General features: G+C 40.4%; 7 protein-coding genes and 4 pseudogenes across 7 annotated transcripts in view; 5 read left to right on the forward strand and 6 right to left on the reverse strand.

Annotated features, from left to right (window-relative positions):
• Positions 1 to 32,546: 32,546 nt before the first annotated feature.
• On the reverse strand, positions 32,547 to 40,012 carry LOC131554202 (putative olfactory receptor 13C6; annotated as a pseudogene).
• A 1,189-nt stretch (positions 40,013 to 41,201) lies between these two features.
• LOC131520882 (olfactory receptor 52B2-like) lies at positions 41,202 to 42,169 on the reverse strand. The gene has a single exon (XM_058745402.1). The coding sequence runs from the start codon at positions 42,138 to 42,140 to the stop codon at positions 41,202 to 41,204; it is 939 nt and encodes a 312-aa protein (XP_058601385.1). The 5' UTR covers positions 42,141 to 42,169.
• Positions 42,170 to 48,578: 6,409 nt separating this feature from the next.
• LOC131520884 (olfactory receptor 52J3-like) lies at positions 48,579 to 49,517 on the reverse strand. Its single transcript, XM_058745403.1, has one exon. It carries the CDS (start codon positions 49,515 to 49,517, stop codon positions 48,579 to 48,581), a length of 939 nt encoding a protein of 312 aa, XP_058601386.1.
• Positions 49,518 to 67,026: 17,509 nt separating this feature from the next.
• On the forward strand, positions 67,027 to 67,971 carry LOC131520676 (olfactory receptor 52B4-like). The gene has a single exon (XM_058745094.1). The coding sequence runs from the start codon at positions 67,027 to 67,029 to the stop codon at positions 67,969 to 67,971; it is 945 nt and encodes a 314-aa protein (XP_058601077.1).
• A 6,226-nt stretch (positions 67,972 to 74,197) lies between these two features.
• LOC131554203 (uncharacterized) lies at positions 74,198 to 74,928 on the reverse strand (annotated as a pseudogene).
• Positions 74,929 to 74,937: 9 nt separating this feature from the next.
• Positions 74,938 to 76,181, reverse strand: LOC131554204 (uncharacterized; annotated as a pseudogene).
• Positions 76,182 to 89,215: 13,034 nt separating this feature from the next.
• LOC131554205 (olfactory receptor 1L4-like) lies at positions 89,216 to 89,860 on the forward strand (annotated as a pseudogene).
• A 3,740-nt stretch (positions 89,861 to 93,600) lies between these two features.
• or40a1 (odorant receptor, family 40, subfamily A, member 1) lies at positions 93,601 to 94,590 on the forward strand. Its single transcript, XM_058744824.1, has one exon. The coding sequence runs from the start codon at positions 93,604 to 93,606 to the stop codon at positions 94,588 to 94,590; it is 987 nt and encodes a 328-aa protein (XP_058600807.1). The 5' UTR covers positions 93,601 to 93,603.
• Positions 94,591 to 101,857: 7,267 nt separating this feature from the next.
• On the forward strand, positions 101,858 to 102,817 carry LOC131554206 (olfactory receptor 6N1-like). Its single transcript, XM_058799407.1, has one exon. It carries the CDS (start codon positions 101,858 to 101,860, stop codon positions 102,815 to 102,817), a length of 960 nt encoding a protein of 319 aa, XP_058655390.1.
• Positions 102,818 to 104,301: 1,484 nt separating this feature from the next.
• On the reverse strand, positions 104,302 to 105,420 carry LOC131520586 (olfactory receptor 1M1-like). The gene is made up of 2 exons (XM_058744938.1): positions 105,403 to 105,420; positions 104,302 to 105,306 (listed from the first exon to the last, which is right to left on the reverse strand). The coding sequence occupies exons 1-2, from the start codon at positions 105,418 to 105,420 to the stop codon at positions 104,302 to 104,304; spliced, it is 1,023 nt and encodes a 340-aa protein (XP_058600921.1).
• Positions 105,421 to 143,391: 37,971 nt separating this feature from the next.
• Positions 143,392 to 144,179, forward strand: part of LOC131520953 (olfactory receptor 1M1-like) — a 999-nt gene continuing 211 nt past the window's right edge. Inside the window, exon 1 of the mRNA XM_058745531.1 lies at positions 143,392 to 144,179. This exon is cut by the window's right edge and continues 211 nt beyond it. Coding sequence (XP_058601514.1) covers positions 143,410 to 144,179 — 770 coding nt within the window. The 5' untranslated portion in view covers positions 143,392 to 143,409.

Below are 144,179 nucleotides of genomic sequence, written 5' to 3' on the forward strand. Positions count from 1 at the left end.
AATCTGTGGGGGGAAAAAAGCATGAAGCTGAAGGGTGAAGAGTGTTTCCATAGCAGGAGACTTGGGACTACATCAGTACCATAACAATACTGACTAATTGTAAAAGTTAGGAGATATGCATGTTTGTACATGTTTTCTGAAATTTATAGTTTTTTCCAAAAAGAATCGCAGGCATGTAAGTAGATCATAGAAATCATTGCCACCAATGGTCTCTATCAACTGGGAAATGCAGCCCAGATTGGATCAGTTGTTAATTCTCACTTTCAAAGAATCTCAAACATGGTTTGATGTCCTGTTTTCGGTAGGGTAGTGTAACGGGGCGAAGGAGACGTGAGACATGCGGATCCAAGTGCAAGCTTTTATTATGAAACATGGTCAAAATACAGGCAGGGTCGAACAACAGCAAACAGGTATGGCACAGACAAGACAGAGGAGTAATCCTAGGGCAAACGTGGGTCTTTGATCGGCAGACAATATCCAGAGATCTTGACAAGAGGATCAAACGCAGTCCGAAACAGCAAGCAAAAGGTTAATCCAAAATACATGGACAAGAATCAGGAACTTGAAAATCAGGAAACACAACGAGACTATACTAAGACAGGAAAAGGCTCCGTAAAGCAGCTATCACTTGGAGAGATGATAAACGCAGAACAGTACAGGAGACAAGACAAAAAACAAACACGGAAAGAGTTGGTACAGAAGCTAACACTAGGAGAGGGCTAAACGCTAGACAATACTCGGCGATCTGACTGAGGAAGTCAGGTGGTTCAACATTAGACTCATTGATGGAAACTGGATAGACAGACTGTTCACTAGAGGTATCTTTGGCAATGACAGAGTTAATATGGCATACAGAAAGTTAATTTAAAGTTTCCATGGTAATGATAGGCAAGATAGACAGTTCGAACTCAGACACATTAGTAGAGACGAGATGGACAGGCAATTCACAATCAGTTACCTTGGCTAGTTCAGAACAGGGCGATAGTTCAGAGATAACCTCCTCGGCCGGTTCGGAGCAGGGCAAAAGTTCAAGAGCGGCCTCTGTGGCCGTGACAGAACAGGACGAGCATTCAGGGACAGCCCTTCTGGCTGCGACAGGACAGGACGAGGATTCATAGACGGCTTCCATAGCCGTGATAGGACAGGACGAGAGTTCACAGACAGCCTCCTTAGCCATGACAGGACAGGGCGAGAGTTCAGTTGAGTACCACTGACACCTCTGAAGGTTCTGCAGCAGATGCCGCCACCTTAGGAGGTTCTACAGAAACACCATCAGGATACAGGGAAAGTTCAGCAACGGTTCCTTCGACCATGACATGACAGGCTGAAAGTGCGTTGATGGGCGCCACCACCACGCAAGGAGCTGAAGTGAGCACTGCCGCTTCGGGAGGTTCAGCAGCATTCGCCGCCACATCTGGAGAAACTGCAGCGGGCACCATCGCTTCGGCGAACACAGCAGCAAGCGCCACTACCTCAGGAGGCTCTGCAGCGTCAGCCGCCACCTCTGGAGACCTCATAGTGGACGCAGCCACCTCTGGGAGTTCTGTGGTGGTGTATTCAGCCCAAACACACCTGTAGCAAATTTGCTCAAAGTGAGATTAACATAATTGATAACAACCCGTTATGATTAATTATATATCCATCTTCAGGAATTAACTGTAGCATTAATAGTACAATAAAATTATTAGTTCGTCAGCAGTATGGACCGTCTGTTGACTCTAAGGAAAATTATTTCTCTGGCCACGACAAATAATTTCCTCACTGAAACATTGCTCCCCGAGCATGTAACAAGACGACGTTAAAGTGACCTCGTTCTGAGAGCAGCAGACACAGACAACCAAGTGTGAATACTTATGGATGTTTATTAAACTACACTACAGGGGAACATGCAACATCGAACTAGACACAGACATACACACATTAAACATAGATGCCAACGTAAGGAAGGCATGGAGAGCGAGAGAGAGAGAGAGGTAGGGAGGTAGGGAGGTAGGTAGGGAGGTAGGGAGCACTCGCGCGCAAGAGAGAGTGTAATGGCAAGATTTACACATCAGCTAACTACAACCTGTTAGAACCATCAGAGAATCACATCACCTTAATTAAAAGGGGTCGAAGCCTAGAAGCGCATCTAAATAGTTAACAAGCGGTTACTTGCATGGGTTTTGTGGGTGCTGCGTAAAGCATCCTGGTGCATGTATAATGCGTAGATTCCTGATGAATTCCTTTAGGAGTGAAAGCTTCGCCATTCCAGCCATGGGTTGATTAGTCCGAAGTGAATTGACAAAGTTACTGAACTTTAAACTGCCAGAAGCTCGGACTCCCCCCTGAAGGGGAGTCGTGAGATTTCCAAGGTGATATGTGTATCTCCAGGCCACCGAAAGTAAAGAGAAGACCTGCCTTTTGGGTGTGGGAGAAGTTTTATCTGGTTTCCCTGTAACACCCATTTTGGTTAGTTTGACCAATAACAAGGCACATAGTTTCAGCGGGAAAGTGTTTCTTTGTCCCACTTGACACCTCATTTGCATGTTTTGCGACTGATCTGGAGACTGGTGTAATTTTCCCCACAGTACAGTAAAAATAGTATGATGCATTTCACGATCGCATAGTGTACATCATTGTGTGAGGAATAAAGAGCAGACCATTTTGATATCAAGAAAGATACCTCTAAAAGGTATTAAACCAGAGATGCATTCATACACCTGAATATGAGCGTTTAGAGCTTACTAATATGAATAACGAGTGGTAACTAGGCTCTGGACGATCAGGTGTGACGTGATGTGACTCTGGACGATCAGGTGTGACGTGACGTGCCTGGACGATCAGTTGTGACGTGGCGTGACTCTGGACGATCAGGCGTGATGTGACTCTGGACGATCAGGTGTGACGTGACTCTGGACGATCAGGTGTGACGTGACTCTGGACGATCAGGTGTGACGTGACTCTTGTGACGTGACTCTGGACGATCAGGTGTGACGTGACTCTGGACGATCAGGTGTGACGTGATGTGACTCTGGACGATCAGCTGAGACGTGACATGATTCGTAACGATCATCTGAGACTTGACTGGACTAACGGAGATCAACTGTGAGTCTGTGACTTGACTCACGGAGATCAACTGTGAATCTGTGACTTGACTCACGGAGATCAACTGTGACTTGACTCGCCACCATTTCAATCATAGATGCGGTGTCACGATCCTCATCTGCTACACCCACAGTGAACAAAGGGCCAGCACACAGCAAAGCATAGTCCATAAAATCCTTTAAACTACAATTAAACTTCCCCTCAGGTAACCATGACTTAATGGGCTCACTTAATACGAAAACGAAAAATGTCTTTTAATATGACCTCATCAAAAGGTATCTTATAAGATAACTCAAAGAACTGAGTGACGTACACCTCAATAGATGAACTCCCTTGTCGCAGATCGAGCAGCTGGTTGAATGGGTCCATACCTGGCCAGGGTTCTTTAGAAAAGCCGCTGGATCCTCGTTTGAACGAGTATTCTGTAACGGGGCAAACGAGACGTGAGATGTGCGGATCCAAGTGCAAGCTTTTATTATGAAACATGGTCAAAATACAGGCAGGGTCGAACAACAGCAAACAGGTATGGCACAGGCAAGACAGAGGAGTAATCCTAGGGCAGACGTGGGTCTTTGATCGGCGGACAATATCCAGAGCGCTTGACAAGAGGAGCAAACACAGTCCGAAACAGCAAGCAAAGGGTTAATCCAAAATACATGGACAAGCATCAGGAACTAGGAAATCAGGAAACACAACTAGACTAGACTAAGATTAGAACTAGGAACTAGAAACTAAGACAGAAAAAGGCTCCGTAAAACAGCTATCACTTGGAGAGATGATAAACGCAGAACAGTACAGGAGACAAGACAGAAAACAAACACGGAGAGTGCTAAACGCTAGACAATACTCGGCGATCTGACTGAGGAAGTCCATGGCTTAAGTAAGGCTTGTGATGGGAATCAGCTGTGTGATGTGCAATCAGCTGTGTGTGTCATCAGTGCAATGGATGATGGGAATTGTAGTCTGAGGTGAAGTGCAACAGTTAGTGTGGTGCAAGAGTCCATGTGGTGAGTGAGTGACCTCTGGTGGTGAGTGAACGGAAGTTCATAGACCGGATTCATGACAGGTAGCCTGAGTACATTTGAGACATGTGTACAGTTGAAACATCTTAAATAACTTGCGTACACAAGAAACCCGAGCCATGATTTTGCTCCACATATGTGTAATAGTGTTCTCTTTGATCGTGGGAAATTTGAAATGTGTGCGTCTTTCCACTCTGAAGATATCGGCAAAAGTTTTTTTTCCAAGATGTCCCTTCCACAATGAATAGCTTATTATTCTTATATGATTGTTAAAACTTAACATATATCATTGCAAACATTACTCTGTGTTCTAAAAATAGACATTTTATGACATTGTGCCATGCAAGGTCTTTTCATAATCTAGAGAAACATGCAAGCATGTCAGTGGGGTACGGTTGAGACACAGTGTATCAACTGTACCTGGATTGGTCTCCTATTGCTTCACATGCTGTTTAGTTGTACAGTACTATGATAATAGGATAAAAGTCACATTTACACACATGCTACGCAAATTCTGTTAAAAAATTATAATTGTGATATTTCAACTGTCTATTATTAATGGACATATTTTCTAACATGAATGTTAAAAGGATTACATGGCATTTTAAGAAATATACAAGGTGGTAAAGTGGGTACAGTTGAGACACCCTTTATAGGTTGCTATGTGCTGTATACAGTAACAGTTCAATGACAGAAAACAAAATACATACAGAGGCTGCTGTGTGTTTGAACTTAATTGCATGGTTTTTTTGTCTTTTTATCCTCATTTCAAATGATCAGAAAAGAGGAAACCAACAATAAAACAGGAGAAAGTACTAAATTATTACTATATTACTATACTATATACTATAAAACGCATGTGAAGAGTAGCATACTTTTTGATCAGTTCATCAGTAATATACCTCTAGAAACAGCTCTGCTATGGACACTACCACATTCTCCCCTGCCACCCCCATCCCCGTTGGGCAAAAGGTCGAAATGATCACTTGTTTGTGCTTCGTGAACACTCTCGCCTTTTACGGCGGCACCATGCGCTGCAAAGATGTACTTGGAGAAGCGCGATTACTAGACGACTGATCTCATTTCCAAAAGGCAAATATTCCCCTTCATAGTCAGAATCGGCGAATGATATTTGCAACACATCCTCACGGTACAAAGCCCTTTAAAGCCCAATTTATACTTCTGCGTCGAACCTACACCGTAGCCGTTACCTGCGCCGTACCTGTTACCTGCGCCGTACCTGGTGCACCTCTCCAAAAACCTATCAGCACGTCAATTCTACGCGGACCGCAACCGCTGTGATTGGTCTGCTAGAACCCCTCCCTCCGTATACACTTGAGTTTTATGTGCGTTTATGAGCACTGTAATATAGTTTAATGTTACACCTTCTTATTTAAAATAAAACAAAGCAGAGAATAAATGTCTTAGCATTTATTATACTACAAAGCATTATACAGATGTTACTCATCCAGAATAATACTTCTACCGCCGCCGTTCCCGCGGCGGTAACATTTAAAAAGTGTATTTGCTGCCTTTTACCGCTAAGTGGCGCTTTAACCACAGACTTTGAAAAGTAAGAATTTGAACGCGTTGGAGCACATTCCCTCACGTTTTGCATAGCACTCTGCCGAGATTGGTTGCAGTTGGTCTATAATCTAAGATAAACTATTAAAATAATTCATATTCACAGAAGGAAATTTAATACTTTAGTGCGTTTGTTATTCAGAACGAACTCAAGCAGCATAGTAAATGTCAGTGTCACATTACTTCTCACAAATACAAATGTTTAAAATCTACATTTAATTCGTACAATAAACGTTACAGTTTCTACATGTCACGGACCTACTTTGTTATCTATCCTTATTTAACAGGAGCTACATTAGACAACTCCTGCACATGACATGCCCGAATTAGAAAATCGTAGAATTTTTTTATTTTTATTAATTCCTTCCTTAATTTTAGTGAAAATGTGAGCACATTGTATTATTTAATTCCCATTATTAAACAAGAAACGAATAAATAAAACCTGGCCAGGATTTAGCCAAAACAATTAAACAAAATAGCCTATACCGGACAAACTAATAAAACGTCTGTAATTTTAAACTCACAAGTTCTTTCATTATTCAACAAATACATTATATAACGAAATAGTATTTGTAATATAAAAACTAATAAAGGGTACCAAATTGTATTTATTTTTATTCGTCAGGATACAATTCGTTTTTAACAACGAATTTTCGTTTTTAACAAAACATTTACAACACAATAGGAAAAAGTGTCGCAGAGAGAGAGAGAAAAAAAGTAAGTTGTACAAAAAAGCCTGTTAGCTATTTTTATTCGTCTTGTCAAAATACTATAAATTCGTTTGACATTTTTCTGTTAATACAGTAGGAAAAGCGTCGCAGAGAAAAATAAATATTTGCTCCATCCTTATTCTGCTGTCACTGATCGACAACCTCCCTGTTCTGTCTGAGGGCCGTACATCACCATCGGTAGCCTGCTCTGAGCATCACTGCGCACAGACCCCGCAAACAAAATACATGTTACCGACCGCTACCGCGTTATTCCCGCGGCGCAAGAAATCTGGTCGGTCCCGCAGTTACTGCGTTAATGCAGATCTACTTTGCAGCCCCTACTTCGGAGCCCAACTCTCCCAAACCCCAACCTTCAACTGGAATTACACAAATGAAAATTCAGTCACACTGCTGGAGGCTATTTTTTATTTTTATTTTTTGCTTAACATAATATAGACATGTTTTATCGAAAACAAAAATAATTATAATGTGTAACATTTAAGCAGTGTGTTTTCAGCTGCAGAATACACACACGTCTGATAAAGATCTTATTTCAAGTTTTTCCGTGCCAGTGATCCTGCTGACCACAACTGGACGAATTAACTTTGGTTTTGTGTCCGCAAAGCAAGAGAATGGTTAGTCATTAAATTCACTTCATAATAATAAAGGCGTAATGCACCTCAAAAAATTACGTTTATGTATATGTAACCATAACAATTACTGTGTATAACATTAAATCAATGTTTAATTTGTTAACCCGCACCTGGACGCCAGCGCACTGAACTCTCTCTGTTTGCACACGTCATTGTTTACGAACAGATTAAATGAAACGTGACAAGTCAGTGAGCAGTAATGGCGCCCTTGTCAAAAAATCCTATTGGAATTTCAGTTTATCCTTTAGGATCTTATTGGATTCTTAGAATCCTATTGGACATTCCTATTGATTTTAATGGAATTTCACTTTGTCCTATAGGATCTTATTGGATTCTTAGAATCCTATTGGACATTCCTATTGATTTTAATGGAATTTCACTTTGTCCTATAGGATTTTATTTGATCCTTATCCTATTGGACATTCTGATTTATTTTAATGGCATTTTAATTTTTCCTGTAGGATCTTTTATTGATTTGTATCATATTGGACATTGTGATTTTTAAATGGAAATTCACTTTGTCCTGTAAGATCTTACAGTGCCTTGCGAAAGTATTCATACCCTTTAATTTTTTTCACGTTTTATGTTGCTGCCTTATGTTAAACTGCTTTAAATTACTTTTTTCCACATCAATCTACACTCCATACACTATAATGGTAAAGCAAAAAAAAAGAGAAAAAAAAAGGGTTTTAACATCTTTGCAAATTTATTAAAAATAAAAAACTTAAATGATTCCATTGCATAATTACTCATACCCTTATCTGGGACAGTTGAAATATAGCTCAGGAGCATTCATATTGCTTGTAGGTGTTACTAGACTTTGAGTGAAGGTAACCTGTGTCAAATTCAATTGAATGGGTATGATTTGGAAAGGCACACACGTATTAATAGAAGGTCCAACAGCTGATAATGCATATTAGAGCAAAAACCAAGCCCTGGGGTTAAAAGAGCAGTCTGTAGAGCTCAGAAACAGGTTTGTGCCAAGCCACACATCTGGGGAAGAGTTCAGAAAAAAAATTCTGCTTCATTGAAGGTTCACAAAAGCATGTAGTCTCTGTTACCCTTAATGGAATAAGTTTGAAACAACCAGGACTCTTCCTAGAGCTGGCCTCCTGGCCAAACTGAGCAACTGATGGAGAAGGGCTTTGGTTAGAGTGGTGACGAAAACCTGATGGTCACTCTATTTGAGCTCCATGATCATATGTGGAGACAGGAGAAATCTACAGAGGGACAAACATCACTGCAACACTCCACCGATCTGGGCTTTATGGCGGTGTGGCCAAACTCAGTCCTCTCCTCAGTGAAGACAAAAGAAAAAAAGCACCTAAAGGACCCTCAGACTGTGAAAAATAATATTATCTGGTCTGATGAACCTCAATTCTAAGCATCATGTTTGAAGGAAACCATGCTCTGTTCATCACCTGCAGAGTACCGTCCCAAAAGTAAAGTGTGGTGGTAGCAGTCTCATGCTGTGGGTCTGTTTTTCAGCAGCAGGGACTGAGGGACTCGTCAGAATAGAAGAAAAGCTCAATGCACCAAAATATAGAGAAAACCCAGTCCAGAGCATTCAGAACCTCAGACGGGCAGAAGGTTCACCTTCCAACAGGACAGTGACCCTAAGCACACAGCAAGAGTCGCTTATAGACAGCTCTGTGAATGTCCTTGAGTGGCCCAACCACAGCCTGGGATTGAACCCAGTCAAATATTTCTGGAGAAACCTGAAAATGTGCGTCTGCTCCCATCCAACCTGACAGAGCTTGAGACATGAAGAGGTGAGGAGACAAATGGCAGATCATTTCCAAATGTTGATGAGCAAAGCTTGTCGCATCAAACAAAAAAGACTTGAGGCTGTAAAGGTACTTCAGTAATTTAAAGCAGTTTAGCACAAGGCAGCAACATAAAAAAGGGGTATTAATACATTCTCAAGGCACTGTATTTGATTCTGTTAATTAATTACTTTTTAAAAGTAACACTGCATGTGTGTACTTGTAACCCTCAATAAAAATGCAGCCTATCTGAATACACACAAATATAACTGAAATTCATAATATTACAGTAAGGCAAAGATAATAAGTATGACATTTCATAATGTCTGAATAAGATAAAATGCATTACATGTTAGTAGGAATTCATAGAAACACAAACATCTATATATGGTATTGTCCTGACGCTTCCCATTTAAGAAATCTGAGTGTAGTGCGCGTGCAACTGTAGCGCATACTTTGAACAGTAACGGTCAAAGAGGAGAAGAAGCTGAGAAATCGAGTGATTAACGTTGTTTAACTTGTTAAAATGTATTTAAAGATGCTAAAAAGGAAGAAATAGTAATAATTATCTGATCTGCATCCTAAACGAACAGTTTTGGGTTAACAATATCTGTTGGTGAGTTGTTGAGCTGGTTTTATTGAATGTGATTAGCAAGGAGTCCGCCCTTACATAGCAAAAGATATTGTTAAACAACTGATATTAATTAAATATTAATGTATGCTGTTTATAATAAAATGTCATTATATAAAACACTGGAGTAGTGAGTACAAAATGTATGTTCAGCCACCATTTTGAGCTGTTTTGAATAACGTTGTGCTTTACGGTTTTGTATAGCGCTATTTTAATTATTTGCATTGATGGATTAATAAGATGTTCTTATGGCCTGTTGTCCGGGTCAGGTTTTATATTCCAGTTAAAAAGTTTGACATTGGACAACGATTCTCCCGTGATATGTGTGCGTACATGGGGAAGAGGTGCATGACAAGCCGGTGTCAGCTAGAGGACCTGCTGCGTTGCCTGGTAACCAATTGACCATATGCACAGAGCGCTCTTTTGAACTTCCGCATAGTTTTAGTTTATTTTATTCTTGCACAAGAGTAAAATAGATACATTATATATATATATATATGTATATGTATGTGTGTATATGTATATATATATATATATATATATATATATATATATATATACATACACACACACACACACACACACACACACACACATATATATATATATATATATATATATATATATATATATATATATATATATATATACACAGTCCATATACTGTGCAGGAGAGGCAGAAAACCCAAAGGGCTTATTTAGAGCCTCCACCTAAACAATGAAGAAACGAAACAAAAACAGACTTATAAAACTAAAAGAAAAACTTTGATTACAGTAATTAATTTATGTTGTAATTAATTACAACATATGTCGAAAAATAAATAATAAAACCCATCAATAATATACTCAAAAAACAACCCATATGGTACATAAAATAAATTAAAAAGACAAGATAGATTATTGCATTTAAAATGATTCTTTATACATCTTTTATAACAAGCCAGCTCGTAAACTTCCGGTAAAGCGGATTTAATGTTGTGGTTTATATAGGTAGAGACTCTTGAGACCCTTATAAACCTCTCCTGTCTCGTGCTTGTCAGAAATCGAGAAAAAATTATAATAATTGCAACATGGTAAATAATGATAGCATAACAACAATGATAGATGATGCCTTTAACTTTAGGTAGCCAGAGATGCTATCTCCCAAATGACATCATAATGGTATTATTGATAATCAATAACTTACCTTCATAGTCATGCACTCATTTTAAAAACTTATAATATTTGCCTTCTCAACTCTGGCTGTGAAGTAAAATTCACTTTATAGATATACTTTTCATTCATGAAGATGACATGAAAGAAACGTGTCTCCTAGCGAAAAACAAACACTTTTAAGATGAAAATGTTATTAAATTATCATTATAACTAGTAGATGGCAGCAGAGGATCACTCATTAGCTCAGCTGCCATTTCAACTCCAAATCTGTGTGCTTTTATTGTACTGAAGTATAAAGTATAGCAAGTGCAGGAATCACAAAGTCTCATGTCATTTTATAAATAAATAAATATGCCCCGACACCAACAGCGTATAAGGGATAATTATTTAAACTAGTTAACTACAAATGAAATAAGTTCATTATTAATGGTATAACAATTAAATAATGCATTAAATATTTTGAAATATTTTTAGATTTAATTTAGTAACTACATTTATTAAGTTTTATCTTTAACTGTAAAAGCTGCTAAATATATTCAGTCAGCACAGACTTGCTACTGTTGTGGTTTTGCTACTCTAAATTTAGTCTGAATCACTTAATGCACAGCGATATTTTGACATTGGCTTGTCTTCCATTATCAATATCAATCATAGCAATGAGTCCCTGAACAATTTAGCAGATTTACCCGTGTAATATTTAACACCCGCGTTTGTCATTCCTGAAATGGTATACGTGGACGTTTGGTCCTCTTGGATAAACAAAATTTTCTTCAAATTGTGAATGGATTTTGTACAGAAACTAAGCAAAGGGTGCGCCTCTTAAAGCACAGTACAATTGACTGGAAATGACTGAGCTCGCTTATCTAAAACCAGGAAGTAATTGTGCATATGGTCAATTGACAGAGCATTAGTGATTGCTTTGAAATATATTGGATACAGTATTTTCATACTTTCCCGGTTTTCCTTAACTGAATTGGTGTTTTTCTCTCTCTCTCTTTACATTAAACACAAACTGAACTTTATTACATTTATTGCATGAAATGAACAGTATTATACACCTCAAAGGGAAATTAAACTGATTTACGATATCAAATTCTACTTACTGTTTGATGTTTTATTGCTCTGTGTTGTGATGTGATTGTATTTGCTATTATTATTGTTATTGTTGTTGTTGTTACAGTAAAGTGTTATTTTTTTATATTCAACTTCTGGTCTCCTGGTATAAGCTTCATATCTTCCTCCCCAATTCTTTTAGAGTCTAGAACTGGTCTAGTGGCAATACTGTATGTGTATGTATGTGTGTGTGTGTGTGTCATCAATCAATTATCAGTGCCTTAGAATTTTTACATTACATTCTACATCAGGGTGAATTTAAGCAAACTGCAAGTACAGTGTAAGTACTACAAATACAGTGGAAAAGTGCACCTTTAGAATATTAAAAAAAAAAATCCTATAGGATTAAAATCCCATTAAAATCCTATAGGAACGGTTCCTACAGGATATTTATGTCTTGTCCTATAGGACTATTCCTATCGGAATCCTATAGGAATGGTTCCAAAATACGATAGAAATTCCTATTGGAATCCTATACAATTGTCCTATTGGAATCCTATAGGATTTTTTGACAAGGGGCGTCAGCGCGATGCAGTGCGTGCCGCGTGGGGGATGGGAAATGCTGAATGAATTCTCGCGGGATCCACCCTGCTTGCAGCTCGAGGCAGGGCTGCATCTCGCGGTAGTTTGATGTCGCGGGGGATGGGATCTCGTGAGAAAGTTGTTCATGGGTTCACCCATGTGGGCCCCAGATAAAATGCCTATTTTGAGCCCATGCCCACTCTGTAGCCCATGTGAAACCAAGGTGAATCCAAGGTGTTCGGTGCTTGATAATTACAGACCGGTGTGTTGGAGCAGGTCTATAAAATGCCGCTTGCTACCCGACTCCCGAGACAAACTTTCTCTCTCTCTTCTCCTTTACACAGCTGCTGTTGCAGCCATTAAAAAAAGTTCAGTTTTGGTTTTTAATGGCAAAGTGATTATATTTCGTTTCGTTTCTTTATTAAGTTAATTTAGAAACATGATTGGAACATTTTATGTTTGTTAATTTCAAGTTGTATTTATTATCTTTTTAAATACCATGCGGCCAGCGCCAGACAGTGAGTTGAGCATATGTTTGATCAGTTTAGCCTTCTCAAATAAACAAGATATGGGACATAAAAAACGTCATGCATTTCACAATATACATTTAAAAATGTCAGATAAATGTGTGATAAATATAAAATCGTTTGTGCTAAAGGTGGAAGCTGAAGTGCGCTTTGAAAGACATGAAGGCGCTAGCGAGATCACTTGCGTTTTGTTTTTCTTAAGAATGGAAAATTAAAATGCGCTGTAATTTTTCCTCATAAAGGTAAGAGTATACATCATTAAAAGCCGCAAATAGTTTTATTTGTGTGCACTCACAATATTAAAAAAATGTGTTGCTTTTTAAAATAAAGAAAACAAACAAGCTCTTGATCTTGAGCAGGAACACTTCACAAAAATTGAACCGAAACTCAGCAAATACTTGCCTCACTGACATAATAAATATATTTATAGAATGCTATAAAATACTACTTTACAACGAAATAATTCAAATCGAAAATTAAAAAGTCTTTCATTAGCCTATGTAATCCATGAAGATGCATTTCTCTCTAAAGGCGCGTCCAGTGAGGAGATATGGGGAGTAAGTGTGGAGCAAAGTGTGGATGATGCGCTGTCCTTGAAGGACAATCAACTCGGTTTTGTTTATATTTTGCTTAACCTATCATTTTAAATGACAGATGTCCTATTTATTTATTTTTATCTGCGACACTTTTCCTACCGTGTTAATGGAAAAATGTCAAACGAATTTAGTATTTTGACAAGATTAATAAAAGGCTATTTTGTTCAACTTACTACAAAAAGTAAGTTGTACAACTTTTAATACAAACTTTTTCTCTCTCTGCGACACTTTTTCCTATTGTGTTGTAAATATTAAACGAATGACAAGACGAATAAAATAACAAATACAATTTTGTGCAGGCTACACTTTTATTCGTTAGCCTATATCTCTCTTTCAGTAGCGGAAATTTAAATGTGAGATTCTGTAAACGAGATCTAAATTTAGTGAGAACGGTCGGGTCAGGAAGAAATTATTCTAATTAAGTGGACAGCCAGTGAATAGCGGGAGTGGGTGGGTGAAGGACAAAAAAACCCCAGCGTGTCAACCGTCCCTTTGCGCCACCTGGTGGTGATTCCGCGAACGACTTTCACGTCTGAGTGATTTGTATTTGCCGCTGCGGCATTACCGCGGCGGTAATAGGCATTCTGGTTGACTACCTACTGTACATCCCCCGCTAGAAATTTTAAGTTCCCAGAACGTCCTCAGAACGTCCCCGCTGGTGTCAAGGACGTCATCTAGTAACGTCCCCAGAACGTTCTAAGACGGTCACGATGTCATTCTTTAAAGGGTTGGGGTACGTTATTTGGAGGACCTTCATAGAACATTCAGGACGTTCTCGGGACGTTTAGGGCACCATATTTCATTTGAAAATTTGACGTTCCCAGAACGTCCCTGCTGGTGTCAAGGACGTCATCTAGTAACGTTCCCAGGACGTTTCAAGACTGTCACGATGTCGAGTTCTTTAAAGGGTTGGGGGACGTTATTTGGAGGACCTTCACAGAACATTCAGGACGTTCTCGGGACGTTTAGGGCACCATATTTTATTTGAAAATTTGACATTCCCAAAACGTTTTCAGAACGTCCCCGCTGCTGTCAAGGACGTCGTCAAGTAACGTTCCCAGAACGTGGATGTGGAGTAAAGGTTTGGGGGACATTATTTAGAGGACCTTCACAGAACATTCAGGACGTTTTGGGAACGTTAAGTGGACCATTACTATAGGACATTCATTATTGGTCTCTATACTACATTCAACCTTTGCAGGACAAACCTACAATGTGTTTTTTTTTTGTTGTTGTTTTGGTCCTATTTAGGTACTTCCATCACATGAATGTTTTCAGAAGATTTAGTAACATTACAGAAAACTATAGGGGATCAGACAAAACTATCTTGGTCTACAGAACCTTAATAAGGCACTGTGTTCACGCTTAACACATTCAAACATAAAATACAAAGCAGGAAAGCATCATTCATTTATTTTGTGAACAAAAACAGATTATAAATGAATATTAAATATGGTCATGCATAGGAAGGGTGGTGGAGATAGAGAGGGGGGAACTCGGACAATTCGATTCAGTTCAAATTGGCTTTATTGCCAATTTTAGTTAATGAACTGGATGACCACAAGAATTATAAGGACATTCATTGGAGCATTTAGTCATTATCAGTCTCTGGCTGAATGTACTCCTCTAGCTAGCCAAAACAGGTAATGAACACATTAATTACTAATGTAAAAACATTACTACTACTGCTGCTAATAATAATAATAATATCCAGCTGGTTTATCTGAGTTCTATCTAATGCTCACAGTTCTTTGTTAATCCGCAGACAGTTTTATTTATTTCACGAGTTCACACTTACATATAATAAACTGGGTAAAGGTTTATGCGTATTTGGCGTGCTGTCCAGGGAGAGGTCTCCGAGCTCGGTACTTACCCCCGAGCCCAGGGTACTCCCCCTGTACGGAGAGAGGGGTCCGAGCTCTGCATTTAGCCCGGACCCAGAGAGTTCCCCCCAAAGATGCAATAAGCACGGGACAGCAGCCAAAGAGGTGTGTTGATACCCCCCAAAATCGGCAGAGCTTAATGTTGGTGGGGTGCTGGACGTCGCTTGGAGTAACGGCACTGCTGTGGCCTTTAGAGAAGAGAGTTTAGCTACTGCGGGAGCGGACACTGCTGCAACATCTGAAAAGAGAATGTGGCTTCTATTGAGACGGGCACTGCTACGGCGTCTGAAAGAGAATGTGGCTTCTGCGGAAGCAGGCATTGCTGCAACATCTGAAAAGAGAATGAGGCTTCTGCGGAAGCGGGCACTGCTGCAACATCTGAAAAGAGAATGTGGCTTCTGCGGAAGCGGGCACTGCTGCGGCAGTAGGGATACAGGCTCCTGCGGGAGCAGGCACTGCTGCGGCAGTGGGAAAATAGAGATGAGTGGGCGGTAGAGATACAGGCTCCTGCGGGAGTGAGAACTTCTGTGGAATCTGAAAAGAGAATGTGGCTTCTATTGAGACGGCACTGCTACGGCATCTGAAAGAGAATGTAGCTTCTGTGGAAGCGGGCACTTCAGCGGCAGTATGAAATGAGCAGGGCACTGTTACGGCCTCTGGAAAGAGAAGGAGGCTTCTGAGGGAGCAGTCACTGCTGCGGCAGCGGAGGAATATAGAAAAGGCTCCTGCGGGAGCAATCACTGCTATGGCATCTGAAAAGAGAAGGAGGCTTCTGAGGAAGTGGTCACTGCTACGGCATCTGAAAAGAGAAGGCTTCTGTGGAAGTGGTCATGGCTACAGTATCTGAAAAGAGGAGGCTTCTGTGGGAGCGGTCACTGCTACAGCAGTAGGGAAATACAGATGCAAGCTCCTGCGGGAGCAGTTACCGCTACGGTACCTGAAAAGAGGAGGAGGCTTCTGTGGAAATGGTCACGGCTACGGTATCTGAAAAGAGAAGGCTTCTGTGGGAGCAGACACTGCTGCGGCAGTGGAGGAATATAGAAAAGGCTCCTGCGGGAGCGATCACTGCTACGGCATCTGAGAAGAGAAGGAGGCTTCTGAGGAAGCGGTCACTGCTATGGCATCTGGAAAGAGAAGGAGGCTTCTGAGGAAGCGGTCGCTGCTACGGCATCTGAAAAGAGAAGGCTTCTGTGGGTGCAGTCACTGCTGTGGCAGTGGGTAAAAACAGATAGGGCTCCAGCGGGAGCAGACACTGCTGAGGCATCTGAAAAGAGAAGGAGGCTACTGAGGAAGCGTGCTCTGCTACGGCAGTAGGGAAATGCAGATGCAAGCTCCTGCGGGAGCAGTTACTGCTACGGTTCCTGAAAAGAGGAGGCGGCTTCTGTGGAAATGGTCACTACTGCGGGAGCCGTCACTGCTGAGGCAGTGGGTAAACACAGATAGGGCTCCAGTAAGAGCAGACACTGCTGCGGCAGTGGAGAAATAGCCGAAAGGCTCCTGCGGGAGCAATCACTGCTGAGGCATCTGAAAAGAGGAGGCTTCTGTGGAAGTGGTCACGGCTACAGTATCTGAAAAGAGGAGGCTTCTGTGGGAGCGGTCACTGCTACAGCAGTAGGGAAATACAGATGCAAGCTCCTGCGGGAGCAATTACTGCTACGGCATCTGAAAAGAGAAGGAGGCTTCTGAGGAAGCTGTCGCTGCTACGGCATCTGAAAAGAGAAGGCTTCTGCGGAAGCAGGAAATACGGATGCAAGCTCCTGCGGGAGCAGTTACTGCTACGGTACCTGAAAAGAGGAGGAGGCTTCTGTGGGAGCGGTCACTGCTACGGCATCTGAAGAGAGAAGGCCTCTGCAGAATCGAGTACTGCTGCGGCAGTGGAGAAAAATCAGATAAGTCTCTTGCGGGAGCGGGGTGTTGCTGGGATGGTTGAAGTGGAGATGAGCCGCTATGAGTGGATTTGGTGGTGTTAGAGAGGATGGCTATGGCGGGTCCGAGGGTCGAGTGAACAGGGATGGACTGGCGTTGAAGGGGTCTGCTGATGAGGGTTCGGTGAGCTTCTTTGATATGGATGGGTCTTCACCGCTAGCGGAGACAGCCTCACTCTAGCGTCTGCTATGGAAGCTGGAGGTCATTGCTTCGGCTGCTGTGGCTCATTCATGGGAAGGGAGTGGAGTTTGTTACATCCTGAAGAGCCTGTGGTCTGTACCACTAGCGGAGGCAGCCTTCATGTTGTTTCTGAATTAAAAGGAGATCATGCTGTTATGTATCAATCTGCTGTCTCACGGTGTCACGTGATGCGAATTCGCAGGGCAGAGTGCACCAAGCTTGAACTTTGGAACGCAGCGAAATGCGAAAACTTTTCGCACGGGCTTGCGTTCCGGTCTGACGCATTCGTGTGGATGGAAGTCAATGGAGCGAAAAGAGCAGTGTGACCGCCCCTTAACAGGAGGAAGAGACAAAAAGACATGTGAGGGCCTGTGTTACAAGCGGAGACATCTTTGCGCTTGCTTCAGCTGCGTGACACAGGGGTTTGTGGCATTCGGAGAGAAAAGCTGTAAAGCCTGTGCAGCCTGCACTGCTAGCAGAGGCGGCCTCGCGTTAGTACCTGCTACAGGATCTGGAGGCTGCTGAAAAGGAAAGGGTTAGGGGAAGTAGAAGGAATGTTTGAGATGGGTCTGCAAGCGAAGGCAGCCACATGCTTGCTTCTGCAGCTGTCAGCTACGGAAAAAGGGGGAGTGGTTTGTAACTTTGGCGGGACATGCTGAAATGTCCGGGTAGTCTGCAGCATTGCCAACTTAGCAATTGTGTTGCTGGATTTAGCAATTTCTCAGACTACCCTAGCAACTTGTTTTCAAAGCAACTAGCAACAAATGTAGCCATTTTAAGAATTATTTGGAACCCTTAAAAGTGATAAAAATGGTAAAAGGCATGCGTTTTCCTCTTAACCCCACAAAAGGAAAACATTGAAACAGCTAGCCAGCTAAGCGGCACATCAGCTGGTAATGTTAGACACTGAGGGAGGTGCCTAGCATATGCACTTCATATGAATTAAGTTGCAGGTTGCACTTGTTCAATGATTGTTTATTTATGGTACGCCTTAATTAATCTCAGTGGACCAACAGTAATGAACAATCATAAGTACAAATGAAAAAATTTTGTTTTCTGGTTAAGATCAACAGTGGAAGAGAAGTTTCACTGTTGATTATCTGACTTATCCATTTATCAAAATGGAATGAGTGAATTAAGTACGGGTAAAATGTTGGTGAAAATAAGAGCTAATTCAGTGTGTATTCTAAGCACTTCCGTCATGATTACGTAATGACATTAACATCCGATGATGTCGCGACGTCATTTAACAACGAAACAACAAATGACATATCCTTTAGCGATTTTTACCTTGAACATTGTTTGGCAAGACTGGTGGCCTGTGCCGCTAGCGGAGGCAGCCTCGCGCTTGCGTCTAGAAACAGAAGTTAGGGGCCCAGCTGCATGCGGCGCTGCGGCTGGAAGAGCATGATGAAGGCTGAGCGGCGGGAAGCAAGTGAGGCTTTGCTGCGGTAAGAAGTGGGTGCGGCCCAGGCTCGTTGAAGGCCTGTTTCTGCGACCCGACGCTCGCGGAGAGCCGGGTTTTGTGCGGTACAATGATGGTGTCAAGCGAGACGAGTTCGGGGCTTGCTCAATCTATTGGTCGCCTTGGCGGCTGGAGTGGATTTAGGAGTGAGGTTGGCTGATTTGCGGGGTGACGAATAGATCGTACAAACCCGTTTGTTTGTTCTCTGCGAGAACGGAGCGTCGGAATTCATCAGCGTTTGCCTCTGGATTAAATACTCACCACTTCCGATCGGAGGAATTTATTGGCGCAGCCGAATGATACGAGGATGCTGGGGAAGATGGAAGTTAGGCAGTGGAGGCGAGGTTAAACCTCGGTGTCGGGGGATTCTTGTGGCTGGTCGAGCAGAGCAGCGGCCGCGATGGAGCCTGGTGCTCGGCGGCGATGACTGGCGGAGGAGGAGTGATCCTGGGGCCGGCAGATTTGCTGCAGAGAATCCGAAAATCTTGAGTATAGGTCACGTCGTTTGGATGGGAAAAAATTGGGTCTGTGATATAATGGCAAAGGAGCGAACCGAATGCTGAAAGACTAGAACTGATGGAGGTAAGACTGCTTTGATTATTTATAGGGGTTCTCTCTTGAGCTGATTGGATAGATGGTGTGATTGCTGATGATGAAGTGGCTGCGTTAATTATCTGCGCGTGCTCCTCCCGAAACTTGTTAATAAAACATCACTTAACGGTGCTGCTAGTGGTGACGAGTTTACAAAATTTGCAGAATTTGTTGTTTGATGAGCATGTGCTCACTAGGAAAATGTACCATATTTAAGTGCTGAATGAGGGATTGACAGTCTAAAGTTTCACCAGTGAAATGCTGACCAAAAATAAATCAACATTGATTCAATATTTGTCTTTTCAACACTGAAAAGCATTGAATTATCAACATTGATCCAATATTATTTAACATTGAATTTTCAACCTCAACCAAAATGATGATTCTGATAGAATTTCAACATTGAATCAATGTCACCCTGCTATCTGGGAAAGGAGTGGGATGACTTTCTTTTAGCCTAATTTTTACAATGTTTTTGTAATGTATTAATTATCACGGGCTATAATAAAAAACAAGTTGTCATATCCTAATACTGAGTAAATACATTTGGTTCGAATAGTATGGCAAGATGTATTAAAAATGTATTTCTTTTTTTTCACATTATTAGATTACCTTTTGACTTTATGAATACACACAAATGATAGCTTAATGATTTTTTTCTTTTTTAATATAATATATTATGATTTAATATATAATTTAATATAATATTTTATATTTTTTGTATTATTTGGCTTTTTAAAATTTAATTTATTTGATAGTTATGTATACATTATTTTATTAACAGGAAGAAAAACCTGTTTTTGACCTCAGAATAAAGCACTTTCCCGTTGTACACGGCTGTGGGGACGAGCAGTTTTGTGGTGCTTGGAATTCTTTATAATTAATTAAAAACAAATACTGCCACATTGATGGCTCAAGAAGGTGTAATTGTTCAAAAAACACATTGTCATATTGGGAACGTTATTATATGACTAAAAGAGGACCATATGGGAACGTTCTGTTAACGTCCCAAATGTCCTCTTTGTAACGTTGCTATATGTGACCATAGAAAAACCAATATAGAACGTCCTCCTAAAGTCATATCTGGAACGTTATAATATGACTAAAACAGGACCTTATGGGAACGTTCTGTTAACGTCCCAAACGTCCTCTTTGTAACGTTGTTATGTGACCATAGAATAACCAAAATAGAACGTCCACCTAAAGTCATATTGGGAACGTTATTATATAACTAAAAGAGGACCATGTGAGAACGTTCTGTTAACGTCCCAAATGTCCTCTTTGTAACGTTCTTATGTGACCAAAAAATAACCAAAATAGAACGTCCTCCTAAAGTCATATCTGGAACGTTATAATATGACTAAAACAGGACCTTGTGGGAACGTTCTGTTAACGTCCCAAACGTCCTCTTTGTAACGTTGTTATGTGACCATAGAATAACCAATATAGAACGTCCTCCTAAAGTCATATTGGGAACGTTATTATATAACTAAAAGAGGACCGTGTGAGAACGTTCTGTTAACGTCCCAAATGTCCTCTTTGTAACATTCTTATGTGACCAAAAAATAACCAAAATAGAACGTCCTCCTAAAGTCATATCTGGAACGTTATTATTTGACTAATAGAGGACCATATGGGAACGTTCTGTTAACGTCCTCTTTGTAACGTTCTTATGTGACCAAAAAATAACCAATATAGAACGTCCTCCTAATGTCATATTGGGAACGTTATTATATGACTAAAAGAGGACCATGTGAGAACGTTCTGTTAACGTCCCAAATGTCCTCTTTGTAACGTTCTTATGTGACCAAAAAATAACCAAAATAGAACGTCCCCCTTAAGTCACGTAAGTAACATTGAGCACCAGCACTTTCATAACCAAAAGAGGACGTTTTAGGAACATCCCTAATGTTCTGTAGAGGTTCGGGACTTTCGTCACCTTTAGGGAACTTTTAGGGAACGTTGCGCAAGGTTGCGAGAACGTCCCCTCCTACGTGGGTCACTAGTTGTCCGCGACAAACAATGTTGATCTGTCATGGGACACGTCCTTGTGGAGATTGAAAGAATGCCATCTTATCACCTTGGAAACCTCACGACTCCCCTTCTGGGGGAAGTCCGATCTTCTGGCAGTTTTAAGTTCAGTAACTTTGTCGATTCACTTCGGACTAATCAACCCATGGCTGGAATGACGAAGCTTTCACTCCTAAAGGAATTCACCAGGAATCTACGCATTATACATGCACCAGGATGCTTTACTTAGCACCCACAAAACCCATGCAAGTAACCGCTTGTTAACTATTTAGATGCGCTTCTAGGCTTCGACCCCTTTTAATTAAGGTGATGTGATTATCTGATGGTTCTTAACAGGTTGTAGTTAGCTGATGTGTAAATCCTGCCATTACACTCTCTCTTGCGCGTGAGTGCTCCCACTCTCTCTCTTTCTCTCTCTCTCTCTCTCCATGCCTTCCTTGCATTGGCATCTATGTTTAATGTGTGTTTGTCTGTGTCTAGTTCGATGTTGCATGTTCCCCTGTAGTGTAGTTTAATAAACATCGATATGTATTCACACTTGGTTGTCTGTGTCTGCTGCTCTCAGAACGAGGTCACTTTAACGTCCAGTCTTGTTACATGCTCGGGGAGCGATGTTTCAGTAAGGAAATTATTTGTCGTGGCCAGGGAAATAATTTTCCTTAGAGTCAATAGACTGTCCGTACTGCGGACGAACTAATCATTTTATTGTACTATTAATGCTACAGCTAATTCCTGAAGATGGATATATAATTGATAACAACCCGTTATGATTAATTATGTTCATCTCACTTAGAAATTTGCTACACGGCTATGCTTCTCTGACGAGCCGCTTCTTCTTCGGCTTTTGCCATGGTACTGCGGGTTACACAAGCATATGTCCGTGGACACTGCAGACTAGCATGTGTACTGAACGTCAACGAGCGGACGACGACGCAGAAGTGTAATGAAAACCGATGCACAGCTTACGGCGTAGGTCCGATGCAGAAGTATAAATTGGGCTGCGAGGCATGGAAATTCGTTACGGGATGCTTTACCCTAACCCAGCACACCTGATAGTCACGCACGCTGGCCAGCTTCATGTCTTCAAAACTGTCACGGAGGCAGAGGACTTTGTTCGGTCAGTACGTACCACTGCTTAAATATTATAACACAAGTAAGTGTGGACTCATCAAGACTTGAACTCTGTGATTAGTTCTCAAGGATACACTCTTATGTCCATTTTCAAGTTGTCAAGATGTTTAAATTTGCGTGGAATTGAAATAGCCTAAGGATTATATTTCAGCATAACAGGAATATCTCGATTAATCACCTTGCCAGTTTAAATGTAGTTTAAATGCTTTTCCCTTTCTCCAATATTTTCATAAATATGAGTAAACAAGTTCATGAATAGATACACATGAGTCCATCTAAACTTGGCTGATGTTCTATAGCAGGGATACTCAAATCTGGCTCTCGAGATCCACTTTCCTGCAGAGTTTAGCTCTAACCCTATCAAACACACCTGAGCATGCTAATCAATGTCTTCAGGATCATTAGAAAATCACAGGTAGGTGAGTTTGATTAGGGTTGGAGCTAAACTCTGCAGGAAAGTGGATCTCACGAGCCAGATTTGAGGATCACTGTTCTATAGGGTGGGATTTAGTATAAAATTTATGGCCCAGTTATGTTCTTCATTGGGTAGTGAGCCCAGGGCTGATAGTAATGAGAGCTGGCTTGCCAAATGTTGCTCCATATTATATGGATCAAAGGTGTTTCATAACCAAGGTTCATTGTAAGGGGAATTATTATGCTTTCCAGTTGGGGGAATGCAGGTGGGGTGGGATGGTGGGGGGTTGTTAATGTAAGCATGTTTTTATTTATTTATTTTATTATAATTTTTTTTCTCTTTTCTTTTCTGTTTATATGGTACACCCAGGCACAGCTGCATCTACATGGTTATATAAGTAGGTAAATTATCAATGACTCAGAGATAAATATTTGTAGCTGGAATGTAAGAGGACTAAATAATTTGGTAAAACATAAACAAGTATTAGGTCGACTGTGGTCAGGAAACAAGGAAGGGTCCAACAGTGGCAAACAGGAATATCACAGACTAGGCAAAGAGTCATCAAAAACGGGCATGGGTCAGACGACAGCGAACAATATCCAAAGGGGCTTGACGAGAGGTAAACTGAAAACGTAAGCAAAAGTCCAGGCAGGGGAAATCACAATCCAAAACAGGCAAGGCAAGGTAAGACTAGGAAAACTATCAAGGGCTCTGTAGAGTAGCTAAAGCTAGGGGAGCGATAAGCGCATACAATACTCGGCAGTGAGGGAGAGAAAGTCCATGGCTTAAGTACGGTGTGCAAATGGGAATCAGCTGTGTGTGATCAGTGCAATGAGCTGTGTGCGTGTCGTCAGTGCAATGAATGATGGGAACTGTAGTCCGGAGGTGACGTGCAACAGTTAGTGTAGTGCAAAAGTAACTGTGGTGAGTGACCTCTGGTGGTGAGTGAATGGAAGTTCACAGACCGGATTTGTGACAGAATCACAGACGAATACCATTGACACCTCTGGAGGTTCTGCAGCAGTTGCCGCCACCTCTGGAGGTTCTACAATGATACACTCCGGACACAGGATGAGTTCAGTAACGGTCTCTTTGACCGCAACACAACAGACTGAGAGTACATTGCTGGGCGCTACCACCATACAAGGGGCTGAGGCGAGCCCCATCGCTTCTAAAGGTTCTGCAGCATGTGCCGCCACCTCTGGAGAAGCTGTAGCGGGTGCCGTCACCTCGGGCAGTTCTGCGGTGGTGTATGCATCCCAAACGCAACATAAAGCGATTCCCATCTTGGGAAGCTCTTTGGACAGGGGAATTAGTTAATGGACAGAAGGGTTGGAGTGAGTGGGTTTGGGGATACCAGCTGCGCGTGCAGACACCAAACACAATCGTTCTACAAGAAACTCATTTATTAAAAGAAGATATTAGTAGAGTCACTAAGAGATGGCCAGGACAAGTTTTCAATGCATCTTTCACCTCTCGAGCTAGAGGAGTCATGATTCTTATACATAAGTCCATTATTCCATTTCAGCTAAAACGGCAATATATAGACCCGTTAGGGAGATACATAATTCTTAATGGTACAATTTTGACGTCACATATTAATTCAATAAGCATATATGCTCGTAATGTAGATGACCCTTCCTTTTTTCAGAATTTCTTTTTCACTATATCAGCATATCCCGGAAATTATGTAATTGGAGGAGATTTTAATTGTGTACTAAACCCCGAGTATGATCGCTCTTCAGGAGTAGATAGCACCCATCAGCAGTCCCAAAAAATTATCTTGAAGTATATGTCTGATTTTTGAATTTAGTTGAAATTTGGAGATATCTCAATCCAAGCAAGAAAGAATATTCATGCTTCTTTTCGAATGCATATAAAACATTTTCAAGAATAGATTATTTTTTAATTTCTAATGGTTTAGTGGCGAAGGTAGGTAAAAGTTGGTATGATAGTATCCTATTGTCCGATCATGCCCCTATTACATTTACAATCCAAGATAATTTTGTACTCCCCATCAGGGGGAAAAAATCTGGAAAATTGCTAGCGTGGAGAATCAGAAAAATACAAACAGATAGAGCCATCAACTCAATTTTCTTAGAGAATGGGGAGAAGATTGTAGACCCATTGGAAAATGTTTAATGAATCCTTGGGAAAAGGAATATTACCCCCTTCTCTGAGATCAGCTCTAATTACTCTTATATTAAAACCAAGTAAACCTCCCAATGAAAAATCGTCTTATTGGCCCATATCTTTAATGTCTAATCTTTAAAGATTCTTTGTAAGGCCCTAGCTAAAAGAATTGAAACGTATATACCAAATCTTATCATGAACGATCAAAATCGATTTGTGCTTGGAAGACAAGCTTTTCATAACATACGAAGACCATTAAATATAGTATATAAAAAAACAAAAATGCCAAGGACCATGCAATCATGTCATTGGACGCGGAAAAAGCCTTTGACAGGATTGAATGGACGTATCTTTTTGAGGTGCTTAAGAGATTTGGGTTGGGCGATGGGTATATTAAATGGATCAAATTACTTTTACAATGATCCACAAGCAGAAATAATAACAAATAACCAAATTTCAAAGCCCTTTAATCTAAGTAGAGGCACACGTCAAGGGTCCCCACTGTCCCCTTTGTTGTTTTTATTCACAGTAGAACCCTTTGCAATGGCAATTTGGAGTAGTCCTGAAATTAAAGGTATAATAATAGGTGAGAGAGGACACTGTTTATCTCTGTTTGCAGACGACATTGTCATTTTTCTTAGTAATTTAGAACCTTCTATTCAAGCTCTCAACACTTTATGAACAGTATTTTGAGAGTTCTCAGGGTACAAAGTTAACAATAATAAAAGTGCCAAGCTGTTATTAAATGGGGATGAGAGGAGAAACTCAATGAACAATAGGCAATTTTTCAATTCTCAAAGTAAAAATCAATAATGAACAGACAAATTTTGAGAATGGATAAGAGATGAGGTAGAAACTAGGTAAAACTGGCAGGAAAATGTTAAGTTTAAATCCCAAAATCAAAACCTTGAATATGAGCTGCTTCAATATTCATGTGTCTAGTATGTGCGTGCGTGAGGATGACAATACTCTATTTTTTGGGGGATGATTCTGTTCGTGTTTTGTGTATACTGTGTCACTAACCTCTGGAATAAGTGTTTTAGTTGGGTTAAGTGAAATGGGAAACTTCGATAAGAAGAAGATAATTCTGAGAGAATCTGATGAAAAGAGGATACAGAACATGGGATGAGCTTTAACTGGATTGGTTATCCAGCCCTGTCTGCTACTAACTGCTAATAACGACTTCTTTTGGCCTTTATCATGCTGATTTGAATCACTAATATGTTTAAGAGTGTTTATATGATTTGGATTTGTGAAATTGAAGATTGTTGTCCATAATGTACGGTGGCCGAGAGAGCTCAACGAGCTGCGTTTAAAAAAAACACCTGCAAATTAAGAAAACAACTTCGTCAATTTTACAACACATGCCCTGCAAATAGAAAAAACTCCTGCAAATTAAGAAAACAACTTCGTCAATTGTACAACACACACACTGCAAATAGAAAAAACTCCTGCAAATTAAGAAAACAACTTCGTCAATTGTACAACACATGCACTGCAAATAGAAAAAACACCTGCAAATTAAGAAAACAACTTTGTCAATTTTACAACACGCCCTGCAAATAGAAAAACCCTGCAAATTAAGAAAACAACTTTGTCAATTTTACAACACACGCCCTGCAAATAGAAAAAACAATTATTACAACTATTACAATGTTGTTAATAACATTCATTTTAGCTACTATATTTCATTTCTTTATAACTACTTGTCACTGTATTCCTCCATCACTGGTTAGCCAGCAGATCCAAAAGTTTTTGTTAACTTATCTCTGTTCTTGTCCACATGTTGACCCAGTTTCCTTAGTTCTCCTCATTAGTTAATTAGCTCCTCACCTGTTTCTGTTTTCCCTTGATTACGTTTTGTATTTAAAGCCTGTGTTCATCCTTGTTTCTTTGCCTGCTATTATTTGCTCATTGTGTTTTGCTACCCCTCGCTCCTGGATTATCTCTGTTTGGAATTTTATTAAAAAGACTGTTTTGGTTTACTCTCCTCCTTCGTGCGCTTATTTAGCTAACACACATTACAGAATAGCAGGCCGAAAAAGTGAATTATTTTTAAAGCAGCTTTTTTCTTTTTGTTTATTTATTTATTTTCCTGTCCCGGAATGGCCGAGCCAGCCGTCCAACTCCTGTGCCTGGAGCAGATGGACCGTTCACTGGAGGACCATACAAGGGACTTTCTAGATCTGGTGTGCCTTACCCACTTCCCTGACCGCTCGCTATGCGTCTTCTACATCACCAACTTGAGCGAGCGGTGTAAGGCACGCCTGCCTGCGAACGGTCCCAAAGAGGATTTCGCCGCTTGTGTGGAGTGGGTGCTGGAGAATAATGGACTGTTTTTCTCCGTCAGCCCCTCAGAGGAGGATATCTCCAGCCCCACTCCCGAACCAGAGACCAGCCTGAGCCCACTGCAGATGGAGAGCCTGAGCCCGCTGCGACTGAGCCTCAACTATCCTCTGACCAAGTGCGTGAGCCGGCAACATCGTCGGTCTTCAAGGGAGTCTTGGTGGTGTACGAGGGCTTGGAGGGAAGCCCCACCCACACTCCTACGACTGAGGGTGAGCTACATCTGGTTTCTGGAAGTTATGAAGAGGAACTTATGGACATCTTCCAGATGGACCTGATAGACTGGTTTGGAGAAGTACTACCCTATGCTCCTGAATCTCCTGCGTCTCCGCTGGTTCCGTCCAGCCCTGAATCTCCTGTGTCTCCGCTGGTTCCGTCCAGCCCTGAATCTCCTGTGTCTCCGCTGGTTCCGTCCAGCTCAAGTCCTCCTGTGGTCCCTCCCAGCCTCCCTCTCCCGCCTCCTCTCAAACCAGCTAGTTCCTCGCCTCCAGCTCCGCTGATGCCTGTCAATCCCTCAGCTCACCCTCAGTCGACTGAAAAGAGATGGTGTTCATCCCTCCTGGGGTGGTGCCGCTCTTCTCTCTAGAAATATGGCACATAGTCTTAGAGTTTGTACTTGACTAACTGGAGCCCAGGTCAGGAAGCAGACAGACTGGCTAAACCGATCGTCTGCTAGCCGCCTCATGTCACCAAAGGCAGTTAACTCTCAGCACATAGAATCTTTTCATCTAGATATCACGCTATAGAGACTGTGTCTGTTCCCCGAACTAGAAAATACAGAAAACATCCAAACCAAAGTAATAGTAACAATTTAATTGATGTTCAACAAATAAAAAACGATATAATACAGATAAACACATGATAAAGCTTGGCTTATTGAATATTAGATCCCTTTCTTCAAAAGCACTTTTGTAAATGATATGTTCACTGACCATAAACTAGATGTGCTTTGTTTGACAGAAACCTGGCTAAAACAAGATGATTACATTACTTTAAACGAGTCTACACCCCAAGATTACTGTTACAAACATGAACCGCGTCCAAAAGGTAAAGGGGAGGTGTTGCTACAATTTATAGAAATATTTTCAGTATCTCTCAGAGGTCAGGTTTCAAGTATAATTCGTTCAAGTAATGGTGCTTCATATAACGTTATCCAAAGAAACAAGTGTTAATGATAAATCCTGTGATGTTTGTACTGGCTACTGTATACAGGCCACCAGGGCACCATACAGACTTTATTAAAGAATTTTCTGATCTTCTATCGGAGTTAGTACTGACTGCAGATAAAGTCCTAATCGTTGGTGATTTTAATATCCATGTTGATAATGAAAGAGATTTGTTGGGATCAGCATTTATAGACATTCTAAACTCTATTGGTGTTAAACAACACGTGTCAGGACCTACTCATTGTCGAAATCATACTCTAGATTTAATACTGTCACATGGAATTGATGTCAGTGGCGTTGAAATTTTACAGCAGAGCGATGATATCTCAGATCATTATCTAGTCTCCTGTATATTCCATATAGCTAAAGCTGTAAAGCCAACTTCTTGTTACAAATATGGTAGAACCATCACTTCTACCACAAAAGACTGCTTTATAAATAATCTTCCTGACTTATCTCAGTTCCTCAGCATATCCAATAGCTCAGAACAACTTGATGATGTAACAGGAACTATGGACTCTCTCTTTTCTAGCACTTTAGATGCGGTTGCTCCTTTACGCTTAAGGAAGATTAAGGATAAGAGTCCAACACCGTGGTATAATGAGCACACCAGCGCCCTAAAGAGAGCAGCCCGGAAAATGGAGCGCAGCTGGAGGAAAACTAAATTAGAGGTATTTCGTTTAGCTTGGCGGAAAGTACCCTATCCTACAGAAAAGCATTAAAACTGCTAGATCTGATTACTTTTCGTCTCTTCTAGAAGAAAACAAACATAACCCTCGGTATTTATTCAATACAGTAACTAAATTAACGAAAAATCAAGCATCAACAGGTGTTGGCATTTCCCAAGAGCATAGCAGTAATGACTTTATGAACTACTTCACTTCCAAGATCGATACTATCAGAGATAAAATTGTATCCTTGCAGCCGTCAGCTACAGTATCGCATCAGATAGCGCACTATAGATCCCCTGAGGAACAATTCATTCATTCTCTACTGTGGGAGAGGAAGAATTGTATAAACTTGTTAAATCATCTAAACCAACAACATGTATGTTAGACCCGATTCCATCTAAACTACTAAAAGAGCTGCTTCCAGAAGTCATAGATCCTCTTTTGGCTATTATTAATTCATCATTGTCATTAGGATATGTCCCCAAAACCTTCAAATTGGCTGTTATTAAGCCTCTCATTAAAAACCACAACTTGACCCCAAAGATCTAGTTAATTACAGACCGATCTCAAATCTCCCTTTTCTGTCAAAGATACTAGAAAGGTAGTATCCTCACAATTATATTCCTTCCTAGAGAAAAATGATATCTGTGAGGAATTCCAGTCAGGATTTAGATCGTATCATAGTACTGAGACTGCTCTCATTAGAGTTACAAATGACCTGCTTCTATCATCTGATCGTGGTTGTATCTCTTTATTAGTTCTACTGGATCTTAGCGCTGCGTTCGACACTATCGACCACAACATTCTTTTGAATAGACTAGAAAACTTTGTTGGCATTAGTGGAAGTGCCTTAGCATGGTTCAAATCGTACTTATCTGACCGCCATCAGTTCGTAGCAGTGAATGAAGAGGTATCATATCGATCACAAGTGCAGTATGGAGTACCTCAAGGCTCAGTACTAGGGCCGTTACTTTTCACGCTTTATATGTTACCCTTGGGAGATATTATCAGGAGACATGGTGTTAGCTTTCACTGTTATGCTGATGATACTCAGCTCTATATTTCTTCGCCCGGTGAAACACACCAAATTGAGAAACTAACGGAATGCATAGTCGATATAAAAACTGGATGACAAATAATTTTTACTGCTAAATTCTGAAAAACAGAGGTGTTAATTATCGGACCTAAAACCCCACATGTAATAACCTAGAATATTATCTAACACTTGACGGCTGCTCTGTCAATTCTTCTTCATCAGTCAGGAACCTAGGTGTGCTGTTCGATAGCAATCTGTCATTTGAAAGCCATGTTTCTAGCATCTGTAAAACTGCATTTTTCATCTCAAAAGCATATCTAAATTGCGACCAATGCTCTCAACGTCAAATGCAGAAATGTTAATTCATGCGTTTATGACCTCAAGGTTAGACTATTGTAATGCTTTATTGGTGGTTGTTCTGCACGCTTGATCAACAAACTACAGTTAGTCCAAAATGCAGCAGCTAGAGTCCTTACTAGAACCAGGAAATATGACCATATTAGCCCGGTTCTGTCAACACTGCACTGGCTCCCTATCAAGCATCGGATAGATTTTAAAATCTTGTTAATTACTTATAAAGCCCTGAATGGTTTAGCTCCTCAGTACTTGAGCGAGCTCTTATCGCATTATAGTCCTCCACGTCCGCTGCGTTCTCAAAACTCTGGCCGTTTGATAATACCTAGAATATCAAAATCGACTGCGGGCGGCAGATCCTATTCCTATTTAGCACCCAAACTCTGGAACAGTCTACCTAACACTGTTCGGGAGGCAGACACACTCTGTCAGTTTAAATCTAGATTAAAGACCCATCTTTTTAGCCTGGCTTACACCATTAACGCATTAATACGCTTCTATTATTCAAATCCGTTAAAGGATTGTTAGGCTGCATTAATTAGATCAACCGGAACCGGGAACACTCCCCATAACACACGATGTACTCGTTACATCGTCAGTTGAATGGCATCTACGCTAATATTTGTTTGTTTCTTTCCTAGTCTGTTTCTCAGTCCGTATCCGATCAGATGGTGGATCAGCACCAAGAGATGATGTCTACAGCCCTGATCGTCAGCGGAGACCAGGACACCCAGATGACCCCCAGAGATATATCCCTAGATATATCAACCAAAAATAACAAAATAACTAAAATATAATAAAATACCTAACTACATAATACTACTATTGTTAGAAATTGCAACAAAATTAAAATAGAAATATAAACTTTTGAACTGCGGGTTTCGTCTGGTCAGAGGAGAACTGGCCCCGACTGAGCCTGGTTTCTCCCAAGGTTTTTTCTCCATTCTGTCACAGAGGAGTTTTGGTTCCGTGCCGCTGTCGCGTCTGGCTTGCTCAGTTGGGGACACTTAATTTCTAGCGATTATCGCCGATTTGATTGCACAGCTACTATTTAAACTAAACTGAGCTAGACAATGACATCTCTGAATTCAATAATGAAATGCCTTTAACTGAAAATTGAGTGTTTAATCTTATCATTATACATTACTGACACTCTATCCTCCAATTTGATACTGTTAAGTGCTTTGACACAATCTGCATTGTAAAAGCGCTATATAAATAAAGGTGACTTGACTTGACTTGACTCAGTCAGCGCCTGCCATTCGCTCTTTTCCGCCGCCTCGGGACTTCCAGTCTCCAGCTCCTCCCAGACATGCGGATCCCCTGTCTCCACTTCCAGCCTCCGAGCCTTGGATTACATCGGCTCCACCTCGGCTCCTAGCTCCCTCGTCTCCACCGTTGCCGGTCATCCCACTGGCTCCAACGGGCTCCCTCGTCCCTTCGGCTCCGCCTTGGTCAGTCGTCGACCATCCGCCGTCTCGGGACTCCACTCCTCTGGCTTTGCCTCGTCACTCCATCCCTCCAGCTCTGTCAGGCTCCTCCTTCCCTCCAGCTCGACCTTCATTCTCAGACGCACCGGCTCCACCGCGGTCTTCCGGATCCTCAGTTTCGCCCCGGCTCTCCGTCTGCTCCGTTCCACCTGGGTCTCCACCTCCAGCAGCTCAGTCTCCGTCAGTCGGCCCCCTGGTGTCGTCGGCCCCTTCTCCACCATGGGTCCTCCCGCCGTCAATTCCACCGTGGGCCGCCATCCTGGCTGGTCTCTGGATTGCCACCTGGCTCCTCCTGCTCTGGGCTCCTCCCTGGCTCCTTCCTCCATCGACTCCACCCTGGCCCTATGAACTTTGTCCCTTCCCCATTACCTGCCCTTCTCCTGCTCCACGCCCACCTCCAGAACCCTCACCCTCCCTCCTCTGTTGGACTGTTTTTGTCCCCGCGCCCTTCCGGGAGGGGGCGACATGTCACATGTTGACCCAGTTTCCTTAGTTCTCCTCATTAGTTAATTAGCTCCTCACCGGTTTCTGTTTCCCTTTGATTACATTTTGTATTTAAAGCCTGTGTTCATCCTTGTTTCTTTGCCTGCAACTATTTGCTCATTGTGTTTTGCTACCCCTCGCTCCTGGATTATCTCTGTTTGGAATTTTATTAAAAAGACTGTTTTGGTTTACTCTCCTTCTTCGTGCGCTTATTTAGCTAACACACGTAACCGTTCTACATAAACCAAACTATTATGTCACTTAGACCTTGAGGATACACACAGACAGCCTTATAGCAGCTTTTGCCTTTAACCCATATTACCTAAACTGTATTCACTCCTTTGTTTTCCCACCAGCCTTTTTTTGTGTGTGTGAGGGTTCTCTCTGGATAATTTGGTTAGTGACTTAGCCAAAGTGTCATTGTTTCTCTGCCGTCAAGTCTAAAATATTTCCCTTTACTGTTCAAATAACAAAGCATTAACTTGTTTAAATTGAGACCCTCAGTTGAATTTAGACATGGGTTTTTAACCCATTATTACGGTGGCCGAGAGAGCTCAGCTTGATGAAGTTGTTTTCTTAATTTGCAGGTGTTTTTTCTATTTGCAGTGCGTGTGTTGTAAAATTGACGAAGTTGTTTTCTTAATTTGCGGAATTTTAGTTTCTGGCATGTCCATGATGGAGTGAAGAGACAATTGTGACCCGCCAGGGCACCACTCCACCTACCGTAGTTACCTCACTTGGTAGACCAGACGTGGGGTATTGGACCCCATTCCAGTCTAAAACGGGGGACTGAAGGAGTGTATGGAATGGATGCTGATCTACCATATCCTTCATAATAATATTATTTCATTATTTCTTGTTTGATTATTAATTAAGTTATTGATCAGTATTTAACCTCCTAGTTTATTTGATGATTGACTTAAGGTAGTAGTTGCCATCTATAGTAATAATAAATATATAAGAATGTGGGTAGTCCTCCATTGTAGCAAGAATGGAATGTTATTCTTTCCATGCTGAAGTCTATTCTTTTCTTAGTGTCACAATGCCATGTCATTAGGTCAGGGTGACCTCCCATCTACGTGAGCGACAGTGATTGGGACAACTGACATTTATGTGTTCTGCTGTTTTATGATATTGTTTGCAATTTGCTTATTGTGCAATTAACTGGTATTTGCATAATAGATATTAAATAATCCTGTTTTTTTTTTTTTTTTTTACTCTCTAAGATGAGACAGGCATAGTGTGTGTGTAATGAACCATAAGATGCTGATAAGATTCTCGCTAGAGCTAGGCAACCTTGAACAGAAGATAAGTCTTCTCTGTGTATGTATGTGTGTCGGCATCTTTCCCTGAGTAAGAAGAGAAGGGGTATTGGAGAAGTTCGTCATTGGCTCACCCACCCTGATCAGGAATAGGTCTCTGGAGATACCTGTTTTGTCTGACCCCTGATCTCTGTAGCCTAAATAATTACTTATAATGATGTAAGCACTTCAAACATATCTCTATGGAAACTGTCTAAGTTTATCTAGGTTTTAGACCAATAAGAATCTTTCTACTCTATGTATTGACGTAATTAGCGACCTCTGTTAGAGTATAATTACTGGAGTTTCTGACATGTACGCAGAGCGGCCTACGAAGTGTTGAAGCTGACTTCTGGTCAGCTTGATGAAACTGCAAACTCTTTTGTTCAGTAAATTTTTCTTTAAAATTTTTCTTTAATTGATCGCATCTCTGACTCCTGGGGCCTCATTTATAACCGTTGTGTATGCACAAAACCAGCCCCGAAAGAGGCGTATGCCACTTCCTATGCAAAAATTGGGATTTATAAAAACAAACTTGATGGGAAAATTTACGCAAATGGAGCTTTTGTGCCTACGTACACTTTTAGGATGAAATCTACGGAGAGTTTTATAAATGAGGCCCCAGCTGTGTTGAATGAAGACCAGGGGCCTCATTTATAAAACTCTCCGTAGATTTCATCCTAAAAGTGTACGTAGGCACAAAAGCTCGATTTTGCGTACACACAAAAGTTTTCAGATTTAGAACGCCATGCGTGACGCCGGAACCTGCACAAAAATCCCTTTATAAATCCCAGTTAGGGGAAGATTGTGCGTACGTGCATCTCCACCCCGTCTCCTCCCCGAAATAATCATATATGGAGCTTACAACGCCTAGTTTTACTATGCATAACCTCATCTGCATATCATTTCCATGCATATTCCCATCCATGTGACACCATGTTTAACACCGTCAAAGGTACAAGACATTTTAGGAAATATGAGATATGGACTATAAATGCCATTTGTGCCAAACATTTTATTTAAATTTTTTTGCTAAAAGTCATCCAATATCATTGTTATGTTTTAAAATAAATATATCAAAATATTCATAAAATGTTATGAAGTAAATCAAGTAAATATTTTAGAATAAAGTTTTAAAGTTATAAAGAATAAAGTTGATCTCATTCTTTTATACTGGCTATTTTTAGTGGAAACAGATAGGCCTATATTTATTGCAGTGTAAATACAATTGTCTGACTCGGCGCGTCACTGATGTATTTTAAAAATGAAACGTGTAAATCTTACCGTTTCCTTCCAGTTGTATCAATCAAATACAGTGGTATTTTTCATAATGTTGTGGAGATGTCTTCACACGATATTAACACCTCTGTGCAGCTGCGGTTGTACAGTAAATTATTATCATTGGACCTATTCAAACCGGACAATGGACCGTTCGACCACCGAGTATCCAGCAGTGTCCGCCATAGTATCGAAGTGCACATCATTGATCATTGTTCTCTCTAAAAATATTTTCTCATAACATAAGATCTGCAGTTTAAAGATGAATTATTGTGCACCTATAGCACTCCTCGCTGTCATTAAAACATAGCATGCCACAGGAAAAGTGATCAAGCGCATCCACTACAAATGTCTAAATTCATATAGCCTAATTTTTGTTTAACTTCTGCATAATGACTTTACGTAATTTCAGTGCTCATTTACATTATGAGAGTGGAATAGTTAATGTAAATGTGTATATCGACATGAAAACAGAGTTTAAAATCGTTGTTTACTTCATTAATTTTCTCACTCCTGGAAAAAGAGTTTGTATGCATGGGTCAGAGTTTGCGTGCAGGTGCCCAAATTTTCCCTACAAGTTTGTTTTTATAAATCCCATCTTTTGCGTAGGAAGTGCCGTACGCTTCTTTCAGGGCAGGATTTGTGCGTACGCAATGGTTATAAATGAGGCCCCTGGTCCTTGGGTTTTAACTGTAAATTCCCTTACACTGTATTCAAAAGAAGTTGCTCAGACAAACTGTTTAATCTCCTTAAGTGATCATCCTTCAGCACTGTTAAATGTCACCTGTGGGCAAAAGATTTATACTCATGGAGTTGGGTGGATAAACTCCCATTTGTGTTGGATTAGTCATGGGAACAGGTGTTGTTTTGTAGCATGTGCACAGCCCTGCTGGTAGATGTCGTAACTACACCATCTGATTTAAAAAGCATCTCTCTGCTTTGTCATTCAAAAGTTGCTAAAAATACTAAAATATCACATTGTAGCTGGCTGCTGACAAATAAATATCAGTTAACCCTTTTGGTTATTGAAAATATTTCATTTATATTATTAAATATATGCTATGCTATGACTTCCCATGCAGCAGACAATCTTAGTGTGAATATGGTCTCTGAAATGCACCTTGTCAGCCGAAGGTAGGCCATGCATGGCAACTGCACTGTGTGTGACAGCTAACAACATAAGGCCGACTGCTGGAAGGAGGTGTGTGGCCCAGATCAAACCTATGAGGCACCACGTAGGATTTAAATCAAACTTCGCTCATACATAAAACACATGCTTATACACCTATAATTTACTCACATATACATGTATACTATTGGATGTTCAATATATGTAATACACGTGCACGCTAATATGAAATCCATACCAATACATCTTATGTTAGTACTGAATGCATATACACTTGTGAATAACTTGCATATACATATAAACTACAGACACTTATACGTATAAACTTGATCCATGCATATACACCAACAACACCACATGCACATACATATAAACTCGCTGCATGCAGACATACCTATACATACTCGCATATACATATAAACTTGATCTTGACTTGAACTTTTCTGTGCAAACAGAAGGCATTTCAGTGTGAAAGACAGAGTTTTTAAAATGCCAAACTCAGTAAACACATTAATAAATCAAACTATGTACAGTAGCCTATAGTATGATTTATTAATAATTATGTTTGAGTTTGAGTACCTTTTAAAAACACTTTTAATGCACTTTTTGATTGCCTAATCCTAACCCCACCCGTAATCCTAACCCCTCCCCCACACCTAACCCTAAACCTACCAATACTAGGGGGTAATAATCTAGCAGGGGGTCAGAATTGGGCACAACACCGGCTTCTGGAGATGCCGCTGTAGATGCCACGGTCTGTCTCTGGCATGTGCCACTACAGTGGCATCTCCAGCAGCCGTGGACTTTCTTCTCTGGCCAATTACACAATTTAATGTAATACCTTTTATTTTAAAAACTACATTTCAACAAAATATAAAGCATTTATAATAAAGTTTATTTTTATGTTTGATATTCGCTGCATTTTCGCCTAGGCTGCTTTAGGGACCGTCTGCAAATTTACTTCGCAGTACAAAACGAAGGCCAATAATTCATTCAAATTAATGTTTACAGGGCTATAGTAAACGCCTAGTGGGCCTAACTGACTGAATATATTTTGCCAATATCTCGCCTTAGACAATTCTTCCAATATTTCCCTTACTGTACGTACAGTACACAATAATTTTACATGAAAAATTAGACTTATAGTAATTTTTTATTTAAATAATTATGTACTGTACATATATGAAGGGATGTATTGGCAAAAACTCACTGTATTAAATCGCTACATGAGTAATACAAGCTTTACAGTTTGACAATTAGTCATTTTAAATGTTAAAAGTCCTTTTAATTAAAATACTTTGGACGTTTTTATCCAGTCGGTGGAATTGTCAGACGGTCCCTTATTCACCAAGCACAATAGCGCTTCAAAACTTTCTTTGGTTTAAATTTACTGCTACAATACACGTTTTATAATCAGTGTTGGGCAGTAACTAGTTACTAGTAATTTAGTTACTGTAATAATATTACTTTTTGCAGTAACTAGTAGTGTAACTAATTACTAATAAGATTTCAGTAATAATATTACAGTTACTTTCCATAAAACAGCTTAGTTACTTAGTTACTTTTGATGCCTCAACCCCGCTGATTTAAAATCTAACAATCAAATAATTCCTAGATTTATTTTCATAATTTTCATGACTCGCACATGCATGTGATGTCCCCAGTGCAGCAGGCAAGCTTGGAATATGGAAAAGCTTTCATTCAGCAGATAGAAATATTGCATTATATTGATTTTGTCAGGAAAAAAAAAATCTGTTGTGTAAGTTGTGGCTTTACTTTACTCTGGCATTAAATCCCTCTGATCAGCATGTGGTACATTATATTAATATAATTAAAAATATTTTTGGAAAATTAAACAGTTTCTTACAAACTCCTGTGATTTGATAAAATACATAACGAAATTTAATCTCATATGGGTAACGGAAAAATGACTTCAAGCTACACATGACAGTCAATGAGATGAATACAACACTTCTACTTGAATGCCACTATCAGTCACTATTGAGTGTTTGTAATAACTTCTGACTGCGATCCGATGTGGATTTTGGTCAAATGATGAGGCAGAAATATGTTGTTAGTAAAATTCTAGAAGAATTTTATCTGGAAGATACACAGTTACAACTTCTGTGGGTTGTGAAGAAAAAGTAATGTAACTAGTAGTGTAACTAATTACTGTTGCCAGAAAGTAATAAGTAAAGTAACAATATTACTTTTGAAAGGAGTAACTAGTAATGAGTAATATATTACATTCTTTGAGTAACTAGCCCAACACTGTTTATAATATTTTTTTCAAAACTGCCTATACAGTTTCACCAACAGGGTTAATACGTCCGATGTATTTTAATTAAAATTACTTTTAAAATAACACATTGTCAAACTGTAAATCTTGTATTACTCTTATGATTTACTACAGTGAGTTTAATGCATTAAAACAATGTTTTTAAAAGACTAAACTCAATAAACATAATTATTAATAAATCATACTATAGGCTACTGTACATAGTTTGATTTATTAATAATGTGTTTATTGAGTTTTGGTCTTTTAAAAACACTGTTTTAATGCATTTAAGCCACGCTAAGCGTTGTCATGTGTCACACAGACAGCAGCCACAATAGCACTTATGTTCTTATGTTTAATTTACTTTTTTCCTTTTTATTCGAAACATTCCCAAACGCATTAACTATATCATGAAATATCTCGATTCTCACCTGTATAGATTGTTAGTTGATCTATAGTGGTCGAAGGTCAAAGTAACCTAATAATGTAATCTATTAACTATCCATAAACCATCTGTTTACTTAAGTAACAGATATGGGTGTCATGCCGTAACATAGTTTTAATATGACTGACTTTATATTTAATGTGAATTTAACATTGAAAGTTAATATGAATAAAAACATTGTAAGTTAGGCTAGGCTACTTATCACAACACTTTCATTGTCCACAGCCCTGCTCAAAGATATCATAATTACACCATCTGGTTTAAAAATGATCTAAAATATTACAATACTACACTGTATCAATCAGACTGCTTATTTGTAACACAAGTGATTAATATATGAATATATGTAAATACCACAAGATTTTCATTATTGTGGGCTTATAGCAGACAAGATCAGCTATGTATGTAGCCTATGGCAAATCCTGTAAGGCAACAGAATAACAAAAAACTACAATTATAAGAGTAAAATTAAAAAGCCACATCCCAATTATGATTTTCACCAAGTTATTTGGTAGTCATAATGGCTCTATATCTCAGCGGGCAACAGATAGCAATATACCTGTCATAAGCGATAGTGGTAAGAGTAAGATATGATGCACCGCCATAAAGATGTACAAAAAAGCCTTGAAGACAACATGCAGGGTAGGATATTGATCTGTCCTGAGACCATATACAATACAGGAGGTGAGGAAAAAGGCTTGTAGCACCCATTACATCATTGATAGGCAGGTTAAGCAACATTATGTACATTGGTTTGTGAAGATTTCTGTTCCAGCAAATTGTAATAATAATTGTTAGATTGCAGAGTAAGATTAACAAGTATGTTATTAATCCAAATATGAATGCAGGGTAAATGCTCATCTCAGTCAGATCCAAAGAGTCAGGACAAGTGAGAGGACAGATGTATTTGCATACATGTTTTTAACAAAAGCAAATAATGCTTGTCAACATAAATAAACAAACAAACAGTAATCTAAAGTTATGTTGTTTTTCAGAATGGATCTTTGTCATTATTTCATTTTGCCTGATCCAGCATCATTTTTCTTACAACCTGAAAAGTAATAAACAAACAACAACAGATAAAATTAAACTTCATTAAAGAAAATTAAAAGCAGAATGTCCTTGTAAAATTCACATGCAGGCAGCAGATTAATAAAGCACATTACTGTATAAGTTAAATAATAATGTTTAGTTATTAAAAGTGCTTAAGCCAATAGGCTGTTGTTTGAGTAATTGTAATAATGTGGCCTATCTGCACAAACTGTCATTAGACAAACTGCCTTAAAAGCAGCACAAGTATTTAGTCACCTGGCTTAAGTGATCATCCTTCAGCACTGTTGAATGTCACCTGTAGGCTAACGATTTGTACTTATGGGGAGTTGGGCGGAAAAACTTCATATCATTATATGAGAGCTCTGCTTTTGGATGTCATAACTACGCTGATCACTCAGTCAGTTTTTTTTTTTTTTAAATAAATATCAGGGCTCCCCATTGCTGTTGATTGATTATAAAAACAGAGCTATAGCCAAAAATAGTCTATACTCACTGATTTTGTCAAGACTGTCTGTCAAAACTAAATTGAAAGTGCTATATAAACACAGAGGTGTAAAGTAATTATATTTTGATATAACATTTGGCCCGTGATAAATTATGCCATCTGGATAATATTTTTTGGATAATGGGTGTGAATGGGGATGCTTGACACAGTGGTTTTAGGGTTAGTTGCATGGCATATAAAATAATTTATAATTCATTGATAGTTTAGCTGAACTGAACATTTAATTACTCAAACAATAACTGGTGATTTACGTGCATTTAAAAGATTAAGTAACATGCCAAAGAAGCACTTTTTTCTTCCTTGTAGGTTATTAGAGAAAAATAAAAATTAATAATATAGGGTAACTGTCAACAACAACTTGTATCTGAAGCACTTGATGATTTTAGGATGAAAAAAATTCAGACACATATGTAGCTAATATAAACGTGTGATACAAATAATTATATAGTAAATAGAAATTTGAATATATCATATCATTAAATCATCATTTTAATATATAATATGACATTTTTATGTAATTTCTTACATAAGTGTCAGTTTACGGTTTATTATACACTGTTTATCTTTCTTTTAAAACAGCTGACAATTTTCTGTCTAATTTCCTTGGTTTTAAACCCATAAATAAGTGGATTCACAATGGGAGGAAACACAAGAATAGATATAGAAAACACCCGGCGTAGGTGAGCTGGAGCATTTTCAGACCGATGTGCAATAAGAGGGAAAAAAGTGTTGAACTCCAAGAACAGGAAGACCACTAAATGAGTACCACATGTCTGAAGTGCCTTAATCTTTGCATCAGACTGCTTATTAGAAACACAAGTGATTAATATATGAATATATGTAAATGCCACAACAGAAAGCGAAATACAGTGGTATAAAGATAAAATAAACAATCCATAGATATTGTTCACTGTTGTGTCTTCACACATGATTTTCATTAAAGATGGGTTATAGCAGACAAGATCTGCCATATATTTCTGGCAAATCTGGTATGGCATTAGAAGACAGAAAAGCACAAATATAATAATAAAATGAATGAGCCACATCACAATTATGATTCTCACCAAGTTACTGGTAGTCATAATGGCTCCATATCTCAATGGGAAGCAGATAGCGATATACCTGTCAAAGGCCATAGCTGTCAGAATTACATGAGACGCACCACCATACAGATGTACAAAAAAGCCCTGAAGCAAACATGCAGGATATGATATTGATCTGTCCTGAGACAATATACTATACAGCAGCTGAGGAAAAAGGCTTGTGGCACCCATTGCATCATTGATAGGCAGGTTAAGCAACAGAATGTACATTGGTTTATGAAGATTCCTGTTTTCACAAATGGTGACAGCAATTGTGAGATTGCAGAGTAAGATAGTCAAGTACGTTGCTATTCCAAATATGAATGCAGGGTAAATGCTTGCCTGAGACAGTTCCAAAGAGTGCAAAGTCAGTATCACTGAGAGGACAGATCCATTTGGATACATGCTGAATGCACTTATGACCTTGAAACATAAAAACCAGTATAGACAAGCTAATAATGCGTGGTTACATTATTTAAATCTCATTAGAACTTTTGAAATTTTGTTACTTTCCAAAATGGACTTACATCATATTTTTATTCTGACATCCAGAATCATTGTTCATGCAACCTGGGGAAAAAAAGCAATCATTCTATCAAAAGCATACTAAAACCTCCATAAAGTCTTCAAAAATAGCCTAAGCAAACAAGGAAAAAACAACAACTGCATAACAGAATATACAAGACAGTCGTTGTTAGCAGATCGGTGATCCAAATTACTTAAAATATGTCAATCTTAATTAATCCATTTTAATGTCTAATAACTTTAACTTGTTCACATGAGCTGCTAATCTCATAAAAGCTGTAAACGTTATATTTAACCACCTTAAGTGATCATCCTTCACTGCAGCTGAAAAGTGCTGTGTTGATGTCATCTGTAATCATCTGATTTATACTCATGGACGGTGTTGGGTGGAAATCTCTTTGTTTACTTTGGGTTAACCATGGGAATGGGTGGTGTTATGTGGCATGTGCACATGACATTCAAATCTTGAACATAATAACTGAGATACTCTTTAGAATGATATTTCATATGGGAAATTATACTTCTGAGTTACCTTGAGAGTATTAAGACACTTTATGCTACCACAATCCCCACTGAAAATTCCAGTAGACCAGAAATAATATTCACGTACTATAGCATTCTGGTTAGATGAGCCTGGTTAGTTAATACTCAACAAAAACAACAATACAAAGTCAACAAAAAACCCCAAAATGGATCCTGTTAACATTTTTAAAGGAGAGATATCATGTGTAGGACCACATTTGGGCTGCAAATTATATTGCCATTATGCTGACATGTATTGATTTAAACTGTGATATGTTGCATTTAACATCCTATACAGCAAAATCTGGCTGTTAAAAGGAACAGTTCAAATAATTTTTTTTTTTTCATTTAAACAAATTTAGAGAAATAGCCTTACAATACTTGTTCATCAATAGATTCCCTGCAGTGAATGGGTGCCGTCAGAATGACTCATAGGGCAAATTGATTGCTCAGTGGTTGCTCTTTCTAACCTCAGGAGACTTAGTTGTGATTATCATATATCTCTCATTTTAGTATCAACAGTGTCTCAGATGGTTCTCCTAAAATTCCTTAGGAGAAATGGAAGTAGACACAAATGAGACATGAGAAATATTTGAGAAAAAAAGAGTCAAAACTGAGAATGTGGTGGAAGAAACAGAATATATCTTTATTGTCTTTCTGCAATCTCTATTAAGACTCCATTATAGAAATATGTTATTGCTCAGTGGTTGCTCTTTCTAACCTCAGGAGAGGTTAGATTCTCATGTATTTCTCATTTTAGTCTCAACAGTGTCTCCTAAAAGATGTTTCTCCTAAAAATCCTTAGGAGAAATAAAAGTAGACACAACTGAGACATGAGAAAGTTCTGAAAGAAAGGAATCCAAAATGTCAATGGGAGAGAAACGTGGGAGATCTCTTTATTTTCTTGCTGTAATCTCTTGCAAGACTCCATTATAAAAATGTTTTGTTGCTCAGAGGTTGCTTTTTATTTTTGATTGCACTGGGGTTTTTCAACTTTAATGGTCAGGACAGTAGGAGTAGAGACGGGAAACGATTGGACAGGTGACAACTGAACAGGAGCAAGAAAGTACCTTTAGCTGGGATTCGACCCATGCTGTCTGAAGTGCAGTTGTGTCTTCACATCGATGTGCTGCCCACAAGGCTATGGTTCCTTTTACGATCACATGTGGAATTTGGTCGTTTACTGTTGTTAAAATATGCTATTTATAACCTTTTATATCGCTGCACAAATTAGCATTTCAGATGTACACATTATCTCAAGAAAATCACATACAAATATCCTATCGTAATCGTGTGTTTATTATCTTATATAATCTATAGTGGCTGTTGTCATGTTTATTTCTGCTGTGTAAAGGCCTTAATTTAGGCCTTTACACTAAGATTCTCATAGATTCTCTATGGGGTTCAGGTCAGGCGAGTTTGCTGGCCAATCAAGCAAAGTAACACTATGGTCATTGAACCAGCTTTTGGTACCTTTGGCAGTGTGGGCAGGTGCCAAGTCCTGCTGGAAAATGAAATCAGCATCTCCATAAAGCTTGTCAACAGAAGGAAGCATGAAGTGCTCTAAAATTTCCTGGTAGATGGCTGCGTTGACTGCGGACATCAGAAAACACAGTGGACCAACACCAGCAGATGACATGGAAGCCCAAATCATCACAGACTGTGGAAACTTCACACTGGACTTCAAGCAACATGGATTCTGTGCCTCTCCACTCTTCCTTCAGACTCTGGGACCTTGATTTCCAAATGAAATGTAAAATTTACTTTCATCTGAAAAGAGGACTTTGGACCACCCAGTTAAGATGCTTCTGACGTTGTCTCTGGTTCAGAAGTGGCTTGGTAGCCCTTTTCCTGAAGACGTCTCAGCGTGGTGACTCTTGATGCACTGACTCCAGCTTCAGTTCTCTCCTTGTGAAGCTCTCCCAAGTGTTTGAATCGGCTTTGCTTGACTGTATTCTCAAGCTTGCGGTCATCCCTGTTGCTTGTGCACCTTTTCCTACCCAAATTCTTCCTTCCAGTCAACTTTGCATTTAATATGCTTTGATACAGCACTCTGTAAACAGCCACACCTTTCAGTAATGACCTTCTGTGACTTACCCTCTTTGTGGAGGTTGTCAATGTTCGTCTTCTGGATCATTGCCAAGTCAGCAGTCTTCCCCATTATTGTGGTTTCAAAGAACAAGAGATACCCAGAATTTATACTGTAGGGATGGTCATTTATTCAAACTCAAATGTAAATATTATAATATTTTGAGATACTGATTTTTGACTTTCATGAGCTGTAAGCTCTAATCATCAAAATTAAAAGAAATAAACATTTGAAATATATCAGTCTGTGTGTAATGAATGAATATAATATATAAGTTTAACTTTTTGAATGGAATTAGTGAAATAAATCAACTTTTTGATGATATTCTAATTATATGACCAGCACCTGTACATGCATGTGTATTTATATATACATAACAAATATACACAGTACACACACATATATTATATACACAAAAACTTTTATTTTGGATGCAATTCATCACGATTAATCGTTGCCCAGCACTAATTTATCTTCAATGTTCAGCATTGTATATACAACACATTTTCTAAACATACTAGCATGAGCACTATATGAGCAATACCTCTTTTTTTTTTTTAAACAAATGTAACACTTTTTCTTTCTTTTGTCTTGTACAGCCCATTTTTGCATGTATGTAAAAATAAAACAGTGCAATAAAACACTGTCTATAAAACGACTTCAAATATGACAATGCATGCATTGTCTTTGAAATGGTGTGGATAAATGACATTGAAGGTAACTAGAGGGAAAAAATTAAAAATAAAAAGAGATCTTTTTAACATTTTAAATATTTCTCCTAGACAGAAATGAGGTTACCTCAAGATTGAATGGAAACTTTGCTTGAGTCTCCAACTTGAAACTCTAACACTCTCACAATGGTTTCCTTTAAAGCTTTAGAAGAGATCACAACAACATCATGCACTGTGCTCAGATTCTTAGCTAGAAACTCTGATGGTCTCACATTTGTCTCCTCCAAAGTTTCAAACAAGATCTTAACAACGTCACACACTCAGATATTTTTCCTAGTCTAAAGACTCTGGTGGTCTCATATTTGTCTCCTTTAATGTTTTAGAAGAGATCTCAACAACATCACATACTGTGCTTAGATTTTTCTCCTTAGCTAGAGACTCTGGATCTCTCACATTTGTGTCGTTTAAAGTTTTACAAGAGACCTCAACAACATCACATACTGTGCTCAGATATTTCTCCTTAGCTAAAGACTCTGGTGGTCTCATATCGGTCTCCTTTAAAGTTTTAGAAGAGATCTCAACAACATCACACACTGTGCTCAGATTTTTCTGCTGAGCTAGAGACTCTGTATCTCTCACATTTGTCTTCTCAAAAGTTTAGAAGAGTTCTCAACAACATCACACACTGTGCTCAGATTTTTCTCCTACACTAATGGCTCGGGAGCGCTCACATTTGTCTCCTCTAAATTTCAGAAGTGATCTCAATAACTTTACAAAGTGTGCGCCAAGTCAAATGCCTCAATATTAACTCAAACATTTCTACCATATAATATGTATTAATAATCAAATTAGTCAATTAATAATGAAAACTGAGTCATAAGCCATTTATGTGTCTTTCAGCAAAGACATTTTTACATTTTCTGTAAATCAGTTTTGATTAAGGCATCCGGTACATTACCATTTATGTGCCTAAGTACATAGACATTGTCTAATAAAAAATAACATTATCCTTATTTCTGCATAATTTCTCTCTCAATATAGTCTTCAACTCTAAATTTATGACCCCACCATTTAGTGCCTTTAAAGTACTTGACTTGGTGCACACTTTGTGAAGTTGTTGAGATCTCTTCTAAAGCTTTAAAAGAGACAAATGTGAGAGATCCAGAGTCTCTAGCTAAGGAGAAAAATCTAAGCACAGTCTGTGATGTTGTTGAGATCTCTTCTAAAGCTTTAAAGGAGACCATTGTGAGAGTGTTAGAGTTTTTGTCTCAGGAGACAAGTTTGAGAAGCAGCAGACTCGAGCAAAAATCTCCATTCAATCTTAAAGTAACCTCATTTATGTCTAGGATAAATATTTGAGATGTTAAAGAGATCTCACTTTTGATTTTTCTTTCCTATGGGGAGAGTTCAAACTGCTGATAAAAACATCACAATAATCTCCAGTCCATCAATTGATACTTGTGAAACAAAAAAGCTGTGTGTTTGTAATAAACGCATCAAGACATTTTTCATTTAAAATTTTAAACAAATATTGCCTTCTCACTGAAAAGATCATTTTGTCTGAATCAGGAGAAAAATATGCACAGAACAAAAAAACAAAACAAAAACAAAAAAAAGGGCAAAAATAGTTCTACACAAATATGTCATGGATTTTGTAATTTTATGTAATTGTAATTTTACAAGATGTAATTTTTTTTGTTTGGATTATAGACGGCCAGAAGCAACAATTTGAAGTAAAAAAAATGAAATAAAATAAAAAAATAAATAAAATCTTGATGGATTTGTTTCTTACAAACACACATTTTTCACTTCACAAGACATTAATTGTTGTCATGTGGATTATTATAATGTTTTCATGAGCTGTTTGGACTCACATTCTGACAACTGCAGATTTTCATTTTTTTTTTTTTTTTTTTTTTTGCGCCAACTATTCCTTTAATATTAAATGGAAAATGTAATGAAAGAGTACATACTTTTATCACAGAGTTTACATTTGTTTATAATAATATTCAACTTTTTGTCATTTTTACCAATGAATCTGTTTTCATATACATAAAAACAGTATAGATAGCTAATAATTTTTGTTTACTTTATTATAAATATGATTTTTATTTTAATTAAGATAAGACAATTAGTTTAATTATATTTTAACAATTAATGCTAAGAAAAAAACAAAAACATTTATCAACTATAGTTTTAAGACATTTAAAAAATGTTTAATTTGTACTACAGACTCTGGATTAATAAAAATGAATAGTATAGTGAAAAAACAAACAAAAAAACCAACAACAACAAAAAACAATTACTGTCTGTGAGGAAGAAACTGTGAAGTATAATAATAATCATGTTGTGTCACGGAGCAAGTGATGGATTTCTTCAATGTAGTCAATGAAGCTTGAGAAGCAGAGTTCCAGATGTCAAAATAAGACTTTATTAAACAAAGTAACAAAGCTGAGATAACAGTTACCACATCTGAGTCTCTGTCTGTCTGCCCATACATTTTATACCTGTCTTTCTAACCAAAATTGGTAGTTCCGGTTTTTTATTGGTTATGCTGGTTTGCCACAATTTATTACTAGCCCACCTGCTCCATTTTTTTATGGTGGAATTTGGCCAAATCAGCCATTTTCTTTTTTTTTTTTTTTTTTAATTCTGCCGCCTCCCATTGGTTGGCGGTGGTCACAAGAGACATTCATCAACCCTGTTTACATGTACCCGTCACATTATGGAAATCACCCAAAGTTCATAGGGTTATTTAAGTTCACTGGTACAATTCCAATGGAAACCACCAGTACTGCCCAATGGATAGGCTCTCAGACTTACAATCTGTATTAAGACATCCAGTATTGGAATAATTAGCATATTGATCAGTATATTGATTACTTTCATGACCATCCATCATATTTTTAAGTAAGATAATACCATATTGAGTAAATAATATAATATATAGTAAAATAACATAATAATGATGATAATAATAATAATAATAATAAATATCAAATATGGTTTATGTCATTTTGCTTTAAACAAACATCTTCAGACACTATGTATCTTACTCTTGAAACAGGTGAGAATTTTCTGTCTGATCTCTTTAGTTTTAAAACCATACACAAGTGGATTGACAAGAGGAGGAAACACAAAAACTGTTATGGAAAACATCCTGCGTATGTAAGCTGGAATACTTTCAGATCGATGTGCAACAAGAGGAAAAAGAGTGTTGAACTCCAAGAACAGGAAGACCACTAAATGAGTGCCACATGTCTGAAGTGCCTTATTCTTTGAATCAAATTGCTTATTAGTAGCACAGGTGATTAATATATGAATGTATGTAAATGCCACAACAGAAAATGCAAGGATGTGGTACAAAACCAGGGTAAACAATCCATAGATATTATTCACTTTTGTGTCTTCACACATGAGTTTCATTATAGATGGGTTATAACAGATGAGATCTGTCATGTGTGTCTGGCATATCTTGTAATTCAGAAAAAGAGAGAAAAGAACAAGTATGACAGTAAAATTAAAAAGCCACATCCCAGATATGATTTTCACCAAGTTATTGGTATTCATAATGGCTCCATATCTCAGCGGGGAGCAGATAGCGATATACCTGTCAAAGGCCATAGCGGTAAGAATAACATAGGAAGCGCCACCATACAGGTGTACAATAAAGCCTTGAAGCAAACATGCAGGGTAGGATATGGATGTGTCCTGAGACCATATACTATACAGCAGCTGAGAAAAAAGGTTTGTAGCACCCATTGCATCATTGATAGGCATGTTAAGCAACAGTATGTACATTGGTTTATGAAGATTCCTGTTCAAGCAAATGGTGACAACAATTGTTACATTGCAGAGTAAGATGAACAAGTAAATTGTTAATCCAAATATGAATGCAGGATAAATGCTCGTCTCAGGCAGTTGCAAAGAGTGCAAAGTCAGGACCAGTGAGAGGACAGACCCATTTGGATGCATGGTTAATGTTAATTGTTAATGGCCTGTTTAAATGAAATGTAAACGGGCGTATAAAATTTGAATATAGGATAATTTACAATTTCAGTATACATAAATGAAAATGAATCATCTCACCAAACTGTTGAATCGATGTTGTGGTCCAAACTTAAGCTGTCATTTTTTTCATTTTGCCTTGTTGCATCTCACACAACCTGGAAAACTCAGCAGTACTTTTAACTACAGCACATCTGATTATCCACAACATATTCAAAAAGATAAAATGGTTGCATTACATTCACATCTTATCTCACTTCAGTGGTGTTGAAAAGCACTTTTTTGTTGTCATCTGATTTATACTTGTGCTGTTTACTATAGGAATGGATTATGTTATTTAGCATGCGCACATTAGATTCTAATCAAGTGACATTCTCTACAGAGCAGTATGTCACATGAGACAGAAGTCTAAATATAGTGCACTCTATATTGCCCCTTGAGATATAGTGCAGTTATATGTCCAAATAATTAAACATTTTCAAATGCATAATTTTAAATCATTAAATAATTTTTATTTTGATAAATACATGTTTTATTTTTTACTTTCTTGATATGGTTTTGCTAGACGCATTGTATTATGATTAAGCTTTTATACATTTATTCCAAATTAATTACTATATGTGACCCTGGAAGACAAAACCAGTCTTAAGTGTCAATTTTTGAAAAAAAAATCGAAGTATTGAGAAAATCGCCTTTAAAGTTGTCCAAATTATGTTCTTAGCGATGCATGTTACTAATCAAAAGTTTTGATACATTTATGGTAAGAAATTTACAAAATATCTTTGTGGAAAATGATCTTTACATAATATGGCGTAAAAGAAAAGTTTTGAAATGTATTTTTGGCTATTGCAACAAATATACCCCAGTGACTTAAGATTGGTTTTGTGGTCCAGGGTCACATATATGCAGTAACACATTTCTGATTTGATGAATATTTTGTGTTGTTCAGCTGTCAGTTAACTTATAGTCAACTTATTTTATAGTTAAATTCTTTTTCAAATAATCAGTCACTCAAACTTGGCAAACACTGCAGACAGGCCCGGATTAACACAGTGTAGTGCCCTAGGGTGACCACATTTGAAGTGCCCCCGTTTTTAATAAAAAAAAAAAATTCCATAAGAACAGGTAGAATAAGAAGAATAAGTTACTAATCAAAAGAAATCATTTAACAAAATTAGTTTCCACTACAAAGGTGGCACAGAAGAACACAAAAGTGGCATGTAGGTAAATTTACAGACATTTAGAGAGGCTCAGAGGTGGCATGGATGTTTTAAATTCATAACAATGTTGTGAGATTAATGTTTGAAATATAACATTTTGAATATAGAACTATTGTTTGATTGAAATTATTTAAATAACTGAAAGGACACTTTAAACATAAAAATAAAACTGCCAACAGGTGGCGGTAAATCACTGATTCGTTTGAACAGCTGATTCATTCAGGAACGAAGCAAGTGACTCACTTTATGAGTGGGTAATTGAATCACTGACTCACTAGACTCATTTAAAAACGCAGGTTCATTCATAAATGAAACACCGCTATGTTTGAATGGAGATGCGCAGCTGACTCGGCTGTGACTGTTTGAAACTATGTTCCTTGACTAAATAGAGCAAAATCAGGCAATATTGTTAAAAGTCATACAATGTACATCACTTTATATAACTTATTGTTTATTGAGCTGTTGTATTAATTTAATATCACATTTACAAACACCTTTAATAATCTTTAAAAGCTGTTACTCACTTCAGCAATCTCACAAAACTCCATTATAATCAATGAAGCTCTCTACACTGCACAACGAATCTCTTATTTACACCATCTACACTTTGTTTGTTATAACGAGAGCATTTGTGACGTGCATAACTCAGCAATGAACAAAAGTATTTTGAGCAGTGAGTGGATTCTGATTAACATTGCATTCAAGGAATCAACATATGTCTGCGATACATTACTCAACGCTGCACAAACACGCAAGTAGAAATCTTTGAAGCTCCTCTCAGCGCAAACACAAATAGCCTATGCTGATCCAACCCATTCTCACACCCAACTCGTCACATATTGAAGCTTGGTCAGGACCACTTGGCGTCGCTTTTGACGCTCAAGGTACCCTTATAGCGTCATTTTTCGACTTGCAGGGTCCTCCGTTGCTTTAAATAGGAAACCCTTAGCGTCAATATGCCGACGCCATACTGGGAATTTTATCGTCATAATTAAATTATATATTGTGTAATAACATTGCCATTATTGCATATATGTTGGGGTGTGATTTTTCAATGTAAACAGCCACAACAGTTTTATTTATATTACATTATTTACACATTATGAGCACATAACCCAACCCCTGCCCCTAAATTTGTCAATAAAACACAAGATATAACAGGCAGATACAACTACTGTCATAATTTATTCAAAAATATGAATATTCCAAGTCTTCGAGGCAAAACATTTGATTTGTGAGAGGAGTAGGCAGCGTTAAGCTCATCCGTATGCAGTCTGTGCGAATTCAAAAATGCCGCCAGAAGAAGCCTTGGTTGTGAAATGCTATTGGCTCTTGTGTGTCTCGTGACCGATTGCGTTTTGCTGTTCTGACAGGCTATTGGCTCTTCTGTGTCTCGTGACCAATTGCGTCATGCTACGGGACTTGAGTATCTTTTTGAATGAGATGTGAGCGCGTTAACGGAGCGGGATCATTTTCAGCGATTAAAACCTTATGTTTTGCTCTCTTCTTCTCATAAAGACTTCGTATGGCTTCAGAAGACCTGGAATGCAGCACGACTTGTTTGTAATGCTTTTATACTGCTTGTTTATGGGCAGTTTTTGCAATAAACACCGGTGACTTAACTTACATTTGCCTGTTAACTGTTACGTGTTTTATGTTGTTCAGAAGTGGGTAGGTTTAGGGTAGGGGTGGGTAAGGTGCTCCAATAAAAGTATAAATGTATATAAAATTATTTATATTTTTTACAAATGCATGCAAACCATTAAACTAAGACAAACAACTGAAAACAACGGCGGAGAACGTATTGTCATTTTCCATAAGCGTCTTGACCTGACGCATAAAGCAAGCAATTGAAAGCAATGGAGTTCCTATTTTGTCATATAATGACGCCTAGGGGCACTTTTGGCGTCTTCATAGTGACGCGAAAGGCGTTTGACCATGCTTCAGTTTTTGACGCCTTGGGAGTGAGAATGGGTTGGCTGATCGGGTTAGTCGCACAGGTGCTCCTAAATATGTTTTGATAGTCGCACACAGTAGCTACTTTTCAGTCGCCCTGTATAGCCCTGGCAATGTGTCATGATATTTTCTCTTCTTTTTTTAAAAAATTTACGTTTCGCACAACCGCCAAGTCGATGCTGCCTATCCATTTGTGAATAAATATGCTCGACTCTGACTGGGGGGAGGGGGCAAATACACTGGGACCTGACCCAATCGCAATTCTTTATATGCGTGCATATATTTGATATTCTCTCTGTATATTGTATCATTAACTGTTCATTTTCTATGCATCTGTATCTCTTCCAGCAAAATAATATATACAAAACATGAAAAAATATTTTAAAGGTCTTGTCATTATCGTAATCACTTGGTGCTCCCCTATTGGCTGGTGCCCCAGGGCACTCGCCCAATCCCGTCTATGGATAATCCGGCCCTGACTGCAGATGTCATCATTTGCCAAATTTACACTGCAGAGGTGGCACAGAAACACTTCTGAAGTAACATTTAGGTAACTTTAGTTTACACAAACTGTTTAATGCTGCACGAATTAATGCATTTATACAACAACCTTTACACAGCAATTTGATACTAGGGGCTGAGGTTTGTCAGAGCAGGCATAATTTAGTCTGGCTAAATAATGTTTTGATTATTAGGGCCCGAGCACCGAGGTGCGAGGACCCTCTTGGAATTGCTCACGTTTCTTCTTCTTCTTCTTCTTCTTCTCCAAAGTGAATCGCATTTTTGAGGGCCTAAACATGCTCCAAAACTCATGAAACTTTGCACACGGGTCAGAACTGGCGAAAATTTACATCTGATATGGGTTTCAGAAGTGGGTGTGGCAAAATGGCTCGATAGCGCCACCTATAAAATTTCAAAAGAGTGCGCCTCGAGCTACGTTTTACGTACATGCACGAAAATCGGTACACACCATTACCTACAAAAAAGTCTCCTGGTACAAAATTCAAAACCCAACAGGAAGTACGTTATTTTTAATTTCCTGTTCAATTTTTGTGCAGTTTTTGCAATTTCCAGGTCTCGTACTTTGACAAACTCCTCCTACAGTTTTAATCGGATCGTCTTCAAATTTGCTGAGTGTAATCATAAGGCCTTTGCGATGTTAAATTGCGATGATCTAGAGTTTTCGTCAAGGGGCGTGTCCCTGGGGGCCCGACAAAGTTTGATGTTTCGCCATGAAACAGGAAGTTGCTGTAACTCAGGCAAGCAATGTCTGATCTGCCCCAAACTTCACACTTTTCATAGGAGTTGAGTCCTGAACACATCTGCATGCTCATATTCAGATATAGTCATAGCGCCACCTGCTGGCAACAGGAAGTGACATGTTTAACACTGTTATGAATGAATGAATGAATGAATGAGGCATTTATATAGCGCTTTCCTGTTCCGGGTCCGACTCCGGTTCGAATTGATAAGGTTGCACAGTATCCTCAGAGACTCCCGCTGCCATTCTTCAAAATATACCCTCAACTGTTGTCAAGGCAACACTCCACGTGTGTTGTGTCAAAAACGCCCCACAGAACAGAGGGGCGGGGCGAGCAAAGCTCATTAGCATTTAAAAACACACGCACTAAAACGGTGTGCTGAAAACAGAGCTGTTTTTGAGCAGGTAAAATTAGTGTTTTCTTACAATACTAATGAGAATTTTTAATTAAAGTATATTACAAACTTTCAATTTAGACCCTAAAGAATCATATTAGCTTGTACAAAAATGGCATTATATGACCCCTTTAAAAAATGTCAACAAGTGATAAATAGGCTGGCAGCATGCTACAAGCATACTAAAACATGCTAGCAACACTTAGCTAAGTGCTAAAGCATGCTAGTAATGCAGTGAAACGGGAAGTTGCTGTAACTCAGGCATGCAGTGTTCAATCTGCCCCAAATTTAACAAGTTTGATAAGAGGCCTGTCCTGAACACATCTAAATTCCTGTATTTGGTTATAGTCATAGCGCCACCTGCTGGCAACAGGAAGAGACATGTTTAACACTGTTATGGACTCCGGAGCATATTAAAAAGTGTCAGCAAGTGTTAAATAGGCTAGTAACATGCTACAAGCATACTAAAACATGCTAGCAACACTTAGCTAAGTGCTAAAGCATGCTAGTAACGCAGTGAAACGGGAAGTTGCTGTAACTCAGGCATGCAGTGTTCAATCTGCCCCAAATTTTACAAGTTTGATAAGAGGCCTGTCCTGAACACATCTACATTCCCGTATTTGGTTATAGTCATAGTGCCACCTGCTGGCAACAGGAAGTGACATGTTTTAGACTGTGATGCACTATTAGCAACACAGTAAAATACGCCGTTGGGTTCTAAACATGTTAGCAACATGGGTCAAACATGTTAGCAACACTTAGCTAAGTGCTAAAGTATGCTAATAACTCCATCAAACAGGAAGTTGTTGTAACTCAGGCATACAATGTCCAATCTGCCTCTAACTTTACATGTTTGATTACAGTCCTGGCCTGAAGATATCTACATGCTCACACTCGGTTATAGTGATAGCGCCACCTACTGACAACAGGAAGTGACATGTTTTACACAGTGATGCACTTTTAACAACACTGTAAATTATGCCATTGTGTGCTAAACATGCTAGAATAATGGTCAAACATGCTAGCAACACTTACTAAGTACTAAAGCATGTTATTAATACCATGACACAGGAAGTTGTTGTAACTCATGCATACAATGTCTTATCTGCCCCAAACTTCACACCTTTTATAATAGTCCTGGCCTAAACACATCAAAAGGCCAATATTCACTTAAAAGTATAGCGCCACCTGCTGGTGACAGGAAATGACTTGTTTCACACTAACTTAAACACGCAATGTCTGATCTGCCCCAAACTTGACATATTTGATAAGAGTCCTGGCCTTAACACATCTGAAGGCCAATATCCCATTATAAGCATAGCGCCACCTGTTGGCAACAGGAAATGGCTTGTTTTAGACTACCTTAAACATGCAATGTCCAATCTGCACCAAACTTCACGTTTGGTAAGAGTCATGGCCTGAAGACACCTAAAGGCCAATATACAGTAATAATCATAGCGCCACCTGTTGCAAATAGGATATGTCATGCTTTATAGTAACTCAAACATACTATGTTCAATCTGCATCAAACTTCATATGTTTGATAAAAGTGCTGCCCTGAAGACATCTACATGCCAATATTCAGTTATAGACATAGCGCCACCAGCTGGCAGCAGGTTTGACACATATAAATAACTTTGACATATTCCTCTATATTTGCCTTTTTAAATGCATGTTGCTCACCGTTCCCTGTCTCCCTGAAGCCACCGGTCGGCGGTGAGCCCGGGTGCGAGGGCCCGTTCATCGCTGCTTGCAGCTTTAATTCTTCTTCTTCTTCTCCAAAGTGAATCGCATTTTTGAGGGCCTAAACATGCTCCAAAACTCATGAAACTTTGCACACGGCTCAGAACTGGCGAAAATTTACATCTGATATGGGTTTCAGAAGTGGGTGTGGCAAAATGGCTCGATAGCGCCACCTATACAATTTCAAAAGAGTGCGCCTCGAGCTACGTTTTATGTACGTGCACGAAAATCGGTACACACGTGTAACACACCATTACCAATTATTTCGAATTTCCTGTACAATTTTTGTTCAGTTTTTGCAATTTCCAGGCCAAGTACTTTGACGAACTCCTCCTACAGTTTTAATCGGATCGTCTTCAAATTTGCTGAGTGTAATCATAAGGCCTTTGCGACGTTAAATTGCGAAGATCTAGAGTTTTCGTCAAGGGGCGTGTCCCTGGCGGCCTGACAAAGTTTTATGTTTCGCCATGAAACAGGAAGTTACTGTAACTTAGGCAAGCAATGTCCGATCTGCCCTAAACTTCACACGTTTCATAGGAGGAAGAGGAAGTTGCTGTAACTCAGGCTTGCTGTTTTCAATCTGCCCCAAATTTAACAAGTTTGATAAGAGGCCTGTCCTGAACACATCTACATTCCCGTATTCGGGTATAGTCATAGCGCCACCTGCTGGCAACAGGAAGAGACATGTTTAACACTGTAATGGACTCCTAGGTGCATATTAAAAAGTGTCAACAAGTGATAAATAGGCTGGCAGCATGCTACAAGCATACTAAAACATGCTAGCAACACTTAGCTAAGTGCTAAAGCATGCTAGTAATGCAGTGAAATGGGAAGTTGCTGTAACTCAGGCATGCAGTGTCCAATCTGCCCCAAATTTTACAAGTTTGATAAGAGGCCTGTCCTGAACACATATACATTCCTGTATTTGGTTATAGTCATAGCGCCACCTGCTGGCAACAGGAAGTGACATATTTTAGACTGTGATGCAATATTAGCAACACAGTAAAATATGCTATTGTGTGCTAAACATGTTAGCAACACTTAGCTAAGTGCTAAAGTATGTTATTAATACCATGACACAGGAAGTTGTTGTAACTCATGCATACAATGTCTTATCTGCCCCAAACTTCACACCTTTCATAATAGTCCTGGCCTAAACACATCAAAATGCCAATATTCAGTTAAAATTATAGCGCCACCTGCTGGTGACAGGAAATGACTTGTTTCACACTAACTTAAACATGCAATGTCTGATCTGCCCCAAACTTGACATATTTGATAAGAGTCCTGGCCTTAACACATCTGAAGGCCAATATTCAGTTATAATCATACTGCCACCTTCTGGCAACAGTAAATTACTTGTTTTACACTAACTTAAACATGCAATGTCCGGTCTGCCCCAAACTTCACATGTTCGGTAAGAGTCCTGGCCTGAACACATCTTAAGGCCAATATTCATTTATAGTGATAGTGCCACCTGTTGGCAACAGGAAATTACTTGATTTACACTAACTTAAACATGCAATGTTCAATCTGCACCAAACTTCATATGTTTGATAAATGTGCTGGCCTGAAGACATCTACATGCCAATTTCCAGTTATATACATAGCGCCACCAGCTGGCAGCATGAAATTACTTGTTTCACACTAACTTAAACATGCAATGTCCGATCTGTCCCAAACTTCACACGTTTTATAAGAGTCCTGGTCTTAACACATCTTAAGGCCAATATTCAGTTATAATTATAGTGCCACCTGTTGGCAACAGGATACATCATGCTTTGCACTAACTCAAACATACCATGTTCAATCTGCACCAAACATCATATGTTTGATAAAAGTACTGGTCTGAAGACATCTACAGGCCAATGTTAAGTTATAGACATAGCGCCACCAGCTGGCAGCAGGTTTGGCACATATAAATGACTTTAACATTTTCCTCTATATTTGGCTTTTTAAATGCATATTGCTCACCGTTCCCTGTCTTTCTGAAGCCACCGTTGGCGGTGAGCCCGGGTGCGAGGGCCTGATCATCGCTGCTTGCAGCTTTAATTATTATTATTATCATTACTATTTACTAAGCTAAAAAAAAAAAAGAATAAATATTAATAAACTCAATAACATGGTAAATTCAAGTGTACAGTGTATACAGTGGGTACGGAAAGTATTCAGACCCCCTTAAATTTTCACTCTTTGTTATATTGCAGCCATTTGCTAAAATAATTTAAGTTCATTTTTTTCCCTCATTAATGTACACACAGCACCCCATATTGACAGAAAAACACAGAATTGTTGACATTTTTGCAGATTTATTAAAAAATTAAAACTGAAATATCACATGGTCCTAAGTATTCAGACCCTTTGCTCAGTATTTAGTAGAAGCACCCTTTTGATCTAATACAGCCATGAGTCTTTTTGGGAAAGATGCAACAAGTTTTACACACCTGGATTTGGGGATCCTCTGCCATTCCTCCTTGCAGATCCTCTCCAGTTCTGTCAGGTTGGATGGTAAACGTTGGTGGACAGCCATTTTTAGGTCTCTCCAGAGATGCTCAATTGGGTTTAAGTCAGGGCTCTGGCTGGGCCATTCAAGAACAGTCACGGAGTTGTTGTGAAGCCACTCCTTCATTATTTTAGCTGTGTGCTTAGGGTCATTGTCTTGTTGGAAGGTAAACCTTCGGCCCAGTCTGAGGTCCTGAGCACTCTGGAGAAGGTTTTCATCCAGGATATCCCTGTACTTGGCCGCATTCATCTTTCCCTCGATTGCAACCAGTCGTCCTGTCCCTGCAGCTGAAAACACCCCACAGCATGATGCTGCCACCACCATGCTTCACTGTTGGGACTGTATTGGACAGGTGATGAGCAGTGCCTGGTTTTCTCCACACATACCGCTTAGAATTAAGGCCAAAAAGTTCTATCTTGGTCTAATCAGACCAGAGAATCTTTTTCAGGTGTTTTTTAGCAAACTCCATGCGGGCTTTCATGTGTCTTGCACTGAAGAGAGGCTTCCGTCGGGCCACTCTGCCATAAAGCCCCGACTGGTGGAGGGCTGCAGTGATGGTTGACTTTCTACAACTTTCTCCCATCTCCCGACTGCATCTCTGGAGCTCAGCCACAGTGATCTTTGGGTTCTTCTTTACCTCTCTCACCAAGGCTCTTCTCCCCGATAGCTCAGTTTGGCTGGACGGCCGGCTCTAGGAAGGGTTCTGGTCGTCCCAAACGTCTTCCATATAAGGATTATGGAGGCCACTGTGCTCTTAGGAACCTTAAGTGCTGCAGAATTTTTTTTGTAACCTTGGCCAGATCTGTGCCTTGCCACAGTTCTGTCTCTGAGCTCTTCAGGCAGTTCCTTTGACCGCATGATTCTCATTTGCTCTGACATGCACCGTGAGCTGTAAGGTCTTATATAGACAGGTGTGTGGCTTTCCTAATCAAGTCCAATCAGTATAATCACACACAGCTGGACTCAAATGAAGGTGTAGAACCATCTCAAGGATGATCAGAAGAAATGGACAGCACCTGAGTTAAATATATGAGTGTCACAGCAAAGGGTCTGAATACTTAGGACCACGTGATATTTCAGTTTTTCTTTTTTAATAAATCTGCAAAAATGTCAACAATTCTGTGTTTTTCTGTCAATATGGGGTGCTGTGTGTACATTAATGAGGAAAAAAAATATGAACAAATTATTTTAGCAAATGGCTGCAATATAACAACGAGTGAAAAATTTAAGGGGGTCTGAATACTTTCCGTACCCACTGTATGTTCCAGATGAACATGCACATGAAATAGACGTCTTTCACATAAATCCACATATTTTAATAAGATAGGCTCTCATAGGTTACTGATAACTGCAATTTCAGGAAATTAAAGTTCTGACAATGCAGACTGGCTGATGAATGAACACAGCGAGAATGTACATTTTCAAGCTTCAAGCTATTGATCATGCTCTAGCTCTCAGATGAGTGCATGATAGAACTCTCATGGATGGACACAGTTTGGCTGTTTATGCAAATGACTAGCCAATAGCCAGGGCTTACATCTGCAATTTTTTTTTTCTCCACACATAAATGCACAAATTGTTTGAAATTGTTAGTGAATGAAGATCATTATGAGAATGAATGTTTATGTCAAATATTGTTATGATGTTTGTGAACAAAAACTTTTTTTTTTCTCCATTAAACTGCAATAAATTGCTGAGCATTTGGAAATGACCTTCTTTTTCAAATGTATATTATTTTAAGTAATTCAAATATATATAAAATTTATATCATCCCCAGAGATCTATAGAATTTTATTAAGAATTGTGTTATATTACATATATTTACATTTTATCCATAAATCTGTTTGCATAAACAAAAAACAGTATCAACAAGCTAAAAATGCTAATTCACATCATTTTAAACAGGATTTTTAAAATTAAAATAAATTATTTAAATCTCATTAGAAGTTTTGTTGCTTTCCAAAATGGACCTTTAGGATCATTTCATTCTGACATATACAGCAAAATTATTTACTAAGTTTTCACCATTTTTATCAACAACAGGTTAGATTCTCCATCAACTGTAAAAAAAAAAAAAAAAAATCATTAAAAAACAGTGAAATTGTCACGGTTCGCTTACTGTGGTGGAGATGAAGGGTGTTAACTTTCAACATTCTTTATTAATCCAAATACTTGAGCACACACTGAACAGGCAAGACTAACACGTAGGACAAGGGGAAGACGTACAATACCGGACGCTGGACAAGAAAAGACACAGGGCTTAAGTATACTGAACAAAACGAGATAATTGATAAAACACAGGTGAAATCAAGGAACAGTTAACATGAGGGAGAAACTGGGTCGAGGGGAAGGCACATGGGGAAAAAGACACAGGGACACAGGACTGACACAAATGACTGCCAGCTACGGCTGCCAAACAAAAACCGTAAAATTACAGTAAAATATCTTAATTGAAAAAATTACAGAAATTTTCATTAAAGGTTTTACAGAAAAAAAACAACGTTAATTTAATGATTTTTTCTTGTTTCAATGACAGTATATTACTTTAGCTGTAGCTGCCAGTCATTTGACCGTTTTTTTTTACAGGACTTTTTTACAGTGCAACTGTAGTTTTGCAAAATTTCAAATAATGTTGCATTTTTGACTACTGACTATAGATTAATAAAGATGAATGCATAGTAATTGAAAACAATAACTATCTGTAACTTTAAAGTATAACAACAACAATAACAATAATAATAATTTAAATCAAGAAAAGAAAGACATGACACATGCCTGAAGTGCCTTATTTTTTGCATCAGACTGCTTATTAATAACACAAGTGATTAATATATGAATGTATGTAAATTCCATAACAGTAAATGCAAGGACATGGTACAAAACCAGAGTAAACTGTCCATAGATATTATTTACTCTTGTGTCTTCACAAACTAGTCTCATTAAAGTTGGATTATAGCATATAAGATCTGCCATGTGTGTCTGGCAAATGTTCTTATTCACAAAAAGACAGAAAATTACAATTATGAGAGTAAAATTAAAAAGCCACATTCCAGTTATGATTTTCACTGTTATTGGTATTCATAATGGCAATAATCCATTCAAATGGATATTGATGTGTCCTGAGGAAAAAGGCTTGTAGCAGCCAGTGTCACTGATAGGCATATCAAGCAATTGGTTTATGAAAAATTGGTAACATTTTATTTTAGGGTCTCTTAACTAGTTGCTTATTAGCATGCATATTACTAGAATATTAGCCATTTATCAGTAGCAATTAAGCACATATTAATGCCTTATTCTACATGATCTTATTCTACATCCCTAATCCTACCCAATACCTAAATTTAACAACTACCTTACTGACTATTAATACTTATTAATAAATATTTATTGAGGGAAAAGTCGTAGTTAATAGTGAATAAGTGTTCCCTATTCTAAAGTGTTACCGAAAAATTCTGTTCAAGCAAACTGTGACAACAATTGTTACATTGCAAAGTAAGATGAACATGTATGGTGTTAATCCAAATATGAATGCAAGTTACATGCTTGTCTCAGTCAGTTCCAAAGAATGCAAAGTCAGGACCAGTGAGAGGACAGATCTATTCAAACACATCCAAATCTTAGCAAACTACTGAATCTATGATGCTGTCCAAAATTGAGCTGTCATTTTTTCATTTTGCCTTGTTGTATCTCATACAACCTTGAAAAAATTTAACTACAGTACTTTTAACTACAGAAAATTTGATTCTTCACAACATACTCAATGAGATAAAATGACTGCATAACATTCACCTATCAGAAGCTATTCAAAGGCGGCATCTTTTCAGTACTGTTGGAAAGCACTTTGTTGGTGTCATCTAAAGTCATCTGATTTATATTTGTGCTCTGTTTAGGAATATGTGATGGCATTTAGCATGTGATCATTAGATTCTAATCAAGTGATATGTTCTACAGATCAATATTTCAAATGAGACCGAATTCACCAAGTATACTGCCCTCTGCTGCCCACTGAAAGTGCAGTTATTTTTCCAAATTATGTAAATATTTTCAAATGCAACACTTTATACCATTAAATATATATATTCTTTATTCATAAATACATGCTTTTATTTCTTACTCTCTTGATTCGGCTTGTTTTATAAGTATAATTTGCACCTCTAATGAATTTTGCAGGAGAAATACAGTTGTTTTTTTGGGGGGTAAAATCTCAGCATTACAATTGTATAATGCTAATGTTTTTAGTTTTTAGTAATTAAATGAAGCTGAAATGAGGTAAAGTTCATGCTGTTTTTTTTTTTTTTTTAATTAAAAACTCCAATGTAAATGAATGTTTCTCTCATTTCCAGGTTCAATAAATAAACGTCACTGCCAAAAAAAATAATTTTGTATTTTTATTATAACAATGTAATTAACCTTACATTTTTAAAGCATTATTACATTTATTCTAAATTAATAACTATGTGAATGCAGTGACAAATGATCAGACTTCACGCATATATATATATTTTATTTTGTGAAATGATGTTCAACTTGTAGTCAACATACTTTCAAATCATCAGTCATCGAAACCCATGCAAGAAGCACTTCTGAACTGACAATTAGGTAACTTTAGTTTCTTTTCAGAAGTTCATGAAGAACCCACCAAATTGTGGTGCACACTCTTCTGGGCCTGCATCCACTCTTCACCCTCTGCTGCCTTTACTTTCATTGATGGTACTGAAAAAAAGGGATATGAAAATATTCCTCCCCTCGAGGATGCCGTCTCTGTGCATCTCTCCCTGTCCTTGGCCCTGGGATGGAAATCCAATGCTGCTCACCCCTCTAAGCCCTGTAGGACCACGTCAGCCCTAGTAGGGCCTACTCCATGGCTGGATAGGCAAAGCCTGCACAGTTGGCCGCTCAGCCTCAGCCTAAAGCAAAACCGGGTTAAGTGAACTGAAGATTCTAATTTGTCCCCCCTGACTTGTGTGTATAACAGACTTGTGTATAGATTGACTTGTGTATGGATTAACTAGTTCTCGCCATGAATATAGCCATATATGTTGAATGGTGTTAAGAAGAAAATAAACAAACAAACAAAACGCTTGCCATCCTGTGTTAAATTTGACAGCAAATTTTGATTTAGTCTTTTAACTTTTTTGACTTTATTTTAATTATTATTTTTTTTAGTCATATTTTAGTCATCTGAATTGTTTTAGTTTGAATCTAGTTGTAGTCGACTGAATATCATAACATTTTGGTCGCCTAAATCTACAGTCGATTTAGTCAATTAAAATCTAATTTAGCTAGGTTTTGTTACAGTGCATTTATTCAGCATTTCTCTAAAATTTCCAAACTCATTATACATTCCAGGAAAAAGCATCTATTAACCTGGTAATATTAATGATATTAAGGTTTGAAGATGCAGTATAGACACAAATTTAACTACCGTGACATAACGTACCTTCGTGGTAAAATAAATATAAATAAAATCACTTCTTTAGCCTTTCTTTTGTTGCTTAATTAATAATAATAAGACTGACAAAAGCAACTAAATTAGGCTATTGTCCCTTTAAAAACCGAATGCACAGACGCAGTATTGATAGACATACCATATTCGGTCCCACTTTATATTAGGTGGCCTTAACTACTATGTACTTACATTTAAATGAATCATTTGGTACAATGCACTTACTGTGTACATACATGTGTTAACATTGTACTTATATTTTTTAAAAACACCTATATGTAATTACATCTGTAATTAATTTCTGTAATTACATTTAGAATTACACTGTTGAACCATCCCTTACACATTAACCCATCCTTAAACCTACCCATACCACCAAACCTGTCCCTAACCTTACCCGTATCCCACCTCAATAGAAGCAAATATGTTTTGCAATACAATATGACCACAATAAGTACATTGTACTTATTTTTTTGATGTAAGTACATAGTAGTTAAGGCCACCTAATATAAAGTGTGACCCCATATTCTCCCAACTTCATTCACTTAAAACATAAATAAGTGTGTTGATGTGAATACTCATCAAAATGGACCATTTGACATAATTTTGCGTTTATTTCTTTGTTCATGTGTGATAAGACACAAAAGAGAAATGAATTCAGTGCTCGTGCGCTGTCTGAGAGGCGCTTTTCTGTGTGTGCGCCTCGGGTGTGCACTCAGAAAACCGGACTGAATTGACTTCCTGTTTGCGTCGTCACACTTTTCAAATGTATCCATATGTCTACTCTTATTTTACTTCCAGATGTTGAACTTTTTTAACGTTTTATGAGATGTGTAGAAAGTGTATGCTATCTTATGTCCCGCAGGATAGATCAAACGTTCAATTGTGTGCATCTAATCTCCCAACCACGCAGGCGATTTGTTCTGACTGGATCTCTTCCCAAATCATCCCTCCATAACATTTTAGTTTTTATTCATTGACGGAATTGTCAATAGATTTTCTTCATAGATTTTGCCATTCAAAACGAGTTCTTGTTTCATTATTGTCTCGCTATTTTCTGTAAAAAATTGTCTAAAGAAAAGAGAGTGTCAGACTTGCCATCCCAGGCATGTTGAGCTGGGTCCTACAAACAGCAAATGAGGTTTTGCTGTAAATCCCTTGCAGACCTCTCTGCTTCAGGGACGTGGCCCAAACTTCGGTCCAGGGTCAGTGATGCTCACATCCCCGGGCCCAAAGTCGATTGTTTGCTGGTTAAGGGTGCTGTATAAGCATTTATGTCAGCTCACAGCTCACTTCCTTGTTCCAAAGAAAAAGGCCCATCCTCGACACCTGACACCTGAACCATGTGCTGACGAAGCAGCTGTTCATGATGTTAATGTTGGAACAAATCTTCTGGCAGGGCTGCCCAGGGGACTCATTTTAGTCGGATCTGAAAGATGCTTACTTTCATATCCAAATAGTGTGAGGATTTTCTCATGATGTTTCATGAAACACCACAGATCATGACATTTCAATATGGCGAAATGCATAAATTGAGGGTGGCAAGACTGGTGGCAGCCCGCACCATACAAAATGGACCATTTTCACAGACTGTGATAACACGATTTCACAGTTATTAACATACAGTAGTAAATCTAACAATGTTTTTTAAATGTTTTTTTTTTTCTTGGCTGAAATGAGAGAACGAGACATTGCGTCATGATGACTCTATGGGGAGACACCTTTCTCCTAGAATACTGAAGCCTGATTGGCAAAATGACATTGCATAACAATGTCCAGAGGCATTCATGCCCGCAAAGCACAGTTAGCACACCGTATATAAAACCACACCATATATAAAACGCCACTTGGTGCTATTTTCTCAGAATCTTTCCACTGAATAAGCAATTGACAAAAAACCTCAAGCATATGTTTGGTGATCTTCTAGGATAAGCACTGGGTGTGCCACTGTTTTATGTTTTATGCTGGTTATATCATGTGAATGAGCAGCGTATATAGTGAGCGGCTGAAGATCTCTCTGCCCTGTACACAGTGGAGTGCTGCTTACATTGTGTGAATGAGCATACAGAGCTCTTGGGCTCTGTACACGGCAAGTCACTGACCTGATAATCCCTTGCTATAATCTCCGCACTGAGCTCGCAGCTTCACCACAGTCATCTTCTTCATTTTCTGACACGCCAATGAGAATATGCTGGCCATGGTGAATGTACCAGGCGAAAATTACAGGTAATTTGGGTGGAAGCGAGGCACGCAGATACTGACTCAGCGTGAGCTTATCCTCTGACACTCCAGCTACTCGCAACAGTTTCTGGGCCCCCTGACCAGCATGTCGACTCGGGTCTCCCTCAGTAGAAACCACGTTCTGCCTTCCGTCCCCTCCTGAATCGGGCCCTTGGAATCGTCCTAACCCCTCCATTCACCTATTGAACTTTACCAAACTATGAAGTCTTCTGCTTCTGAGAATCCCAAAAATGCAAAATGAGTCCATTAAAATACTTTTTATACAAAACAGTATAGGCTATTAATTTCTTTATTTAAATTAGATTCATTTAATTTAAACTACTAAAACCTTTAAAAGCAACATCAAAGATCTCCAGCTATTCTTGCTATCTAGAATTGGATATGATACCTTTCTTGTCATATTTCAACAGATATAATAATAGTGGGGATTTCCTCTCATGAGATTTATAGTCCACACAGACTAATAACTTGAAGAAGTATAAAAGACTCAAGACGTAAGCATACACACTTGTTAGAACAGGTCAAGTTGCTGGATGACTGCTCAGTCAATCAAGACATTTATTAACCATGTTATTGAAAGCAAATATCTGTACATTACATAGAAGAGCAAAGGATTGTTGTAAGTATTTTAAATGTTTCATATTTATTCATAGTATACTTGATCTAGCTGTAATATACATTTTCTCTTTTTACTTTGTTTAGGACAATATCATGTCTTCAGCTGGCAATATCTACAATGTGTCATCTGATCTGTCTCTTCAGGGCTTTGATCTGTCCCCTGAGAAAGCCATTGTTGCATTTGTCTTTGCTGCTCTGAATTATATAATCATATTGTTCTGCAACTCTTTCCTTCTGTTCACTGTCATAACCAATAAGGGTCTTCATGAACCGATGTATATTCTCCTGTTAAATTTGCCCATTAATGACCTCATAGGTTCTACATGCCTGTTCCCTCATGTCATGCGGGAGCTCCTGTTTGACACCAGGACCATGCCTTTCTCTATCTGTATCACTCAAGCATTCTTCATACATGTATACGCCGTATCAGTGGTCTTCATCTTGACTGCCATGGCATACGACAGATATGTGGCCATCTGCCAGCCGATGAGATACACTACCATTATGAGCAAACTTCACCTCACAAAGATCATCTCGTTGGTATGGCTCTCTAATTTGACACTGATGGCCATTCTTTTCATTCTTCTCCTGCGTTTGCCTCGCTGTAGGTCTTACCTTGCCCATCCGTACTGTGACAACCCTTCCCTGCTTCAACTGGTCTGTGCAGACACGACCATTAATAACCTTTACGGACTTCTGATAACAGCTCTATGTCAGGTGTTAACAGTGGGTCTGATTTTGTACACTTACCTACGGATACTCATAGCCTGTTTCCACAACAAAAGCTCTGATACGAGAAGTAAAGCTTTGCAGACGTGTGGCACACATCTAGTTGTCTTTGTTTTGTTTGAGTGTTTGGGTCTTTTCACCATTATCTCGTACAGGATAAAAGATATTTCCCCTCACTTAAGAAAATTCATTGCGGTTGGTGCTATGATATTGCCACCGACAATGAATCCTGTTATATATGGATTGAGAACTAAGGAAATCAGGGTCAAAGGGATCAAATTTTTCCAGCGAGAGGTTTTCACATCATGAACAAATAACACTGTGGTGTTGTGCTAAATATTGTTTCTACAAAACTTACTTTGCAAAGTTTATCAGTTATATGCATTAAAGTAACATATTAATCTGTCTTTCTGTCAAATCTTTCTCTCTCTAACACACATACATTTCAGTAGTACCAGTTTACCTTTTTCTTAATTATTTTGTGTTTTACCTGTATTTTGAATTTCACATTGCATTGTGTTTTAGAGTTAAAGAAAGTGTCTGTAAATTGAATGGATAATGTCCTGGTAATGAGCTGCTAGTACTTTTTCTGTTATTTTACGTATTTATATCTTACAGTGTAGCCTTACTTTATATTTTTTATTCTCTCACTGACTGCTATCTTTTCTCAATACCATGTCTGTAAATTTTAAATGTTTAAAATACCCACCATCTTTTTTTGATGTCAACCTGATTAGTTCCACTATGATTCTAACGTCGACATGTTGATTTTGCTGACATATTGAAAGAGAATACAGTGCATCCTTTGAGAATGCTTTTAATCAACACTGTAACTGTGGGAAAACCATAAATATTCCTTTGGTTAAATTCTAATTTATCAGGTTGTCACATGTTCTGACGTATCATTTTCTGCTGGAGTTAATTCACTTCATATATAAGTGCTGTGTGCGATTCTAGTTCATGACCACAAGATGGAATGCTTAACCAATTTTTGCAATGTTACCAGTGGCAATATATAAAAAGAATGTTATACACACACACACACACGCACACACATATACATATATATATATATACATCCCTAGGTTTAAACATAATGTAACTGTACGTTAGGGCTGTGCAATTAATCTTACTTTTACTGCTAATCACGAAACCGGCTTTACTGACGAGATGCGCATGATAATCGAATACGATTAATTGCACAGTCCTACTTGTACGTACATATGTACAATAAAAATGCTCACAGGCATTATTTATCATTATCATTTTTTTCTTAATACCTCTGTAATACCACTGTAATCAAGATCTAGTTGATTACTGCTATAGTCTTCTAAATGTGATGTACCGAATTATTACTACTATATATTTATAAAAACAGTATTTATTGATTTATGTATGAATGAATGAATGACTGTAGGAGTTAAGTATATTTTTTTCCCCTCTCCACACATTTTCTGAGCTATGCTGGAGCCTATCCCCCCAACATATCAGGACATAGGCAGGGAAACACCCTGGATGGATGACCATCACATATGACACATTTACACATACAGGCAATTTATAATCTACAATTCACCTGCACTGCATTTCTTCTGAATGTATTCATAGCATCTGGAATAAACCCATACCAACCAGAGACGGGAAGTAACAAAGTACAAATACTTCATTACTGTACTTAAGTAGATTTTTCTGGTATCAATACTTTACTATTTATTTTTCTGACAACTTTTTACTTTCACTCTTTACATTTTCACAGAAATATCTGTGTTTTCTACTTATTACATTTTCAAATCCAGGCTTGTTACATTAGTTTTAATTTGTATTTGGTGGCATAATCAATATTATTTCTTGTCATTGTGCACCTTTTTCAACCAAATACAGAAAATATGACCCCCATTGGTGAATCATTTCTTGGCTATCACACACCACAGACATATGCTCTCTATTGGTATTTTATTCAGTGACAGCGATAGCTGGATGCCTTTGTCCATATAATGTATTTCCTGGAGCGTCATGAGTTCGCTCTGGTTACTAACCTAACCTTGATTCCCTGAGATAAGGGAATGAGCATTAAGTAGCATGCTATGGGAAAACTGCTGTTTACTCTGAATACTGAGGCCTGATTTGTTCACATTTGTGAAGCTGCACAAACAATGGCGCTGCTATGGCCGACTTGTTTCCTTTCGAACGGTCTCTCTGATTGCGTACCACGCTATGGGGAATGCATTCAATAGAGCTATGCTATAAATAAGTGCAGAACGAAGCCTCTGTGTGAGCTCAGCCCTGGAGTGCCCATAATGAGGGCTTGAGCATGAGCCAATTATGGGATAACAAGACATTCTCCACTTATAGAGGAGATTAGGTAAATTAGGCAGACAAAATCTGTGCCTGAAGGGCAGGTACATCAAAGTTGTAAAACCTGGTGAAAAGCCTGAAATGGGATGAGTAAATTCGGACCCTGCTCATCCTCTGAGTTAGGAAGAGCCAGAAGGGTAATGACTTGTGCTCTGAATGAAGTGGACACCTAAGCACATAGCTGTGTCTTGATTAGAGGGCAACCCTACAGTCGTTAGGTTTAAACTCAATGCATGAAGCACTGACTGACAGTGCTTGTAAATTGCTCACGCACTTGACCGACGCTAGAGCTAGAAGAAGGGAGGTCTTAAGCAACAGGGGCCGCAAGTCGGCCAACTGAAGTGGCTCAAAGGGAGGGCCTCGTAGGGTCCTAAGGACTGTGGATAAGTCCCATGTTGGCACAGTATGAAGATGAGAGTGATTTAATCTCTGAGCTTCCCTCAGGAACTTAGCAACAAGGTCATATTTGCTGACTCACTGGCCAGCCACAACAGCATGATTCGCCGTGATGGTTGCCACATAAACTTTGAGTGTGAAAGGGGAGCGCCCCTTGTCCAGCAGCTCTTGCAGAAAGGTTAGCACACATGACACGCACAAGAGGACGGGTCCTCACTCCATGCTGCACACCAGTCAGAAAAGACCGACCATTTAAAGGCTCAAGAAATATGTTGGCCAGTGATAGCTGTCTTCTTAGGTGAAGAAGTCTACCTCTGCCCTCTCAAAGACAGACCAAATCGTTTGAACCACTTGGGGATGTAGTCTCCATTCTCCTTGTACAGCATGTCCGCTCCTTGGTTCTGTCTGCCCAGCATGTGAACTGCCCACAGTGAGAGGTGCCCATAGGAGGAGGCGTCTCACCATGCTGTAAAGGGAGTGTAACCTCATACCGCCTTGGTGATTTATATAGGCTACCACCGTCATGTTGTCAGGACACGGTCCCCTCTTAAGGCTTGTAGGAAGGTTTTTATGGCTAGAGAAACCGCCATAATCTCTGGGCAGTTGATGTGTAGGTGCTGCTCCAGGCTGGACCAGGAGTTGAATGCCGGTCTGCCCTTGTATAGTGCGCCCCAACCTGAGGTGGAGGCATCTGCCATGACCACCTTCCTCCTGGAGGTCAGTCCATATGGAACACCTGTCTCAAACAGGCGAGGAGCCTTCCAAGGGGCCACAGCTCTGACCTGGTGGTTCACCTCGAGGTGCTAAGCATGAGACGGTACTCAAGTCTGAGGCAAAATTGGAGAGGAAGCAGGCCCAACGGAATCAAAGAGGAGGCAGCTGACATGAAGCTGAGCATCCTGTGGAAAACTCTGAGGGGATGAGAAGTCCCAAATCGGAATGACACTGTTAGCCACTGAATCGTCAGTGAGTAATCCAGGCCTGCATCTGGGCTGAATGCAGGAAGATGACTTGCTGGCGGGGAGACAGAGAGCTCTTGGCAAAATTTATTTTCAGCCCAAGACGCTCCAGGTGGCTGATCAACAGCGACCTGTGAGCGAGAAGTTCCTGCTCCGATTTGGCTAACGCGAGCCAATCATCTAGGCAATTCATAATGCGGATTCCCATTTGCCTCAGAGGGGAAAGAGCCATGTTCATAAAGGTGTGTGGATACAAAGACAGCCTGAATGGCAGGACTATATCTCCCTGGGGTCGACAGTATCGCCAGCGATACCAGCTCGGTTTTTTAAGATCAGTGCAAAAGACACTAAAAATACTTTGTTGATTTTGGTAACACAAATAAGTGTTATACATCAATCGAAACTGTTAAGTGTCTACTTTTATTTGTGTACACTTACAATAACAACAAAACTTTGTGCTTTTGGAAAAAAAGAAAACAAACGGTACACTCTCTGTCTTCTCCGTCTCCGCTAACTGCTTTTAGAAACACATCACTAAAATGAACTGTAACTCAGCGAATACTCAACACACAGACATGGGAGTTATATCTATAGAAAGCTTGACGTGTATACTTTTAAATGAAATATCACTGAAAACAAATATTCTGTGATAAAGTAATCTGTATGAAGCCAACACAATGTTCAGTCTTTCCAGTCTAACTCATTATCTCTAATGCAATCCCGCCCCCTCGCCGCTCGCGCCGTTCATAAATATCCACGTGAGACGCGTGCACATGTAAACACCCAATGCAAACAAAGTGTGAGGAGATGGTTCATCTCGGCTACTGTTCGTTTCTGGAAGAAGACGCGCTGAGTAAAGGCAGGATTTCCCTCAGAAGAAGAACAATATTTCATCCAGTAGAGGAGATCAGTCTGATGAGGAAGTATGTTTCTTTTTTTGCATTAGTTAAGGTATTATTGTGACATAAACTTGAACATAAACTTGAACACATTTACTAGTTGGGTTGTTCCCAAACTAGAACATGATGAATGCTACGCATCTAAGAATGCTTAGACCATGTTTATTATTAATACTCTGTTCACAAATAGATTTGAATAGCGTGCTAAACAATAATACATAATAATATCAGATATAAAATATCCTTTCTTATAGTACAAAGTATACGTGAGTCTATGGCTACAGAATCATATCACAGGCTAATATAAAATCATACAAAATAGGCTATATGACTACAAAATTACAGTTGGGTTTTTTTCCCAAACTATAATTCCTGACTACAATGTTTGAAATTGAGTAAAACATTTTGAATATGATAGGCAATTCATTGTATTTAAATTTCTTACAGCACAATGATGTTTTCATGCTCTGTATAAAAATAAAAGTAATATGAGTGTACACTGTAACATGATGAATGCCATGAGTCTAATTATGTTTAGAACATGTTTATTATTAATACTCTGTTCACAAATAGATTTTAATAGCGTGCTAAACAATAATACATAATAATATCAGATATAAAATATCCTTTCTTATAGTACAAAGTATACGTGAGTCTATGGCTACAGAATCATATCACAGGCTAATATAAAATCATACAAAATAGGCTATATGACTACAAAATCATAGTTGGGTTTTCCCAAACTATAATTCCTGACTACAATGTTTGAAATTGAGTAAAACATTTTGAATATGATAGGCAATTCATTGTATTTAAATTTCTTACAGCACAATGATGTTTTCATGCTCTGTATAAAAATAAAAGTAATATGAGTGTACACTGTAACATGATGAATGCCATGAGTCTAATTATGTTTAGAACATGTTTATTATTAATACTCTGTTCACAAATAGATTTTAATAACGTGCTAAACAATAATAATTATTTTCTCAGATATAAAGTCTTTTTTTTTTTTTTTACTCTAGTACAAAGCGTGCATGAGTCTATGGCTACAAAACCTACAGATGCTCCTGATATTAACATGCTCACAAATGTTTTTTTTTTTTTTACGTAAAAATCATACCTGATATTTACGTAAATATCAGGTATGATTTACTTGTTTCACTTGTTGAACATAATCTGTTGCAGGAATGACTCAAAGTCTGTTCACATCTCTGTGGTTAGATCAGTGTGCACAATAATGTGTCTTTGACCTTCATTATGCATGTTTTGATTAAACTGTGTTGTAAATAAAATACAAATAATAATAAAAAAAAAAAGTTCAATCTCCTTACATTCTGTCTTACCTGCCTCAAAGTCACAGTCAGAGCCGATCCTCCCTATAACACTAAAAATCCTATAAATCCTCCCCCGAAACACCAGGGGGCCCCCTTGCTCTCAAAGATGTTTTAATTTTAGTTTCGTTTTTGAATTTGGCCAGCGGTTAATGAAAACATGAATGACCATTTATTTTAATGTGGCGCTCTGTCATGCTCTCTACGTACAAATTAGCCAAATCATGTAACGTGAATGTCGTACAGTGTCTTGTTCTTACTAAAAAAAATAAAACGTTTTTTAAAATTGAAAGCGTACCGAGCCGCAGAAGATATAGTGTTTCTCGAGCGCTTTCCGTAAGCGCAATTCGAGATGGACAAATGTGACATTGTAAATCTTGGCTTTCATTCGAATGGGCATTCGTCGATTGCACAGGACGCCGGTGACCTGGCGCCATTTCATCCAGGCGGCGTTGACTCGGGTTCGGGCGTCCTTGAGGGTGTCGCCGTTGCTGCTGATGACCGATCCGAGATACTTGAAATTGGTCGCCTTCTTTAGGTTTCTGCCATCAATGCTGATGGCTCCGTTCGCTGTTGGCTCTATTTCTTTGTCCTAGCGATTTTCCCGCATGGGTGCAGGGTCTGCTGTTCTGCACGCCCGTCTCCATTTGGCTCGGTCCAGAGCATCCTCCACGGTGATATTGGCGTGCCACATATCATCCTTCAAGCGGTCAAGCCATCAGTTCTTGGGCCTTCCGCGTGGTCGCTGGCCGTGTGGGTTTAGTTAGAGTGCCGTTCTCACCACCGATCCTTCGTCGCTTCTTACGACGTGGCCATACCACCGGAGTCATCCTTCTCGCATCTTCTCCACCATCGGGGCGATGCCCATCCGCTTTCTGACGTCTTCGTTGTCACGTGGTTCCATCGGGTTAGACCGAGACACCATCACAGCATTCGCATTTCCATTGTGTGAAGGGCCTGCTCGTGCTTGGATGTTGCTGGCCAACGCTCCGATCCTTAAAGGGCTATGGGACGTACCACGGTCTTGTAAATCTTGGCTTTCATTCGAAGGGGCATTCGTCGATTGCACAGGATGCCGGTGACCTGGCGCCATTTCATCCAGGCGGTCTTGTAAATCTTAGCTTTCATTCGAATGGGCATTCATCGATTGCACAGGACGCCGGTGACCTGGTGCCATTTCATCCAGGCGGCGTTGACTCGGGTTCGGGCGTCCTTGCGGGTGTTGCCGTTGCTGCTGATGACCGATCCGAGATACTTGAAATTGGTCGCCTTCTTTAGGTCTTTGCCATCAATGCTGATGGCTCCGTTCGCTGTTGGCTCTATTTCTTTGTCCTAGCGATTTTCCTGCATGGGTGCAGGGTCTGCTGTTCTGCACGCCCGTCTCCATTTGGCTCGGTCCAGTTGAATCCTCCGCGGTGATATTGGCGTGCCGCATATCGTCCTTCAAGCGGTCAAGCCATCAGTTCTTGGGCCTTCCGCGTGGTCGCTGGCCGTGCGGGTTTAGTCAGAGTGCCGTTCTCACCACCGATCCTTCGTCGCTTCTTACGACGTGGCCATACCACCGGAGTCATCCTTCTCGCATCTTCTCCACGATCGGGGCGATGCCCATCCGCTTTCTGACGTCTTCGTTTGTCACGTGGTTCCATCGGGTTAGACCGAGACACCATCACAGCATTCGCATTTCCATCGTGTGAAGGGCCTGCTCGTGCTTGGATGTTGCTGGCCAACGCTCCGATCCTTAAAGGGCTATGGGACGTACCACGGTCTTGTAAATCTTGGCTTTCATTCGAATGGGCATTCGTCGATTGCACAGGATGCCGGTGACCTGGCGCCATTTCATCCAGGCGGTCTTGTAAATCTTGGCTTTCATTCGAATGGGCATTCGTCGATTGCACAGGACGCCGGTGACCTGGCGCCATTTCATCCAGGCGGCGTTGACTCGGGTTCGGGCGTCCTTGCGGGTGTTGCCGTTGCTGCTGATGACCGATCCGAGATACTTGAAATTGGTCGCCTTCTTTAGGTCTTTGCCATCAATGCTGATGGCTCCGTTTGCTGTTGGCTCTATTTCTTTGTCCTAGCGATTTTCCCGCATGGATGCAGGGTCTGCTGTTCTGCACGCCCGTCTCCATTTGGCTCGGTCCAGAGAATCCTCCGCGGTGATATTGGCGTGCCGCATATCGTCCTTCAAGCGGTCAAGCCATCAGTTCTTGGGCCTTCCGCGTGGTCGCTGCCGTGCGGGTTTAGTCAGAGTGCCGTTCTCACCACCGATCCTTCGTCGCTTCTACGACGTGGCCATACCACCGAGTCATCCTTCTCGCATCTTCTCCACGATCGGGCGATGCCCATCCGCTTTCTGACGTCTTCGTTTGTCACGTGGTTCCATCGGGTTAGACCGAGACACCATCACAGCATTCGCATTTCCATCGTGTGAAGGGCCTGCTCGTGCTTGGATGTTGCTGGCCAACGCCCGATCCTTAAAGGGCTATGGGACGTACCACGGTCTTGTAAATCTTGGCTTTCATTTGAATGAGCATTCGTCGATTGCACAGGATGCCGGTGACCTGGCGCCATTTCATCTAGGCGGTCTTGTAAATCTTGGTTTTCATTCGAATGGGCATTCGTCGATTGCACAGGACGCCGGTGACCTGGCGGCATTTCATCCAGGCGGCGTTGACTCGGTTCGGGCGTCCTTGCGGGTGTTGCCGTTGCTGCTGATGACCGATCCGAGATACTTGAAATTGGTCGCCTTCTTTAGGTCTTTGCCATCAATGCTGATGGCTCCGTTTGCTGTTGGCTCTATTTCTTTGTCCTAGCGATTTTCCCGCATGGATGCAGGGTCTGCTGTTCTGCACGCCCGTCTCCATTTGGCTCGGTCCAGAGAATCCTCCGCGGTGATATTGGCGTGCCGCATATCGTCCTTCAAGCGGTCAAGCCATCAGTTCTTGGGCCTTCCGCGTGGTCGCTGCCGTGCGGGTTTAGTCAGAGTGCCGTTCTCACCACCGATCCTTCGTCGCTTCTTACGACGTGGCCATACCACCGGAGTCATCCTTCTCGCATCTTCTCCACGATCGGGGCGATGCCCATCCGCTTTCTGACGTCTTCGTTTGTCACGTGGTTCCATCGGGTTAGACCGAGACACCATCACAGCATTCGCATTTCCATCGTGTGAAGGGCCTGCTCGTGCTTGGATGTTGCTGGCCAACGCTCCGATCCTTAAAGGGCTATGGGACGTACCACGGTCTTGTAAATCTTGGCTTTCATTTGAATGAGCATTCGTCGATTGCACAGGATGCCGGTGACCTGGCGCCATTTCATCTAGGCGGTCTTGTAAATCTTGGTTTTCATTCGAATGGGCATTCGTCGATTGCACAGGACGCCGGTGACCTGGCGGCATTTCATCCAGGCGGCGTTGACTTGGGTTCGGGCGTCCCCGTCGCTGCTGATGACCGATCCGAGATACTTGAAACTGGTTGCCTTCTTTAGGTCTTTGCCGTCAATGCTGATGGCTCCGTTCGTCTGAGGCCCGCATTCCATATACTCGGTCTTCTTGATGTTTAGCCGCATTCCGTACTTGTCCAGTCGGTTCTTCCATTGCTGTGTTTGGTCTTGCAGCTGTTGACGGTCTTCGCTTGCCAAGAATACGTTGTCAGCGAAGAGGAGTGACCACGGGTGGGTGGTTTGAATGTCGGCTGTCACTGTGTCCATGCATAGGATGAATAGGAGCGGCGAGAGGGCTGATCCTTGATGGACTCCGACGGTGATGGGGAAGGGCAGTGATGTTCCGACCGGGGTTCGAACCACGCTGGTGACGTTGCAGTAAAGCACTTGGATCCACTGGACATAGGCCTCGTGCACATTGTGGGACTGGAGGGCATGCCAAATATGGTCGTGTAGAATTTTGTCAAATGCTTTTTCGAGATCCAGGAAGGTCACGTGGATTCACCTGTTCTTCTCCTGGTATCGCTCTACGAGGAGCCGGGCGGCGTGGATGGCGTCCGTCGTTCTGTTGCCTTTGACGAAGCCGCATTGATTTGGTGTGACGGTGACGATCTGACGTAGTCTGGTGTCCAAGATTCGCTCGAAAATTTTCATGCCGTGGCATAAAAGGTGAATCGGCCTGTAGTTGGAGCATTCCACGACGTCACCCTTACCCTTCCAAATGGGTACTGTTGTGCTGGTCATCCAGGTTGTCGGGGCCACGCCTTCATCAACCATTTGGTTGAAAATGACGGCAAGGATATCGGCACCTCTGCACCCAAGCAGTTTCCAGGCTTCGACGGGGATATCGTTTGTCATCTTCTTGATGGCAGCCTCTACTTCCGCTGTCGTGATCGGCATGACGGGGCCAGAGAAGGCGTGGGTGCTTTGGATTGGTGGATGAGGAAATTCGTTCGTTGCTGCTTTTCGTGAAGTAATTTCTCCAGCTCTGGAGGATGGCGGGGACATCTCGCAAGGTGTTGCTGTTGTTGTCCTTGACGTGCTTAACTTGGCCGATATCCTGCATTGCGCGATGGCGGGCGTTGGACAATCGATACATTTTGTTTGCTCCTTTGACCCCAGAGGGGTCTATATTTTAAAATTAAAATAAAAAAATCCAGTGATTTAAAATTGAATTTTTAGCATCATTACTCCAGTTTTCAGTGGTACATGATTCTTCAGAAATAATTCTAATATACAGATTTGCTGCTCTGTTATTGGTGCTCAATCAGTAATAATGGTTCTTATTGTTATCAATATTGAACACATTTTTTTCTACTTCATATTTTTGTGGAAATCATGATACATTTTTACTTTTCAGGATTCTTTGATGAATATAAAGTTCAAAATAACAGAATTTATTTGAAATAAAATACTTACGGTCACTTTTGAACAATTTAATTTGTCCTTGTTGAATAAAAGCATATATATATATATATATATATATATATATATATATATATATATATATATATATATATATATATGTGTTTTTAATTGTACTTTGAATGGTAACATGTTATGGTTTCCACAACTGTTTTCTATATTGATGGTCAGAAATGTCTCTTGAGCAGCAAATCAGCATATTATTAGAGTGATTTCACTGAAGACTGGAGTAATGATGCTGAAAATTTTGAATCACCGGAATAAATGTTATTTTAAAATGTATTCACATAAAAAAAACAGTTATTATAAATTGAAATAATATTTCACAATATTATTTTTTTATTGTATTTTTCATCAAATAAATGAAGCCTTAGTAGTAGTTCTTTCAAAAACATAAAAAAAAACAAAAAAAAAAACTTACTGATCCTAAACTTTGATCGGTGATATGTTTTAAATTAACTATTCATTTTGACAGTGATGCAATGATGATAATCTTGGATATGTGAGAAAATCTACATATTTGAAACTGTATCACTCCTATATCAGTTCTTACTTACTTAAATCAGCATATTTGTGAAATTTGAATTTTTTAAATGTCTTATAAATCTTTTAAAATTTTTGCATTATCATTCATATCAAATTCTTAAATTTAATTAATGAATTTACATTTACGTTTAAAAATTACAGCTGCATGAATAATGTTCTGAGCTTAGTGTTTTAAATCATTTTTAATATACAAATATAAAAAGTAAAAAAAAAAACGCAATGATATTTTAAAATATGAGAGTAAACTGCCAGTAGGCGGTGACAAGTGACTGTTTTAATAAGTGAACATTTGAGTCCTTAGTTCAAGCGATTAATTCAGATGACCGATTCATTCAAGAATCTTTATGAATGGATCACTGCATCATTGACTGCATCATTGACTGAAATGATTAATTCAAAGGTGCTGAGTCATTCAATAATGAAACATTGCTCAGAGATTACTGAATGATTATTACTCATTTATTGAATGAATAAAAGCAATGTTGAATCAGCACTCATGCTGATATTTGGGAAACAGCACTTTCTTGGTCATCTCATGTTGCTACAACCAGGGCTTGACATTAACACCCTCCAACCCACCAAATTCGGGTGGATTCGTCTTTTACAAGGAATGTAATAAAATCATTCTCGCCAAAATTGCTCAATTGCACTACACAATTTCTTTCTGATTTTACAAAATTTATATTCTCTTGCTCTTAGTTCCCTTTCAGTTGGTCAATTCGAGTCACGTCGTTGACCGACGAATTGGGATCTCGCTTCGAGAGACCGATCTACTTCGAGTTTAAACTAAACGAGCCAATGCACATTGGCATGCGATGATTGCATCCAGCTACCGCTGATCACAGCATGAGCATAAATAGGCAGAAGGTGCAACGCATACCAGCTTTTCACTTCGGAGCCGAGCAACAACATCGTTCTGCTCCTGCCAAAACCTTTGTGTGTGACGAGTTCAATGCGTTCTAAGGGAGCTTTTGTATTGGCGGATGGCGCTTCAGTGGTGGTTGTTCCTGTGTCGAGAGGGTTGTGCACTTCAGGCTGCACTACCCCCTGTTGTGCTGCAAGCGGCCTCCACCGCATCCCTATCCCTCGAGGTTGGACGATTGGTTTCTCAGACTGGCTCGCATTGGTTCTCAGTGCCCTGCCCCAGTGCCTTTCTTCCCGGAGGTGCATGAGGAGCTTACCAGGTCGTGGACAGCTCCTTTTACTGCCAGAAACCGGCCTGCTAGTTCCTCCCCCTCATCACCCTCGACAGTGGTGCAGCTAAGGGGTATACGGGGATCCCCCCAGTGGAATGGTCGGTAGCGAGGCAGTTGTGTCCTAATACCGCCTCCTCCTGGCGGGGAAACCCATCGCTCCCCTCCCGGGCCTGTAGGCACTCGTCTGGTCTAACCGGCAGAGCTTATACGGCTTGTGGAGAAGCTGCCTCTGCCTTACACGCTATGGCAGGGGTGTCAAACTCAATTCCTGGAGGGCCGGAGCCCTGCAGAGTTTTGATCCAACCCTGCTCCAACACACATACCATGTAGTTTTCAATTAAGCCTGAAGGACTTGATTAGCTGGATCAGGTGTGTTTAATTAGGGTTGCATCTAAACTCTGCAGGGCTCAGGCCCTCCAGGAATTGAGTTTGACACTCCTGCGCTATGGCATTACTGCAGGTTCATCAGGCCAAGGCACTGAAGGACCTGCACGAGGGTGGTCATGATCCGGAAGTTCTGAAAGCGCTCCGAACCAGAACTGACCTTGCGCTTTGAGCAACGAAGGTCACCGTGAGTTCTCTGGGTCATGCGATGTCCATACTTTTGGTCCAGGAGCGCCATCTCTGGCGGTGTCTGGCCGACATGAGGGATGCCGACAAAGTTCGGCTCCTCAATGCCCCTGTGTCCCAGACCGGCCTCTTTGGCGATGCGGTTGAGAGCTTTGCCCAGCTGTTCTCGGCTGCACAGAAGAAGACTGCGACGATTCATCACATCCTGCTTCTGACCCAGCCTGTTCGTTGCCGAGGGCAGCCCCCTGCATCCGCTCCCACCCCCAATGGCAACCAAATTCTTGACAAAAGAGCAGTTTTCTCTATTTCTAGGTCCCAAAAGGGCAACACCGAACCACACTCATCTTCTTCTTCTTCTGTCACCAGCGGGCAGCAACGGGTGGTTCGAGAGCATCATCAAAGGCCCTACTCATGCACCCTCTGCCCAACGTTGGAACCAGTCAAGCATTGCACTGCACACTCAGACCCCTCTTCGGTCTGCCCACGAGCTGCCCGAGCTGGGTCCCTGCGTTCCACCTCATTGCCCCACTACATATATGGCGGTGGTTCCACTGGTCCTACTTGCACGGTATTTGGGTGCCTGGCTAATAATACTCAGTCTGTCTCGCTGGCTTCTGCAGAGCATCAGCCTCGGCTATCAGATTCAGTTCACCCAGCGTCCCCCCAAGCTCAGCGGCATCCAGTTCACATCAGTGGGGCAGCTGATGCTCCTGTCTTGTGTGTGGAGATCGCAGTCCTACTGGCTAAGGATGCAACAGAGCCGGTCCCTCCAGCCGATATGAAGACGGGGTTTTACAGACCCAACTTCACTGTACCCAAGAAAGGCGGCGGGTTACGACCAATCTTGGACCTGCATGTCTGCATGTCTTCACCGGTTACTGTTCAAGATGCTGATGCAGAAATGCATCTTCGGGTGCATCCATCCCCAAGACTGGTGCTCCGCCACCTCAGCCAGTTGGGTCTTCGCCAACTGGGAAAAGAACAAACTCTGCCCGACATCAACCATTGATGCCATCAGACCTTGCGTTTCTCCGGGTAAGAGTTCCCCTAGAGCAGGTCTCCAGGCATGCTGTGATTTACACGGATGCCTCTACCACCGGCTGGGGGGGCCACGTACAACTGGCATGCAGTGTCAGGGGTATGGACAGGCCCCCAACTGCACTGGCACATCAACTGCCTAGAGTTGTTAGCAGTGCGACTTGCCTTTAACCGTCTCAAGGGGCGCTTACAAGGCAAGCACGTGCTGGTCCGGAAAGACAACATTGTGACCGTTGCATACATCAACCGACAAGGTGGTCTGCTCTCCCGTTGTATTTCGCAACTCGCCCGCCACCTCCACCTTTGGAGTCGGAAGGTTCTGAGGTCACTTTGTGCCATTTACGTGCCACACTTCGTGCCACACTGTTTGCTCAACCATGCAGCAGAGGAGCTGCGTTGCCCGAGTTGCCCTCCTGGGAGAGTGGAGACTCCATGCCCAGACAGTCCAGGTGATTTTGAGTTGTTTCGGAGTTACTCAGGTAGACCTGTTTGCCTCTCCAGAAACCTCTCACTGCCAGTTGTTCTACTTCCTGACTGAGGGAACACTCGGCACGGACGCACTGGCACACAGCTGGCTGCGGGCCCTGCGTAAATATGCGTTTCACCCAGTGAGTCTTCTCACACAGACACTGTGCAAAGTCAGGGAGGACGAGGAGCAGGTCCTGCTCGTTGCGCCCTATTGGCCCAACCAGACATGGAACTGATGCTCCTCGCGATAGCCCCTCCCTGGCAGATTCCTCTGAGGAAGGATCCACTGACTCAGGGCACCCTGTGGCACCTGCGTCCAGACCTCTGGAAACTCCATGTCTGGTCCCTGGACTGTACGCGGAGGTTCTAGGTGACCTACTCAAATAGGTAGTTGACACCATCACTTTGACATGAGCACCGTCTACGAGACACGTTTACGCCTTGAAGTGGAATCTGTTCGTCGAGTCCGATCAGAGTCGTGCTTTCCTTTTTGCAGCAAGTGTTGGAGCGAAGGCTGTCTCCCTCCACCCTTAAAGTCTATGTTGCTGCGATCGCTGCTAACCATGACCCCGTGGAAGGGAAGTTGGTAGGGAAGCATGACCTGGTCATCAGGTTCTTTAGGGGGGTAAGAAGGTTGAATTCTCCTCAGCCTCCCTCTATACCCTCTTGGGACCTCTCTCTAGTGCTCAGAGCACTACAGCAGGGCCTATTTGAGCCCTTGCAGTCAGTCAAGCTAAAGTTTCTTTCAATAAAAACTCTGCTCCTGATTGCATTGGCCTCCATCAAGAAGGTAGGGGATCTGAACACATTTTCGGTCGACAAATCGTGCCTAAAGTTTGGGCCGGCTGATTCCCTGGTAATCCTGAGGCCCTGGCCCGGTTAAGTGCCCAAGGTTCCTACAACCCCCTTTAGGGATCAGTTGTGAACCCAGTTGTGCCATCACCCTGGCGTTTCAAGCACAGGGTGAGCCCTGCCCGCACAGGTTGTGAGCCCACTCTACTAGAAGTGTTGCATCCTCCTGGGCGTTGGCGCGTGGTGCCTCACTGACAGATATTTGTAGGGCTACGGGCTGGGCAACCCCCAACACATTCACTAGATTCTATAGCAGGGTTCCTCAAATCTTACCCTGGAGGGCCAATCCACTGCAGAGTTTAGCTCCAGCCCTGATCAAACTCACCTGTCTGTGATTTTCTAATGATCCTGAGGACATTGATTAGCATGTTCAGGTGTATTTGATTAGGGTTACAGCTGAACTCTGCAGGAAAGTGGATCTCGTGGGCCAGATTTGAGGATCCCTGTTCTATTGCCTTCATGTTGAGCTGGTAACCTCCTGTGTTCTCACCTCAAATGGGTAGAGGCACTGAGAGGCCCTGGTTTAGTGTCGTCTTGCTAAAACTGCTCCAGAGTGTCCGTGCTGTAAACCATGTCGAGCTCCTCCATTACCCACGGCAGCCAAACATTGCGGAGTGTCTGGCGCCAGGCCCTCACTTGATGAAGCCATGAGAGCCAGTAGATGGCTGGCTGCCATATGTAGTGACCTGAGTGGATCCCATATATTTAAGTTTCACGGTATAGCTCAGAGCCCCGGAAGACTTCTCTGCCATTTCTCAAGAGGGTTGCAATCACCTCTAAATCTTCCATATGCACCTAAACAGTTATCCATACGTGTAACTGCTTCTGAAAGGTCCTTCAGGAAGGATGGGGCTTCCCCAATGTTCCTGTTCCAAGTGGAATGGGTACGTTTCCTACTGTTATCCAATCTTACTGAGTGGGTAGTGCTACGACAACAGTGACTGGCCTTCTTGTTGCAAGCCTCGGCCTACACCAAATACAGGGCAGCATCTGTGGCGCTTTGGTAGGGATCCCAATTCGTCGGGCACCGATATGACTCAAAGTGACCGACAGAAAGGGAATGTCTCGGTTACGTATGTTACCCTCGTTCTCTGAAGGAGGGAACGAAGACATCACGACCCGTCGCCACGGCTGCTGTACCACCTCTGAGCGGCCGGGTTACCGGCTCAGCTGCTCAGCGAAAACCTGGTATGCGTTGCAGCTGCTGCCTATTTATGCTCGCACTGTCATCAGTGGCAGCTGGATGCAATCATCACATGCCAATGTGCATTGGCTCATTTAGTTTACATTCAAAGTAGATTGGTCTCTTGAAGTGAGATACCAATTCATCGGTCACTGACGCGACATCTCCGTTCCCTCCTTCAGGGAACGAGGGTTTGGGGTTTGTAGGAACTCCTTTTGGGGAAACTAAATTAGCTCCTACTTCAGAGTACCCACATGAAAAAATACTATAGTAATTTATAGAAAATACTATAGTGTTTTTGAACCATACTACAGTAAAGTGTATTATACTGTATATATTACAGAATTTACAACACTTTGTTAATGAATGCTACAGCATACTGTAGTATTAACTATAGTGAACTGATAAACTGTAATGAATACTGTTGTGCACTTTAGTTTTTACTACAGTAAACTGTAGTGTATTGTAGTATAATATACCCTATAGTTGTATAAAAACTTAGTACAATATTGGGTAAAGTAATTTGTTTATATTACTATAGTTGTTTTATCACCTATAGTATCAACTATAGAATTACCACAACATATTAATTGAAGTACTTTACTATAGTATGGTTCAAAAACACTATAGTATTTAATATAAATTACTATAGTATTTTTTCATGTGGGATATGGTCTAAAACAGTTCTATAGGAACTACCAGTGACGTAAACATACACTGATTGGCCAAACACATACGAAACACCGTCTACGCACTATTTTAAAAAGTCAAGTAAAAATATTTACTCTACGAACATGGAAAAAGTGAATATAATGGCATTTAGCTACCTGTTGTCTGCGGTGTTTGTGTTCTTTTCTCAGCCTTGATGATGTGTAACACTAGTTGTCATAGGAGATTCAGTCAGATTTTTGTGCTATTTTAATCTTGTAAATTGTGCGTTTACATTTTATTTCTGTTATCACGAATTCCACGACACACATTTAAAACAGCTCTGATCACGGCATCTTCCATTCACCGGTTGTTGACACTGGTAAATGCCACAAATAAAGATGTCGCAGTCAGCTGCTTCAGAGTTCCTGCTGTCTGTGTGAATGCAACCAGGAAACGGCCCAAATTGGTTCTCTTGGAACCACCTTGCTGGCTTGTTCCTAGAACTGAGTTCTTAGAACTATGCATTGCGAAAGCACCTTATTACTTCTGTGGGTCTCATTTATGGAGTTTCTGGCTAAGAGTATGAATGAAACAGACATTGTATTAAGTATGTATAGTCTCTAATACTTACAACACCTTATTTTGGGTAAAAATCTGAAAAATAACACTTTTCTTGGAAATTGGAAGTAAATACCAATATCCATACGAGTTATTTTTTCTCTTAGCAGATGCTTAAGATTTCTTGCCAAAATTTAAGATAGTACTGTCACTGATTTAAAAAAAAAAAAAAATGTATCATAAGACTTTAATATTCAATAATAAAACCTTAGACATTTCTAATGATTTATAGTTATAGGCCCCCTGCATGTTAACAGGGGTGTTAATTATGCTCTCACAATGATTTTATTTCTGTTTGCAGAATCACCCTACAATCTAGGATGCAGCCTAGGCGATGGCAAATAGTTTTTTATTTTTTATTTTTCTTGTCAGCTTAGTCTTTTCTCTGCTTGTGTTCTACTTGGTTTTTGTAAGGTCTCTTGTATTAATGTGAGGTCCAGTCATCAGTGTGACACTGAAATGGGTATTGTAATGGCTACTTTTGACTAAAGTACGTCAGAGCTTATACTACTTTACTTTAACTTGAGTGAAAAAGTACAGTCAGTACTTCAAGTTTTACCAGAGTCTTTTTAAACATTAGTATATGTACTTCTACTTGAGTGAAGGATGTGTGTACTTTTGCCACCTCTGGTGCCAACATAGGTGGAACATCCACACATAATGGCCTACTGACTGAGCATGGGCCAGGGACATTCATGCTGTGATGCAACGGTGCTGCTAACCATGCCATGTGTTATGTTCCCAGGCCTTAATTTATTTTTAATTTTCTGTGGAAAGCATTTTATCTCTTCAAAGAATGTCTTACTCTTTAAACCATTTAGTAACCAATTTAAAATATGGCCTTATATTGTCCTAAGTTTAGAAATAGGCTACAGTAAGATGCAGGTGACCATGGAATAAAGGAAGCTAAACCATAGCAGGACCTTGCAGCACAGACCAAAAAAACACTAATTTCTAAAGCAGTCTAAAGTCTTGTAGATTCATATTGATACGTTATACATAAATTATACATATTAGTACCTTAAATGTATTGAACATATTAGTAAAGTACACATTTTAAAGTACTACTACATATAAATACATATAATATACAACATATACATAAAGTGTACATAAGACAGATTTGTACTTATTTCCCCCTGAGAGTGTAGTAGGTTTAAGACAATCTGTGCAGCATATTAAAATGACATTTAAAAAAAAACAACAACAACTTTAAAATAAGGTCTGTGCTTGTGATTGTAAAACTTGTCTGTAATGGATTTGTTTTAATCATTCAGGGCAAATGTTTTACACACATAAAAAGCAGTGAAAAATACATGTAATTAAGTAATATACATGATGCACATTTATTACATGAAGAATTGCGGTTCATTTTATCTGTTTTTATCAAACAGAATTCTGGATGTAAGAGTACCAAAGCATATAAATGTATTGACAGTATTGACCCACTGTACAATATAGGCCTATGTGCACATGGAAATTCATGGTCATACAATTTTAAAGTGCACTGAATGATTATTTATTCATTTAATTATTGTTATTTTGGCTTTTTAAAATAGGAGTTCACAGTGTACACATGGGTTAAACAGCTGTTAGGGACATTTGCATGCAATGTTTCAAGATGTTGGTGTGAGCTTGTCTAATGTGTCAAAATATATTGTATCAAACAGTGTCATGCCTCGGCAGACTCGTCTCTCATTGGTTGCTATCATGACCTCATTTATTACCTGGAGACCCATTAGTTGTTATTCTTGCATGTCAACCTTTTGTATACTGTAGCAACCGTAATTAGTCATTAGTTTAATGAATGTACTTAGTTTAAATTAGTCATGTTTGTTCCTGGTGTCTCAACAGGGAATCACAGTAGGTTTGTCAAAACAAGATAATGAGCCTCTTAGAGATATGCATGATCAATCAAAAGTTTCATAACAAAGTTACACTATGAGAATATAATACTTTTATTATTATTACGTATTAAATCTGATATGGCTATACAAAGTCTATTTTAGTTAACATATGTATGTAAACTATTAGTCTATGATTTGTTTTGATGTATAAAACAGTTTTTTTTGTGAATTTGATGTTTTTCTATTTATAATTTGACATAAGACCTCATAACATAATGACCATTGACATAACACCTATGCCATTTTTGTAGCTTTAAATGGCAAATTATATGCAATATACTCATACAGATACTGATATTGCCGAGTGCGACGTGTTCCTGGGTCAACATCTCTGTTGACCATGGAACAACATTGTGATTAACCAATCAGATTTCAAGAACCAGTTTAAAATTTTTGTAAAGTTTAGGATTACAATCAGCGTTTGGTACCTGTACATCAGTGTAATTCATCTATCAGCTCCTCTGATTTTAGGGATTACTCATGGGTAAGGTTAGGTTTAGGTGTAGGAATATGGTTAAAATTATATTTTTGGATTAAAATGTTGTTCCAGGGTCAACAAAATATGTTGACCCAGGAACACGTCTAACTCAGCAATATCAGGACGTGCATGTAGTACAATTATTTTTACTTTCTTTAAATATTTGAAAGGTACAGGTTTTTTACAGGTGTCAATAGCCTTTTATAGCATGCAGTGCTATAACCTATATATATATATATATATCTTATTCAAGATCGTATTCAATCTTGGAAATGTTTACCATGCTTTTATAACATGTTTCTTATTGTCTTGCATTTGCTACAGAGAGCAAAACATTTTTGTTTTGTCAAAGTGTACAGACCAACAAAAGCTTTATTTGGACATAATTAAACTAATTAAATACTCATGAGAAACTTTTTGTTAAATAACAAGACTTCAATCAAGGTAATTATATTTTTGTTTGTACAACAGTGGTTAATTAGACCCATTAGACCCTGGTCATCAGTTTAGAAGCCCTTTAAAAATCTGTTTTCCTTTCACACGGCCCGATTTCAATATTTTAAGAGAAATCGGTAGGTATTTTATTTGTTTATTCACTTAACTTCCATTTGCAATGAACCCTTGTAATAGTTTTGTCACTATTTTCTGTTACAGTACGATACTGCACTTTTTATGATTGTATGAATATGTGGGATCAATGTGAGATTTTATAAAATGTAACACTTCAAATGTTAATCCACTCCCTAAATACCCTCATACTTTTTTAATGAAAGACATTGGCTTTTCAAAGTGGCTTTTCTTATCAATTGATTAGAAAATGAATCTTTTATGGCTGCAAATGTTTTACTTGTGTGATAATCATACTTTTTTGTTTCCTCTTTTCAGATTTGGAGTTCAAATGAATTTTTCAGTTGCTTTCAGCAATGGAACAAATTCTTTCAATGAAGGATTTTATCTAACTGCCTTTCGCACTCTGGCAAACAAAAACTACCTCATTTTGGTCTTGGTGATCATCTACATCGTCACCTTGCTGGGTAACCTTGTTCTTCTGACTGTCGTGCTAATGAACTCCAGCTTACAGAACCCCAAGTATCTTGCTGTATGTAATCTAGCCATTGTTGACATTTCAATGAATAGTGTTATTATTCCTCAAATGGTGCCTGTTTTTGTGTTTAATCAGAATTATGTTTCATTTGGAGCATGTTTTTCCCAAATGTTCTTCATGCATTTTTTTGGTGACATGGAATCTTTCTCTCTTGCTCTTTTGGCGTATGATCGTCTGATTGCGATCTGCTGGCCTCTACGTTACTCTACCATAAACACCAACCTGAGGATGCTGCTCATAATAGTAGGAATTTGGTTTCTGGTTGTTTTGCTTGAGATTTTCCCAGTCGGTCTTGCAGCCAGACTCCCTTACTGTGGCTCGAGAGAGGTAAAAAGCTGCTGTTGTGAACACAGTCCAGTCTATAGGTTGGCTTGTACAGACATTTCTTACAACCGTCAACTGGCTACAGCTAAGACTTTGACTGTTTTACTAGGCCCTTTGTCTTTTATTATCTTCACCTATGTGATTGTAGTGGTTGCTGTGACAAGGATTGCATCCATATCACAGCGCTGGAAGGCCTTCCAGACCTGTCTCACTCACCTGCTGTTAGTGCTTCTCTATTATATGCCTGTCATGGTGGCATATGTACTAGGAAACCTGCGATTAGTTCAGGATGTGGATCTTTTAACATCAATTCTGACTGTTTCTGTTACCATCCCACCAATGCTGAACCCCATCATCTACAGCTTAAAGACTGATGAACTCCGAGACAAGATAGTCAAGCTTCTGAGAAAGCCAAAAGTGGCACAACATATTATTAAAAATGAAGCCAATGGTTAACAAAAGTCTTGTTTTTCCCCATAGTAGGAGATATACTTTTTAATATTTCACATTATGATCCATGTTAAGCAGAATACACTTATAACCTATGATTATTAAAAATATATATTTTAAATGTTCTGGCTTAGTGTAAGACCCAATATTTGCATTATGTATGGCTTTTGCTTTGCATTCATGGTATGTTACCTGCAATTTATCCATACGTTACACAAAATTAATGCATGTTCAGCAGTCCAGCAGATGTGAATGGCAATGTTTCTCAAGCATAAAGCATCTTTTCATATTCACTTGATTCAAGCACATTTGCATTTGTAAATGTCACATATGTAGTTTTTTTTTTTTGATTTAGTTATTCACAAATTATTAAAGAGAATCAAAATAATTAGTGTAAAAATAATTAGTTTCATAATTTCACAAAATTCAGGTCACTGTAAGACCCACTGTCCGTAGAAAACAGTTATGAGACTGTGCTATAATGAGATACACACTAACAGCAAGCACATTAAAAGTATACAATAACCAAATATGATTTTTATTCTATAATACATTTTAAAAATATGAATTTTTTTTTTTTTTTTACCAATTACTGTCTGTGCATTTTTGGAGTAAATTATGAAAATAAAAAAGTGTTTAACAGTATTCATTAAGAAACAACAATAAATATAAGATACACTAAAAATAAATAAGACACTCCAGAATACAAAGCAATTTGTTGCATATTTTACTGAAAAATCATGAGGATGTAATACTTTCACACTAGATGGCAGGGAAGGACAAGCACTCCTATAATGCATGGTTGATTAAAGCACAACCTCACAACGTGCATGTGTAGACACACAAGCAGAATATATGATTGTATATTATATTGGCAAGCTGCCAAAATGATATTAACATTTTTTTTGCAAGTAAGTGTTGAACAATATTATCAGGGAAATTCAAATATAAAATCAATCAATCAAAAAAAAAAAAAAAAAATCAATCAGTCACAAAAGCAGACAAAGGAGAACTGAATTTTCACACCTAACATGTAAATAAGCCAAGATGACATGACATGATATGACAGTAATTGCGCAGTAACTGACAATCAGCACATCAGTGGACCCAGAACAAAACTTTTCTAATAATGGTTGCCAAAGCTGCGGTTCACATGCTCTTTATACATAAAGACCGTGGTGCTTTTGTAATACAGTTATCAATTTTCACTGTCCTATATAACAAAAAAGAATAATTTAGAATCTGCATAAAAACACATGCAACAAAACAAACTATTTTATATAGACCTATTCAGGGCAGATGCCATAATTAAAATGAGGATGTGAAAGACAGACATGCGGTTTATTCAATCAGTCGTAATGAAATTGAAAATGTGTTCTTCTAAAACAATTCTATGTGACACAAAACTATAAAAAGGTTATGTTGTGAAATTTAGACATGGACCAATCTTAACCCTGCAAAGCTTGACACACAGTAACAGAAATAACAGTGAAAAAATCTCTCTGTTTAAATGCAATGGTTTACTGACCCTTTAGAAAAAATATACATGACAAAAAAAAACATTTTCCGTAGGTGTGTTTTTTTTTTTTGTTATATCACATTTGATACATCAGGATTTTATGACTCACGTAGAATGATAATGAGAATATGGAAAGCACAACTAGAGATGAAAAAAAAAAAAACATCAGTTTTATTCAGAGCATTTATTGTGCATTTATTGAATGAGCACTGTGCTACGTCCAAAGTAATTGCACTGTATTTTATGTATAATCACTTTCTATTCTTAACTGTTTTAAATTCATTTTAAATACATTTTTATATAATTTCCTTGTTTTTATTGTTGTGATTTTTATTTTTTTAATGACTATTTCACTTATTTTTATGTAAAGCACTTTGAATTACCACTGTGTATGAAATGTGCTATATAAATAAACTTGCCTTGCCTTATTCAGAGGCCAAAACTGAACCAAAAAAATGCAATTTGGTACACACACACACACACACACACACACACAAACAAATGGTCCTTTAACAGTTCTATTGGGTTGTTAAGGTGCTATAGCATCACTGACATACAAAGAACCCATTAAGCCCCTGTATAGTTTTTATTTTTATTTTTAAAGGTTCTCTAACTCTCTCTTAGTCTCTTAGTTCAGTTGGGGAATGGTTTAAAAACAACATCAAAATACAGTGTATTTCCTGAAGATTACATATTTCTCAACCTATTTGCCCCCAAGGCCCCCCTATAAGTAAATATTCCAGGGCCCTCGCATGATACTTTTTGACCTCAGAAAAGCATGAAAGTGATTCAAAACAGCTTTTGCCATTGTAGTAATTCCCGTTCACAGCAAACATATGAGAGTGGAGAATATAGGCCTATCTAAAATCTTAGGAGGAGAATGGGGTTCCTCTTATGGTTCTACATAGCACTATTTGAAAAAAGGTGCAGTATAAAGCACATATACAGTATGTGCAACATAGCACTTAAAGTGGCTCCCCTATGACAGGGATCCTCAAATCTGGCCCACGAGATCCACTTTCCTGCAGAGTTTAGCTCTAACCCTAATCAAACACACATGAGCATGCTAATCATTGTCTTTAAGATCATTTGAAAATCACAGGTAGGTGAGTTTGATCAGGGTTGGAGCTAAACTCTGCAGCAGATTGGCCCTCCAGGGAAAGATTTGAGGAACCCTGCCCTATGATTACGAGCCAATGAACCTCTTTTAGGGCTTTTTAACACCAATTTTTTTTAGAGTGTATGTTATTTATGTGGCCATAAGGTGAAACATAGATAGTTTGTAATGTAAATAAGTGAAACTTTTTATAATAGTATAACACACTACTTGCATAAATGCATATGAATATCAGCTATAATCTCCCAATTATATATCTTAGCAAGATGCTTGATTTTATGATCAAAGCTCTGTAGTTTTAATTGTGGAGGGCAAGTTTCTTCAGATCAGATCAAATATGAATGGATATTTTTTCCCCCTATTCCTCATATTTGTATATAAAGATTTATGATTTAGATTTTCTCTTAAATATACATCTGCCACAGTATACAGACATCAGATTAATGAGACATGAAATTTCATTCAATAATGATGACATCTTGCCTTTATTACATTTTGTTTTTACCTTGTTTGCCTCTGTGGGCCAAAAGTGTAAAAAAAAAAAAACATAATTCATGCCTAAATACACCAACAACTTCATGGCCTTAATTACAACAGTAATTAAATACACATGAGAAACATTTTTGCTAAATAACAAGACCTCAGTCAAAGTAATTATTTCTTTGTTTGTACACAGTGGATAATTAGACCCATTAGACCCTAGTCATTAGTTTAACAGCCCTTTTAAAACCCCCTTTTTCCTGTAACACTGCAGGATTTCAATCCAAAGCAAGATTTACAGAACAGTTGGTGGGTATTATTTGTTTTTGTTTAATTTCCAGTTGTAAATTAACTTAACACTTCCAATGTTTTTTTACACTGTTTTTCTGTTGCAGTGTTTGTATTTAGTTTTACAGTTGTATGAAGATAATGACACTGATGTTATACAAATGAAATGGGACAATATAATCTGCTGCTTCTGTGTTAATTCACAAATTTCTTGTTCCTTTTTGTTAAGTTAATTGTAGACAATGTCTTTATGCTTTTCCTATCTTAAACTGAATATTTAAAAGCTGAAAATTATTAATTGTATATTTGTTTCAGAATCGCAGAGTTTTCAGACTTGGAGTTCAAATGAATTTTTCAGTTGCTTTCAGCAATGGAACAAATTCTTTCAATGAAGGATTTTATCTAACTGCCTTTCGCACTCTGGCAAACAAAAACTACCTCATTTTGGTCTTGGTGATCATCTACATTGTCACCTTGCTGGGTAACCTTGTTCTTCTGACTGTCGTGCTAATGAACTCCAGCTTACAGAACCCCAAGTATCTTGCTGTATGTAATCTAGCCATTGTTGACATTTCAATGAATAGTGTTATTATTCCTCAAATGGTGCCTGCTTTTGTGTTCAATCAGAATTATGTTTCATTTGGAGCATGTTTTTCCCAAATGTTCTTCATGCATTTTTTTGGTGACATGGAATCTTTCTCTCTTGCTCTTTTGGCGTATGATCGTCTGATCGCGATCTGCTGGCCTCTACGTTATTCTACTATAAACACCAACCTGAGGATGCTGCTCATAATAGTAGGGATTTGGTCTCTGGTTATTTTGCTGGAGATTTTCCCAATCATTTTTGCAGCCAGACTCCCTTACTGTGGCTCGAGAGAGGTAAAAAGCTGCTGTTGTGAACACGGCCCAGTCTACAGGTTGGCTTGTACAGACATTTCTTTCAACCGACAACTGGCTACAGCTAAGACTTTGACTGTTTTACTAGGCCCTTTGTCTTTTATTATCTTCACCTATGTGATTGTAGTGGTTGCTGTGACAAGGATTGCATCCATATCACAGCGCTGGAAGGCCTTCCACACCTGTCTCACTCACCTGCTACTGGTGCTGCTCTATTATATGCCTGTCATTCTAGCATATATACTAGGGAACCTGCGATTAGTTCAAAATGTAGATCTTTTCACAGCAATTCTGACTATTTCGGTTACCCTCCCACCAATGCTGAACCCCATCATCTACAGCTTAAAGACTGATGAACTCCGAGACAAGATAGCCAAGCTTCTGGGAAAGTCAAAAGTGGCACAACAGATCATTAAAAATGAGGCCAATGGATAACAATGATAACAATTTTCCCATTTCAAAGTACTTATAATTTGTAAACTTTTTAATTATGTTTAACATGTCCTGAATTTGTCCTAATGACCCACTGTTTTGACCCTGTGCATTACGTATTATTATTGCATTGTATTCATGGTGAGTTACTCATCTTTCAGTGCAAAAAAGAATATAAATGATGGAAATATTAGTTGGTTGATTTAATTTTATTTACCAGCATTTTTATTCACTTATTATTTTTAGTACTGTAGTTTTTGTAAATATCACATTTTTAGATGTTTTATCTAGTCATTCACAAGTGGTTACATGGAAGCAAAGTTATTAGTGTTTCATAATGTAATAAGTTCCAAACAGTGTCCATACAAATCTGTAAATTTAAGAGACTGAATGACTTTTAAATGAACAAAAACAGAATAAAACACAAACACACTAAATAGACATCTCATACAGACATCAGATATACCTTCAGTGTAAACCCATTTTAAAAATAGGAATATATCTTATCTTCTAATATAATCTAATATGTCCTATCACATGTTGCCATTTACGGGGGAATCAAGACAAAGTACCTTCGGAGCTGTTTCATACTTAAGAACACCAGAAGTCAAAATAATTCATAATAATTCATAATAAAAAACAGGAATATTTTCTTGTGTAACCACCGGGTATTTCAATGTGGAATCGAAGATTCATTCTCTCATTTACCCACTAGATGGCAGAAAAAGGAAACAATGCACCTCAAGATTATGAAAGGCATAAATGCACTTTGAATTAAATGTAAAATAAGTAAAATTAGTAAAATAAGCAGTATCCTTAGAAATCATCTGATGAGTGAGCATTTCATAACTACAAATATAATAGCTTTATTAAAATGCTATTATTTTAGAGATTTTTAGAATTTGAATAGTGTTTACACTACACAATATCAATAAGGGATCTAAAGAGTGATCTGGGCTAAATTACAGAAACATCCTAACTCAGAATACTATCTGTTTAATAACAATGGCAGTTTTACTTAGGAAATATATCATAATTGAAATCTATTCTTAAGTCAAGAATTAAGATAGGAAGTTTCTTTAAAACCAACCAGTTACACAAGCACTGAATTACTTTAAATGTACAACAGACAAAAAAAAAAAAAAAACCCTCTTATATCAACAATATTCTCCCAAATGTTGTCCTAACTAGCATAAAAAGAGTTGTATAATCAAACACTTTCATATTACAGAATGTTTTGAATTGTTAAGGGTCTGCAAAGCTCCCAGCATGCATCGCAGTAGGTATAAATTATGTGGCTACTGTTATGAGATTATCAGTTTTATTCAGTAAGGAGGCATTCAATTCAGTTAAGACATTTACAATGTTAACAAGGATTTCTGTTTTTAAATAAATGCTGCTCTTTTGACCTTCTATTCAAAGAATCCTGAGAAGATTATCCTGGTTTGTACAAACATTAAGTAGCACCGCTGTTTTCAACATTTATAATGATAAGACATTTTTCAGGAGTACCAAATCAGCACGGTGATCGCTGCACCAACATCAGATGTTCAACTACACTGATATTCTATGTTAAAACAAGCTCCTTTTCTACTGATTATGTTTTTTTCTTCTTGAATCCATGGAAAGAAGTAGAAACACTTAAATAAAACACGTAAATATCAGGTATGATTTACTTGTTTCACTTGTTGAACAGAATCTGTTGAAGTCTGTTCACATCTCTGTGGTTAGATCAGTGTGCACAATAATGTGTCTTTGACCTTCATTATGTATGTTTTGATTATACGGTGTTGTAAATAAAATACAAATAATTATAAAAAAAATTTTTTTCAATCTCCTCACATTCTCTCTTACCTGCCTCAAAGTCACAGTCTGGGCCATTAGGGGAGGGCCCTTTGTCTCTCAGGTGAGACTCACTTAATATTCATGGCCATTGCCACTCCCTCGCATATAGACCCTCGATCACAAAACATGTCTTGAAAATTTTAAATCAATATATTGTTTTCTGTGAATGAGTAAGCAGAATGATATTCACATAATTTTGAAGTAAATATTCTAGCCTACAAGACTGATTACTCAAAAGTCTTATTCAGAACTATTTAGTGTGGGTTTTATGGCCTTATTTCAGCTACATTTTTTTTCCCCAAAACTTACTAACCACGCATAATATTTCTTTTCTAAAAAATGCAAACATGTACATCCATCTTGGTCACATATTATTGTAGCACAGTTTGTGCTGAATACAAAAAAATTACATGTTGGTCAATAGTATGTTTTAAGTAGCTGAAATAAGCACAAATATCAGGGCATGTCAAAACATCTCAAGGGCCCCAAAATGACCTCAGACCAATCTCCAAGTGCTATGTCTGATTGGCTTGTGTGTAGAGTTTTGACATAATGACCCAAATTCTGCAAAAAGTGTGTAAGCAATAGGCAAAAACTGTAAAAAGCACTCTTAAAAAACAAGTATGGGAAATGTGCATAATTGTATTAAATCATTAGCTTGAATCATGCTTATAGGGATTTGACCTGGAGGCCTCTAAATAATCTCTATAGAGAATTTATTACTGTAAAATAATCTCATTTGATCTTTTGTTCCACTGGGAGTATTTCATCATGCCATAGATTAACTTCTTTGTGAAATTAAATTTGTGACATCATATAGCAATTACACTACACTATCAATTAAACATTTGGGCACACTTTGCTGGTTATTTACTGACCAAGTTAGTTAATTACAGTTTTTGTTCGTCACTTTGGTGCATTTCTCGAATTATCCTTACTGTAATACCGGCAAAGAAGTATGTGCATTTCTGAAAACAATTTGTGCAAACAGCACCACACAATGGATTACCTGCAAAAGCCTGTAACTTACTCAAAATCTTTAGTTCATCTCTCAAAAGTAAGTATTTATGTCAATGAACATATCAGTGCCATCAGAACAAAAAAGTCCTTGTGTCATTGTTCACAAACAAGATAGTCAAACTGCTTAGTCATGTTGTCAATATAACAGTGCACTCTGTTAGTATACCTGATGTAAACTATGGCAACAGTTTGGATGACAGTTACTGTATTGAAATGCAGAAGGCTGCACTTCTTATGTATGCCATGTATCCATTTCAAAAGTACAAATTTACACTACTGTATGTGCGGTATTGATTGAAAGAGACTGGATCGAATTCGCAGTTACACTTTTACTAGTGGTCTGACTTGCACAGAGAACTATATAATACATTTTGAGCAACATGACATTAGCAACTGATAATGTAGGAAACCGCAGACAAATGTACATAATCAGTTGAATGAATGTACCAAAGCAATCACAACTTGAAACTGCTTTTATGATGTGCACAAGTGACTAGATGATGTGGAGGTTGAACAAAGTAGTTTTGAGAATTTCATTTTTGATCTGAGAAATGCATCAAAGCGACGAAGCAAGAAAAACTGTATAACTTGACCTGTGGCCTATTTATAGGCCTATTCTAAAGCCATGATTGGTTGGTGTTAAATAAAGCAATGAGTGTTTGTGCATGTGAGGAGTTAGTGTGAGGCGCTGATGAATTAGTATGGCATTTTAAATGGCTGTGTTTGAAAAAGGAAATCAAGATACTTCCTGTTAGATTTGTGTGTGTTACATAGAGAATTGTGTGTTGTGTTTTGCAAAAAGAGTTTTCTGAAATTGAAAACTGAGTCAAATGCCGAGAATTAGTGTACGGTTTTGCAGATTTGGTGTGTGCTTCTGCTGTTTGAGTGTCAGGTTTCAGAAATTGTGTGACAAGTAAAGATTTTGTGTGTAAACAGTTGAAAAAGCTGTAAATAGTTTCTGCCTCTCAGTATCTTAAACCTAAGGCGTATGAGGCCTTTTAGTATAATTCTGAAAATGTCCCACTTCAGGTTGTGGTACATGTGTCTTTTTGCTGTTGAATCCACTTACTGGACTGTAGCATTTACTTTTAGAGTAATTATGGTAATATGGCAAATATGATACATCAAGCTTTTAAGGTGTTTTTCAGGCATTTATTATATCACACAATCAACATTATATTGTATTGTATTATGTTTTGACACCACAATAAAATAAAATAAAAAAAAACTATGCATTGAAATATCATCTAAGACATGTTATTGGGGGATATAGAATGACAGCTGATATTTATATGTGTTTAATGTAAGTAGTTTCGTACATATAGATCTCGCTGATATACAACCCGAATTCCGGAAATGTTGGGATGTTTTTTAAATTTGAATAAAATGAAAACTAAAAGACTTTCAAATCACATGAGCCAATATTTTATTCACAATAGAACACAGAGAACATAACAAATCTTTAAACAGAGAAATTTGTAACTTTTATCCACTAAATTAGCTCATTTCAAATTTGATGCCTGCTACAGGTCTCAAAAAAGTTGCCATGGGGGCAACAAAGGGCTGAATAAGCAAGACATTTTGAAAAGATTCAGCTGGGAGAACATCTAGCAACTAATTAAGTTAATTGACATTCAGGTGCGTAACATGATTAGCTATAAAAGGGATGTCTTAGAGAGGTAGAGTCTCTCAGGAGTAAAGATGGGCAGAGGCTCTCCAATCTATGAAAGAGTGTGTAAAAAGATTGTGGAATACTTTAAAAACAACGTTCCTTAACATCAAATTGCAAAGGCGTTGCAAATCTAATCATCTACAGTGCATAACATCATCAAAAGATTCAGAGAAACTGGAGAAATCTCTTTGCGTAAGGGACAAGGCCGAAGACCTTTGTTGGATGCCCATGGTCTTCAGGCCCTCAGACGACTGCATCACTCATCGGCATGATTCTTTCATTGACATTACTAAATGGGCCCAGGAATATTTCCAGAATCCACTGTCGGTAAACACAATCCGCCGTGCCATCTGCAGATGCCGACTAAATCTCTATCATGCAAAAAGGAAGCCATATGTGAATATGGTCCAGAAGCGCCGTCATGTCCTGTGAGCCAAGGCTCATTTAAAATGGACTGTTTCAAAGTGGAAAAGTGTTTGGTCAGACGAGTCAAAACTTGACATTCTTGTTGAAAATCACGGACGCCGTGTTCTCCAGGCTAAAGAGGAGGGAGGACTTCCAGCGTACCATCAGCGTTCAGTTCAAAAGACAGCATCTCTGATGGTATGGGGTTGCATAAGTGCATACGGTATGGGCAGATTGCATGTTTTGGAAGACGCTATGAATGCTGAAAGAGCAACATATGCTCCCCTCCAGATGACATCTATTTCAGGGAAGGCCTTGTTTATTTCAGCAGGACAATGCAAAACCACATACTGCAGCTATTACAACAGCATGGCTTCGTAGAATTGGCCTGCCTGCAGTCCAGATCTTTCACCTATAGAGAACATTTGGTGCATCATTAAATGAAAAATATATCAAAGATGACCACAAACTCTTCAGCAGCTGGAAACTTATATCAGGCAAGAATGGGACCAAATTTCAACACCAAAATTCCAGAAATTCATAATCCCGATGCCCAGACGTCTGGGACGACGTCGGGGTAGTTTGTTTGGTGTGTTCCACTGGACAGCTCTCGTCTGGCTCACGTCAGCGGTATTTCGCGTCGGGCCATCGTGGACCGTCGGTGAGAGAGAGAACTCTGATTGGATGTTAAGTTTGTTAAGCCAAGTTCACACTACATGACTTTACACATCAGCAGATCGCTGTGCTGTTCAGACTACATGACTTGATGTAAATGATCTGCAACCAGGGGTCTACTCGAGCTGAGAACAACTCTGTCACCCAAGGACTCTATTTGGTCCCTAAACCACGTTTTGTCATGAAAACACACGCGAGAATTGGAATGGTAGTGATGGGCAAATGAAGGCTCGCGATGCACTGAGGCTTTCCTCTGATTGTTTCGGGAAAAGATTCAAAGCTTTGAGTGTGTCGAAAACAGCACCATCTGGTGGATAATAAAAAATATAGCAGTCAAAAGCCTATGAAAGAGAGTGAAAGACTTTCTGTAGGACGAAGCATCTACCACACATTCTATAGATCAAAGAAGCTGCAAATGAAGAAGTTTTTATGATACAATGTCTGTTTATATTTCTATAAAGATAAACTGAAGATCATGCAAAAAAGTAATCAGATGGCCTTTGCTCTCATATAATTTGAAAGACTCTCATGCCATGTAACAAACAAAAACCTTTAAAGATCAGTTTCAAGAATCATTCTGATGGTACACTGACTGTAATATAATAAGGCCAATGGCTTCTGTTTCTTTCCCATGCTCCCCCCAAAATGCTTGTTATGGGAATTTGGTGAACAGGTATGAAATTCCATGAAATGGCAGATTACTTTACAGAAGCAACAAATGCATATTGAAATTGAAATACATCTCTATATATACAATGTGGAAAACAGTATGCCAAAAGAATAGTGCATCCAAATTCATTGTATTTAAAAATCAGTAGGTGAAAATACTTGGATGAACTACTGCTTCCGCACTTCAGTGGACACTTTACTATCCAATGAGGCCAGAGAAGAGGCAAACAATCACTGTCTTAGTGCATTATAAGCCACGTTTTTCACAATTAGAGTTTTGGAATGTCCCAATAAAAAGTTTTGAACTGTTTCTTTGTTTTACACTACTCACATTGCTTTTTACTCCCTATGAAACTGATGATAATGATATTCAAACTGTCCAGTCAAATCAAATCTGGCATTTAATGACATGCTTTTTAATAATAATAATAATAAGAAGAAGAAGAAGAAGAAAAAAGATATAGATAGATAGATAGATAGATAGATAGATAGATAGATAGATAGATAGATAGATAGAGGCGCTAAGGGGCCTGGGTAATGGATGGTCCAACCCCAAAAAAGGATGAGAACCTACTAATATGCAAATAAATGACAAAGGTGTATCTTTTGAAAGGGTACTGCTTTTGTACCTTTTTTTCTGAGAGTGTAGAAAGAACTGATTATCCCTGGAGCCTGTGCGTCAGCTGTTTTACGTCATTCGCTTATATATATTTATAAAATCTGTCTGTTAACCCTGCATATATCATGTGTTTGAAGCAGAATGCACTTTATGGTACCTTGTGAAAGAGGTATGCAAGCCCTGTGTGCCATTCTTCTCAATGTTTTTAACCAGCTGATGACAGGCTGATTCCAGCATTCTCTCCATTACAATATCAAAATTGTCTTTTTTTCTTTTCTTTTCATTGAAACTGTGTCATGTTAATTATGAATTGAGTATTGTGTACATTCAAAACTCTAAAACTGTTCTAAGGACTTTAACTCATCATGCCAGTGGGAAATGTCAGCTTTGTGAAGGATTTTGTCATAGTCGGCTTTCCTGGACTACAGTCTCATTATTATGGCCTCGTATCAGCCGTTCTGTTTCTTGTTTATGTGTTTACAATAGTGGGAAATGCTGTATTTTTTGCATTGTTTGTAATGACTAGGAGCCTTCAGAAACCTGTTTATTATTGCATTATAAATCTAGTTGTGTGTGATGTACTATTCAGCACCACAACATTACCAAAGATAATTGGCAGGTACTGGTTTCAAGATGGAACCATTTCATTCTTGGGCTGCTTTCTTCAGATGTTTTTTGTGCATTATTTTGGCTCAGTTACTGCACGTTTGTTGGCTGTAATGGCTATAGATCGCTATGCAGCAATCTGTTTCCCACTTCGGTATCACAGTATCATGACAAACAGAAATGTATTAATTCTGATCCTGGGCTCTTGGTTGTTGGGTTTGATAGGCCCTTTGATGATGATCATCCGAGCTTATCCTCTCCCTTACTGTGCGAGAAACTCCATTGTGCACTGTTACTGTGATCATATTGCCATCACAACACTGGCATGCACTGACAGAGAAGAATATAGTTATCCAGCATTCATTCATGCTATGATAGTACTGGGCTCTCTTGCTGTTATTGTTTTCTCTTACTGTGCCATTATTGTGGCAGTTCTGCATATATCGAGTGCTCAAGGAAGGATGAAGACTTTCTCCACCTGCAGTCCTCAGCTTATCATAATTGCCCTTTTTTTCCTACCCAGATGTTTTAATTATTTGTCTAGCAATATTAATATAAAATTCAGTACTGATTTGCGATTAGTCATTATTATGATGTATAGCCTTTTACCACCCATGATCAACCCCCTGATTTATTGTTTGAGAACAGATGAGGTAAAGAAGGTTTTAATAAAAAAACTTAAAAGGCAAAAAATATACATTAAATCAGTGAAGACCTGACTGTACCTTTTTGTCTGTAGTTTTATAATATTTTATTTATATACAGTACAGTATATATTTTCTGAAATTTACATACATAACATGAGCAAAAGGCAATGCAAACAAAAATTTAATTAACTTATTTGCTATTTATAAAAAAATCATTTATTTTAAATTAGGCATTTCTGAATAAGTCTATCATTTTGTGGATATAAAGTGTCATACAAACATTTGTGAGGTCTTATACATTTAAGTAATTTACAAAAAAAGTTCTATATATAAAATATATATAAAATGTAAATGCCTTTGACGTCTAAATGTCTAAAAATATGGTTGATAACTATGTGTTAAATAAAATAGATAGTGATATGAAAACTGAAACTTCTTTTTATTTGGCTGCATATACTTACAATATGTTATGTTCAGTAATGAATAAACATTACTGCTTTTGACCTCAGTTTTACTAAAGCAGTGAAGTCTGTACAGATATCATGACGTCGCCCAGTGTTTTAGAAGAAACAATATGTACTTTGCTTTATATATTTATTTAATGTCACAGATATCTTATCATTTTAAATATAAAAAAATAAAATAAAGTAAAATAAAGTTCTAGAGTTATTAATGGATATTAGGAAATTATATTATTTGAATGACACTGTCCAGCTTTTGATCTCAGGTTTTCAAACACAGTTAAACAGCATACACTTACTTGAATTTACCTCTAGATGGCAGTAAAAGATCATTTATGCAGCTGAGATTTTACATAATCTTGTGGCATTGTTTTTCCTCATGAAGTGTTACTTAAAATGAATAAAATAAAAATAGTAAATCTCTACTTAATTTTATGCCTAAATGTTTATATTACGCTTTTTATTGTTATGTTTGAATCAAACCTATAAGCATTTGAAAAGGGTTACACAATAAACTGAAACTTACATATATTTGTGTGCATGGGTTAATGTTCTTTTTTTTTTTTATTATTATGAAAAACGGGAAAATAACAAATGTACAGAAACAAGAGCAACATCAGCAGATCTCAGACCAACATGCTCATGCTCAACAAACAGGAATACATTATGAAATATTGACTGAATGGTTCTTTGTGGAACCAAAAATGGTTCTTCTATGGCATCACTGTGAAGAACCTTTCAAGCACCCTTATTTTTAAGAGTATAGGTAATTGCAGAAAAATCAATCAAAATACATTTATAGATGACAGTGAACAATATGTTTAAGATAAACATAGTAACAACTGCACAAGCAGTACAAAACATGTGAAATCAGCTGGATTAATGAATATAGGTTAGATATCAGTAATTTTGCACATTTTAATGCAAATGTTACTCCTTTAAAAGTTAATTTTTAAAAGCATGCATTTGTGAACATATATTGTCCACTGGCATTATTTTTGTACTGTAAGTCATAAAGAGCCAGGAAATGTAATCTCTGTATGGGTAAATTTAATTCCCAGTCATTAAATATATATAAATAGACATTTCAGTCATTTAGACATGTTCTCTAATTGGTGCAGATCTGTTTTTAAACACTTTTCGAATAATGTCTTTGATTTCAGCTGTCTTTAAAACATAAATTATGGGATTTAGCATCGGTGGAATAGCATATGCCAGAGATGTGCTGATGACTCTGGCATTGGGTGTAAGAGAAACCAACAATGCAGCAATGTATGAGCTGCATATGGGCAGGAAATATATCCCTACTAACAACAGGTGAGAAATACAGGTCTTCAGAGCTTTGAAACGTCCTTGCCAAGTTGTAATTTTGATTAAAGCAAGAAAAATTCCCATATATGAAAGGACTATAATGATCAATGGTGCTACAATGTATAAAACTGAGACAAGAAATGCAATGATCTTATTAATGTTATTGTCATTACATGCCAACCTAAACACTGGTCCATGATCACAAAAATAACTCTGTATCACAATAGATTCACAGAAAGAAAGTTGGGTAATAAAAGACACCATCAATGCCACAACAGAAGAATTAAATGCCCAAACTGCTGAGAAAATTAAAATCATAGTGGTATTGTTTACAAGAGCATGATACCTTAATGGCAAACAAATTGCAATGAAGCGGTCATATGCCAGAACAACAAGAGTGACACTTTGTATAGAACTGAAGAGGAACACAAAAAACATGTTAGCCAAACAAGCATTGTATGAGATGTACCGTGAGTCAAACAGAAAAGTCTTCATCATGTTAGGAATTAGTGCATTAGTTTCACCAATATCAGCCAAGGCCAAGTTAAACACACCAATGTACTTTGGACTGTGCAGACTTCGTTCAAGAGCAATAATGACAAGGACTATAGAGTTCCCAATTACAGTTATAAAATAAACCATAAATAAGAATATATAGTAATAACTGCTATAAGGTATACCTGAAAGTCCAATGATGAAAAAGTATTCAGGATGAACAATGGAGATATTCTGGTAAAAACTAACATTTAAAGAATTCATTGCAGCTTTGCGTTTGGTGTTTTGAACAAGCTGAAAACAGAAATGATCATAACATAAGTAACATCTAGGAAATTTACAAATTTGTCATTTCAAACCTCTAACTACAATTTAAAGTTCTGAAAATACCTTCTTGTAACTTTGCATACCTTCTTGTAAATTTGCATGATGTTTGAATTACATATATGCAATATATAAAACTTTAGAGTCTGAGCAAACAATAACAATGACAATCTGAACGCTTGAGCTGAGATTACCGAGCTATAAATGCTGGTCCTTATTCTCTCGAGCTGCGAAGATTAATAAATGTTTGTCATTGAATTCAAATATGCCTTCCGATTCATCTCATGAGATCTTCAGACTACAATGTGATGCAATATATGCTGCAAATGTTTTGGCCACTATAGTTTGGATCAATGTTTTAATTAGTGGTCTGCAAACAATCCTCACAACAGTGTTCTCATTTGACATTTATTGTCACACAACAATATTATAGTTATTTAAGGACGAAGAGCAAGCATTAAATTAATAAAATGGAAAATCATAAAATATTTTGGAGAAAAAATATTGGTAACACGTATTAGCATGCATATTACTAGAATATTAGCCATTTTTAGTAGTAATTAAGCACATATTAATGCCTTATTATACATTACCTTATTCTGCATCCCTAATCCTACCAATACCTAAACTTAACAACTACCTTACTAACTATTAATAAGCAGCAAATTAAGGGTTTGTTGAGGGTAAAGTCGTAGTTAATAGTGAATACAGTAAGTGTTCCCTATTTTAAAGTGTTAGCAAAATATTTTATTAATCATTTATATATTACCAGTTGGTAACAATATCAACAATCAGTTTAGTGATGGCCAAAGATATCCCCTCTGAGGCCGGGTTGTCCATTCTGAAGGGTCTTCCAGAAGAGTTTATCTCTAGGCCTCATTAAATACACCTGCAGCAGCTAATCAAGGTCATCGGGATCACTAGAAAAACTATATACTGCATGAAAGTGGCTCTTCAGGAGCAGGATTGGACACACAAGTGAACATTTTTATGACCAAAAAAAAATGTAGTACTTTTGTTTGTTGACTGATTTGTAGTACTGTTGAAAAACAAGCTGTAAATATATGCAACTTATTTTGTAATAGTTATATCCTACGGCTTTTTACCAAACAATTTAGAGCAATGATTTTCAATCCTGATCCTGGGGACCCTCCGCTTTGCATATTTTGTATGTATTTCTTATCTGACACACTTAGTTCAGTATATGGAGCTAATGATTTGAATCAGTGTTAAATAAGGGAGACACAAAAAAAATGTGCAGAGCCGTGGGTCCCCAGAACCAGGATTGAAAACCACTGATGTAGAGCAATGCCCAATCCTGTTCCTGAAGATCTACCTGCAGATTTTAGGTTCCAACCCTGATCAAACACATTTGGTTGATTGCGATTTCACTTTTTTAACGTTAGTTAGTGTGTAATGTTGTTGTTTGAGCATAAACAATATCTGCAAAGTTGCAGTGCTGAAACTTCAATGCAAACGGAGATATCGTCTTTTAAAATTCTGCCAGTTTAAACTGATAACCCACTAGCAAGTGAAGTCAACAGCTGGAGGCCTTGCATGAACAATGCAGTTAACTCACAGAGTTTTACCTGAGGATGACTTGTTACATGTAAACCACTGATCTTTGCCCTTAGAAAGTGATTTCCTATGTTTCAGAAAATAAGGTGGAACGTCTACCCCTTCCCAGTGACCAGGATTTTTCCTCTGTATGGCCTATTTTGTGACAGGAACTACAAAACCTGCTATCTTTGCCATAGGGTTGTTTGCTGTGTTCTCCTGGAGTTTGAGGATTTTCATGACTCTCTAATGCTTCCTTTACACCATTATTGCGGTGTTGCATCACCTTAAGAACTGAAAGCGGCACACTTTTTTGAGCAGCGGCACATGCTTCCTTTGAACAAATCATTCCAGGATCATCATAGCAAGTCACTTCCTAGAGGAAGTGAAAATGCTTTTTAGCCCCATCGCTTTTAAGCATTTTGGGAGACATGAACTCTTGTGCATTTAGCTTAGCCTTAAGATCTGCAATGGTGCCCTTGTGATTTTTACACTTTTTACTCAGAGCTAACAATTCAGCTAGTAATTTACAGTGGGGCAAAAAAGTATTTAGTCAGCCACCAATTGTGCAAGTTCTCCCACTTAAAAAGATGAGAGAGGCCTGTAATTTTTATCATAGGTATACCTCAACTATGAGAGACAAAATGAGAAAAAAAAAAAATCCTGAAAAATCACATTGTAGGATTTTTAAAGAATTTATTTGCAAATTATGGTGGAAAATAAGTATTTGGTCAATAACAAAATTTCATCTCAATACTTTGTTATATACCCTTTGTTGGCAATGACAGAGGTCAAACGTTTTCTGTAAGTCTTCACAAGGTTTTCACACACTGTTGCTGGTATTTTGGCCCATTCCTCCATGCAGATCTCCTCTAGAGCAGTAATGTTTTGGGGCTGTCGCTGGGCAACATGGACTTCCAAAGATTTTCGATGGGGTTGAGATCTGAAGACTGGCTAGGCCACTCCAGGACCTTGAAATGCTTCTTACGAAGCCACTCCTTCATTGTCCGGGCGGTGTGTTTGGGATCATTGTCATGCTGAAAGACCAAGCCACGTTTCATCTTCAATGCCCTTGCTGATGGAAGGAGGTTTTCACTCAAAATCTCACGATACATGGCCCCATTCATTCTTTCGTTTACACGGATCAGTCGTCCTGGTCCCTTTGCAGAAAAACAGCCCCAAAGCAGGATGTTTCCAACCCCACGCTTCACAGTAGGTATGGTGTTCTTTGGATGCAACTCAGCATTCTTTCTCCTCCAAACACGACAAGTCGAGTTTTTACCAAAAAGTTCTATTTTGGTTTCATCTGATTCTCCCAATCCTCTTCTGGATCATCCAAATGCTCTCTAGCAAACTTCAGACGGGCCCGGACATGTACTGGCTTAAGCAGGGGGACACGTCTGGCACTGCAAGATTTGAGGCCTTTGTTACTTTGGTCCCAGCTCTCTGCAGGTCATTCACTAGGTCCCCCTGTGTGATTCTGGGATTTTTGCTCACAGTTCTTGTGATCATTTTGACCCCACGGGGTGAGATCTTGCGTGGAGCCCCAGAACGAGGGAGATTATCAGTGGTCTTGTAGTGTTCTAATAATTGCTCCCACGGTTGATTTCTTCACACCAAGCTGCTTACCTATTGCAGATTCAGTCTTCCCAGCCTGGTGCAGGTCTACAATTTTGTTTCTGGTGTCCTTTGACAGCTCTTTGGTCTTGGCCATGGTGGAGTTTGGAGTTGGACTGTTTGAGGTTGTCGACAGATGTCTTTTATACTGATAACGAGTTCAAACAGATGCCATTAATACAGGTAACGGGTGGAGGACAGAGGAGCCTCTTAAAGAAGTTGTTACAGGTCTGTGAGAGCCAGAAATCTTGCTTGTTTGTAGGTGTAACGGGGCTGACGAGACGTGAGACGTGCGGATCCATGTGCAAGTTTTTATTAGGCAGAGACGTGGTCGTACAGGCAGGGTCGAAACAATGGCAAACAGGTATGGCAGAGACAAGACAAAGAGTAATCCTAGGGCAAGCAAAGGTCGACGATCGGCAACAGTATCCAGTGGGCAAGGCAGAGAGATAATCCAGGGAACACGGGCTAGAATCCAATGGGGTGCAATCAGAGTCCAAACGGCAAGGCAAGGGTTAATCCAGGGAAACACGGGCTAGAACAAACACGGGAAAACACAAACCAAACAGGCAGGGGAAAACTAGGAAAACAACAGGGGCTCTGTAGAGTAGCTACGGCTATGGGAGCGGTAAACGCATACAATACTCGGCAGAGAGGCAGAGAAAGTCCAAGGCTTATAAAGAGTGTGTGATCAGTATGTGCGTGGGATCAGGTGTGCGGGTGATTAGTGCAATGAGTGATTGGTGACAGCTGTGATCAGTGTTGGATGATGGGAAATGGAGTCCATGTGGTGTGTGGTGAGAAAGTCCATGTGGTGAGCGAGTGACCTCTGGTGGTGAATGGACGGAAGTGCAGACCAGATTCGTGACAGAGCCCCCCCCTAAGAGCGGCTTCCAGACGCTCCACACAGTCTTTAATCCAGGAGGGAGGTGGAGCGGAGGCGGAACAGGGGGAGGGATGGAGGGCCAGGTCCTTGTGGAAGCGGAGTGATCTGGGACCGAGGTAGAGCCGGCAGAGCAAGAAGCCAGGGCGGAGCAGGCGGGACTGGAGCCCACCAGGGCGGAGCAGGCGGGACTGGAGCCCACCAGGGCGGAGCCAAAGATCTCCACGGCGGTGCAGAAGACCACCAGAGCCCGACAGCAGACCACCACGGCGGCGCAGATAGAGCACGAGCCCACCAGGGCGGTGCAGAAGACCACCAGAGCCAGATAGTGAACCACCACAGCGGAGCAGACGGACCCGAAGACCACCACGACGGATCAGGAACCCACAGCAGAGCCTGGGACCTAGGGAGAATGGAGACATGAGGAGGAGACAGAACATGCACAGACACAAGGACTGAGGTAGGGAACACAGAAAGTTCATTGACGGCCTTCATAGCCGTGACAGAACAAGAGTTCATTGACGGCCTTCATAGCCGTGACAGGACAGAACGACAGTTCATTGACGGCCTCCATAGCCGTGACAGGACAGAACGAGAGTTCTTTGACGGCCTCCATAGCCGTGACAGGACAGAACGTGAGTTCAGGAACAGCCCTTCTGGCTGCGACAGGACAGGACGAGGATTCGTAGATGGCCTCCATAGCCATGACAGGGCAGGACGAGAGTTCAGGGACGGCCTCCTTGGCCGGAACAGGACAGCACGAGAGTTCATTGACTGTTACCGCTGACACCTCTGGAGGTTCTGCGGCGGTTGCCGCCACCTCTGGAGGTTCTACAGTGTTAAACTCAGGACACAGGGAGAGTTCAGTAATGGTCTCTTCAACCGTAACACAACAGAATGAGAGTTCATTGCTGGGCGACACCACCATACGAGGAGCTGAAGTGAGCACCGCCGCTTCGGGAGGTTCTGCAGCATGTACCGCCACCTCTGGAGAAACTGCAGCGGGCACCATCACTTCAGGGAACACGGCAGGGAGCGCCACTACCTCAGGAGGTTCTGCAGCGTCAGCCGTGTCGTGCTGCTGTGACTCTGGGCGAGCAGCCGTGTCGTGCTGCTGTGACTCTGGGCGAGCAGCCGTGTCGTGCTGCTGTGACTCTGGGCGAGCAGCTGTGACGTGAAGTGACTCTAGGAGATCAGCTGAGAATTGGCTTGGCTCATGAATGGCAGTAATGACATGACGGGGTGTTGTTGTGGCCGCCATTTTGTGAACGGGCTCTGGTGCGTCCGCCATTACCGTCATAGACGCGGTGTCGCGTTCCTCTTCCGCAACACCCACAGTAAATGATGAGCCAACACACAACAGAGCATAATCCAAAAACTGACTGAGTGAGGAACGTGGGCCCTCACAAATAAGCTTAGTCTTGAGTGGCTGATTAATGCTGTCACAAAAAAAATCTATCAAGACATCGTCCGGAAAATCAGAATTATTAGCAATGTCTAGATATTCTAGAATAAAGTCCTCGAGTGATCGCATACCCTGCTTGAGGGCTAATAACCGTCTTGCAATGTTCATACCTGGCCAATGTTCATCAGAAAAGCTGCTGGATCCTCGTGTGGCCGAGTATTCTGTAACGGGGCTGACGAGACGTGAGACGTGCGGATCCATGTGCAAGTTTTTATTAGGCAGAGACGTGGTCGTACAGGCAGGGTCGAAACAATGGCAAACAGGTATGGCAGAGACAAGACAAAGAGTAATCCTAGGGCAAGCAAAGGTCGACGATCGGCAACAGTATCCAGTGGGCAAGGCAAGGGTTAATCCAGGGAAACACGGGCTAGAACAAACACGGGAAAACACAAACCAAACAGGCAGGGGAAAACTAGGAAAACAACAGGGGCTCTGTAGAGTAGCTACGGCTATGGGAGCGGTAAACACATACAATACTCGGCAGAGAGGCAGAGAAAGTCCAAGGCTTATAAAGAGTGTGTGATCAGTATGTGCGTGGGATCAGGTGTGCGTGTGATTAGTGCAATGAGTGATTGGTGACAGCTGTGATCAGTGTTGGATGATGGGAAATGGAGTCCATGTGGTGTGTGGTGAGAAAGTCCATGTGGTGAGCGAGTGACCTCTGGTGGTGAATGGACGGAAGTGCAGACCAGATTCGTGACAGTAGGTGACCAAATACTTATTTTATCGAGGAATTTACCAATGAATTCTTTAAAAATCATACTATGTGATTTTCTGGATTTTTTTTTCTCATTTTGTCTCTCATAGTTGAGGTATACCTATCATGAAAATTACAGGCCTCTCTCATCTTTTTAAGTGGGAGAACTTGCACAATTGGTGGCTGACTAAATACTTTTTTGCCCCACTGTATCTAGCTGCGACTTAAGATCCTGAATATTTGCCTCTGACTTTTGTATTTGTAGAATGCAATTCTTTACAATTAGCATCTATACTTGAAGACAGATGTGTCATCAAATTACGTAGCCCAGTACAGCTTATGAAGTTTAAAGCCTCAATTATTTCACCATGTTTTGATTTCTTTTGATGTTCACCAATTATTAACACCAAAATCAATATTATATGTGGTCGGTATTGAAAAGTCAATTTTTAATTTTATGCAAAATGCAATATCCGTTGTGTCATTCTGTCATGTTTTCTCCCTTTTTTTCCAAACGTGACAAACGCCAGTCTCCCTTCTCTGCAGAACGCGACATATCCGCTCAACCAATCACAGCGCACCATTCCACGCTCTGTAGACAGTAATGGCGGCGCTTTGAATACAACCGGCATCCGAGTTTTCCTCATCTACTTTGTACTTTGTGATCAACAAACTGTTACAGGGCTGACGAGACGTGAGACGTGCGGATCCATCTGCAGACTTTTATTGACAAGAGACGTGGTCATAACAGGCAGGGTCAAACAGTGGCAAACAGGTATAACATGGGCAAGACAAAGAGTAAACAGAGACAAGCATGGGTCGACGATCGGCGAACAGTATACAAAGGGGCGAGACAGGAGAGGTAATCCAAAACGTCAGCGATAGTCCAGGCAGGGGAAAACACAATCCGACAAAGGCAAGGCTAGGCGAGACAAGGCAAGACTAGGAAAACTAACGGGGCTCTGTAGGGCAGCGATAATGCATACAATACTCGGCAGTGAGGGAAACAAAGTCCAGGGTTTAAATAGAGTGTGTGATAGGTTACAGCTGTGTGTGTGTGATCAGGTGAGCGTGTGATTGGTGAGATGGTTGATGGGAAACGCAGTCCATTTGGATGTGTGATGTGAAAGTCAATATGATGAGCGAGTGACCTCTGGTGGTGAATGAACGGAAGTGCAGACCAGATTCGTGACAGAGCCCCCCCCAAAGAGCGGCTTCCAGACGCTCCACACTGTCTATAATTCAGGAGGGAAGTGGAGCGGAGGCGGAAAAGGGGGAGGGATGGAGGGCCAGGTCCCTGTGGAAGCGGAGTGATCTGGGACCGAGGGTGAGCCGGCAGAGCAGTAAACCTGGGCGGAGCCGGCGGGACTGGAGTCCACCAGGAAGGAGCCGACGGACCTGGTGCCCACTAGGGTGGAGCAGACGAGACCGGAGCCCACCAGGGCGGAGCAGACGAGACCAGAGCCCACCAGGGCAGAGCAGAAGACCACCAGAGCCAGACAGCAGACCACCACGGCGGTGCAGACCAAACAGGCGGAGCAGAAGACCACCAGAGCGGAGCAGACGGACCTGAAGACCACCACGGCGGAGCAGATAGAACAGGAGCATACCATGACGGATCAGGAACCCACAGCAGAGACTGGGACCTAAGGGAAACTGAGACACAAGGAGGAGACAGAACATGCACAGACACAAGGACTGAGGTAGGGAACACAGGAAGTTCATAATTAGTCTCCATAGCTATGACAGGACAGAACGAGAGTTCATTGACGGCCTCCATAGCCGTGACAGGACAGAACGAGAGTTCATTGACGGCCTCCATAGCCATGACAGGACAGAACGAGAGTTCGCAGACAGCCTCTATAGCCGTGACAAGACAGAACGAGAGTTCGCAGACGAATACCGCTGACACTTCTGGAGGTTCTGCAGCAGTTGCCACCACCTCTGGAGGTTCTACAGCAGTAAACTCAGGACACAAGGAGAGTTTAGTAACGGTCTCTTCGACCGCAACACAACAGGTTGAAAGTACATTACTGAGCGCCACCACCATACAAGGGGCTGAGGTGAGCCCTGACGCTTCTGGAGGTTCTGCAGCATGTGCCACCACCTCTGGAGAAGCTGTGGCAGCAGCCGCCACCTCAGACAGGACTGCGGTGGTGTATGCCGCCCAAACACAACATAAAGCGATCCCCATCATGGGAAGCACTTCAGACAGGGGAATCAGTTCAGGAACAGGAGGGCTAGAGTGAGTGGGTTTGCGGATACCAGCTGCGCGTGCAGACACCAGCGGTGAATCCCTCACACTGGATATCAGACTGGGATAATGAAAGACTGACCTTGATGATCTGGGTGTGTCAGCCCGGACGTGACCCGACTCTGGAAGGTCAGCGGAGACGTGCTTCTGTGACTCTGGAAGGTCAGCGGAGACGTGCTGCTGTGACTCTGGAAGGTCAGCGGAGACGTGCTACTGTGACTCTGGACGAGCAGCTGTGACGTGACTTGACTTTAGGAGATCAGCTGAGACATGAAGTGACTCTGGATGGTCAGCTGAGACGTGAAGTGACTCTGGACGGTCAGCTGTGACGTGCTGTGACTCTGGACGAACAGCTGTGACGTGCTGTGACTCTGGACGGTCAGCTGTGATGTGGGCTCTTTAACATCAACTGTGACTTGACTGGGCTCTTTAACATCAACTGTGACTTGATTTGGCTCATGGCTGGCAGCAGGAACATGACGGGGTGTTGTTGTGGCCGCCATGTTGTGAACGGGCTCCGCTGTCACCGCCATTTTGTGAGCATGCTCTGGTGGTGAATGAACGGAAGTGCAGACCAGATTTGTGACACAAACAAACAAAAAGGGCTGCACGATAAATCGCATGTGATTGTCATGCGTATCTCATCAGTAAACCCGGTTTTGTGATAGCAAATCTCTATCACATGCTTTCAGATGGAGCGTCATTTAATACACAGAGCCGTAGATCACTGACAAGCTATGCAATATCGCATTCATAATCGCAGATGAAGTGTTTTTATTAATGCCATTAATGTTTTTGTTAATACAGTGTATAGCAATAGTCAACTAAATTAATGTAACAAGGCAAAGATGAGTGCACTTTTGGAAGTTGAATGTAAGGGAATGTCATTTTGGAATTTCTGTGGTCTAATGTGATATTGTTGTTCATGTTCTTTTTCATGATGAAATTTTATTTTATTGTTGTAATTAATTTATAGAATTAACAAGATGACCCATTGAATTCATTTTGGGAGCAATGACTGGTTGAATGTAGGCTATTTTTAATCCAGTGCCTGTATAAGATTAGTATTGACCAAATTCAGAGGCTGTCATATGTGGATCAACTTGCTTTATTGTGTATTTTCAACAGTTTCAATATGAAAAATAACTTCTATATTGATTCAATGGATTGCATTTTGAAAAAAAAAAACAACAACAACAACAACAACAAAAAACGTGTCATGGATTTATTGCATTTTGGAGAAAAAATAATCTCTTTTTTATAATAAATCTTTGAAAATCAAAATCTGGATTTGAATTTTTAATGTTATTATAACCTAAAGATGGTATGTGAAAGTTTGAAACAGAAAATAGTGACTCCTTTTCAGGAACTCAAGCTGCGTGCAATCTATCCAATGGATGGGCGATACGTCACAGACGGGTTGACGTAATCACCAGCTGATATATCCCCAGATATATCAACCAAAAATAACAAAATAACTAAAATATAATAAAATACCTAACTACATAATACTACTATTGTTAGAAATTGCAACAAAATTAAAATAGAAATATAAACTTTTGAACTGCGGGTTTCGTCTTGTCAGAGGAGAACTGGCCCCCCGACTGAGCCTGGTTTCTCCCAAGGTTTTTTTTTTCTCCATTCTGTCACAGAGGGAGTTTTGGTTCCTTGCCGCTGTCGCCTCTGGCTTGCTCAGTTGGGGACACTTCATTTCTAGCGATTATCGCCGATTTGATTGCACAGATACTATTTAAACTAAACTGAGCAAGACAATGACATCTCTGAATTCAATAATGAAATGCCTTTAACTGAAAATTGAGTGTTTAATCTTATCATTATACATTACTGACTCTCTATCCTCCAATTTGATACTGTTAAGTGCTTTGACACAATCTGTATTGTAAAAGCGCTATATAAATAAAGGTGACTTGACTTGACCAGCTGGTATAAAAGGACGTGCGGTGAAACCGGTGTCAGCTTTTTGTCATTCAGCAAGCACTCTGTGTGTGTATTGTCTATTCAAACTGTTGTGAGTCTTATAAGGTGTTGCTTGCTCATCATATAAGCTCCATAAATGTCAAAGAGACATAATAAGAGCGAGAGCAGCGCGCAGTACAAGCTGTGCGTCCCTCCCTGCAAACGTTACATCACTGCAGGTGATAGACACAGCTTGTGTGCGTTCTGCTTGGGAGCCGAGCACGCACAGTCGGCACTCGAGGGTGCCAGCTGTCCGCATTGCGTGCTTCGCTACCGGAAGGCTCTCTTTAATGAGATGGGAGCCTTCACCAGAGTTCCCCGCGGTGCTGGTCCCGCTGCCGCCGAGGCAGAGTGGCGTTGGTGCTCGTGGGGTTCTCAAGTGGATCTGTTGGAGGGAATGGAGATGGGCGAGTCCCTATTTCCTTCCCCACCTATCAGATTCGGCGGCCGTTCTCTGGGATCGGAAGCCCGCTCGGTGGTTACTTTCCCCCGGGGAATGGCTCCGCCCCATCAGTCATCCCAGTATGAGGAGCTGTTGGAGGTGATAACTCGTGCTGTTGCCAAGTTAAAAGTCAACTGGCTGGCCGAGGAGTAAGCTGAGCCACAGACAAGCAGACTGGATGAACGCTTTCTGTGAGTGAAGCGATCACCTCGGGTGGAACAGACGCTCGCGAGCTATCCGTCCCCCGATGCTGCATTGTCTCTAAAGACTCCATCCTTGCCTTCCAAGCCGTTGCGTACAACCTCAATGCTGGTAGGCAAGGGGTATGCAGTGGCAGGTCAAGCTGGTGCAAGTCTGCACACCATGTCGGTGTTGTAGGCATACCAGTGTGACCTGCTTAAAGACCTAGATGAACACGAGGTGATGAGCTCCGATGACACCATGGAGCTCAGGCGAACCACTGATTTGGCAAGGAGATCGCCCGTATCATTGGGCTGTCTATGGCAGCCCTGGTGGCAGCGGAGAGGCATCTGTGGTTGACCCTGTCCGACATCAGAGAGAAGGACAGGGTCTTCCTCCTGGATGCCCCGCTTGCACCTTCTGGCCTGTTCGGTGACGCTGTCGATACCATAGATACCAGGAGGCCCATAAACATGCGGCGGCATTTCAGCGGTTCCTGCCCCAGCCGCATACTAGCTCCTCGTACAGGGAAGCGTAAAAACAGAGCGTCGCCACTCGCGCTCCCCCGCTCTGGGCCAGGGCCTTCGAAGCCGAAGACGGACCTGCGGGTCGTACTTCAGGCTAAGAAGTCCTCGGCTAAAAAGCCCAGACGCCTATGGCCCAGGGCTTATGAGGGTAACCCCATCTGGGGAAGAGCAGTGTTCACTGCAGTGCAAGTTGCCCGTTCCTCCTTAATGCCCTCAGGAGATCGGGCTGCTAACCCTGCCACGTATGGTGTTCCAGGGTGCTGTGATCTCCAGCGAGCACACATCTCAGTTTCTTCTGCCCAGAACCGTAGCGGAGCTGAGATGCTCGCCACCCCTTCGGGGTCTCTAGAGCAGCTAGTTCGGCCGTCTCCTGCGCCGTTCCAGGGCACCGAGCTAGCTGCTCTGATTACACCAGAGGCCAGGCTCGAAAGGCTGGTTCCCTTAGTAGACTATTTGGCAGCGTGGAAACTATTGCCAAATGTGTCTCGGTGGGTCCTGCATACTGTAGAGAGAGGCTACAGAATCCAGTTCGGTTCTCCTCTGCCTCGATTCAACGGGGTGAATCCCACTCTGGTGGGCTCCGAGCAGGCTTTGATAATGGAACGAGAAGTAGATACTCTTTTGAGGAAGGAGGCCATCGAGGTGCTCCCTCCTCACCAAAGAGAATCCGGGTTCTACAGCCAGTACTTCATAGTTCCAAAGAAGGACAGAGGGTTGTGTCCCATTTTAGATCTGCGTCAATTGAACCGCTCAGTCATGAGACTGAAGTTCAGGTTGCTTACACACAAACAGGACGTGTCTCAGATCAGGTCCGAGGACTGGTTTGTCACGATCGATCTAAAAGATGCATATTTCCATGTCTCCATCCTTCCCTCTCACAGGAAGGATCACCATGTGTTGGGACCATGTGACCTCTCTCACTCTCTTGAAGCAGACGTGCCTGCATCGTGGTCGAATCCCACACTATACCCAACAGTCTCTAAAACTGTATGACAGTGGGTGACTGGACTTCTCTTACTCACTTGACTGTCGAACCGCTATCTGCTATGATTAAGCTAGTATCAACCAATTGTCTCAGTGGAGCCAGAGCATCCACACACTTGGTAAACGTGCGGGGTGAGAGTGCACGGCTGAACGGAAGAACCCGATATAGGTATGCTTTGTTCCCGAAAGCAAACCTCAGGAACTTCCTGTGTTGAGGAAGGATGGATATGTGGAAGTATGTGTCCTTCAGATCTATCATCACAAACCAGTCCTCGGATCCCGATCTGAGACACAACTTGGTTGAGCGTTGAGCATTTTGAACTTGAGTCGCATGACTGAGCGGTTCAACAGACACAGATCTAAAATTGGATGCAACCACCCATCTTTCTTTGGAACGATGAAATACTGACTGTAAAACCTGGACTCTCTGTAGCAAGGAGGGACCACCTCGATGGCCTCCTTCCTCAAAAGAGAGTCCACTTCTCGTTCCATAATGTGAGCCTGCTCTCTGGTCTCTACGTCACTATACTCATGACGTTTTGCCATTCCGTTGGACTGATCACATGCGTGTTTCAGAGCGTGGTCATGTAGAGGCATTCCCAAAGCGTTTCAACGCAATTGGAGTTCCTGAAGGGGAACTGAATTGCGGAACTCTGTAATGCAAGTGAGTGTGGAGACCACAAGTATGTATAAAACTATTCGTTACCCGATGGGACACACTTATAGAGTTATAAAAATACAAGTGTTTACAGAGATTGATTGATTTGATTTTAATACTTTTAATTTAATATAAACATTTAAATGTTTGTTCAGTTACCCCCATAACAGATTAAACAATTCTGTTAATCTAATTACATGCTAAAAAGCAGTTGCAAATGTTATACAAAATACACATACACATCTTTGCAACAATGAAATGTGCAACGTTATGTTTTACTACCAAATTAAACATAATATCTAATTATTTATTAATATTTAATTCACACTGGAATGGATTCCACAACATCTCATGAGATCTCAGCAAAAAGTCTCACGATTTATTTCCAGAACATGATGGGATACACTTAGCCTTGAATACGACTTCGGAGTTTGGATCTAGCTTAAGGGCACTGTGCTTTAACATTTTTAAGACCTGGGACAATCTTGTGCAATTACCGTCTTGGTTACGTATGTAACCCTTGGTCCGAGACGTTATGTCATAACAACATATGGGGTCTTACTTGGGAGCCCAAATCCTCTCTGATTAAGAGAAAACGCCAATGAAATTTGGCTAGTGGATTTTGCATGATGAGCCACTCCCCGTGCACACGGGTATAAATAGGCAACAGGTGCATCCACTCATCAGGTTTTATGCTGAGGAGCTGAGAACTTGTCCCTGGCAACCAGCGATGGTTCGAGGTTGTGGCATGGGGACATAACGTCTCCTTTCCCTCCATCAGGGAACGAATGTTACATATGTACCCGAGACGTTCCCTATCTGCCGGTCACTACGAGTTATGTAGTGACGAAATATGGGGTCTATGGAAAGTGCCACAACCTGAACCCCGTCACAACCCTATGGCGTTGCAAGTGTTGACAAGCCGCAGCATGTCAGACAGGTGCTACGCAAAGGTCGTAACCTTCCCAATGCCCCAGCGCAAACTCGCTGATCTTGGCGCCCGCAGGGGCCACAGGTGAGTACATTGCTGCTGGAGATAGCCAACCCTCCGTTCCTGCGACAGAAAATAATTTCTTAAGAGAGGGGATTTCAACTTTCATGAAATGTGCTTCACGCCTTTCCTGTTTGTTGTTTACAGCTTGGCAGTAACGAAAGGGGAGCAAGCCTTCAGGAGAAGGGTGCTACAGAGGCCACATCCTACCCGTAGGGAGGCAACATGTGGAGACACTGATATGAACTGACCCAGGCCTGGTGCAGTACTACATATGGAATGGAACTCTGAGGCAGGTCCTACCTGAGCGTAGGGAGGAACCACCGCTAGAGCCTGACAGAATGGTATGTCAAAGGGAAGATACGGGTTCACCGAGAGGGACACCTCACTGTGGAAGTATACACATATGGGATAGCCCGCAGGGAATCAAGCCATATGGAAACCTAGCCCAGTACAGGGGCTGACCAGAGACCCGGGCGAGCTAACATCAATACTGGGCCTGGCATCAGACTGCTCCGCCGATTCTGACTGCTGGGCGTGCTGGAGGATGCTCAACCATGGTTCGCCATCTGGGGAACTCGACTGGGAGAGAAAGGTGCTTGCATACCTGTGTGAGGGGGAATGGCACAGCAAACGTGACACCGGCCGGTCCTTCCCGCCAATTACCGATTAACCAACACACGAGAAGAACCTTAAAGTAAAGACTGTAAAATTTCATGAAGGTGTTTGGTTTTGCCCAGCCCGCAGCTCTGCAGATTTCTGCCAGAGAGGAGCCGTGCGCCAACATACAGAAGGGGGCAACGCTCCGTGTGGAGTGAGTGCTCACCCCCAGGGGGCCCGGCTCGCCTTGTGATTGGTACACAAAGGCGATGGCATCCACTATCCAGTGGGCCAACCTCTGCTTGGAGACAGCCCTCCCTTTCTGCTGACCTCTGTAGCAGACAAAGAGCTGCTCAGAGCTTCTGAAGCTCCGGGTGCGGTCCACGTATATGTGCAACACTCTTACAGGACACAGCAACGCTAAGACTGGGTCTGCCTCCTCCGAGGGCAGTGCTTGAAGGTTCACCGCCTGATCGTGAAAAGGTGTGGTGGGGACCTTAGGCACGTATCCAGGCCAGGGTCTCAGGACAACGTGAGAGTAGGTCGGCCCGAACACAAGGCACTCTTCGCTCACCGAAAATTCTTGGAGGTCCCCGAATTTGAGCTCAACTGAATCCAGCAGCTTAAAGGGATGCCTCTGAAGGCCAGCCAGGATGGTAGAGAGATCCCAGGAGGGCACCAGGGGTGGCCTAGGAGGATTTAACCTTCTGGCACCCCTCAGGAACCTGACGATGCTTTTCCCAGGGACCGGACATCCACTGCATTGTGCTGTGCTGCGATAGCTGCTACATACACTTTCAAGATGGAGGGTGACAGCCTACGCTCCAACCTATCCTGCAGGAAAGAAAGCGCTACTCCAATCGTGGATCTTCAGGGGTCTTCTCGGTAAAAAGAACACCAGATCATAAACAGACTCCACTTCAAGATAAAAGCTCACCTCGTAGAGAGGATTCTGGCCTGAGTGATAGTATCTTCCACCACTGGTGGGAGATCACTTAGGTCTGCCACGTCCCGTGATCTGGACGTGGGAGCCAAGGTGCCGAGCCCCTGAGAAGGGAGGTCCTTCCATAGAGGGATGTGCCAGGGAGGGGCTGCCACGAGGGCCATGAGTTCCAGAACCCAGGTCAGGGTGGGCCAGTATGGCACAACCAGCAGGGCCTATCCTCCCTTACCTTGCACAGTGTCTGTGTGAGAAGGCTCACTGGGTGAAATGCGTACTTGCATAAAGCCCGAGGCCAGCTGTGTGCCAGTGCGTCCGTGCTGAGGGAGCCTCGGTCAGAGAGTTATACAACTGGCAGTGGGAGGACACATGGGAGGCAAACAGGTCCACCTGGGCTTCCCTGAATCGTCTCCAGATCAGCCGGATCGTCTCGGGATGGAGTCGCCATTCTCCGGGGAACGTGAGCTGCCGTGAGAGCACAATAGCTGCACGATTGAGCTCTCCCGAGATGTGGATGGCACACAGTGACTGACTCCAGAGGAGGAGATGGCGGGCGAGTCATGACATGTGACGTGATCGTAGACGATCCTGCCAATCGATGTACGAAACGGTCACAATGAGCTTGAATTACTCTGCCATTTTTGATCGTACAGATAAGAGCAATACACCATTCGAATCTGTAAGGGGTCTACTTTTATTTGTGTACACTCATAATAACAACTACACTTTGTACTTTTGAAGAATAAAGAAAACAAATAGGGTGCTCTCTCTGTCTTCTCCATCTCCGCAAACTGCTTTTTGAAACACGTCACTAAAATTAACTAACTCAGCAAATACTTCACACAGAGACATGAGAAATATATCTATAGAAAGCTTGACATGTCTACTGTTAAATTAAGTAAGTCTTACCGAAAACAAATATTCTGTGATAAAGTAATCCGTATGAAACCAAGGACATGTCCAGTTTTTCCGTCTGGTCTCATTAGGTCTCTAATTAGGTCACGCCCACGCGCTGCTCGCGCCATTGTTATTACAAATCTCCACGCGAGCCACGCGGCATGTAAACGCCCACACCACCGTAAACAAAGCAGCAACGCTTTCATCTCGGATACTTTTCAGTTTTGGAAGAACACGGTGTGAGGAATAAGCCTTGTATTTACCCCCAGAAGACGCGCTGAGAGGAAAAAGCTTTGTTTACCTCACAAACAGAACGCGAGCGCAGCTGGAGCCGGCGGAGGAGGAGATTTTATACCAAGTAAGTAATGTTTCTTATTGGCATTCGATAATGTGTTGTTGTGACAAAGTTGAAGGCATTTACTAGGTGAACTTTTCCCAAACTATAACTCCAGAATAAAATGTGTGAAATCGTTTTTTATGTGATAGATATATGTATACACTTTTTTTCCCCCCTCACATTCTTTCTTGTAACTCTTCTCTCTCAGTCACACACCTGACTGAATGGCTCATTATGGAGCTCATTATGCGGGCCTTTGTCTTCTCAGGTGTCAGTCACAGCATTATCTAGGATAGGTCACGCCCTCTTGCATAGACCCTTTCTACTCAAAAAGTGACTTAGAAAATTTAAATCAATATATTTTTTTCTCTGAATGAGTGAATTAGATTATTTTCAGATCATTTTTAAGCAAATATTCTAGGCTACAAGATCCAGTTCTCAAAAGTCTTGTGAACAAATGTTCTGTATGTGTTTTATGGCCTTATTTCAGTTACTTTAAAATTTTAGTTTTTTTCAAACCACGCATAAACGTTGTTTTCTCAAAAACACAATCACGTACGTACATGCTGCTCACTTATTATTGTAGCCCAGTTTGTGCTGAATGCAGTGTTTTTAGACTTTAGCCATTAAAATTTTTATAAGCAACTGAAAAAAGCACAAATGTCAGGGCATGTCAAAACTTCTCCGGAGCCCCAAAACACCCTCAGACCCCAGAGGGTTAACCAGTGCTGAAGTGGTCTCATATGCAGCAATCTGAGCAGCGTGACTGTGGCTGCGGATGTCATATGCCCCAGGAGCCTCTGAAAGTGTTTCAGTGGTACTACCCTCCTGCCTCTGAAGGAACTCAGGCAGTTGGATGGACTGGGCACGCTCATTGTTGAGATGCGCCGTCATACTCACAAAGTCTAACTACATACTGGAAAAAAGAGATTCTCTGCACGAGAGAGAGCTTGCTCTTTTCCCAGTTGACCCGAAGCCCAAACTGGCTGAGTGCCAGAGCACTAGGTCCCTGTGATCACACAACTGCTCACGCGAGCGGGCCATGCTGGAGATAGTTGAGGATCCTGATGCCCACTTCCCGTAATGGAGCAAGGGGCGCCCTCTGTGACTTTCCAAAAGACACGGGGGGACAGGAAAAGCCCGAAGGGGAGGACCCTGATAGCCATGCCCGACCCTTGAACACAAACTTTAGGAATGGCCTGTGTCGAGGAAGAATCAAGACATGAAAGTCAACGCCCTTCAGGTCGACCGCTGCAAACCAATCCATCCGATTATGCGCTTCTGTGTGAACATCTTGAATGGAAGCTTGAGAAGAGCCTGATTCAAGACACGCAGATCCAAAACCATCTTTGTTGGGCATGATGAAGTGAGGGCTGTAAACCCATCTCGGCTGGAGGGACAGGCTCTCCCTTGCACAGGACAGGAGCATCTCGGACTGCCACCAAATGCTTGAGGGCGCTGCCTGGGAGGTCGCCTGGTGAACTGAATCGACTAGCCGAGTCAGACTGTCCGAATGGGCCAGCGGGACAGGTTGGGCAGCTCGAGCCACGCTCCTAAACTCTGTGTGGCACCAAAGGGACAGTCGACATACCCACATTGGTGCAACGGTCCACTGCATTAAGAACGGAGAGGTGGCTGTAACATCACAAACAACGTGAGTTTCAGCCAGAGCACATATGTTAAGGCTTCTACACAGCAGAAATAAACTTGACAACAGCCACTATAGCTTATATAAGATAATAAACACACGATTACGATAGGATATGGTCTGTATGTGATTTTCTTGAGATAATGTGTACATCTGAAATGCTAATTTGTGCAGCGATATAAAAGGCTATAAATAGCATATTTTAACAACAGTAAATGACCAAATTCCACATGTGATCGCAAAAGAAAGTTATTACAAACACTCGATGGTGGTTTGAAGTGATTTCTGAGCAAAAGTGTATTATTAATCTCATAAATTGTCTTATGAAGCATTATGCAAATATTAGCTCTAATGCACCTGCAGAACAGGTCCAAATCTTCTTCATACTGCATTTTGTCATAATACTTCACGTAAGGTCGCAAGAAAATGTTTTGTTGTATTTATTTAGAAATACTTTTGATAATAGTTGGGTAAATGTATACTGGGATTGAAGCGATGTGGCTTGGTAAACGTTTTATTGCTAGTATAAAGGCTGATAATGGCTGAATAAAAACAAAAGAATAATGATAAAAGAATAATAAGGATTATGTTTCATACTTGGTGGAAGTGTGAAAGGTTCTATTTCCTTAAACTAGTTTGTCATGCATCTTTATTTCAACACATTTACAAGTAAATTCTAGTATTTTAAATTTGTGATTAATCATGATTAATGATCATGACTGATGGCACACACAGCTGATTGCACTGATCACACGCTCACACCTGAGAACTATCACACAATCACACACTCTATATAAACATTGGACTTCCGTTCACAATTTGCCGAGTATTGATCTGCGTATAGCTCTCTTCTAGCGCTAGCTGCCTTGCCATTCTGTGTTTTTGTTCTGTTCCCAGTATTGTTCTGCGTTTATCATTCCCCAAGTGTTAGCTGCGATACAGAACCTGTTTGTTGTTTTATAGTCTGTGTTCCCTGTATTTACCCCTGTCTCACCATTCAGACTCTGTTTATGCCTCACCTGGATTATTGCCCTTATACCTGGATTACCTCTCTGCCTTGCCGGATTGTTCGCCGATCATTGACCCACGCTTGTATAAGGATCCACCCGCTAGTCCAAACAATGGAATCCAGCGGCCTGGTCGAAGGTTTAATGCATGTTCGGTCTTTACTTGCGCTTCTGAATTTATCAGGATCTAGTTTCAATTTTAGTCTAACTCCGTGCTTGATCTGACTCCAATTTCAAGTGATCATTAAACTTAGACAATATTTATAATTAAACTGATCATAGATATCGATTGTACATTAACTTAGATATTTGATTATTCCGAAAATCCCATACTTTCAATTCTTCGTTCATTAGGGACTAGGTATAGCATTGGAATTACACTTCAGCCGATTTTTTTTTTTTTAGTGAATCCATGGACACAAACTCGTCAGTTCCGAACTTACTCAGAGGGTGCAGAGTGGTTATAAAACCTTTAAGTGAGCTGCACCTGCATACTCATAACAAAAAGTGTATTTTTTCCTATAACCACGAGAGCTACACCGTGTTAAGCCAGCGACAGTCAGAAATCCAAAGTCTCCTTCATGGTGCTCCCCATGGCTCATCCATTAGTGCTTTGGTGTGATCGGTCCTGAACGCAGATTTGCGGAAATACCCCTACCATTAATCTACTAGGAAAAATGATTTCAGAAGAGATCAGAATAAGTCAAATATAACAATTTATTATTAGTCAGGTAAACGTATCGTGCCAATTACATAATAAAACAATAAGAAGCCAATTCAAAAATTAGAAAATACATAACAACAGTTGTTCAAAGATGAATCTAAGAATAAAATGTTTACCTGGCTTCGAGAAGAAGATACATAGTATGGAACATATTAAATACCCACCACACTACGGGCTGATCTGACTACAAATCGCCCTGACTAATTTGCAACTTTCCCTTAAATGCTACCAGAACAAAAGGCCCATAAACATTTATTCTCTGCCCCAAAACAGATTAGATCTGTGTATGGGGGATGAGAAGCCTCAGTAGGAGCTGTTTTCGTGCCCCAAATGGTCACACCTGTAGAGCAATGTTGATCAGGTTTTGAAAGGAGACCGCCCCCACAACAGAAGCACAGAGTTAACTTAAGTTTCCAATATTTCCCATAATATAAGTGACTACTGTGAAATTGAGACCAGTTTACCCATCGCACAGAGACCTTTAAAATGATACCAAACATGAAAGGGTTAAGATCATTAATTCTTAAGATATAGTAAATATTTATGTAAGAGTAGCAACTTGAGTTCTTTCAGTGACCAGTACCATGAGTCCAGGGGGGAAGGATGGGTGAGTGGACCAATGATCAAATGGTCTTTCTCTCAGATCTTCTTGTCTGATTAGAGAGTTTATTGTCTTGCGGCATGACATTTGCATTGTAAGGGTTTCTGGGTGTTTGGCTTCACAAAGAGATCAAAGCCTGATTGAAGAGTTTGTTTTGTGGCCTGACATTTGCATTGTAAGAGTTCCTAAGTTTTGGCTTCACGAGGAGTTATTTTCATAAAGGAAATAATTTCACTCCCTACACTTGTTTTAGGATTACTCTGTGTCTTGCCCATGCTATACCTGCTTGCTGTTGTTTGACCCTGCCTGTGTTTTGACCATGCCTTTGTTTAATAAAGCTTTGCATGTGGATCCGCACGTTTCACGTCTCGTTGGCAACGTTACACCATGACTGTGATTAATGTGATTAAATTTTTTAATCGATTGACAGCACTAATGTTTATATTCATATAATTTTTATTATATATAAATATATTTAATATATAAACGTAACGTTTTTCTTTAACATATACATGCATGGGTGTGTATTTCTATATACATATTAAATGTACACAGTACACACACATATACTATGTAAACAAAAAGATTAATCGTTTGACAGCACTAATACTTTTTATTCATTTTATATTCATTGTGTGCTTGCAATAAAAGTACACAGACATCCTGTGTCACATAATAGACAAACAATAAATTTATTACCATATTGTGGTATGCACAAATGAGAACACAAAGAACAGTTGTTGTGACAAATAAAACATTGATCCAAACTAGTGTAGCGCCCTCTTCAGGTCGTAGGTGTATCTACCTGTTTGAATTGTTGACGCTAGAACACGGGATCTTTTAAGTGTCTAAAGAGCAACTCTGACCTCTGTAATACACGTTCCACAAATGTTGGCTACATATCAGTTCTCTTTAAGTGATCACACTATGTAACAGAAATATACAATAAATTTATTTAAAAGAAAATAAATCAAAGGACTCAAAGATTAATCAAAATCTGTTCTCTCAATTTATAAATATACAGAGTCAGACTGACGTTCTCGGGACGTTTAGGGGACCATATTTTATTTGAAAATTTGACGTTCCCAAAACGTTCTCAGAACATCCACGTTGGTGTCAAGGACGTCGTCTAGTAACATTCCAAGGACATTCCTAGATGGTCACGATGTTGAGTTCCTTAAAGGGTTGGGGGACGTTATTTGGAGGACCTTTACAGAACATTCAGGACGTTCTCGGGACATTTAGGGGACCATATTTTATTTCAAAGAAGAATAACTGACTGTAGCATTGTTTTTCAGATAAACAAGTATGTTAACTTAGCATGTTTCTTAAATATCTGCAAACATATTATGGTATTTTTATGCTTTAGTAGAGTCAAAATCCTACATACAGCACCTTTAAGAAGGAAACACAAAGCATTAAGAGCTGGGGGGTGGGAACTTTTTGAAATGGATGATAAGGGTAAATTGTACTTATTTTGTCTTTTGGAAAACATGTACATATTTATGAAGCTACTAAAGAGCAGTACTAAATGAAAAAAAAAAAAAAAAGATCTTTAAACAAAATGTACACATCATCCAGTTGAAAAGTGTATGCCCTCTGGCTCTTAATGCATTGTGTGGCCTTCTCAAGCATCAGTAAATATTTTCACCTTTTGTAATAGTTGTGTATCATTCCTTCAGTTGTCCTCTGTGTAAAAAGATGGATCTCAAAATCGTACAGCCACTGTTGGAAAGAGTTCACATATGCAGAAGATGCTGGAAAACAAAGAATGTGCAGGAGATGGAGGATTTTTCTTAAGAACAGCAGGCAGTTGAACTGCCCAAGACAAACAAGGGACTCATGAACGACTATGTTGTAAAAATGAAACATGACATGTAAACTGATATTTCCACTGACACACTACAGCAAAAGATATATATAGATTTACGAAAATATTTACCGTATATAGATAAATAAATAATTGTAATAAAAAAATAAATAAAGGAATAAATTATTTGCTGAAATAAATATAATTCACTTGTAATACAATTTTATACTGAATTAATTTTATGACCTTTTTTTCTTTATTGATTATTTTCTGTATTTATTTTTATTTTAAAGTTTATTTATTCTTTCATTTATTTTTATATTTTATTAATTAATTTATTAATTTATTTATGCATTGATTTATTTTTATATATATTTATTCATTCCCACATGTATTTATCTCAATATTTATTTATTTATTTTTACTTTTCTGTGTGCAACATTGACAAATTTTAATACACAATATTTTTTAATACACAATTTGATTATTTCTATACTTCATGCTTCAGTTCAACACAATTGTATAGAAAAGATTCTTGCTATAAAATATTTTTGTATATCCTAATAACAAAAATATTTGGTAACACTTTACAATAAGGTGTCATTTGTTAACATTAGTTAATGTATTAACTAACATGAACAAACAATGAACAATGCATTTATTACACTATTTATTAATCTTTGGTAATGTTAGTTAATGAAAATACAGTTGTTCATTGTTTATTCATGTTAGTTCACAGTGCATTAACTAATGTTAACAAACACAAATTGTGATCTTAATAATGCATTAGTAAATGCTGAAATTAACATGAACTAAGATGAATAAATGCTGTAGAAGTATTGTTCATTCTTAGTTCATGTTTACTAATGTTGTTCACTAATGTTAACTAATGAACCTTATTGTAAAGTGTTACCAAATATTTTTATAAGGTGAAAAAACATATTGTTAAAACTATGAACTTACAGTACACTACTACACTACAAAGTCTCTTCTTCTCACCAAGCCTGCATTTATTTGATCCAACGTACTGCCAAAGCAGTAATATTGTGAAATATTTTTACTATTTAAAATAACTGCTTTCTGTTTGAATATATTTTAAAATGTAATCTATTGCTGTGATCAAAGCTACATTTTCAGCATTATTACTCCAGTCTTCAGTGTCACATGATCCTTCAGAAATCATTCTAATATTCTGATTTGCTCTTCAAGAAACATTTATTATTATTATTATTATTATCAATATTTAAAACTGTTGAGCATTTAGTAGATTTTTTTCAGTATCCTTTGATGCATAGAAAGATCCAAAGATCAGCATTTATCACTATACCATTCAAAAGCTTAGAATAATTATTTATTTATTTATTTATTTTGGAACGAAATTACAGAAATATAGAAGATGCTTCAAATTGATCAAAAGTGATGATAAATACATTTATAATGTTAAAAAAAGATATGTTTTAGATAAATGCTGTTCTTCTGAACTTGCTATTCATCAAAGAAACCTGGAAAAAAAAAATCTAGTGTTGTCAACATTATAATTGTCACGAATCTGGTCTGCACTCCCGTTCATTTACCACTAGAGGTCACCCGCTCACCACATGGACTTTCACACCACACATCACATGGACTCCAATTCCCATCATCCAACACTGATCACAGCTGTCACCAATCACTCATTGCACCAATCACACGCACACCTGATCACACAGCATCACCAATCACACACACTATTTCAACCCTGGACATTCTCTCCCTCGTTGCCGAGTATTGTACGCATTATTGCTGCCCTACAGAGCCCTATTAGTTTTCCTTGCCTTGCCTAGCCTTTGTCGGATTGTGTTTTCCCCTGCCTGGACTATTGCTTGCGTTGTTGGATTACCTCTCCTGTCTCGCCCCTCTGGATACTGTTCGCTGATCGTCGACCCATGCTTGCCCTAAGTTTTACTCTTTGTCTTGTCCCTGCCATACCTGTTTGCCATTGTTTGACCCTGCCTGTTATGACCACGTCTCTGCCTAATAAAAGCCTGCACATGGATCCGCACGCCTCTTGTCTCGTCAGCCCCGTAACAATAATAATGAAGCAAATTAGAATATTAGAATGATTTCTGAAGGATCATGTGACTGGAGTAATGATGCTAAAAATTCAGCTTTGAAATCACAGGAATAAATTACATTTTAAAATATATTCAAATAGAAATAGTTATTCTAAATGGTAAAAATATTTCAAAGTTTTTACTGTTTTTCCTGTACTTTGGATCAAATAAATGCAGGCTTGGTGAGCAGAAGAGACTTCTTTAAGAAACTTTAAAAATCTTACTGTTCAAAAACCTTTAACTGGTAATGCATCACATTATAACCTGACATTGATCACTTTTTCTGGCCTGTCAGCAATATGCTGCTGCAGATTTGAAAACCCTTTTTGCAAGATGAGCCTACCTTCTGAGATGACATCATGACAGCCTGTATGAAGAGGACAGGGTACATGGCAGGGTCTGGAAAGCACAGAAAAGGGCACCGTATGAAAACATTGCATTCACTGCAGTACAGTGTTCATTTCTAATCAAAGAAAAGACAAAATGGGTGCAAAAAGAAAAGACAACTGTAAAAAGTTAATTAATTAGTTAATAACTTACATTATTAGATAAACACCCGAAAAGAAACAAAAATTCTGATCCACAAACGTGTTGTTTAATCTGAGCCTGATCAGTTAAAAATGTAAACTATTTACAAATCTTTTATATCATTACGATATATATATATATATTTTTTTTCTTTCGATTTTATCGATAATCAATTTACATTTTTAGACCCCTTAACCTACCCCCAAACCCAAATTAACGCATTTAATAATGAATATAAAACGTATGAAACGTAATAGACAGAAATATGCAAGGACATTAACATTTTAGTAACAGCATAGCATTACAAAAAAATATTTTGGGTCGCTAATCCCACTCCTACTGTCACGTCCCTGGACTGTCTTGTGTGTGTTTTGCTCCCCATGTGTGCCCTGTGACCTAGTTTCTGTCTCCCCTTGATTGGTTAATTTGATTCCAGGTGTGTCTCCTTTAGTTCCTTGATTGTCCTGTCTTTAAAACCCCAGTCCTTTCAGTTAGTGTTTGTCGGTCTTTGAACGTCAACGTGAGTGTCAACGTGAGTGTCAACCCTGCCTGTGATCTGTTTCCCTATTGTGTTTATTAAACTCCCGTGTTGCTAATTCCTCGCCTCCTCGCTCCTGGTTCCCGTGCTCCCCGTGTGAGTTGTGACAGAAAGACCGACCTATACAGTAACCTCCGTATTTTTCCTCCGTTTTGTTTTCTCGTTATACCCAGTGTTTTTCTTTCCGTTGTGTTCGATGGATCCCTATGTTCGGCCCGAATTCCTCCTCCTCCTGCTGGAGCAGGGGACAGATCTCGAGGACCACACCAGAAAATTCCTGATGATAGCTAATGACACCAGCTACCCGGACGGCACGCCTGCTCATTCTACAACGCAAGTCTGAACACCGCGTGCAGAGCGCTGTCGTCCGAGGATGGTCCTCGAGAGGATTTCGCCGCCGTGGAGTGGATGCTGGTGAGAAACGGATCACCCTCACCGACTCTTCCGAGGATGATCTCGCCAGATCCACTCCAGACCCAGAGCCCAGCCCACCAACTCCCAGCGGTACGGAGCATCAGCCCGAGCCCACCGATGACGGAGAGCCATTGCCCGCTGCGATCTGCGAGCCAGCGCGGCCGAGCGACTGAGCGGAAGATCGCCCGGAAGTTGAGCCCAACACGTCAGATCAGGTGCGAGAGCCGGCGACGGTGCCCATCGCGAGGGAGCCAACCGTGGACGGTGTGAGCTGGAGTGGAGCTCCGCCCCTGCATCACGGCTGAGGATGAGCTGATCATCTATCTGGGGCTGCTGGACATGGAGGAGGATTTACTGGACTGGGAAACGGATCTGAGGTCAACGCTTCCTTCACCAGCCGCCGTTCGCGGTCCAGGAAAACCCGCCGGCAGAAAGTATGGCAAGCCCGCCGGCAGAGAGTATGGCAAGCCCGCCGGCAGAGAGTATGGCAAGCCCACCAGAGCCGGCCCCTCGCAAGAGCCCGCCAGTGCCTGCCCTCGCAGAGCCCGCCAGTGCCTGCCCTCGCAAGAGCCCGCCAGTGCCTGCCCTCGCAAGAGCCCGCCAGTGCCTGCCCTCGCAAGAGCCCTCTAGAGTCTCCGCTGGTTCCGTCCAGCACAGCGCTTCCCGAGCGCCCCCCAGTGCCTGCGCCAAGAAGGCGCTCCCAAGAGTCTCCGCTGGTTCCGCCCAGCACAGCGCCCAGAGCGCCCCCAGTGCCTGCGCCAAGAAGGCGCTCCCAAGAGTCTCCGCTGGTTCCGCCCAGCACAGCGCCCAGAGCGCCCCCAGTGCCTGCGCCAAGAAGGCGCTCCCAAGAGTCTCCGCTGGTTCCGTCCAGCACAGCGCTTCCCGAGCGCCCCCCAGTGCCTGCGCCACGGCGCTCCCAAGAGTCTCCGCTGGTTCCGTCCAGCACAGCGCTTCCCGAGCGCCCCCCAGTGCCTGCGCCAAGAAGGCGCCCCAAGAGTCTCCGCTGGTTCCGTCCAGCACAGCGCTTCCCGAGCGCCCCCAGTGCCTACACCACGGCGCTTCCAAGAGTCCCCGCTGGTCCTGTCCAGCACCGCGCTGCCAGAGCGCCCCCAGTGCCTGCGCCACGGCGCTTCCAAGAGTCCCCGCTGGTCCTGCCCAGCACCGCGCTGCCAGAGCGCCCCCAGTGCCTGCGCCAAGAAGGCGCTCAAGAGTCCCCGCTGGTCCTGCCCAGCACCGCGCTGCCAGAGCGCCCCCAGTGCCTGCGCCACGGCGCTTCCAAGAGTCCCCGCTGGTCCGTCCAGCACCGCTGCCAGAGCGCCCCCAGTGCCTGCGCCACGGCGCTTCCAAGAGTCCCCGCTGGTCCTGGCCCAGCACCGCGCTGCCAGAGCGCCCCCAGTGCCTGTACCAAGAAGGCGCCTCCCTGTCTCCGCGCTGCAAGAGCGCCTCCCTGTCTCCGCGCTGCAAGAGCGCCTCCCTGTCTCCGTGCTGCCAGAGCGCCCCAAGTGTCCGCGCTCAAGAGCGCCCCCAGTGCCGCCCTCGCAAATGCCCACCTCCCACCCGCCTCCTGCCTCCTCCACCGCTGTCGCCTGGCAGCCCCTCTGCTCGCCTCAGCCCACCATCAATACGGTGCGAGCCCCACAGGACTGCCATCCTCCAGCATCGCCGGGGCTGGAGTATCCTCACCTCCGCCTCCAACCTCCTCGGCCCGGACTCTGCCTCGGCCCGTTGACCCAGCGGCTCCACCTCGGCTCCTAGCTCCCTCGCCTCCACCGTCACCCGCCGATCCTCCAGCTCCACCAGGCTCCTCGTCCCTCCGCTCCGCCTTGGTCGGGCGTCGACCCGCCATCGCCTCAGGACTCCGCCTCCTCCGGCTGCACCTCGCCGCTCCGTCCCACCGGCTCAGTTGGGCTCCTTCCTCCCGCCAGCTCCACCTTGGTCCTCAGTCGCCTGCCCGCCGCGGATCTCCGGAGCTCCGCCTTTGCCTCGGCCGCCAGAGCACTCTGCTCCACCTTGGCCCCGGATCCTCGGCATTCCCCTGGCTCGCCGGCTCTCCGCCTCCGCCTCGGGCTCCTCCACCACCTGCTCCGCCGCTGGTCGGCCCCTGGAGTCGGAGGCCATTCCTCCTCCATGGCTCCTCCCTCCGCCGGCTCCACCATGGGCCATCATCATGGCTGTGGCCTGGGTCCGCCAGGCTCCTCCTGCTCCGGGTCCCTCCTGTCCCTTCCCTGGCTCCTCCCTCCTTCGTTGCCTCCTGGTCTCTGTCTGCCGACCTCCTCCCGGTGGTCCGTCCTCCTCCTGAGCCTCCACCATGGTTCCCACCCGTTTCCCCCCCCCTCTGTTGTTCCACGGTGCGAGGACGCACCTTCCGGGAGGGGGGAGTAATGTCACGTCCCTGGACTGTCTTGTGTGTGTTTTGCTCCCCATGTGTGCCCTGTGACCTAGTTTCTGTCTCCCCTTGATTGGTTAATTTGATTCCAGGTGTGTCTCCTTTAGTTCCTTGATTGTCCTGTCTTTAAAACCCCAGTCCTTTCAGTTAGTGTTTGTCGGTCTTTGAACGTCAACGTGAGTGTCAACGTGAGTGTCAACCCTGCCTGTGATCTGTTTCCCTATTGTGTTTATTAAACTCCCGTGTTGCTAATTCCTCGTCTCCTCGTTCCTGGTTCCCGTGCTCTCCCGTGTGAGTTGTGACACCTACCTTTAAACCTACCACAGCCATTTCTTACAGTAACGTAATGCTATAAATAAAAGGATGATGGACAGACAAGTGCAATCTCAATAATTTACTGCAAAAATGTCAAAAATATTACCTAAAGCAGTCCAAATGATGATGGGTTGCAGCCACAGGTGAAATACAGTAGTTTTGTGTGAGGTACAGGGCAGAATTTAAATTGTTAAATATTATCCAGATTATCATACCTATCCACTCCGTGAAAACTTGCATCATTCAAACGCATCTCAGAAGCACAGCATGACGCAATCTGTGATGAAGCAGGCAAGGACCAATGAGCATTCGATATTACTGCTATAGTCATTTGAAGCGGCAAATTTTGAATTTGGAACGAGCGTGTCAGCACGGGCTTTGATGTTTATTAGGGATGGATGAAGATCGCTGAATTTGGGTCTGTTCCTCGCAGACTTGGATTACAGCGCACAAATAAAACTGATTCCTTTTGTAATTATGTTGTATTACGTTTTGGTGTGTTTTATGGTTCTATCGTCAGTCACAGCATGTTGGAGAAAATGGCTTTTATGTCCCACGGCAAACAAAATAAATATTTAATAAAAATGGTTAAATAATTACAGAAATGTTATTAACTTTAAGGGTTTACAGTCTTGTTGAACATTTTATTCTTCAAAATGAGTTGACAGCAGAAATCACACAGAACAGACTGAAACCTTATTTCATATTAAGTAAATGAGTAAACTTAATTTAATAAATGCACTTGAAAACATGTTGCCTTACAACAAATATAATAAAAATATTAATGCCGCGATTGCAATATTCAGATTTATGGTGTCAATAAGCTATTTCAGTGTCTATGCAAACAAGTAACTACCTTTAATTGTAGAACCCCATTTTACAATAGATACAAATTCTCATGAGTTCATGTTGCTAAACTTTAATACTCACTTTAGTTTAGCAAGGAATATTCACAACATTAGCTTCTTTTTCAGAAAACTATTATTAAAATAACTTTCCATGATAGATAATTAAATTAGCAGACATAAGATTACTTACCTTAGAAGAATCTTGTTGGTGAAGAAAAAATAAAGGCTCAGTCTGGTTTAACTGATGTTGGGATGGATAGGTGGATCCCTCCCCTCTGCTCCCGCTATTGCAGCGTATGCCGCCCAGGACCTTTGTGATTGGTTTAAAACGCAAGGTATCCAATGGGGCACAAATATATGGAAATGACAGATAGTAAGGATTTACAGTATATATATAAAATGAGAATTTAGCATTTCACCTTTAAGTGAAATGTGTGCTTCCAATGTTTCCAAATGGGTCAGGAAGATATGTTGCAGTACAGTCCCGAATGAAACGTCCCCATCTGATTAAAAGGGAACCATAAGGGAACGTTGTGTTAACGTCCCAAAAGTCCTCTTTTTAATGTTGCTATGTGACCATAGAATAACTAATATAGAACGTCCTCCTAAAGCAGGGGCGTAAATTTCATCTGACAGTAGGGGGGGACAATAAACGTAAAATTTCTCAAGAGCAATTTTTGAAGGGGACACAAATAATACAGCCAAAATTGTACTTGCAAGGATAGATATGTGTACACAGCGTGTGTACATAGCATGGAGACCGTGTATAAATATGAGTTCATGGTTCACCACGCGGTCATATTATAATTATTATTTTGCGTCATCCATAGTATTTTAGGTTTCTTCTCTTTCGCATTAATTCAACCGCATTAAACCCACTGATCTGCCACTTAACATCATAGTGAACCAAACCCAACACATAGGTCTACAATATTAGCCTAATATCAGTTCACACACAGGCTTATCGCCATGTTAGTTGTAGTGGGTGACAAGCTATGATATTAAGCTTGTCAAACTTATAATTGCTCATAGAAAATACATCGGATGTCATAATTTTTTTGTCATGACTAATTTATTAATGATCCAGCATCATCTGTATTAAAGATAAAGAATCATTTCACTCGATGTTTAAAGAGAATAAAATAGCCTTGACAGCCTACTTACACATAACTAACTTGCTCTCTCTCACCGGACTCGTGTGTGTGTGTATCGGTAAAGAAGGAAAGCAGGCAGTGGACCAAACCACTGTGAGGAAAGGGAGGGGGGAATCAAAACATTTCTGAATTTAAAACGTTTTTTTGCGTTTATTTTGTTTTACTAATCACACAATTATTTTAAGTATATGTCCATTATATTATTTTCAATACACAGAGTCACTTGTAATGATATTTTTAGGGGGGACAAGCCTCAGATAGGGGGTCCTGTCCCCCGTCCCCCGGGATTTACGCCTATGTCCTAAAGTCATATTGAGAATGTTATTATATGACTAAAAGAGGACCATATGGGAACGTTCTGTTAATGTCCCAAATGTCCTCTTTGTAACGTTCTCATGTGACCAAAAAATAACCAAAATGGAACGTACTCCTAAAGTCATATCTGGAACGTTATTATATGACTAATAGTGGACCATATGGGAACATAATGTTAAGGGCTTTTCACACTTGAAATTGTTAACCCTGGGTCATCCTAAACCCCGGATAAGCGGAATCCTGGGTTATCTGCAATCACGTTTCACACTGCTCATACTATGCCAGTTATTAAAAACGTCGCCGCTATGTCTTTAGATCAGCAAAGATTGAGGAACAGCTGATCAGCTGTACAGGCAGGGATAGCCATTTTTAAATAAATTTAGTAGCAGTGCTACTGCAAGCGATTTAGTGCTGGAAATCCATTTATCCTTTGATGAAAGTTCTGTGTTCTCTTGAAGAGCGCAGGTCATGGTTGCTTAGCAACGGCAGACGCCATGGCAGCGCAAGCTACAGCGCTTTGGAAAGAAGGAGAAATCGGTGCGCTTAGCGTTTTAAACGCATTTTTAGGCGCGGCATGTGAATGGCCTCATAAAAGGCAATAAAACAAAGACAAAAGTACAAAAGAAAGAAAACAAGGAGCAAAGTATGGGAATATTATCTTCTCATCAGCTGCAGTTTACACAAAGCGCGTTTCTTGTTACTGACTTGACATGAGCCTCGCCGCTCAATTTCTGATTGGCTGTCTGTTCCCAAGCGTCCAGCAGCAACAAGCAAACACCGCTCCATTTCACACTGAACAAACTTAGCACTGCAATGCGGGGTTTACACCACAAATGCGGTGCTAACCCTGCTCCGGAGCAGAGTTTCATAAAAGCGGTGTTTAGAACGACGATAACCCGGGGATAAGCGCAGTGTGAAAAGCCCTTTGTAACGTTGTTATGTAACGATAGAATAACCGATATAGAATGTCATCCTATAGTCATATTGGGAACGTTATTATATGACTAAAAGAGGACCGTGTGAGAACGTTCTGTTAACGTCCCAAATGTCCTCTTTGTAAAGCCCAATTTATACTTCTGCGTCGGACCTACGGAAAATAATGTAATATGCCTACTTTTAGACGGGAAACTTAAAAACGGCCAGCAGGTGGCAGAAGTGAGAGAATCACTGAGTCATTCAAATGATTCTTTCAAAATGGCCGAATCCTTCAGGAGCGAATCAAATGACCGTTTTTATGAATGGCTCAGTGAATCAGTGATTCGCCCAAATCAACCCGGATTTTTTTCTCGCATATCTTGAAGTTTCCGAGTTAGCAGCATGTATATTAAAACATAACATTATAAATGAATAAAAAAAATATATATAATGATTGATAAGAACCAAGTGCAAAGCCGCTATGGGATTGAGCTCAAATAGCTTCAGCGTCAGCGACTTTTTAAAGTACAAAATCACTGTCAATCAAAAGGAGATGCAGTCTTTCAACAGACCCTCCAATCATCATGCAGAAGCCCGGAGTCCAGGCCAGCCCACTCCTCCATTCACCCCAGAGACGCTGAGCGTCCGTGGGTGGAACATAATCGCAGCTTTTATCCAATGACCGTCTAGTTTCGAAGCACTGAAAAAAACTGTTCAAAGCAGCCCCATTGAAGTCAATGGACGCTAGGCTTCAACAGAGAAACGCACTGATGCTACGGGAATGTATGAGAAGGAAATCAAGTCAGTCGACCTGCTATATGTAGCTGATTCTTCCACTCACTCTTAGCTTAATTTGATCTCAATCGCCTTACCACTACTAGCACGCACAAATCAGGCAACCAACTTGATTTAATTTACACACGCAATTGTAATGCAGATAACATTCTGGTACAACCGCTACATATCTCGGACCATTTCTTCATTACATTTACACTACATTTTGCCACCCATGTGCCACCAACCCCGCATCGGTTACTTTTAGACGAAACCTACGCCCTTTCTCCTTCCCATCTTTCCTCTGTAGTATCATCCTCTCTTCCCTCACCTACCCATTTCTCATCTCTGGATGTAAACGCAGCTACTGAAACTTTATGCTCTACCTTAACTTCTTGTCTAGACGACATTTGCCCTCTCTCCTCTAGGTCAGCACGGGCTGCCCCTTCTAACCCCTGGTTATCTGATGTTCTTCGTGAACATCAGACTAAACTCAGAGCGGCAGAGAGAAAATGGCGCAAATCAAACAACCCGTCGGACCTGAGTAGGTATCAGTCTCTGCTCTCATCTTTCTCTGCTGATGTCCACACTGCCAAATCCTCACATTTCCACAACAAGATCAATAGCGCTCCAGACATGCGTAATCTCTTCAGAACATTTAATTCTCTCCTCTGTCCCCCTCCACCACCTCCCACCACTTCTATTACAGCAGATGACTTTGCAACTTTTTTTACAGACAAAACTAGATCGATCAGTGATCAGTTCTCACCTCCACGCACACAGGACCCCCAACCAACCACATCCACTGCTAAAACTCCCATCTTCTCCTTCTGTCCCCTGACGGAGGCTGAAGTATCCAAACTTCTTCTCTCCAACCATCCTACAACATGTCCTCTTGACCCAATCCCCTTGCACCTTCTGCAAGCAATCTCTCCCACGCTCTTACCGGCACTCACGCACATCATCAACACATCCCTCCTCACAGGCATCTTCCCCACTGCGTTCAAGTAGGCTCGGGTAACCCCACTGCTCAAAAAACCTACATTAAACACTTCTCTTATAGAAAACTATAGACCTGTCTCTCTCCTTACATTCATAGCGAAAACACTTGAACGTGTTGTCTTCAACCAGGTCTCATTGTTTCTTTCACAGAACAACAAACTGGACGCTAAACAGTCAGGTTTCAGGAGTGGCCATTCAACTGAGACTGCGCTTCTCTCAGTCACTGAAGCCCTGCGAATTGCAAACGCCCATTCCAAATCATCAGTCCTCATTCTGCTAGATCTATCTGCCGCGTTTGACACTGTCAATCATCAGATACTCCTCTCCACTCTCTCATCACTGGGCATCGCTGGAATTCCACTTCGCTGGTTTGAATCCTATCTCACTGGTAGGTCTTTCAGGGTGGCCTGGGGAGGGGAGGTATCCAAAGCACATACACTAGTCACTGGGGTTCCTCAGGGATCGGTTCTTGGACCCCTCCTCTTCTCCACATACACTACATCACTGGGTCCCATCATACAGGCACATGGATTCTCCTACCACTGTTAAACACAGTCAAACCTCTACAAATGATTCAGAATGCGGCGGCACGACTGGTCTTCAAGGAACCCAAAAGAGCCCATGTTACACCTCTCTTTATCTCATTGCATTGGCTACCAATCGCAGCTCGCATCAAGTTCAAGACACTGATGCTTGCTTATAGAACAACCACAGGCTCAGCACCCGCCTACATGCACTCACTATTAAGAATCTACATCCCCTCCAGAAGTCTGAGATCTGCTAGTGAGCGACGCCTCGTGGTACCATCACAAAGAGGCTCAAAATCACTCTCCAGAACATTCTCGGTCACCATTCCTGGCTGGTGGAATGATCTTCCCACCCATATTCGGAGTGCTGGATCCCTGTCAATCTTCAAGCAACAGCTGAAAACTCATCTCTTTCGACACTACTTGACTTCACCCTACACATAAAAAAAATAAAATAAATAAACTCTTTCTCCTTATTTATTCCTTCCCTTGCTAGCTTGTACTTATTTAAACAATGCCTGAGACTTGGTGTTACAAGCACTTCGTTTGTCGGATTGCCTCTTCAAGATGAATCACTTTATGTATTCCCCAAATTGTAAGTCGCTTTGGATAAAAGCGTCTGCAAAATGACTAAATGTAAATGTAAATGCTAGCAACATGCTAATCATGCTAACTTAATGCTGACATGTTAATCATGTTAGTATGTTGCTAGCATCATGCTAATCACATTAACAGCTTGTTTAAAACATGTTAACATCATGCTAGCAACATGCTAATCATGCTAATTTTGTTTTAACATTTACTTGTGTTAACATGCTGTTAGCATAATGCTAACACAATTAACATGTTGTTAGCATGTTGTTAACATGATGCTAACATGATTAGAGTTACTACTATTATTGCCTTCTGCCGAGTTTTCCCACGGAAAGCACCACTCACATTTTCTTCAGAAAGTGTACAGTGCTCTCCACTAATATTGGCACCCTTGGTAAATTTGAGCAAAGGCAGCTGTGCAAATAAATCTGCACTGTTTATCCTTTTGATCTTTCATTCAAAAAATTCACAAAAAAACAACAACTGAAGTACAGGTACATCTCAATAAATTAGAATGTCCTGGAAAAGTTCATTTATTTCAGTAATTTAACTCAAATTGTGAAACTCGTGTATTAAATAAATTCAATGCACACAGACTGAAGTAGTTTAAGTCTTTGGTTCTTTTAATTGTGATGATTTAGGCTCACATTTAACAAAAACCCACCAATTCACTATCTCAACAAATTAGAATACTTCATAAGATAATAAAAAAAAAAAAAAAACATTTTTAGTGAATTGTTGGCCTTCTGGAAAGTATGTTCATTTACTGTATATGTACTCAATACTTGGTAGGGGCTCCTTTTGCTTTAATTACTGCCTCAATTCGGCGTGGAATGGAGGTGATCAGTTTGTGGCACTGCTGAGGTGGTATGGAAGCCCAGGTTGCTTTGATAGCGGCCTTTAGGTCATATGCATTGTTGGGTCTGGTGTCTCTCATCTTCCTCTTGACAATACCCCATAGATCCTCTATGGCGTTCAGGTTAGGTGAGTTTGCTGGCCAGTCAAGCACACCAACACCATGGTCACTGAACCAGCTTTTGGTACCTTTGGCAGTGTGGGCAGGTGCCAAGTCCTGCTGGAAAATGAAAACAGCATCTCCATAAAGCTTGTCAGCAGAAGGAAGCATGAAGTGCTCTAAAATCTCCTGGTAGATGGCTGCGTTGACTGTGGACTTCAGAAAACACAGTGGACCAACACCAGTAGATGACATGACAGCCCAAATCATCACAGACTGTGGAAACTTCACACTGGACTTCAATCAACATGGATTCTGTGACTCTCCACTCTTCCTCCAGACTCTGGGACCTTGATTTCCAAATGAAATGCAAAATTCAGTCTTCCACTGAGCAACAGTCCAGTTCTTTTTCTCCACAGCCCAGGTATGACGCTTCTGACGTTGTCTCTGCTTCAGAAGTGGCTTGGTAGCCCTTTTTCTGAAGACGTCTGAGCGTGGTGACTCTTGATGCACTGACTCCAGCTTCAGTTCACTCCTTGTGAAGCTCTCACAAGTGTTTGAATCAGCTTTGCTTGACAGTATTATCAAGCTTGCAGTCATCACTGTTGCTTGTGCACCTTTTCCTACCCAAATTCTTCCTTCCAGTCAACTTTGCATTTAATATGCTTTGATACAGCACTCTGTAAACAGCCACACCTTTCATTAATGACCATCTGTGACTTACCCTCTTTGTGGAGGGTGTCAATGTTCGTCTTCTGGATCATTGCCAAGTCAGCAGTCTTCTCCATTATTGTGGATTCAAAGAACAATAGATACCCAGAATTTATACTGTAGGGGTGGTAATTTATTGAAACTCAAATGTAAATTTTCTAATATTTTGAGATACTGATTTTTGAATTTCATGAGCTGTAAGCTCTAATTATCAAAATTAAAACAAACAAAAAAAACTTTTGAAATGTTTTACTTTACATGCAATGAATCTAAAATATATTAAAATTTTTGAAATAACTTACAAGAAAAAATGAACTTTTTCACGACATTCTAATTCATTGAGATGCACCTGTAAAACAATTGAAAGTTGGGAGAAAATCTCATGATGAAATAAATGTTTTTTTTCTTTCTCCAATGCATGTTGGCCACAATTATTGGCACCCCTAGAAATTCTTGTGAGTAAAATATCTCTGAAGTATATTCCCATTCATATTTACATTTTTTAGCACACCCGGGAAAAGGACGTTGCAATAATTGGGTGCCAATAATTGTGGCCAAAATGAACTAGAGAAAGTTTTTTTGGGTTTGAATTTGAATGTTCTTCGACTTTTATACATAAGAAATTTATTCATGAATAAAGATTGATCTGTTCAAAGCAGTTATTTTGAGTTAGATGCCAAATGTTCTCCTCCTATTCAAATTTTACATTGAAGGGGTGCTTACAACATATTTGCCCACATTCAAATATGATTTTCAAGAAAAAAAACAAAAACCTGGGGAAAATAAATGCAGAACATGTTCACATAGGACACTATTAACACGACTATATGCATGAAACCATTCAGAAAAATTTGGGCACAAATGGGTTAATAAGAAATTAACCCAGGGTTACACTAGTGACAAAAACATTTACTACAACATAGTAAGTATTACATCTCTTTGTTGTCTGAAGGCTCTCAAGAGATGAATCAGAAGATATATTTGGATGCTGTGAGTCCGTGACACAGACAGCCAGATCTCTGCAGCATGAGAGAATGCAGGTCTGTGACTCAAATACTATTCAAAGTTACAGTAAGGTATATATTCAGAATTTAAAATTGTATTTACAGGTTTGAAATGATAAGTTTTGTACATTTCCTAGATTCTACTTATGTTTTTGTGGTAATTTCTGTTGACAGATTGTTCAAAACATCAAACGCAAAGCTGCCATGAATTCTTTAAATGCAAGTTTTTACCAGAATATCTCCATTGTTCATCCTGAATACTTTTTCATTATTGGTCTTTCAGGTATACCTTACAGCAATTATTACTACATATTCTTATTTATCACATATTTTATTGCTATAATTGGGAACTCTATAGTCCTTGTCATTATTGCTCTTGAACGAAGTCTGCACAGTCCAAAATACATTGGTGTGTTTAACTTGGCCTTGGCTGATATTGGTGAAACTAATGCGCTGATTCCTAACATGATGAAGACTTTTCTGTTTGACTCACGGTATATCTCCTATAATGCTTGTTTGATCAACATGTTTTTTGTGTTTCTTTTCAGTTCTATACAAAGTGTCACTCTTGTTGTGCTGGCATATGATCGCTTCATTGCAATTTGTTTGCCATTAAGATATCATGCTCTTGTAAACAATACAAGTATGGTTTTAGTTTTCTCAACAGTTTGGGCATTTAATTCTTCTGTTGTGGCCTTGATGGTGTCTTTGATCACCCGACTTTCATTTTGTGAATCTAACATGATACAGAGTTATTTTTGTGATCATGGACCAATGTATAGGTTGGCATGCAATGACAATAACATTAATAAGTTCATGGCGTTTCTCATCACAGGTTTATACCTTGTAGCACCATTGGTTATAATAGTCCTGTCATATCTAGGAATTGTTTTTGCTTTAATCAAAATTACAACTTGGCAAGGACGTTTAAAAGCTCTGAAGACCTGTGTTTCTCATCTGTTGTTAGTTGGGAT

The sequence above is a fragment of the Onychostoma macrolepis genome, chromosome 15 (assembly GCF_012432095.1).
Source record: "Onychostoma macrolepis isolate SWU-2019 chromosome 15, ASM1243209v1, whole genome shotgun sequence".
Taxonomy (NCBI): Eukaryota; Metazoa; Chordata; class Actinopteri; order Cypriniformes; family Cyprinidae; genus Onychostoma; species Onychostoma macrolepis.

Bases quoted from the DNA above. Each gene is read 5' to 3' on its own strand.
- LOC131520882 (XM_058745402.1), bottom strand. From the start codon at position 42,140: ATGTATCCAAATGGATCTGTCCTCTCAGTGATACTGACTTTGCACTCT.
- LOC131520884 (XM_058745403.1), bottom strand. From the start codon at position 49,517: ATGCATCCAAATGGGTCTGTCCTCTCACTGGTCCTGACTTTGCACTCT.
- LOC131520676 (XM_058745094.1), top strand. From the start codon at position 67,027: ATGTCTTCAGCTGGCAATATCTACAATGTGTCATCTGATCTGTCTCTT.
- or40a1 (XM_058744824.1), top strand. From the start codon at position 93,604: ATGAATTTTTCAGTTGCTTTCAGCAATGGAACAAATTCTTTCAATGAA.
- LOC131554206 (XM_058799407.1), top strand. From the start codon at position 101,858: ATGCCAGTGGGAAATGTCAGCTTTGTGAAGGATTTTGTCATAGTCGGC.